Source organism: Taudactylus pleione, unplaced genomic scaffold (assembly GCF_031769625.1).
Source record: "Taudactylus pleione unplaced genomic scaffold, aTauple2 ptg000040l, whole genome shotgun sequence".
NCBI classification, from domain to species: Eukaryota; Metazoa; Chordata; class Amphibia; order Anura; family Myobatrachidae; genus Taudactylus; species Taudactylus pleione.
Window position 1 is genome coordinate 1711840 of NW_028284442.1, and position 130854 is coordinate 1842693.

At 44.5% G+C, this 130854-nt stretch overlaps 1 protein-coding gene across 3 annotated transcripts; it reads right to left on the minus strand.

Moving 5' to 3' along the window:
• Positions 1-18126: 18126 nt before the first annotated feature.
• APPL2 (adaptor protein, phosphotyrosine interacting with PH domain and leucine zipper 2) lies at positions 18127-114772 on the minus strand. Of its 3 annotated transcripts, none has more exons than XM_088453616.1 (21): positions 114753-114772; positions 88558-88656; positions 83740-83799; positions 82453-82524; positions 66354-66441; positions 62908-62949; positions 62732-62790; positions 59931-60077; positions 58865-58947; positions 58274-58432; positions 55734-55922; positions 54725-54767; positions 44644-44700; positions 44465-44553; positions 44166-44330; positions 43387-43442; positions 41579-41753; positions 39348-39384; positions 28619-28759; positions 24484-24531; positions 18127-19764 (listed from the first exon to the last, which is right to left on the minus strand). In XM_088453616.1, the coding sequence occupies exons 2-21, from the start codon at positions 88579-88581 to the stop codon at positions 19630-19632; spliced, it is 1869 nt and encodes a 622-aa protein (XP_088309742.1). In that variant the 5' UTR covers positions 88582-88656; positions 114753-114772; the 3' UTR covers positions 18127-19629. The 3 variants fall into 3 exon arrangements, with proteins under 3 accessions (XP_088309742.1, XP_088309723.1, XP_088309732.1); XM_088453597.1 differs by lacking the exon at positions 114753-114772 and adding an exon at positions 114050-114187; XM_088453606.1 differs by lacking the exon at positions 114753-114772 and adding an exon at positions 113769-113866.
• Between the last annotated feature and the right edge of the window lie 16082 nt (positions 114773-130854).

Sequence of the window (130854 nt, forward strand, 5' to 3'; positions counted from 1 at the left end):
GGTGCAATATAGCAGCCAAATCGTACCAATCTGTCGGATCGGCTGCTTAATCGCACCGTGTATGGCCCGCTTAAGGAGCATTTCATTTTATTATTCAAGCCCTGCACATTCCAAGATAAACTATATATCATCATGGAGGGAAATACCAAGAAGCAGAGGGGAAGAGCCACCAGTTTCCCATCCCAAGCACAGCCAAGGTCCACTTTAAAGCACGCCTCCAGCCCAGCACAGAAGACACACATGCTCATGATGTAAGGAAACATACAAAACAAAAAGCATAAAAAAAACAAAAATACATTTAAAAAACCCAACCATTCCCACCCACACAGATACGCCTAAACCCTAACGAGACAATAACAAACCCTATAAATTACATTTTCAATAAAAAAAAAAAAAAAAAAAAGTTCTACGGTACTACACCCACAACCCTTACGGTCACAGTGTCCCCAGCCTAGGATAACAATAAACCTCTGGAGGAATTACTAGAACTAGAACTAAATACCAGAACTAGAACTGTGAAAATATTAACAAAAACATAGAGAAAACTGGGTCTCAGCGGAGGCCTTGAAGGTATAGAGAAATCTGTAATCTACCATAGCAAGAAAGAAGTGAGTGCGGCCTCCAGCCACTATCCGCAGCCGTGCAACATGGAGGAGGGTACTTGGCAATCCTGCAGACGTCTCTTCACCTGAAGGAACTGGGAGCAGGACTTCTGGACCCAAGTTGAAAAGTTCTGGTAAACCGCAACTCTTTGATCATGTCGAAGCTGGATAATTGGCTGAGACAGAATCTGTTTAAAATTAAATCTGCACAACGCCATTTTGCGAATGGCAACAAGATGCCATTTTGCAACTGGCCGCCCAGCGCCATTTTAGCGAATCTCACCCTTTATAAGTACATACGGCGATGCTATCATTTAGCGTTGTGCGATTCCCACGCAATAGAAAGATGTTAAAAGTCCTCATTATATAAACACAGACAGTTACTAAAACATATAATATGATCAACCCTGCAAAACACATACCACGGTGTACTCCACAAACACATAGTCGCACAACAAAAAATATGGTGGTCCGAGAGTAGCGCTGTCCTCGATAATGATACATGTAACTCCCTTCCGTCAGAAGTAATATAACAGGGAAAGAGAAATGAACATACAATGGAGAGTATTATGTGCACCAGGATTATTGGATGATCACGAAGTGTAACCAACTCACCCCAAAGTAGTGAGATGCATTCACAAAAAGGTATCTTTCATAAAGCTTCTTTTTGCAGTCACATACCCCTCATCGCCCCCTGCTGGGTCTGAACTCACCTGTAAACAGATGTAGACATTCCCCAAAAGGTTTCTTTTTGCGTAGGGTGGTGTCCGGGCTATGGATAAAATATCCAACACCAATATCTTGGGGTAGCCAAAACACCAGAGAGGATGATTTTCCGAAGAATATTTATTCCAAACAAGATAAAAATACAATAAAACAGTATAGTGCTGGGAAACCCACCAAGTGACCTGGATATGTGGATATATCAAAAATGTCAACCTCACCCAGACTCTGATAGACTAGGTACAGCCACCAGATGTGAGTAGATGGAAAAAACAAAGGTAAGTCCACAGTGGTCAGGGTCCCCAAAAAAACATCAACGCGTTTCAGACTTGAGCAGTCCTTCCTCAGGATGTATACTAACACTCTTTTAGACTCGGTTTATATACCCCTCATCCCCTCAAGTGGGAGGGGTTCATCATGGAGGTATACAAAACATGGAAATATACAAACATAAAACAATCGTTATACAAATCCCTAAAGTACAACCATGCAGTTATCCCCCTTATAAAAAACACTGGTATACTTCCGTGCTGAACGTGTGTAATCACTCCACTTTATAAATCAATAGAACCAGAGTGTAAGACATGAGAGAATAAACAAAAGTCCATGGAAAAACCTCTTATTAATGTAATCCAGTCCACTTTTTCATTCAACCAAGAAATGATTCATCAGGTGTTTCCATGTTTCTCTGCACTCACGTCCCGGAAGTACTGTGCGCGTCTGCATCCGGCTCGTCGCTATTGTGGCTTTTAGTAGCTGTTTATTATGGATAGCGCAATGCCGGAAGTGATGATCATGGACTTCCGTCCTATGAGCCGCAAACCACGAAGCTGACATCACGTGGTCCTATGTGCTCTAGTGTTGCATGGGACGCCATTTTGCGGGGGTTTTCTTCGTAAGAACACAATGATTGTAGAAATGGCCAGAATTGTAATCCAATGATCCCACATAATTTAAAAAGAAAAACAACATGTTACTGATGCAGAACAGTCAGACATCCCAAAAAACACTAATAAGATAAAAAAATAATGACATTAGAATTTATAAAGACTTATAGGAACCATTTCATTTCAAAATCAGCGTTTAGGCCTCTAGGGACTAAACATTTCAATAGGTGTATCATTCTCATTTCTTCTCGTGCCAATCTCTGGTCCCTATCATTAATTCTACAGTTGGGCTTCACAATTTTTATACCACAAAATGATATTAGGTGTTTAATCTCACATGCATGTACTTGTTTAAAATGTGACGAGACATGGTGCGTATCCAAACCTTTTTTAATGTTTCGTACATGCTCTGCCAATCTTTCTTTCAAAAGGCGGGTGGTTTTCCCCACATATTGGCTCCCGCATGTGCATTCTAATAAGTAGACACAATATTTGCTATTGCATGTTATAAAATCATTTATTGAGAACAATTTCCCCGTTTGTGTAGATTTAAAATGCGTAATTTTGGTAATCTCAGATCTACAAATTTTACACATGCTGCAAGTACCGCACCGAAAAAAACCCTTAGATCTAATGTTACCCCCCCCTAATATGGGGGGGTTATTACACTTCTCACTAAATTATCTTTAATATTGTGAGCTCTTCTATACACAAAGGTGGGTTTGGTCTCTATATGTGTTTTTAATAAGGGATCATTCCTCAATATTCCCCAGTGTTTGGCTATGACACTTTCCAATTGTTTATACTGATTATTAAAACGTGTAATGAAAGGGACTAACGGTTTTCTGTCACTAATTCTTTTTTGTTTGGTGGTAGATATTGCTTCTATTCTGTCAAGATTTGCCCCCCTTACTCTAGCTTTCCTTACTATATCAGCTGCATAGCCCTTAGTAATGAATTGTTCCTCTAGAATTTCCGCATGCACATCATAGGTCGATATATCCGTACAATTGCGTCTAATGCGCTGAAATTGGCTACAGGGAATACTACTTAGCCAATTTTGGTGATGATTGCTATCATAATTTATAAATGAGTTGCAATCCGTTTGTTTTACAAAATTCCTTGTTTTAATTTGGTCACCCTCAACATATAAGGTTAAATCCAAAAAATCAACCGTATTGGGGTTAATATTAAAGGTTAATGTAATATTGGAAGTATTACTATTAAGGTATTGACAGAACAAATCCAAACTGGTACGATCTCCACTCCAAATAAATAAAATATCATCTACGTAACGCCGCCATGTCACCAGACTGGACCCGAAGTGGTGGCCACTCCAAATCGAGTGATCCTCCCACCACGCCATGAAAAGGTTGGCGTAGCTCGGGGCCAGTCTGGTGCCCATGGCGTTACCCGTGAGCTGGAGAAAAAAAGTATTTTCAAACCAGAAAAAATTATTTTGTAATATCATGTTTATACCCTCCAATACAAAATTTTTATAATCCTCTAATGTTTCTTTTTTATCCAAAAAATACTTAACCGCATCAATACCTAATTGGTGTCTAATGATGGTGTACAAGCATGTAACATCAGCTGTTATCATCCAATAACCCGTTTGCCACTTTATATTTGTATCCATAGCCCGGACACCACCCTACGCAAAAAGAAACCTTTTGGGGAATGTCTACATCTGTTTACAGGTGAGTTCAGACCCAGCAGGGGGCGATGAGGGGTATATGACTGCAAAAAGAAGCTTTATGAAAGATACCTTTTTGTGAATGCATCTCACTACTTTGGGGTGAGTTGGTTACACTTCGTGATCATCCATTTTGAGAACATTTCCCATAATCCTGGTGCACATAATACTCTCCATTGTATGTTCATTTCTCTTTCCCTGTTGAGGATATTACTTCTGACGGAAGGGAGTTACACGTATCATTATCGAGGACAGCGCTACTCTCGGACCACCATATTTTTTGTTTGTAACATTTGGGGATCTGGTGCTCCTGGGTGTGTACGGAGCTGCAGTCCTGAGGCGCAGGTGGTTTGTTGTATTGCTGTTCTTATACATAGTCGCACAACGCTAACTAGCGTCTTTTCTTAATACCCCAATACTTACACACTGCACACTTACATAAAAAGGTTCCAAAGCATTAAGGTTAATATTTAAGGTTTTATTCATTATCAGTAATGTTGTGAATTACATGTTATTTGATATCTATTGGAGCATACACACGGTCAGATTTGTCAGATGAAAGATTGAACGATTTGAACGATTTTACCAACGTTTTGAACAATTTTTGACTGCATTAAAATGAATGGAATCGTCCAAGTTTGACTGCAAACACATCAGATGTCAGATATCCTTATCTGACAAACGGGAATGCGCATCATTCATCGTCCATCGTTCAGGCATGTCAGATTTTCCTTCAGATATGAAGGACTGAACGATTTTTAAATCGTTATCGTTCAGATCTGAAGGAAAAATCTGACCATGTGTATGCACCTTAAGGTTTAGTATATAAGCAGACCGTGTCTGGTGTCATTCTAAACCACTGTGTCTTTGCAGATTTCCGGTTTCATTGGTGAGGAGATCGCAACGTGTCTGCAAATTATGGATCATAGAGAGTTAGGCATTAAAATGTATCCTGTAATGCAGCCAGTCTAGATGTATTATGCAGTGGGAAAATGGACACAAAGAGCTGTTGGAGGCTGGACTGTGACCATATGAATTGACCTATGAACTGTACTGTAACAGAAGAACCAGGAAGAAGAACCAATGGGATCATGCAAACCTGTTCTATTGTATTGCCTATCTCTGTAAGGGTATATATGCAGGCTCTCTGAAACTAGAGCCCAGTCTTCTTGCTTTGCGGTTGATGGAGGTTTCATCTTTGATGCCAGGATCTGGATCCAGAGCGCGTGCGTATGTAACGAGTGTACCTTGTGACTGTATAATTTGTTTGCGCTATTTGTAATTTAGATCACAGCGTGTAACTATCTGTTTTTATTGTGAATAATAACTTTTGTGCTTTGGAACCACAATCAAAGTATGACAGCAATTATTTCTTGTGCGACTCAATGCTAAATAGCGACAATTTTAGAGTGTATAGATAGGTAGGAATCGATGATCATTATATTCCAAGGGACATTTGGTTCTGGCCAACTAAAGAATAGCATCTCAGTTCTTGTAGTGATGAACTTTAGCAATAATTGTACTTGGTGGTGCCCCAGGTGGAAGAGAAGAGGTGGGAATATGATGGGCTTTCTCAATAATAAACTGTGGGGTAAAATAAGGCGGCATGCATTTGTTGAGCGAAGTAGGCGGGCAGGAGTGTGAAGTGAAATGAGATCTGAGATGTAAATGGGAGAGGATTGGATGAGGAATTGTGAGGGACAATTGTGAAGAAAAGAACCTTGAATTGGGGTCTTAAGAGGAAGGGAAGTTTGTGGAGGGCTTGTAGAAGATGGGAGGCAGATGTAGAACATTTGGAGAGGAAGATGAGCCGAGCAGCAGCACTGAGGACAGATTGGAGTGGAGAGAGGTGGGAATCAGGGAGGCCAGATAGAAGGTTACAATAGGCCAATCCGGATATGACCAGTGAGTGTAAAGAGGGTCTTGGGTTGGGAATGAAATCCCAGCTGTCGGGATGCCGCTGTTCAGAATACCAACAGGGGCATCCCAACAGCCAGACACCCATAGGAAGGCACGTAAGTATTTTCCCTACCCCTACCCCAACACTCACTCCCTGGTGCCTAAACCTAACCCCCTCTTCCTAGAGCCTAAACCTAACCTTCCGTCCCCACGCCCTAAACCTAAGACCCCCCTCCCCGGTGTCCCAGGTGCCTAACCCTAACCTAAGCCCGCTAGCTAACGCTAACCACCAACCAAAAACATGACGATACTTACATTCGGGATGCCGATGGTCAGGATACTGGTGTCACCCGACCTGTCAGTTTTTCGGTGGCAGTATTTGGACCGTCGGCATCACGCACACCGCAATGCCGACTACATCCCAGCGTCTTAGTTGCCTCCAGGGTGAGAAAGGGTTTGATCCAGGAAATATTTTTGACATGGAAACAGCAGGACTGCGAGATACTGAATGTGTGGTTTGAAGAAGAGGGATAACTGTAAGATAGGGCACTTGGGGTCTAGAGGAGATAGTTGTGACGTTAATAGATCGAAAAAATTCTGGAAAGTGAGGTTATGCGGAAGGGTAGGAAGATGAATATCTCAGTCTTAGATATAAGTTTAATACAGTGCTGGGAGGTCCAGGAAGAGACAGCAGAGAGACAGTTGGAGTAACGAGCGAGGAGAGAATGGGAGAGATCAGGGAAGGAAAGGTAGATGCACAGAGAAGATATTACAGGCCAAAAGAGCTGATGAGTTCACCTAAAGAAGATACATAGAGGGAGAATATGAGAGGTCCGAGAACAGAACCTTGGGGGACACCTACCCTTAGTGGAAATGGGGGGAAGAGGAGACATGAGAGAAGACAAAGAAGGAATGGTCAGATAAGTAGAACAGCCAGGAGAAGGCAATATTACGTAGTCTAAGGGAGTGCATGAGAACAGGTTGATCCACAGTTTTAAAAGCAGCATAGAGGTCAAGGAGAATGAGCAGAGAGTAGTGGCCCTTGGATTTGGTGGCAAGGAGCTTTTGTGAGGGCAGTTTCAGCGGAATGGAGGAAAGAAAGGTGATAAGGCATTTGTAGACAATACGCTCAAGGAGTTTGGAGGCAAAAGGAAGGAGAGAGATGGGTCGGTAGTTGGAAAGAGTTTTAGGATCAAGGGTAGGTTTTTTTTTTTTAAACAATTTTTTATTGAGGCATTATAGAATAATGTCAACAACAATTGCAATGAACAAAAATAAATAGTATAACATCACCTTATTACAATACAAATGCGTCAAATACAATGCTCAAAATTACCATATTAAGACACAAAAGTAATTTATTGTCAATAGCAAATTAGAAATACCTGTGTGATATGCACAGTTCAACATTTAAACTTTAAACAATAGTCAATATAAACTGTGGCTGTAATTACAATACACTATTATGGGAAGCCCAGATGGGAGCTTTACCAAACCCTCATCAATCAGATCAAAGAAATAGGCGGATCCTGTGCCACTAACCTGGTTAGATTACATGTGGTATTTTTGAGGGTGTGATGGACTTGTTTTCTTGTTGTGAGTGGAAGAGTATCTATATACCAGAGCCGGCCCGTAACTACACTTTTTGGTGCCCTGTGCCAAAAAGAGCATTGGGATTCAGGTATGTTGGGTTTTTTCTTTGTGTAAGGGGCACTGGCACTGCATATATGGGGCCGCTACAGGGATCACTGTATAGGGGAGCCGCTTCATGGGGGCACTGTATAGGGGGGCTGCTTCATGGGGGCACTGTATAGGGGGGATTGCTACTAGGGGCAATGCATAGGGGGGACTACTACTGGGGGGCACTGTATAGGGGGGACCACTACTGGGGGCATTATTTAAAGGACACTGCATAGCAGGGACCACTACTGCATAAGGGGCATTACTACAGGGGGCACTGCATTAGGGACACTGCATAGGGGGACCATTACTGGGGGCACTGCATATAGGGCACTACTACAGTGGGCATTGCAAGAGGGGCATTACTGCTGGGAGGCATTAAGGTGAATAGAAAGAAAAAAAAAATCCTAGGGTGACAAGAAATGGTGGTATATAGGGGCCCCCACGGACCTTGATCCAGCCCTGCTATATACGATTCCCATATCATAAAAAAATGTTCTGCATATTTTTCTTTATGCAGAAGTGTTTCCACCCAGTCCATCCTAAATAGAAAATTGAGTTTATTTAGGAATAGATGTATTTGGGGGAGGTGTAGTTTCTATCAAGCGCTGCAGAATTGTTTTTCTGCCCGCGGCACTGAGAGCTAGTAAATGTTTCCTACTGGCCAATGTAATTCGGAAGTTAGAATCGAATGCTCCCAATATTGCCCATTCCGGGGTAAAAGGCACGTAATATATAAGTTTGGCCTCTGCGTAACGATGAATAAGGTGCCAAAAGTATTGTGAAATAGGGCAAGCCCAGATGCAGTGATATGTATCTGCCTCCTCTTGATGACATTTTGGACAGACATGACTATCCGAGGTCCCGATTCGGAAACGTCGGAGTGGAGATAAATAAGTGTTATGATATATATTTAGAAAGAATGGGATTTTGATACCTACCGGTAAATCTTTTTCTCTGATTCCCTAGGGGACACTGGAGGTGCTTACGCTGGGGACATTCCAAAGTTTTCCCCACGGGCGGGAACGCTCTGCGGCACCTGCAGAACAAGACGGCCAACACGATGCTGAATCCGCAAACGTGTCAAATCTGTAAAAATTTACAAACGTGTGAACTGAAGACCAACTTGCCGCACGACACAATTGTGACGTGGAGGCTCTCCTACCGGCCGACCATGACACACCCACAGAACGTGTGGAATGAACTGAAATGGACGAAGGAGGCCGGCGGTCGGCACTAACATAAGCCTGATGAATAGTCTGCCGGATCCAACATGCCAAAGTCTGCTTAGACGCTGGCCAACCCCTCCGAACCGCATCAGAGAGGACAAAAAACGACTCAGACTTACGGAGGGAAGCAGTCCTGACAACATAGATGCGGAGAGCTCTAACCACATCCAAGGTAGAACATCCAGAGTCCTCCACCAAAGACGGTACCACAATAGGCTGATTAATATGAAAAGCCGATACTACCCTGGGAAGGAAGACGGCCACCGTCTGGAGTTCCGCCCTATCTGCATGAAACACCAGGTAAGGTGGCCTATAGGACAGAGCACTCAATTCCCAAACTACGAGCCGAAGCTAGAGCCAGGAGGAGGACCGTCTTTTCAAGACAAGTACTTAATATCCACCTCTTCCAAAGGTTCAAACATGGACGACTGAAGAAACAGAAGCACTAAGTTCAAGTCCCAGAGAACTACCGGAGGTACAAAAGGAGGCTGCAAGCACAAGACCCTTGAAGAAACGTATGCACCTCAGGAATGGGGGCCAAGTTCCGTTGCAAGAAAATGGAAAAGGCAGAAACCTGCACCTTTAAAGTTCCAAGACGAAGTCCAGAATCCAAACCCGTCTGAAGATAAAAACAGAAAACCGGGACAACCGAAAAATCCAAGATGGAAGATCCCGACTGGAACACCACGAGATATAAGAACGCCAGAAGCGATGATAATGCGCAGCCGAAACTGGTTTCCTGGTGCATAGCATGGTGGGAATAACTGTCTGGGATTCCTCTGCGTTCAGGATATCGGTTTCAAGAGCCACCCCATTAAGCGCAGTTGTGCTAAGCTGGGGTGTATGAAAGGACTGCTATAGAAGATCTGGGTGCAGAGGAAAGGCCCATGGATCGTCTGACAATAGGGACCGAAGTTTCAAGAACCAACTTCTCCCTGGCCAGTTCAGAGCCACAAGAATGACAGAGGCTGACTCGTGTTTTACCCTCTTTAAAAGTCGAGGAAGAAATGGAATCGGAGGAAAAAGGTAAACGAAGTCGTAGGTCCACGGAACTGTCAGAGCATCTACTGCCTCTGCCTGCGGATGTCGAGTTCTTGACACGTAAACTGGGAGCGGACGATTCAATCATGACACCATGAGGACCACCTGAGGACATCCCCATCGACGTATCAGCGCGTTGAACACACCTGGATGAAGCTTCCATTCCCCAGGATGGATATCCTTGCGGCTTAGGTAATCTGTACCCAATTGACTTCTCGCATGACCGTGCAACTCAGAGGCCTTCCTTGGCGGTTGATGTACGCGACGGCCGTCGCGATTGATTTCTTATTTCTTCTATCAGAGCATTGTAAATTGCTCTGAGTTCCCACACCTTTATGTGCCACCTTTGTTCTAGATGGGACCATTGACCCTGAAAGTGATGATCAAGGACTACTGCTCCTCATCTTTGAAGGCTGGCATCCGTTGTTACGATGATCCAGTTCAACACTCCGAATCTTCGGCCCGCTAAAAGATTGGTGGATTGTGTCCACCAGAGAAGGGCTACTCTGGTAGCTGGGCTCAGACGGATCTGTCGATGTAGAAGCAGATAAGATCCTGATCCCTGTGTTAGTAGGTCCAGCTGAAACAACCTTGAGTGGAACCGCCCGAACAGTAGTGCCTCGAAAGCAGCTACTATCTTCCCCAGGAGACGCCTACAAAGAAGTAGGGAAAACTTTTTTGGTCTGAGGACCAGCTGAACAAACAACCGGATATCCCGGGCTTTGTCTATTGGAAGAAAGATCCTCTGTGATGCCTTATCTAAGATCATACTCTGATATGTCAGTAAGGCTGATTTCGCCATGAGTAAAAAGTCGTCCAAATAAGGGATTATGTTCACTCCCTTTGACCGAAGGAGAGCAATCATGACTGACATGATTTGGGTGAAGATGCTGGGAGCCGAGGAAAACCCGAACGGCAATACCCGAACTGATAATGATCTTTCAATATGGCGAAACGCAGAAAGGCTTGGTGTGGTTCCCAGATGGGAACGTGGAGATAGGCATCCTTAATATCCAGGGATAATAGGAACTGTCCTGGTTCCAAGCTCGCAATAACAGACTGCAGAGACTCCATTTTGAACCGATACATCTTCAGATACAGGTTCAATGACTTGAGGTTCAAGATGGACCTGATCGAATCATCCGGCTTGGGTACTAGAAACAGGTCTGAGTAAAAAAAACCATACCTCGTTCTGGAACCGGAACTCCCACAGATACTACTAGAGACTGGATAGCCTCCTGTAGAATCGTGGCCTTGTCTGCAGGTATTAGCAGACCTGTTGAGAAAAAAAATAAAAAAATTTTTTTTTGCAGGCGGGCTCCCACTGTAGGTGGTCCCAGGAAGGACGTTAGACCGCATGCCACCTGTTTTTTAGCTGGTTTAGGCTCCTGTCTACATGCAACCGTGTGTGGGCGACCTCTACCTCCTCTTGCTTGTAAGGGAGCACCTCTGGCTCTATTATGAAAGGGATGGGCCGTACAAAAGGAATGAAACGAAGGTCCAGTGTAATGTCTTCTGGGAGCCGGTGCAGTAGACGGGAGGAAGGAAGACTTACCCCCCTGTGGCTTGAGATATCCTTTTGTCTAATTCCGGGCCAAACAGCCTGTCGCCATTGAATGGTAAACCCTCTACCGCACGCTTGGATTCCGCATCCGCTTGCCAGGCGCGCAACCAGAGGGCTCTGCGGCCCGAAATAGCAGAAGCAGATATGCAAACACTAATCTGACTGATATCTTTTGACGCTTCTCCCAGGTAAACTGCAGACTCACGGATATGTTCTGCTAGTAGGCGTACCTGTAATCAACTGGTCAGTCCAGCAAACCACCCCTTTGTTAACCCAAGTAGTAACAAGGGTGGGCCTAAGTTGAGCACCTGCTGCAGAATAAATAGATATTAGCGTGGTCTCCAATTTACGACCCGAAGAATCTTTTAGTACTGTAGCTCCCGGCTACTGGGAGTGCTTCTTAGAGAGACGGGAGACGGACGCATCTACTGGAGGGGGGAGTTTCCCACTTCTCCATCATGGATGATGGAAAAGGGTAGCTAGACGGAAACCGGCGCGGAACTTGGAACAGTTTATCCGGTTGTTTCCAGGCCACTGAGAACTGCTGTTGAAGCTGCAGTGAGAACGGAAAAACCGCCGAGCGCTTTCACACTCCTGGGATGCAGGAATTACATCCTCAGGTAAGTTAAGGATTTTTCTGGCCGCCAAAATTAGAGATTCCACCCCAGGATCCTCAGTATCCTCTGTAGCAAGGAATTCTTCGTCAGACTCTTCTAACTGAAGAATAGCCGATAAAGGACGCTTTTGTGTCGGTGGGTGCGGACACAGCTGTACCCCTTACTTGTACCAGGGTGTCAATAGACTGTTAGCCCAGCAACCCAGGGAGGCTGAGACTTGCGTGTCTCAGCTAACTCAGCCGTTAAATCCGTCATTACTCCTACCATGTCAGCAGCCCATGTAAGTGCAAGCGAGGCAGTACTAGCCATAGGTGGATCAATTGCTATACAAGTATCACATAATGTGGACCCAGCGGCATGCGGCTTAGATAGTTTGGTGTTACCCTTAGAACCGACAAACATCCTTTGTGACGCCTTTTCTGTTTGGCATGGATACACACAGTCACCACACACAGAGGGACAGAGTACAAACAGAAGTAATGAAAACAGAAGGCTGGCTTGGGACATAGAGGAGATACACCCCACTCCCTTCCCACTGATCAGATTCCCTGCACTTACAACCCCAGTGTATTATGTAGTCAGAAATGGGGAGCAAGAGAATCCAGCCTTCTGAATGCTGCACTCTTCCTGTATAAGGGAGAGATGCAGGCATTTAACAGTTAAAGATCGGCAGCCACGCTGTTTTCTACAGCCGCTTGCCGCGTATAGAGAGAGAGCATCTGCAGATTTAGGCTCCGCCCCTTCTTCATGCCCCAAAGGGCCACCATTATGGCTATTATGAGCCATTACCTCCCCCTCCGCGCTACACCGCATGTATCAGCGGGGAGAGGGGAGAAGCAGGGAGCCGCATTTAGCGCTGTTTCAACTGCGCTATAGTAATTAAACACAGCGCCGACCTGTGCCAGCGCTGGACAGCGGGGAGAGGGGAGAAGCTGCAGGGAGCCGCTTGTAGCGCTGATTCACTGCGCTATGTATAAATAAACACAGCGCTGACATGTGCTAGCGCTGGACAGTGGGAGAGGGGAGAGGCAGGGAGCCGCTTGTAGCGCTGATACCACCGCGCTATGCATAATTAAACACTGCGCTGACATGTGCTCGCGCTGGACAGCAGGGAGAGGGGAGAAGCAGGGAGCTGCGTGTAGTGATTACACACAGCCTCCCTAACACAGCAGGAGCCGGGGGATGTGCAGTCTCTTACTCACTACGTGTCCCCTGTAGTCTCTCTCAGGCAGGTTAGCACAGTCTTCTCTTCTTCTGTGTGAAGACTTGCTGTGGCGGTAAGGAGCTGTCAGGAGCTCTTTGGAAATGAGCCCTGTACACTTCTTCCTGATGTTTGTTAAAACATCAGGGCGCCAGGTACCCAGACCCCACCTTTTAGATAGGTGGTGAAGGGTACCTATAGGAATGTAAAAGATGCTTTAAAATAAAATTAAATAAATGTATTGCTGGAGCACAGCATGATGTGACCAGCTCCTAGAGGCACATTTTCTAAACTGAGGGCTGATGGGGCATAGAGGGGGAGGAGCTTCACACTTCTAAATTATTTAAAGTGCCAGCTCCAGCTAGCCACGTCTCTATACCCCAGCGTAAGCACCTCCAGTGTCCCCTAGTGGATGAAAGAGAAAGCTCAGTGTACATACTAGCTGGTAATGTATTCCTAGAGAACTAAAAGCCTTGTCTAGTTGAGACATTGAGTAGGGAACTGGATCAGCCATGCCCTGTGTAATCTTAATGTGTGGTCCAAAATATCTCTCAAAAATGTATAGAGGACTGATACAGCTTTATAGATAGGTACAGGTTGCGTCAGAAAGCAATCCAAGGTGTGACCCCAAGTCCCCATCTGAAAAAATGACCAATAACATGTGGCACATAAAAACATGTTTGTAGGAAAGGATATGGGCTGACCATGGCAAATTGCGATGTAATTTCTGTATAAGTGAGGAGACGTTTGTTTTCTGTAGATACCAAAGATCTAATATTATGTATCCCCGCCACTCTCCACAAAGTGAAGGGTTGAGCAGCCATGCCGTCCAGAAAATTTGGGTTATGAATTAAAAGGTAGGCATAGGGAGTGAAATGCATTCAAACCGGCCTTGTGTCTGTCTAAGGATATGCCACATTTTCCTGGTCGTCCATAAAAGAGGGTTTGATTTTTGAAAATCTGGTATCTCCTGGTAATGTTGGTGGAGAAAACAAATTAAATCAATACCATCTAGGAATTCTTGTTCCAATGAAGTGTTGGTATAAACAGAAGTTTTGTGGAGCCAGTTGCGCAAGTGTCGTAAGAGGGCTGCAGATGTTACAATGTCCAGAAAGTTTATACCTCCATTCGATTTTGATTGATTGAATTTTTCAAAGCAATTTGGGAACGGCCCCCCTTCCAGATAACATTTTAAAATAAGGTACAGTTTTAGTTGACTAAAACTGTACATCTGTTTTAGTCAAGATTATAGGGAGTGATTGCAAAAGATATAACAGGCGAGGAACTGCTACCATTTTAAATAAACTGTCTCTCCCTAGAAAGGATAATGGTAGGCGTTCACAGCCTTTAATATCATAATATAGAGTATGTATTGCCCGACCTATATTGATCTTTTATAAATCTGCAGGGTTACGAGGCAGAACTATTCCCAAGTATGGTATATGAGATTTGGCCCACTGAAAAGAGTATCCAGTAGCCCAAGGAGGACAAATGTATCCACCATAGAGTAACATAGCAGTAGATTTTTCCTTATTTATACAAAACCCGGAAATAGAGCCAAATACATCAATCATATTAAGTATTTGAGAGAGAGAGAGAGAGACCATTCAGGATCAACTATATAGAGAAGAATTTCGACAACGAATGCTGATATTTTAATTACCTTACAACCTATTTTTATACCCTGAAAGACTGACCAATTTTGAAGGGTCTAACGCCAGGTCAAATAAAAGAGGAGATAAAGGGCAACCCTGATGGGTGCCCCTCTCCAAAACAAAATGAGGTCCTATAATTACATTAATTGAAAAGTGAAGGGCCTATTATAGAATAGAGAATCAAATCTATGAAACCTGCCTCAAAACCCTGATCCTCTAATATTTTGAATGAGGCCAAAGCACCATATCAAATGCCTTGTGAGCAAGGGTAAGTTTTAAGAATGGGGGAGACAAGGGCATGCTTGAGGGCAGAAGGGACCGTGGGGATCATTCAGACCGTGGGGATCATTCAAGCACCGATGTGCTCACAACTGGGTCGATGGGTAGCCCTGCGCGTGCACAAGCCCTGGAGTGAGAGGGAAACTCTCTCGCTCCGGAGCTCACTACAGAAGGGGCGGCTGTCGATGTTAACCCCCTCCTCTGTGGATTCCAAGTGTCAAATTTGTTGCCCAAAGCTCTTTAACCCTTGCACAACTACAGCTACTTATTCAAATATAGAAAATTTGGTCCCTGTGCCCACTTTATCACTCTATTTCATGCCCAAAAGCTTTGTGGGCCAAGCAAAATACAATTGCAATTTGTGTAATAGATACCATATTTTGTTTATTCATGTAAGCTTATTGATTCTATTTGATCAAAATGTTTTAATATAACATGTTCTGAATAAGAAGCTGGAAAATGAATGGAGCTTGAATAAAAAGCTGGGCGAATAAGAAGCTAACTTCAGATTCATGGTGGGGTGGGTGTATTGGCAGATCCTATAGTTGATATAGATGGTAGTAGAATGAGTTAAAGGGTAACACAGGGTTAATGCAGCAGACACACAATACAGCAGTGAGCGTTAATGTAGGTAGTCTGCTAGAAGGAGAGGCACGCATCTGCACATCTATGTATACTGCTGGCAGTAGAATACGCGGTGTAACTAGTAGTGGTGACAGTGATATTTTGCAGGGTCACACAGTCTCTATCCCGAGATCCTCAGGGATACATCCTTCCTCTTATGCAGGACCGAGCTGGAAGACATTCGGACACATGCTCAGTAGCGCATTGAAGTCGGAGGTTGTGCACTACAGGATCCTAGCAGCAACGGCTGAGGAGACATTGCAGAGATTTCTCCAACAGGGTGCAATTCAGGCAGCCAAACAACAAACGTAACTGTGAGGGAAGCAAAGGAGGAGCAGAGGGGATCAGGAACGGAGTACCTAGCATAGAATGAGCAGAGGGGATCAGGAACGGAATACCTAGCATAGAATGAGCAGAGGGGATCAGGAACGGAATACCTAGCATAGAATGAGCAGAGGGGATCAGGAACGGACTACCTAGCAAAGGAGGAGCAGAGGGGATCAGGAACGGAGTACCTAGCAAAGGAGGAGCAGAGGGGATCAGGAACGGAATACCTAGCATAGAATGAGCAGAGGGAATCAGGAACGGAGTACCTAGCAAAGGAGGAGCAGAGGGGATCAGGAACGGAGTACCTAGCATAGAATGAGCAGAGGGGATCAGGAACGGAGTACCTAGCAAAGGAGGAGCAGAGGGGATCAGGAACGGAATACCTAGCATAGAATGAGCAGAGGGGATCAGGAACGGAGTACCTAGCATAGAATGAGCAGAGGGGATCAGGAACGGAATACCTAGCATAGAATGAGCAGAGGGGATCAGGAACAGAGTACCTAGCAAAGGAGGAGCAGAGGGGATCAGGAACGGAGTACCTAGCATAGAATGAGCAGAGGGAATCAGGAACGGAGTACCTAGCAAAGGAGGAGCAGAGGGGATCAGGAACGGAATACCTAGCATAGAATGAGCAGAGGGGATCAGGAACGGAATACCTAGCATAGAATGAGCAGAGGGGATCAGGAACGGAATACCTAGCATAGAATGAGCAGAGGGGATCAGGAACGGAATACCTAGCAGACGAGGAGCAGAGGGGATCAGGAACGGAGTACCTAGCATAGAATGAGCAGAGGGGATCAGGAACGGAGTACCTAGCAGAGGAGGAGAAGAGGGGATCAGGAACGGAGTACCTAGCATAGAATGAGCAGAGGGGATCAGGAACGGAGTACCTAGCATAGAATGAGCAGAGGGGATCAGGAACGGAGTACCTAGCAGAGGGGATTAGGAACGGAGTACCTAGCATAGAATGAGCAGAGGGGATCAGGAACGGAGAACCTAGCATAGAATGAGCAGAGGGGATCAGGAACGGAGTACCTAGCAGAGGAGGAGAAGAGGGGATCAGGAACGGAGTACCTAGCATAGAATGAGCAGAGGGGATCAGGAACGGAGTACCTAGCAGAGGAGGAGCAGAGGGGATTAGGAACGGAGTACCTAGCATAGAATGAGAAGATGTCATGGGGAGCTACAATATGTGGAAACAAAAAACGGCAACATGCTGACAGGTGTAGTAGGTATCACCGCCAGACACATGGCCGGCGGTTCAAATCCCAACAGCTGCAGCACAGCAAGGGTGAAAATCCCGATCGTCCCTAAGGTAAGTATCGCTAACCTAATTCTACCCCCTAACCCTAACCTCCCCTTAGGGGTGCCTAACCCTAACCTCCCCCCTCGGGGTTGCCTAACCCGCCTTCCCCTGGCCTAAACCTAATCTCCCGGGGGGGGGGGGGTGTGTGTGTCTAACCATAAGTCCCCCCCGGGAGCCCTAAACCTAATCCCTTGCCCCCCCGCGTCTGTCCGCGCTCTGCGCCTGGCGTCCCTTTGTTTGGTATGCCGGGCGTCGTCTTCTGGCGTCTGGTTAATGACAGGAGTTTTATGCCTGTCATTAGTACCACGCTGGGATTAGAAAGTCTGGAAGCCGGCGGTCGCCATTTAGACCGTCTGCTTCCAAGCTACATCCCCATGCTGACTATGCAGCATGTCTTTAGAATGGGGGCAATCCTGGTGTTGGGTACGGGATGCTGGCGCTCAGGATCCCGACAGATGAAGTTAAGTACATTACTCGTCCCCTACCCATCACTCCTCGCAACCCAAACCTAAACCCCCCCCTCTCCCCTAGTGCCTAACCCCAAATACTTACTGTCAGGATGCTGGCGTAAACGTTCTGAGCCCTGGCATCCCGACAGCCAGGATAATGGCTTCTTCCCCTGGATTGCACCCCAATCATTCCAAAGCTGTCACACCAAGGACCAGGCTATTGATAACACGAAGGGAAACAAAAAGATACACCGCCCCTGCCCCATACACACATTTTCTTTCCCTTGGCTGCCAGAGCCTGAAGCACCCATTCCACCCATAATAATAAACACAAATAGGCACAAAGATTAAATCCAAGTTACTTTATTAATGTATTGTAAAAGTATAGCTGGCTCAGGTTTGTAATAATTTAGGGACTGCCTTTTCTGTACTAGTTGCTGGAACATTTTAGAAAAGGTATGATAAATAAGGCCTGCATTTTGCACACCATTAATAGTCCAAAAGAAAAGCAGGTCCATGCCTGATCTGTACTGACCAGCAACAGGTGTGTAAGTGTTATTTATTCTATAGAAATAAAGTAACACGGCAGGCACTTTGAGATGTAGGTTATTTTCTACAATGATACAGTATATAAAAATAGATTATATGTCAGTATTTTTCATGGATAGTCATTTAAAAATAAAATATATGAATATTGTAGTGCCGACTCTCTCATATACTCTAGAAGGTCCCCTATAACCGTGCGCAACAAGAGGCATTACCAGTCTACTGGTAGTCATGAATGCCAGTTACTCAGCTCTAGTGTGTGCAAATAGTATTAATAATAGTAGCATTTAGAGTAACACAAACATTTGATTAAACACTAAGCTGTGTCTAAGGAACAATAGAACATACAAGTCACAACATATTTAGGAATGTCATAAAATGTATTTCCATACAGTAATGAAATTTAAGTTTTAAAAGAGAATGTACAATTTAAACATAGTGCAAGCAATGTTCATATGCACTTTGTGAATAGAATATAGCGTAACAACATTGTTCACCCTGGAACTGTAAACTGCAATCAAAATAATATATGTAATAAATGAAAATGTATACATTCTCCATGTTAGATCATGTTTTATAAAGCTATCATTTAAATGCTGTTTAACCAGGGCCTGGCTGTAAGCATGTACATACACTACCAGTCATATTAAAGATTATACAAAGACAACAAGCCATTCACATTTGTATTGAGGATATGGGGATCTATGTACTTGGACAGTCCAGATATTATCAACACTATACACTATTACATATGTTAATTAAATTCTGAGCATCATTACATCTGAACCTAAAGCAAGAATGAGGAGGATTTATTTGGGAACAAACATCCCTGTTATTTTGTTTTTACCAACATCCCAAAAACCACAAAATAGTTATATAAAGCAGTCCCTACACCTTCCAACCATTGTCTCTCTATGCTGCAGATGTTCTACATTACATATCACCCTGTAATCATGCATACACTTTCATATTTAAACGTGAATTTAGATACAATAATGTTTGGAAAATAGGTTAAACATAATGTTAACTCGTTAACTTATTTTTGGCCAACGCAATATACAAAAGGTGAATTAAATCAAGTTCAGTCTCATTAACATGAACATGTTTTGGTTAGCAGATACATTTTCTTTGATACAGAAATTGAGTAAACCAATTAGACTATTAGAAAAACCTGCAATTATCCTTCAGTAATTAATCATAAGTGCTACAATCTTTTCTATGATACCAAAATAACTAGAGATTTCACCAGTTGTCAAATGAGCCTTTAAACTTCAAAGTAGCTGAGAATATGTGAATATGTAGCTCTATGCTTCAGACTCCAGTGCTTCATTGCAAGATTCACTCCCATTACCATCTTCTGATTGGACATTCAAAAGGACAAACTTGCCTTCATTGGATAGCGGAACTGATGACATTAATTGTGCCAGTGTTTCTGGGTCCTGCAAAGATAACAGAGAACAACTGCAATAAGAAAATATAATTGTAATAAGAAAACATATGAAGCACGCAGACAACAACAGGGGCTGGACATGGCAATTTTATCCTATAGATTGTAAGCTGAGCAGGGCCCTCTCCCCTTTGCCTCGTCTACATAATTATGCTGAATAGTCACTTTAATTATGCATCTATGTGATCTGAATTTATATATGTTGACAGTTTTATCCCCTTTGAACAGTGCTCGGGAATCCTTATGGTGATATATATATATATATGCACCTTTATCTAATAAATACTATATTACAATGAAACAGAACTGTAAATTATAGGGCAATGATTCCCAACCTCAGTCCTCAAGGCGCACTAACGGTCCTGGTTTTAGGGATATCCATGCTTAAGCACAGATGGTTAAAGCAACATAACTAAGGTACTAATTAAGTCACCTGTGCTCAACTATGGCTATCCTTAAAACCTGGACTGTTAGCGTGCCTTGAGGACCGTGGCTGGGAACCCCTGTTGTAAGGATATTAGAAGTCACTAAGAAGCTCTGTGACAATATATATATTTTTTTCAACTAGGATGAGAATGCTCCTGTGCCGTGTGTAGTACCATTTGCCCGAAACTAGCGCCCCGAAATTCAGAGGTGGCAAATCGGTAAAGTTTGATAAGAGTGTGTGCTGCTCCGCCGAGGCACCATGCCGAGCCGCCTAGGAGGACCAAATTGACTGGGTCGTCACCAATTCCAAAACATGCATGTTCCCAAAGTAGAACAATGGAGGAGAAATACAGTGCAGTGTAGTGAACTGATGAATCTGTGGCAATATTCCGAACAATATTGGACAATGATATATATTGACTACAGAAGATACTATAGTAATAATATTAACAATTATTTCTTTAAACATCCTTAAAAAACCTGTACGAGTTCCATATAGGAGCACATAAAGAATATACACAGATTACCTATAAAAATATGATTTCCAATGTATACCGAAATATTTAAAATAGCCTAATTCAGTTCCCTGATAAAATCAGCTTCCAAGGGTATACCTTGGAAATATATGGAACTCTTCTTTTAGATACTGTAGTTCAACACAACAGATATTTCTTCTGCAAGTGTTTTGGCTCCACACCTGCATTGCGTTCTGATAACCTCCATTGCATATGGTATTGAATAATCCTCCATTTGTTTGGCACCCAGCATCTGCAACATTCTGATAAGCAACATGATGGCATCAGTTCACTACACTGCGTTGTATTTCTCTCCATTGTTCTACTTATCTTGATGGGTGACTGGAAGCATTCAAGTAACTCTGATTTCTGGCCCTAATACTCTTTACCTATATACTGTATATCTCTTCACATCTATTGCACTCAATACAGCGCCCAGGGTTCACCTCCCATTTTTCTTCATGTTCACCAAAGTGTCGGCTTGACGGATGACCACCTTAATCCAACAAGCTATTGTTGGCTTGGAACCAGGCGAACCCCGTTTGTTGATCTCATAGGAGCTGATTCAGCATTTCACACAAGTGCAATGCTGAACACAGATTCCAGATTATCAGGAATCTGCGAGCGCACAGGACGTATGTGCAGAAAGGGTCCTGCATGATCGCATGCATCTCCTGCTATGCCTCTGCCTGCTTGACAGGCAGAGGCATCTGCAGGGTGGCCGGCGTTCCAGGGAAGTGGAAAGGCCAGTATCTGTTTCAGTATCAGTATCCTGGCCTCACAAGCCGACCAGCCTGCGAAAGCTGAAGCTTACACAGTTGGCTGGGGCTGGTTATCCCAGGCTGCGACCTCAGTCACAGTGCTGTGATTGCAATTAGCAGGGGGTGTCAGACACCTCCAGCTGTATTTGCATATTAATAAGGATGTCATTGCAAAGCTGCTTGTGTGCTGCATCACCCCCATAGAGCACAGACAATGAGTCTGTGCGCCAGAAATCTTTGGTACTGTCAATGTAAATATGTAGAGCCCACACCATGTTCAAAAACATGCACGGCAACTGGGGATCCCACTGATCCTCGACAGGAACAGAAGGGGCCTTCATTTCCTAGTTAATATGAAACCGGGACACAACCTTTGGAAGAAAAGTCTGAGGTTAACAGGTCCACTTTGTCATAGTGAAACATTAGGAAATGTGACCTGTTAGACAAGGCACTTAATTCCAAAACCCTTTGAATAGAAGAGATAGCCAGGAGGATAAGCGGTTTGAGGTCCGCAAATTCTAAAGGCTCAAAAAGGAGGATGCTGAAGGGCCTGTAGTACCAGAACCAGTAACCAAGGGGCAACCAGGGGATAAAAGGGGGATAAACGTGGAACACTCCCTAGTGGAAGGTCTGCACGATCCTTTTTTGGAAATAGACGGAGAGGGCAGAAACCTTAAGGGAAGACAGCCAAATGCTCATATGTCCAACCCCACCTGCAGTAAGAACAGAATCCTGGAAAGGTAAATAACTGCAATATCCAATTTCCAGAGATCACAGAAGAAGAAGTGGTTTCCTGGCACAGAGCATCATATGCAAAAGGCATCAGAAAAATCCCAGGCCTTCAGGAGGGCTGTCTCAACAGCCACCCTGTCAAAGCCAGGCAAGGAAGATCCTGGTGTAAGAATGGACTCTGAAGAAGCCAAGAGGGAGCTACAGACACCCACCTGAGATCTGCGTACCAAGCTCTGCGCGACCAATCTGGAGCAACCATGTCTGTCCCTCCTTGCTTCAGCTTGCGGAGGACCCAAGGCAGCAGGTGTCCTCCGCGACTGCACAGATCGCACAACCCTTGTTATGGCCCTGCTCCAGAGGGTATTGCATGGTGTTGCAAAATACTGTGGGGGCCCCTTTGCTTAATGGTGCTAGTCACTCTATGCAGCAAAAGAGCCCCTGACCATCAGGCTTCCTCCTCTATGTTTGACAGTTTCACAGTTTTATTACTAAGCGGTGGCTTGTAAAATCGACCACTTTCCGTCATGTTTAGGCCCAAAATTTAAGAGAGAAATGCTTTTAATAGCAAAACATGGAGTATTTAGCGATTTAAAACTTGGGCTTAAATACTCCAGGAAGCTGTGGCTTTTACAAGTCACTTCTTAGTTAAAAAAAAAAAAAAACCCCACACACTGAGGAACAATCCTTTTGTCTACTCAACGGCGTTCAAAAGCCCTGTGCGATGAAACAAAGATTCTTCCAGTCTTCAGTAGTCCACTAGCAGTGTGCCAAGCCAAGTCTTTTTTCATTCATGCATGCATAACCTTAAATCATTGTTCCTTGAAAAAGGACTATTTTATAACTGAAATGCATATTATTTTTCATTATTTGCTAAATTAATTTATTGCTTACCTTTGTATTTTCAGGTCATTCACTGTACATGCATTGCTTATAGTTCAAGAAAAACTAGAAGGGAGCGTTCTAAAAGTTTTGACCAGCAGTATACATGGGTTGGGTACGGAATTCCGGCGCTTGGTATCCTGGGGGTCAGTATCCTAACCCTAACCTTAACCCTCCCCAGGGCCGAAACTAGGATTTTTGTCACCAGGGGCAAGACAGTAATTTGGCGCCCCCCATGTAATTCCCCCTGCAGTAGTGCCCATATTGTAATGCCCCCATAGTAATGCCCATATGTTAATACCCCCATAGTAATGCCCCTGTAGTGCCCACCATACAGTAATGCCCCTGTAGTGCCCATGCTCCCATATTAATGCCCCTGTAGTGCCCATGCTTTCATAGTAATGCCCCTGTAGTGCCCATGCTCTCATAGTAATGCCCCTGTATTGCCCATGCCCCATAGTAATATCCCTGTAGTGCCCTTACAGTAATGCCCCTGTAGTGCTCATGCCCCCACAGTAATGCCCCTGTGGTAATGCCCCTGTAGTGCCCATGCCCCAATAGTAATGCCCCTGTAGTGCTCATGCCCCATTAGTAATGCCCCTTATTGCCTATGCCCCCATAGTAATGCCCCTGTGGTAATGCCCCTGCCCCCATAATAATGCCCCTGTAGTGCAGCTTATTAAAAAAAAAATACTTACCTTGAACCCCGCTCCTGCATCCAGCGTCGCGTCCGGTCCGCGGGCTGCTCCTTGGGACTATGGGGGAGATGTCATGACGTCTCCCCCATAGTGCCCGTGGGGAGAGCCGGAAGCTGGAGTTCGGGAGAGAACTCCAGCCTCCGGCTCCGGCTACACCGCGTCGCTGCAGAGAAGGAGCCGAGCGCCCGCTGGTAATAAATATTACCAGCGGACGTCCGGCTTGGAGCCTCTCTGCAGCGCCGGGCTGGAGGTCACTGGCACCAGGTACAGCGGCTCACCCGGTGCACGTGCACCTCCAGCCCCCCCCTAGTTACGGCCCTGCCCTCCCTGCCCGCAACGTAAACCTAAACCCCCCACACAGCCTAACCCACCCCCTAATCTCAATACTTGCCGTCAGGATTCTGAGTGCCAGAATCCTGACAGCCAGGACTTAAACTTCATCCCATATACATGAGTGGAACAGGTACAGCAGATTTTCCACAAAAACCGGTATGCTTTTCAGAAATTAATCCTCTCCATACATTATTGGCCCCAGTATTCTGCCATGTGTACCTCAGTCCATGCTTTGCTGTAAATGCCTGTCTTTCCTGAATACCAGTCTCCTTCTGCTCTGGTATAGGTTGTATCAATGACAATACAGGAATGAATCCCTCATTATGCACTTTACAAACTGTTAAAATAAAATAAAAAAATCACTGACCTTTTCTGCAGCAGCAATTTCTTTCCCAAAGCCGATTGAAAAACAAATCTATGGAGACAATAAAGGACTGGCAATAAGATATTATGGTTTTCTTGTAGTTTTATCTCTTACAAATAAAAGAACTTGCATTCTGTTACATGGGACTTATTTTTAACAGCAATTACATATGGTGGCATATGATTGTAATGACTGATGTACTACAAACATTTTAAGAAACAAATATGTTATTGTTTGAGTCTCATAATAAAGCAGTAAATAGGCAATATCAGAACAAGATGGATTACAAGCAGTCAGCTAAGTAAAAACCATTTAAAGAGCTTTCCAGATCTATTTTTAGGCTTGTTAAACGAGTGTCAGCATCTATTTCTTATTATATTTTATATACAACGTGCTGACATATTACACAATACTATATACTGAGGGAGTCATCATACACACAGAATGTAGTCAAGAGATCAATGATGTTACCATTTATAATGGCAACAGTTTTTATTGCAGCATTGTTAAAATGTTGACAGGCAACGTATCAACATTCTCAGAATGTCGACAGGTGAAATGTCAACACTGTCAGAATGTCAACATTAGAGTTAGGCTGCGTGCAGGAGGGCTAGGGTTATCATGTAGACATAGCCTACTCAATCCATTACACACAATTACATGAAACAGAAGATAGAAAGTGCTCCCGTTCAAATGAGCTTACAATATAAGAGATATGGGGGTAGATTTGATACATAGGATGAGGAACAACAATGGCAGTGGTTGGTACGGATACGGGGACTGCGCTATTTCCTGACTCCAGGCAGCTGACAACTTACTTTACACTCAAGATGGCAATGTACCGATACCATTGCCATAAGTGCTCCTGTGTGGGGACCACCGGTTTTGCATGCACGGACTGAAAAATGTGTGAAAGCATATCTGTGCGTTTAATACATCCAGCAGGACTGTAATTCAATGTAATCCTGCATAATGAGAATAAAGTGTATGCACTTTCACACATCTTTAACTTTAGGATTCATTCACTGAACTGCAAAGCCAGGCTGCAACCTCTCTTCCTTACTTCACTGTATACAGAGACGTGTGCAGTGCACCTTCTTTATTTAACACAATTCATGCTCACTTTTACCACAGCTCTCATAGTGACAGTGTTTTACAGTATGATGGGTAATACTCTGTAAGCCTAAAAACAAGTCTTGCAATCATGGTCACCTCATATGATCTTAGTAGTTGAACATTAGTTTTAATCCTACAAAAGTTTATAATAGATATGCTTACTATCTTTACTGCAAAGAGTTGATTGATCTTTCATACCATGCATAGAAGTTGGTTGTCAACCCTCATATCAACTTCTCATTATTGCCATCACTAAGCCTTATATCAAACATCTGCATAAAAATAAGCCCTACACTGAAAAATAATTGACTTAATTTTCCCATTATTTAACAAATGGCAATTAGTTTCATAAACAGCAAATTATTTTTCTGACATGAAGATTTTTTTTTTTTTTTTATTTGTGTGGAAAAAAGAAGGGACGTGACAAAAAATTTTAACATTTGAAACATTTTGCGCACTAGTTGTTGATTTTTTTTTTTTACTTCTTTCAATAAAGAAATTTTCTTCTACATTAAAAAAAGAGAAGGTTAAATGTATCAATATATGCATTCTATCTGAATAATGCCTCCTGTTTTTCCATTACACCTTTTGTAATTTAAAGCATTATTTTAAAATATATTTTAAGTAAACATAATAACTTAGTTTGATATTAAGAGATAATTAAGAAAAAAAAAAAAAAAAAGAAAAAAACATTTAATTTTCTGATGTTTATCTGAAGCACTCAAAAATAATACATATTTTTTACTACATGGAAGTCTGAACAAGTTTTATATAACCAGGTAATATCTTAATAGCTCCTTTAATGCAGGGGCTTTTTACCATTTTCATTCACGCCTATACACTGTTCATGCACCTTTCAGTCACTAGCTTCTAAAAAGCATATTAATAAAAAAAAAATGACTGGATTCTTATTAAAATGTTAGAACATTGCATGCCCTATTTTTCATGCATTAATGCATACTGCCAGTACAATAGCTGGTTTTAGTAAAAGCATAGCGTATAAAAATTGAATCATTAAAATGTGTCTAAAGCATGTATTAGTTTTCATGTGCTTTTAGCAATTTTCTGAGTGCATGTGAGTGAAAAAGCCCTTAAGACTCAGATTTTGGGGATGCTTTTCCAAAGTTACTATTTGCAGAATGTAACAGAAAGGGCAAACAAATTTTGAACCAAAAAAATATTCTAATCACTAAATGGTAAAAGTTTGTTAGATTGTCATATATATGTACATTTATTTTGTATAAGAAATGGCTAAAAAGTTTAGCAAATATAACGAAACAAAAACTAGAATCATAACAGACACTTCTTTCTTGTTTTGTTGTCTTAATTTTATATTTAAAACAACAAGTAATGATAACGTTGTGTATAAAAATCTTATACACTTGTCTACTCTCACAAATATGGGGGGAGTACTCCCCGCCTCCCGGGTGAGCAGGGAACCTTACTGGAACCTGCACACTTTCACAGTGAAGTGGAAAGGTTGAAGGTTTGATAACAAAATTTGCGCCATCATCGCCCTGCCACTATGGCGTGATGCCGCAACATAGGAGCTTCAGGGATTCCACTTAGTCATCCCCTCTAGGATCTCCTGAAGGGGAAGTCATAAAAGTCAGCAAGTTTGTGTTACACAACAGAATCCCACCCCCACATAGCCAACGTCTTCGCTTCATCTCGGAATGGGTATGATATACCTTGCGGCCGGCGGTTCGATTCCCGTTAGCGGCAGCCCGACAGGAGCAGAGTGCGACGCAGCAGAAGCCCGACAGCGCTGGAAATCCCGTTCGTGGATAGGTAAGTATCCACTAACCTAACCCCCCTAACCCTCCTTAGGGGTGCCTAACCCTAACCACCCCCTTCCCCGCTGCCTAAACCTAAGTCCCCCGGGGGGGGGTGCCTAACCCTCCCGGGGGGTGCCTAACCCTAAGTCCCCCCGGGAGCCCTAAAACGAACCCTCCCCCCCCGCGGCTGTCCGCTTGCGGCGCCCGGCATCACTACGATCGGGGAACTGCGGGCGTCTACATCTAGACGCCCGGCATTTCACCCTTGCCGGGATAAGACAGTCGGGAAGCCGGCTGCCGGAATATAGGCAGTCGGCTTCTCCATTGCTTCCCCTTCATCTCCATGTTAATTACCCCTGTGAACGAAACATGTAGTGAAAATCTATAAAACATTGAGTAAAATAAAAATATCTGCTATTTGACAATACACTGCATTTTATTACCATCATAGAACACTGATGTTTCTACTTTTGTTCTGCCACTTTGGAGCATACCGTACTACTATTCTTTTATACCTGTGAACCAGCCATTGGAACAATGGTTTGATCTTGTATTAATAGTTTCCTTCTTTATAATAATTTTACTAATTAGGTGATATTTTCTACTAAACTACAGCTGTTCGTAAACTAGATATTTGTACAAAATAAGAAATACTGTAAGTAATTAGAATAGCAGAAGGCACAAAAAAGTTCTGCCCAAAGACAAACATGGCAGTCCACATACATGGCATTGGCACTAACAAGATATGAATACCCAGCACTGTAATCCATTAAAGTATATGTGCTATGGAACAAATGGGATGTATACATTCATAATGTCGACAGTTATGATATTGACATAATGACAAAGTCAACAAGCAACATTTCAACATTCTCAGAATGCCAACAGGTGAAATGTCGACATTGCCAGAATGTCGACATTATGGTTAGGGTGCTGAGGGAGGCTTAGGCTGTAAGGGGAGGGTTAGTTAGGCTACTGGGGGAGAGGCGGTTAGGGTTAGGTACTAGAGGGAGGGTTAGAGGTAAGTATTAGGGTTAGGGGAGAAATCACCGCTGGGCCACCAGAGACGATAAGTCTACATATTAACATGTCGACATTTCATCACAGTCTACATGAGGAATGTCAACATGGTCTATGTCAACATTATAATCATGTAAACATTAGGATTGTCAACATATCATACCACAGCAAGAACAAACATAAATGAAAAAAAAAAAAAAAAAGATACAGAAAAGTGGGGAGACCTTTTCACCCTCCGTGTTACTCTCCAGGACATAAGCACTCAGCGTCTCCCCTCCAGATGTTTCAGGTGTACACACCACAAATCCCACCAGCCGCTTGTTTTCTTGATGGGCAGCATACTGTGTGATGTTTTCAAGGTCAAACTGTAAAATAATTTATTTTTGTGAATACTAACATGTAGCCAACTTGACACATCAATCATTTATACCCAACATCAGGACCAGAGCTAGTTCTGGAGGAGCTTAATTAATGTCTTCCCCCAGGAACTCTACCCAACCCACTCTGCTTTTTATGTTTACAGGTAGGAGGAACAGCATCCTATGACATTGAGTAGCAGCAGGAAACAGCTTCGCATGTAAGTGGCCAGCGTTCTGTGCGAGTCTAAGCACTGTCGCGACTTCCGTAAAATTTGTTTAATGAAGTGGTGCTTTCATTTTCAACCAATAGTAAAAAAATAATGTAAATACTGTTTAGTAAGCAGATCACATCATAATACATCGACCAAAACATACAGAAGTTACAAATACAAAATGAGTACACACAGCATCTAACATGCCATATCTAATATTAGTTCAGAAGTGATCCAATTTTAAGTATAACAAATAGTGAGGGGAACATCCTCACGAGTAATGGTGTGGTGAACAGTTAAGAAAAAGACAGAGCGAAAACAGAAAGTGGGAAAAAAAGAAAGACCAGGTAAGTAACAATTATTTTTTACTTTATTAAAAATTAATATATTTAGACAAGAAAATGGAATTTTAAAATACCTGTAACATTAGGTTGAAAAATTGGCCATGATCAATTTAACATTTTATTTATTGCATATGCAGTATCTACAGAATAAGCATATTTAAGAATTACATACTCTCCTATATTGTTCATCATAAAATATTATTGTGAAACCAATCACAAAAAGACAGAAATAGCAGGAAATCAATCACCAAGAAAAATTAGGTGACAAATTAGGTCTTAAATAACCTAAAGACGTAGATAACATACTCAGCTATACAACATAACCTATAGCAACTTTAATAATACCAGGGTGAATATGAAATAAGAAGAAAACAAAAAAGGGGATGGGGTAGGAGCAATGAGTAAAATAAGGGTCATGAGGGAAGAAACTAAAAGAAAATAGGGAAAAAAGTGAGAAGAGAAAACAAAAAGAAAAATATGATTTTATATATATATATATGTATGTAGAATGTGGGAAGAGGGAGAGCAAGGTGGGGTGGGGGAGAGAGAAAGAAGAAGAAAGCGAGGGAGCCAAAGAAATGAGAGAATAAAGGGGAGAAAAGAAGATCAGAGGGAGGGGGGCTGGAGTGGTTGGGAATGGCCAGGAGGGGTAACACCTTGAGTTCTATACCATGGAGACAAGACTGCATTAAACTTGTCCACCATGTTGTTTTGGAGACTTGTTATATACTCCATTTTGGCCTCACACCAGATGCAGTTGAGAAGCTGTTGACGGGTCAGAGGGTGTGGTTGCGTCCAAGACCTAGCAATTTGGCATTTATCAGCACAAGAGTTATGTAGCTCCAATTTGTTCTCACATTTTGATAATTGGGAGGCCAGGGCATACAGAAGCAACAAGGCTGGAGCCTAATGAAGAAATAAGAGATTGGACCATTGACCAAAAAGGGGTGATATGTGGACATATCCACCAGACGTGAAAAAAGGAAGAGATTTGTCCACAGTGTTCCCAGCAGAGGTGTCAGGAAATATTTGATGTAAATGCTCTGGGACAAGATACCAGCAAGTGTATACCTTATAAGAGTTTTCCTTGATTGAAGCACTAATAGAACATTTTGACATGCTGAGGCAAATTGCCTCTCATGGGTCTTCACCTAGAGAGGTATCAAAGTCTGATTCCCAACATCGTTCATGAGTCTCCAGGAGTGGAGTGTCCTGGACTAACATAGATGATAGATTTGAGATATGGTCCAGTGGGGAATGGGATTGAAATACAGACAGTGGAAGGCCGATAGTAGGAGATCCCAATGCCCGGTGGTAAGTGTCCCAACCCTCCCTCCCTTAGGGGTGCCTAACCCTAACCTCCCCCCGGTGGTGCATGACCCTAACCCCGCCTTCCCTGGGGGGGTACCTAACCCTAAGTCCCCCTGGGGGTTCCTAAACCTAACCCCACCTCCCCAGGCTAAATGTTATAATTACCCGGCACACGACGATCAGTATGGCGGGGGTCGGTCTTCCGGCGTCGGTATTTCGACACCTATCTTAAGTCCCGCGTCGGGCAGGTAGTGTCGGGGTTTAGACCGGCGGGATTGCGTCCGCCGGTCTATTAACTACATCCCGTCCAGGGGCCTATAGATACAAAGGCGCTCCATTGGTGTGGGATTTCGTAGAGAATCTGGAAAAGAAATAGATGAAGTAATAAAGTGACGGATTTGGAGATATTGATAGAAACAGGACTGTGGTAGAAAATATTTTTCCTGTAGATCTGAAAAAGATTGTGGAGCGAATCCACCCAGAATATGATGAAAACGGGTGATGCCAGCCACTGCCCATGTAGAGACCATGTGCGGTGAATGACCAGGGAAAAAAGAGGGATGAAACCATAAAAGGTGTTTGAGGCGATGAGTGATTAGACAAGGCAAACTTAGCATCAAGAGAGTCCCGAACAGAAAGAGTAAGAGTAATTGAGGGGACCAACAAAATTGAGAGAGGTCGGTGTACCCGCCTATATTTTTCATACTTCATTGCCTCACTACAATTCTCATTTGAAAAGAATGTCCTACAAATACAATATAAGGGCAATAAAAAAAAAAACATGGGATGCCTCTATATCACAGGTTCTCAAACTTGGTCCTCAGGATCCCAAACAGTGCATGTTTTCCAGGTCTCTTCACAGAAACACAAGTGATATAATTAGCCCCACCTGTGGATCTTTTAAAATGTGTCAGTGAGTAATGAATACACCTGTGAATCTGCTGGGTGAACTGGAAAATGTGAACTGTTTGGGGTCCTGAGGACCGAGTTTGAGAACCACTGCTCTATATTATTGATAATACATCAGCTTGTAGCAATAATATTATACAGGTGGTAAAGTAAACTGGCATGAGGCTTTTTCCTGTTTAAAGAATATATTTTCCAAAAGTTTCATTTGAACATTTGAATGAAAAAAATGCCTCAACACAAAGTGTCACAAAATAAATAATTTGGTTTTATTTTATTTTATTTATTAAACTATGATTTTGCAGACGTGCAATTTTAAGTCAAGTCAATTCTAACTAGAGGAACATTTTACACACAAATCAACAAAAGCCTAAATGGCCACAAACAAACCTAAATTATATTTTCTATTTAATTAAATTGTAAGAGAGGGAAAAATATAGGTATGTTCTTTGTATGACTTCTTTTTTATGCAAATTGTTTTTATTGAAAAAGGATCAGACATTTTAGATGGAATACAGCAGAAAAAACATGTCAATACAAATGTTGACAGGTGAAGTTTCCATCTCAAATAGTACAGTCAAAATCATAATATAATATAGATAAATCACATATAAAAGATACAATAAAATAAAATAAACAATAAAAAATAATAAAAAATAAGTAATAACCAATATAGAGGGGAGTTCGGGGAAAGGAAAGTCAGAGGGGAAAGAGGAAATTGAGTGGTAGATTAACGGGTGATCAAGGGGGCGATTTATCATAGCCTCAAATAGGTTGTATAGGGATCAAAAAGACACAGTTACAGGAACAGAGTTTAAACCATTAAACATGGAATATTGTGTAGAGACCTTGAACACCAGCCAAGGGGACCACATAGCTGTAAAGTCGGTAGGTCTACCCTTAGAAAAAGATACTATGTCCTCCGTTGTCCATATAATAATCTATCCTCCCAAACCAGTCTTTAATGGAGGGGAGGGGGGATGTGGATTTCCACAAGACATGAATGACCGCTTTAGCAGCATTATTTAGGTGCCTCAGTAAGGAACTCCTATAGGAAGATGTAGAAGATGAGGTTATGTTTAAAAGCCAAAAACCAGGATCTCTAGGGACCTCTCCTCCAAGAATTATCTTAGAACATTCAAATACATTTAGCCAAAAAGGGGCCAGGGAAGGGCAGTCCCATCATATATGGAGAAGGCTACCTGGTGCAGAATTACATCTCCAGCAGATTTTTGGGACCTGAGGAAACATTTTATTTAAAAGTACTGGATATTTATACCAACGTGATATAACTTTATAAAGAGTTTCAAGAGTAGCTATACAAGAAGAACTAGCAAAGGTGCTATTAAAAACAATCTCCCAGTCTATGTCTTGGACCTTATCCCGGAGTTCTTTTTCCCACACTGTAGTAAATTCAGGGGGTAGTTTAAACAAGTTTCTAATAATTAGTGATTATAATGTGGATATAGTATGAGATGGAGTTTGAGAGGTGGAACATAAGGATTCAAACGGAGTGAGTGTCCTAGTGAGATCAGACAGCTTACATGAGGAGGTAATAAAATGCCGTATTTGGAGGTATTTCCAGAATTCGGATTGGGGAAATTGCCATAATTCCTGGAGTTCGGTAAACGGATGCACTCCTGACGAACATACTATCTGACCCAGTCTAAAAAGGCCTTCGCTCGACCAGTTTTTAAAGGACAGTGTGGAGAGCCCAGGGGGAAAATCCAGATTTCCAAGAAAGGAAGTGAGAGGGGAAACAATAGATGAAATATGGGAGAGACGTCGTAGTTTCTGCCAATAGCGTAATGTGGGTGTTATAGTGGGATGTCTAATAGTTGGTAGTTTAGGAAGCCATGGGACAATTTCTATAGGCTGAGCCAGACTGCTTTCCTCCAACATGATCCACTGCTTGGCACACCCCGCTCGGGTCCATTCAAGAACACAATTGAGCATTATGGCATGATAATAGCTAGTGATGTGAGGAAGCTGCAAACCTCCATCTTGTTTACGGCGTTATAGGATAGCATGTTTAAAACGTGGTGTAGAATTGTTCCAGACAAATCTACGAATAAGGCGTTCCATTTCCGTAAACCATGTTGGCGGGATATGAATTGGAAGGGTTTGCATTAGGTATAAAATTTTGGGTATTGAATTCATTTTTATCACATTAATCCTGCTGATCCAGGATAAACGAGTGATGCGCCATCTAGTCAGATCAGAACGGATAGCTTGCAATAATGGCATAAAATTGTTTGAGAACAATTGGGACAAATCTTTAGTCAAATAGACTCCTAGATATTTAAGTCTAGTGGGGTGCCAGACAAAGGAGAAGGATTGTTTCAAGGAATTTACCAAGGAGGGGGGGTGCAGTCAGGCTCATTGCCACAGATTTGGAATAATTGATTTTAAAATTTGAAAATATACCAAATTTTTAGAATTCTGATATAAGGTTCGGGAGAGAAATAGCTGGTTTAGTAAGCAGTGCAAGAAGGTCATCCGCAAAGAGTGCTAATTTATATTCCTGACCACCTATGTGGATACCAGAAATATTTACATGGCCCCGTATGGCCCTAGCTAGGGCTTCCATACAAAGAACGAATAAAAGTGGGGAGAGTGGGCACCCCTGTCTTGTACCATTTGAGATAGCAAATGAGTCGGAGAGAGACCAGTTTATCCTAATTCTTGCTGTGGGAGCATCATATAAGGCCAAAATTCTCTGCAGGCATGTAGGCCCTAATCCCAAATGCCGTAAAAGACCTGACAAACTCCCAGTCAACTCTGTCAAAAGCCTTCTCTGCGTCAGTCGGTAAATAAGACGAAATTGTCTCTCGATGAGTAATAATATCCGAGCCCTGACCTGGATTCTTTCGATTATAAAGTTTGGCATAATAAGATCGAAAGGACTCAGCGATTCGTTTGGTTTCATTATGGATATGACTGTGTTAGTCTTTTATTGCTTGGATAAATGTAATAGCATGTTGTTCCCGCAATGCCCTAGCTAACATCTTACCCGGTCAATTTCCCCATTGGTAGAAGAGACTACGGCACTTACGGTAAGATAGCTTTATTTTATCCATGGAGAGTTTATGGAGTGCAGCTCTAGCTTCTTCCAATTTAGAGTAAAAATGTGGGGACAAGGAAGCTTTATGGGAAGTTTCCAGGGATTTAATCTCAGCTAAAAGAGCATCCCTTTGCTGCGTTTTCTGTTTTTTTAAGTAGGAACCTAATTGTATGCAAGTGCCTCGAAGAACACATTTATGTGCCTCCCACATCGTTACCTTGGAAATATCATCTTGATCATTTTGTTCAATGTAAGAGTCTAAAGAGAACTCGATTTGGGATTTACAATAGGCATCTTGTAAAAAGAGGTCGTTGAAACGCCATGACCAAGGGTTGAGCATGTGTTGTGGCAGAGAAAGTGTAAGGAAAACTGGAGCGTGGTCAGACCACGTGATGGGTCCTATTGAGGTGTTTGATATGAGATGTAAATGTCTGTGACTCAAAAAAGATAATCAATTCTCGAGTAAGTGTGTTGGGGGCCAGAAAAGAAAGTGAAGTCAGATTCAGCTGGATGAGCGATCCGCCAGGTGTCAGCAAGTTGGTGGTCGTGAAGGGTGCATCTCATTCGCCTAAATTCCTTCCCCGGCCTATGAGATTTTTTATTAGAAGTATCACGAAGAGGATCAAGGGGCCAATTTAAATCTCCTCCTACAACTGTGATCCCCTCCAGTAAAGTCTCAGCTTTGTCTAACACATTTGCGATAAAGGAGGGTTGACCAGAATTAGCTGTGTACACATTCAAAAAGGAGAAACGCTGATGGTATAGAGTACATTTAACCAAAATATCCCTACCTTCTAAAAGGCTATGTATGGAAACGTCAGATATTGGTAAATGACGAGCAAACAAAACCGCAACACCCATGGTTTTACCAACTGGATTATCACTAGAAAATGTGTGTGGGTAATAATAATTTTTTAAAGGAAGGGCGTGCCCTTTCTTAAAATGCGTTTCCTGCACAAGAGCTATGTCCACTTTATCAGCACGAAAGGATCGAAGCATTTGGGATCTCTTTTCAGGGATATTCAATCCTTTTGCATTAATGGTGACAATCCGCAACACAGGTTTACGACTAGACATAGATTCCTAATGTGGATATAGCGTAACAATCCGCCCCTCGAGATAGAATGTAAGTTACCCAATTATATGTGTCACCTTTGAGAAATGGAAAAATTATGAAGAGGGAAAAGGGATGGAAAAAAGGGAAGGGAAAGAGAAAAAATAAAGAAAATAACAGTCGCAAATATGAAGCATACAATTGAAATATTAAATGTAGATAGAGATTGGAACATTGAAATGCTGCATCTGGACAACCAGGAGACAAAAATCAGCTCCATGTCCAGGATGTGAAAAAAAGAATGCAGCATTGGGGGGGTTCGGAGGGACAGTAACAACAACAACCCAAACTTACAATTGTGAAATTAAGTTAATTTCTACTAAGAGAATCTTACAGCTAACTTTACATTATGAAACTTAAGGTGCCCACACACATACCGAATTTTTCATCCAATTTGGCTGATTTCGACGAATCGTGACGACAGATCATGTAAAAAATGGCCAAATCGTGAGTTTCTACACTTGATCACGGTGCCGATGAGGGTCCCCGCTTGTCGTACATCGCATCTTCAGATCTGCCGTGCTGTAGGGCAGATTAGCCAATCTGGGATACAATGCACTGGCTGCACGATAGATCTTAAGTCAGATTGGACATTTTTAACTCGAAATCGTGACCACGACTGCCTGAGGAGAGTTCAGGCGAAATCGTTTACATTGGCTGATTGGGAGCAAGTCGGTATGTGTGTGGGCACCTTTACAGACATGTTATGATATAACATCACAGATATTACTGCAAAAATTAGTTAAGGTGCACTAAAAGTACATCAAAATGAGCGTTGGCATCAAAACATTTAAATATAAGGTTAAGACCGAGGTCTTATGTAGATAGGGAAAACTGGAACAGTCTCACCAATTTTGTATACGAAATGAAGTAATCAAGTCTCTTCCGTGGACACTGGGAGAGATAGAAGTCTTGTCTTCCACTTGGAGTTTGAAACTCATTGCCAACTATCTCCGTCAGAATGAAGGGAAGGAATCGTTAAAGGGCTGTGAAGGTTCTCCCAATCCGGAAGTGCCACTGATTCTATACCCAAAGCCGTGAAGAAGGAAGGAAGATCAACGGGTGTGTGGAGAACAGCATTTTTCCCATTATGAGTTACTTGTAGATTAAATGGAAAACCCCACCGATATCTCAGAGAATGTTTACGAAGTTGTTCTGTGAGTGGTCTCAGGGCTTTCCTTTGTTGCAAGGTATACCATGATAGGTCGGGAAAGAGTTGAATTTGTCACCATTAAAATCGACCTCTTCAAGTTGTCGAACCTTCTGCAGGATAGCTTCTTTTTGGGTGTGGTAATGAAGGCGACATATAACATCTCGGGGTTTGTCAGTAGGTAGACCTCTTGGATGGAGAGCACGATATGTCCTATCAAACAGGATTTCACTATTGGGATCTAGGCCAAGGATTTCACCAAATATCTTCGTGAGGGCATCTGTGAGATTGGGTTGCGTTACATCTTCAGGTAGGCCACGTATCCTGATATTGTTGCGTCTGCCGTGATTATCTAGGTCATCCATACGTGATTTAAGATGGCGGATCTCAGATTGTTGGTGAGAGAGTATATCTGTGAATTGGTGGAATGTGTCCGTAGATACCTCTTTGTAGTCTTCCAGACCGTCAATTCTGGTCGCCAATTCAACCATATCCGATTGAATAGTGGCCACTTCTTGGCGAATAATAGACTGAAGCTTGGCCTCCAGAGACTGAAAGTTTTGTTTCGTAGGTAGTGATCTAACATGGGAGAGAATTTCACTAATCTCGTCCCGGAAGGTAGATGCTGGAGGGCTGGAAGTATGAGTAGCTCCTGAAGACATTCTGTCTGGAGAAGAAGAGACAGCAGGTGAGGCGGCTGGTGCGGAGGTTTCATCTGCAGCAGTGGTACCAGCGGGCTTTAGGAACTGACGAAGATCTTGATGGGATCCGCTATCCGATCTACTACCAATTTCCAATCTGGACCTTTGTTTCTTATCCTTCCCCATTCTGAATTTAAATAGTGTAAGTATGTGACATGAAAAATAATCTGTATATATTTCTCATGTGTGAAGCCAGCTAGAGAAAAAGTTGGGTCATGGCCAGGTACCGTCCCTCCTAAGGACCTAGGCAGCCATCAGGATTACCGTCAAATCATGGTTGAGGACCGGACCGGGCGTGGTCACATAACTTCGGAGAAAAACAAAAACCTGTGCTGGGTATAATAAGTAAGAAAGACACTTGGAGTGAAGTATGGCAGTCTCCAGAGGATATTAAGAAATCTTTGTGAGAAGTTTCCAAAATTTCACCACAAGAGGGAGCTAAAGGAGCTGGTATTGTTAATAAGTATAGCATCAGTGTAGAATAATTATGGGAGACATTTATTTAGTAATATAGATAGATGTAGGGATTAATTCCTAGTAGGCCTCTTTGGAGAATGCATATGTTATAATTGTCTCCAACTTCTTAATTTTTATACAGTGAAGTATAGAGAATTTGAAAGTTCTGCATGGAATGGATAGGGTCACTGCAGGGTAACTGTTACTGCTTGCAGGTGGAGGGGGTAATTGCTGAACAGCTGGAGATGAAAGCTGTGTCCCCCTTCATAAAATGGAGTAAAAGCTGCAGCTGCTCTGTGTATTACAGTGATCAGCGCTCACCGCTGCACTGTGATGATCACTGGCTCCCCTACCTCACGGAAGAAAATCCAAAATGGCGGCAGGCGCCACTTGGCGGTTACATACAGCCTCCAGGCGCACCGAGAGACCAGGACTCGGAGCGGACCGGAGGGTAAGCTCCGCAGGGCATCCAGGGGCAGGCACACCACCGGCAGCTGTCTTCGGCGCCCACCTTGCTTCTTTTGCACACAGCATGTCTCCGGGCGGTGGGTCCCCTCCGCGCCGTCGGTCAGCACAGAATGTGTCCGCCTTCCGGGTCTGGGGAGAGCACAGCAGAGGTCCGCGAGTGGAGCGGGGAAGGACAGAGGGGGAATCAGCGTCGCAGCCGGTAAGTGATTGCTGCACTCGCCACCGACCGCTGCCCCTGTCGGATGTGGGCTTGTAAATTGAGGCCCCGGCTTCAGGGTGGGGATTAGGCCGTGACCAGCGGGGAGGCTAATACCATCGCCCAGCTCCGTAGTTTCGGCCACCGAGCATGTAGAAAAGGTGGTAGGGATCTATGTGTGCCGTCTTGTGCCCAGAATCCCCTCAATATTGTCTCCAATAACAAATATTGTAGACGCTACACGGGAGCTGTAGAGAGACCAGTCTTGTCTTGATGGCTGCCAGGCCACGCCCCCCCTTTGTATGACTTCTAATGCTATAAAAAATATATTGTGGATAGGCAGTAAAACAACACAATATTACTAATTGTCTGTTTCACTTTTACTACATTATGTACTAACAAACATTCATGTATAAAAGCACTGTTCTTTTAAAGTGGAGTTTTATTTATTTACTTTGGATATTGGTATGTTCCCTCTTTATGATGAACAGTGAATATAACGGCAATTACACCATGTGCAAAGGATAAGGAGGCAGATTAAAAAGTATTTACTTTTTTCAAAAAAGATTGATAGCCTAGAAAAGGTAAGTAAAAAGTTTATCTTATTTTTATTTATTTTTTTAAAAAGCATAGCAAACTTTAAAAAAAAAAATTACAAAAAAATGCACTCACATGTATTCTGGTAACTTGTGTCTGAGGATCTATTAATCTACAATAAAAAAAACAACAATTTACAAATGTAGTATTTTGTCTCATAAAGCAGCCACTACACAAAAGTGCAACAGAATCTTAACAATTTAATTTACAAATAGCAACATAGGAAAGTAGTTCCTAATATATTAAAAATGGAATTTCCAAGATATTGGTTTCATCATCGAATCAGAATTCCTACTTTAGGAAACCAGGAAGTGACAAATAGCAAACATCACAGCATTCCTAATAACTCAATAGTGACAAATCAGGAAATGCCCCAGATATACATATGTAAACCTATTTCCCTACCAGAACCTTTTTGACAGGTGAAAATTTGGACTTGCCTGTAAAAATCAGTATGAAATAGATGTACATCTCTAAAATGTGTGCTTCCGGTTTGTCAATTCCAAGCAAAAAAAAAAGCAGTGTTCCTACCTGCAGAAAGTAACTTTCCTCTCTGTGGGCCTGATTCAGAGACGTACCCTAATGCCTGCGCAGCTGTGATTCCGTACTCAGCTGCAATGCGAAAAGGAATGTATTGAGACTCCCACCTGCGGCTTAGCAAATCCAAAGCATCTGCAGACAGATGCAGCATCAGTCGTAGATCATTCAATTATCGCAGTTCTGAGTAACCCTATGGCATGTTTATTGCGTATGGGATCAAGGACACAGGCGGTGACATGCCCCAAAAACGGTCGCGACATGGCTGCATTATTTGAAGTCACTCCCCGTTACCTCCCACAAATATTCCCTGTCATTCACACTTGGAGTAAAAAGTTGCTGTGAACGACTAGGGTAATGAACCTCGATGCATGTGCAGTGCATCTCGGACACACGCACAGTTTACCGATAATGGCTCAACTGCCTAAATATCGGCATTGTGTACATCTCTGATTAAGGCCCTGTATTGGATCGGCAGTCAGAAATCAGGACCAGCTAATTCAGATTACTTTTTTATGCTTTAATTTTGAATATGTTCCCAGTAACAATGTGTCTATAGATTCTGTAAAAAGCCCTTTATTGTTCTGCTATTTGCTTCTGATGGTTACCCATAGTTGATATACATGCCTTCTGCCAACGAGTTGTGTAAGAGTGATGTGAATACATAGACATGGACAAATTTATTGGTACTCCTACACGAAGAAAGAACCATTCATATTTTTCTCTGAAATAACTTGAAAATTACAAAAGTAATTGGCAGCCATCATTGTTTATTCCATATTTAACAGAAAGCTGACACTGAATTAGATTTTTGATTCTACAGAATATTTTAAATAATACAACAAATGAAAATGGTTTGGACAAAAGTGATGGGACCCTAAACCTAATAATTTGTTGTACAACATTTAGATGCAATCACTGAAATCAAGAGATTTCTGTAGATCTCAATGAGACTTCTGCAGCTGACAACAGATAGTTTAGTCGACTCTTTCTGAGAAAACTGCTCCAGAAGTCTCTGGTTTGATGGGTGCCATCTCCAGGCTGCATGTTTCAGCTCTTTCCATAGATGTTCCATATTCAGTTCAGGGTTCATAGAAGGTAACTTCAGAATAGTCCAATTTTGTTGTTATCCATTCCTGGGGACTTTTAACTGTGTGGTTTGGGAATTTTCCTATTGGAGGACCCATGATATGCGACTGAGACAGAGCTTTCTGGCACTGGGCAGTAAGTGTTGCTCAATATTCTTGAGATTTCTTTGTGCCCTGTCACCCTGTGCCAGACGTAGCAAAGGAGCCCTAAAACATATTTGAGACTCCTCCATGTTTCACAGTAGGTATGGTGTTCTTTTCTTTGAAAGCTTAATTTTTGTCTGTGAACATAGAGCTGATGCGACTTGCTAAAAAGTAAACTTTTTGACTCATCTGTCCAAGGAGATTATCCCATTAGCAGTGTGGGTTCAAAAAGTCTAGTCCTCCTGGGTCTTCTTCCATGGAGCCTACTGTCACTCAACAACCACTGGATGATGCAACCAGTGACGTACCTTGACCTTGGAGTTCAGCATGTATCTCTTTGAAAGTTTTCCTTGGCTCATACCAAAGGCATGCAAGTATACATCAAACAATAGCATTTATCACCACATTTCAGGAGATTTGATGCATTGTCTCTATAAGCTACTAGGATACCAACAAATGTGTCCACGTCTGTATGTGTATACAGCTTGTTATATTATTAATTGAAGAAAAGTATAGCATAAACAGAAATAACTGTACCTAAGGCTTTTACTGGTTACCATCAAGTGGGATTCTGTCATCCGAAAAATATTATGGATAGCTCGTGCGGCCAGGACTTGTCTCATGGCTTCAAAGATGACCTGGTTTGTATGGTCTGATTTTACCGCCATTGATCCTAAGAATCGAACTACAAACACCTGCTGCAATAGCAAACCTGGAATGTAGGGATAAGGGGAGAAACAGATTTTTCTTTATTGGAGTGTACTTAATATGCATTGCTTGTAGATGTAACAGCAGTAGTTTTGTACTAATATTAGTTTTACCCTGTTTGGGCTTATTAACCCTTTAGTTTATGGAGAACTCCAGGAGTTTCTCCCCTATAAAAAAAAAAAGGCTCCTCCCCATGTAGCAAATGGGTGGGGGCCTCCTTTGCTGCATTACATTTTCCACTGGGGCTGCTGCAGTCTTGCCATTTTTTGAGGCCTGGCTGGTGACACTACAAAGATGTGTCCTCACTACAAACAGCCTTTATATGCCATGCGGCGAGAGATGCACAACGCCAGTGAGCCGAGCAGAAAAACAGTCTCGGTCACTGCATCGTAGCACTTTGTATACAGATTGAGACTCATTTGCACACAGATGTACTAGTGCTGCATATCAAATTAATCAATGCACTTTTGTTAGGCGGTTTTGTCACATTGCATTGTAACTAACATACACATTCTAGCGACAGAGATGCTCGGCACAAGCGAGTTGCACAGGACCTGGCGTGCTGAGAAGGGCTGTTTGGCGTGACTGCGGCAATAGTGTATAAGGACACATCTGAAGAAAGGAGACACAAATCATAGGTTCCCCCTAGGCTGGTCTGCCCAAGACTGGAATCCCCATGGCGGTTTTGTGGCATCAGTTTTGCAGTAGGACATGAGTTTCGAAACTAAAGGGGGATTGATGGCATATTCTGTTTAGAAGGTCAGCCCGATCTTTAGTAAATGCTGTATTTTTAGTTTAGAATCCGCGGATAATCCGCAGCAGATAGCATCAGTTTCTAAATCCCTGTAAAACAAACGCTTAGTAAATTTAGCCTTTTACAGTTGCTAAATGTTCAATAACCACCGTACCAATACTAACAAGTTCTGCTTTGTCTGAACACCCCTCATTTTTTCCTTGTGTGAAAAAAGAAAATGGTGAGCTTTTTGGCTGTTCCTGCAGCTAATGTAAAGCTGCATATACACGTAAAGATTTTCTGTCCAACCATCCAACTAGTTGATTGGTTGGAATGAAAATCTGGTAAGGTATGGGAGTAACTGATGATCAGCAATTTGCTCCTAAATGCCAGAAAACAGATGAAAATGGTCGTAAGACAAGTTTGTTAAATGTTTGATCTAAACAATTTGTTCAAACAGTTTTTGTCCATTTTCCGGCGTTTGGGAGCTAATTGCTGATCATCAGTTACTCCCATACGTTACCAGATTTTCATTCCAACCAGTCAAGTAGTTGGATGGTTGGACAGAAAATCTTTAGGTGTGTACCCATCTTAAAAAAAGGAGTTGGGGCTTCTGGGAATGTTCTGCTATCTAAAAATGGGAATACTGTTAAAGGAAAACTCCAGTTAAACCTGGAGTTCTTACTTAAAATGTGAGAACAAAAGAACATAATGCATTCTGAAATCTTCCAACACGGCATAACATTTCAGAAGGCAAAAAATGTTAACTGCTTAGAACTGATTTTATTTTCAATGTACTTTTCACTTTTACATGTGCTTAGAAACAAATTATTAATAGTTGTGCAATATACTGTATACTCTGCTTATTTCTTATAATGCACTGATATTATGGTGTTATTATTACCTTCCTCGGTAGACTTTTCAAATTTATCTTCAGATTCCCCAAATGGATTTGTACGCCTGAAAAGAACAATGACAAACAACAAGGGCTTGTAGCATTTATTGCATATTGTTAGTTATATACATTATATTGGCACTGCAGAAACTTTTTAGTGTCCAATAAATAAAAGTAAACTAAAAATAATAAATTACAATGTTTAACCACTTCTGGCAACAATGAAGCAGACTAATTGTAATGCTGGGCATACACGGCAAGATAAAATGTCTGTCAGACCGACAGACATTTTATCTGGCCGGCTGCCAGCCGCAGATGTCCGTGGCATACACTGTGAGAGAAATCTCACAGTGTATAGCCCGACATCTGCGCTCTGCCCCCGGGGGAGGAGACATTTCCCTGTTCCTTCCGTAGGAAGGAACACAGGAAATGTCTGTCTGTCGGCCGCACTGGGCATACACTGCCCGATGCGGCCGACAGTTACCGGGTAAATATCGCATCGGACGGGCATGCTGGACAATCCAGCATGCCCGACCGAGCAATATTTAACCCTCGGTCGCTCCCCCCCATGCTACAATTATCGCGGCGATCCGCCGATATTGGGCGGATCGTCCCGATAATTGCAGCGTGTATGGCCAGCATAAGCCATAAAGTTATGAATTTTAATGTAACACCTTTTCCTTTTTATAAATGTCTCTCAGTTCATAATATTCCATTGCATTACCTTAACTAATGTGTACATATGTGCTACACTTCACATTGATTATTACAACAACAAACTGACATACCTATTGCCTCTGTTTTGGTCTTGGAACTCAGTGGCCGGTAGAACAATGTCAAACTGAATAGGGGTTCCGGGGACTATTAGCTGCTCCGATTCTGGTTCACAAATGGCGTCCTCTGTCACATGGCTATTTGATTCCTCTTGTGGTACAGTCTCCCTTAAGCTTTCACTGTACAGACAATTTACACACAGGAAATTAGCTGAATTGCTTTAGAATTATACAGCATTGTTTATTTTAGAGCTACAGTACAGTTCTCATCAATATTATCTCTGATAAGATGGAATCATTTTCTTTCCAAATACCTTTGATGCACATTTTCATGTCTTCTGTCAAAGCTAGTGATAGGAGTCACTGCCTGCTGGGCCGTCTGATTTAATTTGATGGCTACGGCCTGTGAGAAGGCAAAGAAGACAGACAATGTAAACTCATGCAGTAAAAATAAAATCCTATACAATTAAGTAACCATTTATAAATAAATTACCTCTGGATTATCTGATAAGTAGATTTGTCTCGAAATGTTATTGATGGCAGAAATCCACTGAAATTGAGAAGAAAAAACTTTATCAAACAATTTTCAAGCAGACGATAAGTACGTCAATGTAACATGCTGAGCCAAGTTTATATCCAGGAGCACTGCAGAAAGACTTTAGGAAGTGTATGAACAATTAGTTAGAAACTTGTGCTTGTATCAGCAATAAAGTAGTTCTTTGTTCTCAACACATAATCTGCGTGATTAATTCAACACATCCTGACCACCATCCCATATACTATATACACAAACACACACGAGCGGTAAGCCCTAGTTCCACTACTTTTTGCATTAAGAGCTGGACTCCTGACTTCAGCAGCTTCCCTCCCACAGGATTGTTAAATACAAGCGCCATTAGTGGACTCCCCCTATCTGTCACTTAAACCACATGCAATTCTAAGGAATGGATTGTAAAATCCACAACAGGACAAATAGTCTTAACCAGGTATTGTGGAATCAATTTGGTGACTACATATTTCTTCTTCTTCTTGTAAAACACATCCATAGAAACGATTAAAATTTCTATACATTTGGGTATGCACTCAAATCAATAAACTCAAGATGTATGAATTTGCTCATTTTATGTTTCTTGACTGTATCCTTGACAGTCAAGTTTGTTGCAGAAATAGGTAAAAAGGGATTTACTAGGGCTGACAAGGGTGTGGATTGAAAGGTCTACAATATTTAGATAGACAGTCAATAGGTCGACACCAAATGGTCGACAAGCAATCGGTCAACAGTGTCAAATGGCCAGCTGTTAAGTGGTCGACATGAGCTAATGTGAGCAGGTTCAAATGGCTGCCTTGGTCAAAAGGTCGACACACAAATTGTCAACATATATATATTATTATTTTTTTTACACTATTCCTAACGCTTCACCAAGGGCCTAACTCTAAAAATCATTTGTGTCAAACAGTTCTGTGTTGACTTTTTCATCATGTCGACCTATGAGAATACTGAACTTTTAACCATTTGCATGTCAACCATCTGGTGTCGCCTTATTGACTGTCTATCTAGACACAGTAGATCTTCCATTCCTGTACCCACTGGATCGGAGGCTACTGTACATGACCTTCTGTTCCTTTTGGCCTTTGCACATTTGTTTAAATAAAAGTAACATCCTAGTTCAAGCTATTTCTACTTCAGGGTCCATAGGGTATCCACAGGATACCTTGGGGTATAGGTGTGACGTCAGTCGCAGGGCACCAAAGAGTTAAGCTTTCAGCCTCCCAGGATGCACTAGGTCCCCCTCCTATACCCCGCCCCCAGGCCAAGGCACCTCAGTTTAGTTTGGTGCCCGGCCGGAGTCGGGTGCACCTGTTGGAGTGGGGGCTAGAAGAGCCCCTGAAGCTTATTCTTCATGCAGCTGTGGCTGCACAACTGGATGAACAGCATGGACAGTCAGTCCTGACGTCCATGCTGTCTTCCCTACACCCCGCCGGTACCAGAACGCCGGTACTGATCCGGGGATGCTGGTGGGCGTCTGGGGTCACAGCTAGCGGTGACCCCAGATGCTCCGGACCATGGCCGGATTCAAGGGGGACAGAGGTAAGCAGCGGGGTCCCGCGGTGGGTCCCCGCTGATCACATGGTCCTAAGTCCCCAGGCAGGGGGCTCCCTGGGGACTGGCTGCAGCGTGGAGCCAGGCGACCAACCTGCGCTTCCACTACCCCCTGGGACAGCGGACCGCAGCAGAGCGGTAGCGCTGCGGCGTCCCAGGGGTTAAATGCATGCCAGGGGAGCGCGCCTTCCCTGTCTCACAGCCGGCGCCTCCCCCGCTGCACACAGCCCTCTCTGCACTGTGCTGACTGGTCCTGTGTCAGCGCTCCTCCCCCAGGCCAGCTTCTCTCTGCTCCTCGGCGGCCATCTTCTCTGCAACGCATGGTGAACGCTGCTGGAAGTCTGGAAGGAAGCATCGTGGTCTGGGTCCCCCCGCATACCTCTCCTCCGCTGTGGCTCAGGTCTGTGTAGGCAGCGCTGTGTCCTACCAGGCCCTGTGTCTGTGTAGTTGAGTGATCAGCGCTGTTAGTGCAGGAATTGTTATTTCTCTGCATTGTATGTGACTGTGCTAGCGCTGCCTGTAACTATTCTTCACTAAACTGTCAGCTTTATTACTGTCCCTGTTCTTTCTGCTAAAGCCCTTGCGGTGCGGTGCTGCAGGGTGGTCTCTCGCCTATTTAATACTTAATTGGTGAGAGAGGTCACATACGTGGTGCCATCATGTCTGAAAGTGATTTTCCCCTCCGGCTACAGTGTACCACGTGCAAAGTACCGTTAGCGGAGGGGGAGGGTAGCGCGGAGGGCCTTTGCCGGCAGTGTTGTCCATGGCGCGGCCTATTACGGTTACAGCACCGGTACAGGAGCCGCCCTGGGCTTGTTTCGCTCAGGCGTTAACAGCTTTAGTGGGCCAGTTAGCTCCGCAGCCCGCGTTTACTCCGATGGGTTTGTCCCAGCAGTCTGTGGTGTCGTCACCCATGCAGGGGTTCCCACGACAATTGGTGGTACCCCACAGTCTCCCTATTTCCCCGCTCCCGGTTTCTCAGGAGCCAGCGTGGGTTAACTCCCTGACGAGTTCTTTACAGCACTTGTCGGATGTATTGCAAGGGGAGTCTGTGATGCGGCCTCATAAAAGGCCGGTGGCGTCTCTGTCCGCTCCTTATGAGGATGACGAAGGGACGTCTGATGATGGGGAGATTCTGGATCCTTACGATCAGGAACCTTTCCATACTAAGGACGCTGATGCTAAGTCCAAAGTATATATTCCTGGACTTATTCGGGCGGTCCGCACAGCCTTGGTGATTGAGGACGAAGTTCCCCCAGCGGCTAAATCTAAGTATGCCTTTTTCAAAGATGTGAAGGGCGATGCCACAGTCTTTCCTCTTTCGGGTCAGTTGGTGGACCATTTAGAGGAGGCGTGGAAACAACCTGGCAAAAGATACCAGCCGCAGAGACGCCTGGCGGTGGCTTATCTGTTCGCGGATAATTATTTTGCTAAGTGTGAATCCCCTCCACAGGTGGATTCTCACGTGACCCGTCTTGTCCGTAGTGCCACATTGCCGATGCCATCCATGTCCTCCCTTAAGGATGCTACGGACCGCAAGGTAGAAATCTGCCTGAAGTCCGCTTATTCCCTTGCAGGGGGGGCAGCACGGCCGGCTATGGCCATTTGCTGGGTTGCCAGAGCGATGGAGCGCTGGGCGGATTCATTAGAGGCTTCTTTTGAATCCGACTGTCCGGCCGAACAAGCGGAGTTGATTGGCAATCTCCGTGATTCGGCCACCTACATCAACGAGGCGGCTCTAGACATTAGTACTCTGGTGTCTAGAATTTCTTCAGCAGCGGTAGCTGCTCGTCGCACCTTGTGGCTGCGATCCTGGAAGGCGGACGCAGATCCAAGAAAGGTCTGGAAGCGTTGCCGTTTACCGGAGAAGTTCTCTTCGGTCCGGATCTGGATAAGATTGTGGCCACGCTGGCGGCAGCCAAATCTGCTTGTCTCCCGTCGGCCGCTGCTCCTTCTGGTTCTGGACCATCGTCCTTTCGGTCATCTAGGGCCCAGGGCAGGCCCAAACCACAGTCGTTTCCTCGACAGGCTGGCCCTAAGAAATCGGGCAAGCCCCGGAAACAGGCATGGAGTACCAGACGTCCGGCCCCCAAGCCAGATGACAAGACTGCGGCCTGACGGTCCGGGTCTCCCCTTGGGGGATCCCAGGGTGGGAGGCCGCCTGCTGCAGTTCTCCCGGTGTTGGTCGTTCACTACGACAGACACTTGGGTTCTGGAGGTGGTCTCTCACGGGTACGCCCTCTCCTTCCGGCACAGACCCCCGGCTCGATTCTTCACCACGGGTCTACCATCAGACCGGAACAAGGCTACGGAGCTGTGGAAGGTATTGCATACTATGCTCCAGGCTGGAGTTATAGTGCCTGTTCCATTCTCCCAGAGGGGCCAGGGTTTCTATTCAAATCTATTTTTGGTACAGAAACCCAATGGGTCATATCGTCCGATTCTCAACCTCAAAGCACTCAACAAGTCTTTGCGGGTCCCGAAGTTTCGGATGGAGACCCTACGGTCCATCATTCTGGCGCTGGAACCTGGGGACTACATGGTGTCATTGGACATACAGGACGCTATGGCGGTCATGGCGGCTTCTCTGCGGCTGCAAGGAGTCCGCATGTTGCCGTACTTGGACGACCTGTTATTGGTGGCAGGATCTCCAGAGCTCCTGTTACACCACTTGGACCTGACCATTGCACTGCTGCAACGGCACGGCTGGCTAATTAACTGGCAGAAGTCCACTCTAATCCCGTCTCGGAGGATTCTGCATCTTGGAGCCTTATTGGACTCGGGACAGCAAAGGATCTTCGTGACGGAGGACAAGATCTCTGCTTTACAGTCAAGGGTGCGCAGTTGTCTGCACAGCCGCCGGGTGTCCTTACACTCGGCGATGAGGTTACTGGGCTCCATGGTGTCGGTGTTCGACATGGTGGAATACGCCCAGTTTCACTCTAGACCTCTGCAGCACCTGATCCTGTCCAAGTGGAACGGGCTGCCTCAGTCTCTGAAGTTCCAGACGATTGTGCTCACCCCGGAGGTTCGCCTGTCCCTTGCGTGGTGGTTAAAGATGACCCACCTCAACAAGGGACGTCCGTTCTGGGTTCCAAATTGGGTCCTGTTGACAACGGACGCCAGTCTTCGAGGCTGGGGAGCAGTTTCGGGTCCACACTTGTTCCAGGGCAGGTGGACACCGACAGAAGCGGAGCTTCCAATAAATATCTTGGAACTCCGTGCGGTCTTCAATGCTCTCCTGCAGGCACAGCGGTTTCTCCAGGGTCACCCGGTGCAGGTCCAGTCGGACAATGCTACCACCGTGGCCTACATAAACAGGCAAGGAGGAACTCGCAGTCGGGCGGCTCTCGTAGAGGTCTCTCGGATCCTGGTTTGGGCGGAGCGCAATCTTCCGGCCATATCAGCGGTCTTCATCCCGGGAGTGCTAAATTGGGAGGCGGACTTTCTAAGTCGCCAGGACGTTCATCCAGGGGAATGGTCCCTGCACCCGGACGTTTTTCAACTACTGGTGGACAGGTGGGGTCTTCCAGAAATCGACCTCATGGCGTCCCGGCACAACAACAAGTTGCCGGTGTACGGGTCTCGCACAAGAGATGAAGGGGCGTCTCTGGTGGATGCTCTGTCCGTCCGGTGGACGTTCAGGTTCGCATACCTGTTCCCTCCGGTCTCCCTTCTTCCACGGGTAATCCGGAAATTCAAACAGGAAGGAGGGACGCTCCTGTTGATAGCTCCCGCGTGGCCCAGACGGCACTGGTTCTCAGACCTTCAGGGTCTGTCCGTGGACAGTCCTCTGCGGTTGCCGCTACGACCGGACCTTCTGTCTCAGGGTCCTTGTCTTCACCCGGACCTGACTCGGCTGTCTTTGGCGGCGTGGCTGTTGAGACGGCCATGCTGAGGTCCTGGGGGTTTGCCAGCTCTATGCTGTGTACCATGTTACGAGCTCGGAAACCGTCTTCCGCGAGGATATACCATCGCGTGTGGCATACGTTCTTCCAGTGGTGTCGACCGAGAGGTTATGCACCGCGGGAGTTTCGTCTGTCTCGGATTCTCGCCTTCCTGCAAGCGGGACTAGATCATGGGCTTCGCCTTGCTTCTTTGAAGGTACAGGTTTCGGCCCTATCTGTCTGGTTTCACCGTAGGATTGCTACAATCCCGGATGTGCGCACCTTTATGCAAGGTGTTCTCCGTATTCAGCCGCCCTTTGTTCCACCTGTGGCGCCTTGGGATTTGGCTGTGGTCCTGAGGACTCTCCAAGGACCGCCGTTTGAACCACTGGGCTCAGTGGATATTAAATGGCTAACAGCTAAGACTGTTTTCCTTCTGGCCGTTGCTTCAGCCAGACGTGTTTCTGAGTTAGGGGCTCTTTCTTGTAGACCCCCTTTCTTGGTTTTTTTTCATGGGAACAGGGCAGTGCTCCGCACTCGGCCCGAGTTTCTCCCCAAAGTTGTTTCCCAGTTTCAGGTTAACGAGGAAATAGTTGTTCCGGCCTTTAACTCACCGGGTCTTTCCGTGGGTGAGGCCTCTTTGGATGTTGTGCGGGCCTTAAGGACTTATGTGGACCGCACTTCTTTGTTTAGGAAGTCGGACGCTTTGTTGTCCTCTATGGCTTCTGTAAAAAGGGTTGGCCTGCTTCAAAGCAAACTTTGGCAGCCTGGATCCGTATGGCTATTTCTGAAGCTTATCTTCATGAAGGCCTACCGGTCCCTCCTTCTCTGAAGGCTCATTCCACTAGGTCTGTGGGTCCTTCGTGGGCAGCTTGACGTGGTGCCTCGGCAGTTCAGATCTGCAAGGCTGCTACGTGGTCTTCTGTCCATACCTTCGTGAGGTATTACAGGTTTGACACCTTCGCCTCTCAGGATGCTTCCTTCGGGCGGCGGATTCTCCTTTCTGCACAGGAGCGTCCCCACCCTTAAAGGATACTGCTTTGGGACATCCCCAAGGTATCCTGTGGATACCCTATGGACCCTGAAGTAGAAAATATGAGATATGGTAAGAACTTACCCTTGTTATCTCTATTTCTACGAAGTCCATAGGGTTCCACAGGACTCCCGCCCTGTCGCACCTGTGCTGCAGATGGGCTTTGCTCTGGTCACCGGTTTTCCGTCTCCCTCTGGTGAGAATGTGATTCTTGTATGTGTCCAGATCTTTGTTCTCTCTCTTCCTTCTCCTCCTCCGGCCTATGGCTTGGTAACTAACTGAGGTGCCTTGGCCTGGGGGCGGGGTATAGGAGGGGGACCTAGTGCATCCTGGGAGGCTGAAAGCTTAACTCTTTGGTGCCCTGCGACTGACGTCACACCTATACCCCAAGGTATCCTGTGGAACCCTATGGACTTCGTAGAAATAGAGATAACAAGGGTAAGTTCTTACCATATCTCATATTTTTACAACATTTCTTGCAGACACACTTGCAGACATACTCTGTCCTAGACAATAGATAGAGCAAGTTACATTATGCCAAAGACAATGAAATATAACAAATGTTAAAAACTAAAATTGTTTAGCTCAGTCCTTAGCGTAATTATTTTGTTAGGCACCAAGGGGAGGGTTAAGGTGAAGATTAAGGCTAAAAAAATATAGTAAAAAAAATAAAGTGTCAACCATTTTTATCTTGGCCTTTTGATCATATCGACCATTTATACCTGTTGACCTTCTTACATGTTAACCTTTAGTGTGCTGACCTTCGGTCCCTGATGACCTTTTGTCCCAGTCGACCAACTGACTGTCTAACATCTGGTGTCTATCTAGATATTGTCAACCTATAGTCCGGCACCCGTCACATTCCGTTCTGATCATCTAATAAACTCAGATATTCATGTGTTAGTATATACTTTTACAGGTTATCATGAAAATAATACAAATTTAACATTTAATGAATGTGTGTAATACAAGCTATTTAAACCAAACAGGCAGGTGAATAATAACCTGTGAGAGTATAGACTAACACATGAATATCTGAGTTTATTAGATGATCAGAACGTAACGGGACAGCCTGTGCATTTAACAAATAATACACGACGGTGCAGTTATATATGAACTTAAATCTCTCTGAGCGCAACCACTAGATAATAAATTGCTGTAATCTGTGGGTTCCTGAATAAAAAGGGACGTACACTAGGCGACATATAATTATCCACTAGTCACTAGTCACGGACCTACATATGTAAAATGAGAGATTGATCAGCATATGTAAAGTGAGATAGTATCTATTTTATTTAAAGGTTGGAGCAGACACAGATGGTCTGTTTATATGGCATATGTGTTAAATGTTGTATAATAATTCCCGGTATTAAGGATATAACTGGGAATTAAATGTATATATTCCCCTTGGATGGAGGAAGGGATTAGGGAATAATAAATTAAAATAGATATAGTTATTACAAATAATGCTGTCTCTTCAATATACCTAATATCTTAATTGGTTTTTGATCTATGATGAAGGATAACGGAACTAAGTGAAAAACGAATATAAACTCAAATAGGTGTCCACAGAAAGCTTTTAACAGAGTAAATAATAAGCATACTCAGGACACTGAGGTATAATTGAAAATAATGGGCTATTGTATCAATAAAATGAGATATCTAGAATTCGTATTATCAGTATAATGGGGAAAATCTGTTTTGGACCTCAGCATATACTTATTGTCCATATGCCAGTGGACTAGTTAGAGGATAATGACAGACTAATTCCCAGTGGATAGTTATACATGTTCTACGGTCTATGGCCCTCATTCAGAGCCGTACGCTCTGAGCAGAGCGCACGCTCTGAATGAGGGCCGGGCTCCATTTTCATGGAGTGTCCTCCTGGACGCTCGTATAGCTGTGGGTCACCACCCACAGGCTATACGAGCGTGCTTTGTGATGGCCGCGATGGTCGAGACCATCGCGACCATCGAAATTGCGAGCCGGAGCCTGCGGTTGAGGTTTTCAACCGCAAGCTCCGGAGTGATTTTGGCTCTATCAGAGCCAAAATCACTCCCACTGACATCACTAGTGATGTCAGTGGGCCGGCTTCTGACGGGAGGCGTTCCCGTGGGAACGCCCCCGTCAGGGAGGCACGCCCCCGGCACGCCCACCAAAGGGGGCGTGCTGTCAATCAACATTGACAGCACGCCCCCTTTGATCGGACACAACGAGCGAAGGACTTTCCTTCGCTCGTCGCGTCTGGCGCATGCGCACGACGGAGCTCCCTCCGTCGTGCGCATGCTCAGTGCATAACATCGACCCACTTGCGAGCGGACAGCCGCTCGCGAGTGGGTCTGAATCAGGCCCAATATTCATTACACCTATATGTTGAGATACCTGGGATTTTACCATCAGGGAAATTCTGTTTCGGACCTAGATATACTGTAAATTACTGTCCATTACATTGTCCATATGCCAGTGGACTATTTAGAGGGCATCAATCCGAGACAGACTAATCCCCAGTGGATAGCTATACAGGTTGTAAGACCTATTGTCCATATTCATAACACCAATATGATGAGATACCTATGAATTGAACTATCATTATAACAGGGGAATTCTATCTTGGACCGTGATGTATATTCAATGTCCATCTGCTATTGGACTAATTAGAAAGTAATAAACCAAGATAACCAACCCCCAAGTGGACAGCTATTTATATAGTAAGATCCATTTTTCACATCCAACGGACTATTTGTGCATTATAGTAGGATTGCTGGGAATTAATATTCTGGAGTTTAGATGGGGAATGTATGAGATTTAAATTCCTAATATGAGAAGATCTATGTATTAGGTCACTTCAGTTCCATACAAGAACATCTGATCTGCCCTATATTTATGAATTGAGTGTGTCTAGTGGACATAAAGCATGATCTTATTACTCATTATATACTTGAATAATGATGTTAAAAACACACCTTTACAATTGTGAATGCACCTGAGAACAGATCAAAGGCAAACGTAATAATAACAGCCAAATAATACACAGTGGGACTGCATTTTAAGCACAGTCTTTATTTGTATTGTCTTCACAAGCGTATGTTTATTTATGTGATTTTTTTATTATTTCGCTGTACCTACATTTTTATTGAGGAAGAAATAAAAGTTATATTTTAATTAAAATGAGTGCGCCACCACAGGACAACTTCTGTCTGTCCTTTGAGTTAAAACCCATATTTTAAACCTGCAAGAAACCCATTAGACAACATTCTTTGTAGCATGTGAAGCATTTATTTAGTTTTAACCTTTTGTTAAAACAAGATATGTTCTCGTTGTGGTGTACTTGTCACTTGATGTATAATCTTGGCAGATTCAAGTTTGCAGCACTGTGGTATACTTTTAAAATGACCCTTGAACAATCAATACCCAGGAACAGCTAGAACCTTAAAATCAGCCCTTCTGAACACATAACTTTATACAATATCATTAAATAACACTACACAGTGTACATACATACTAATGAAATAAACAATAATACTAGTATTAAAAAAACACTGGAGAAAATTACCTCCTCGTATTCCTTCTTTCCTTCTGCTTGGAGGATGAGGCTCCTAGAAACATCAGCATAGTATAAATATTATTCTATACCCCATACAATGTCAACTATAATATTTGGACGGACCAGCCTCTCAATTAATTTTCACCTAAATTGATATTTTATGTTTAAATCATTCATGACAGCAAGGGCCCATCAGGGATATTTGTAGTGTTACATTTTTAATTTAATTAGTATATATGTGCATAATATTGGGCTCCCAAAATGAATGAAGAAGAAATTTGCACCCTTCATCCCTGGGAATTCTTCGAACATCTCACACCACAGAGGTCCATTGCCGTGGCTATCCTGCAATGCCTATACAAGTCCTTCATCAGCCCATGCCTGGACAACGCCTTACATCTTAAGGCACACCTATTTTTCATCTTGTATTTGAGGAGAAGCAGGTGGGCGGCGATGGGGTTAGGGACGGGGCCTGACATTTCATGTCATTAAGCCCTTCACTGGAAATTGCAGCAATTACCGCATATTTAAATAAGGGGTGTAGCTTGAAGAATCGCGTCATTAAGCCCCACTTCTACTCAGAGAACCCTGATTGCTGTGGAAAATCTCCCCATTCTGCCTAATTCACTAGGAAGTGGGCAGTAATGCGGAAGAAGTGACTACTCTACCGGGGTTGAGGGTGGTTACCCGAAAAATCGTGAGCCTCCCGCAACTTCCGGGAGAGCAGGCATATATGCCTTGTGGTATGTGGGGAAATCTGAAGGGTGTTTTTGGATTACATGTGTGATGTATACAAAGAGCATGTAATGGATTTCTCTGAAGGTTAGAGGGCTGAATATGCAGACTTTCTTATCACAAATATACACCATACAAGTCAAATAATTTATATGCCATTGGTAGTTCAGTGCTTGTGTAAATCAGTCAGACATGTGATACACATTGTCCAATAAGAAGGGCCACTAAGTATTTCACATAAATATTTGTCTAAAAAGAACAAAGAAACATTTGTAATTCTTACGATTTGCCAGAGGGAGATGTGATTTGGAAGCAGTAGCGTCTGTCCTCACAGTCCACTGCCATGACTGAGCAATTGTCCAAATCCTGAATAAGACCACCAGCCACTTCACCTCGGTGCTGACACATTAGGTTTCCCCCTTGTGTAAAGAAATACAATCGTTCCCAACTTGTGGTAACCAAGCCAGTTTTACTGAAAGGTACAAAAAAAAAAAAAAAAAAGACTATTCGTTAAATGTAAAAGTACTAAGCATAATGAATTAGAGGTCTAAACAATTGCTATATTACTTGCTACAGGAAATTATATCATGAACCTTTTCAGTCTAAATACTTATTAGATATATAATAAAACAATAAAATATGTACATCTCTTTGTTTGATGTTTTCAATGCTTATAACATGCTGTTGTAAGACCATATAAGGCCACATACACACTAGCAAAGATTTCAAGCTCCCTGAAGTTTCTCAGTGTATTAACATGTGGTGAATGCAAAATACACAACATGCTGCTGCAACATTTTGTAATGAAAAATGCATTGAAAAGAAAACAAAAACCACAAGAAAACACATGATATAAGCCCTTAGGAAGGTAATTCAACTTGGGGGAAGGGAGGAGGGTTGTTGTAGTATGAAAAGCATTCTTATATAAAGCACATAAAGTGGTCAGTCAATAAAAACAAGAAAACGCCATATAAAACTTTCTGTGCATGACTATAGTCAGAGCTTTAATAAGCACATTCATTTTTCCTTTAATCTTCGCAGTACTGGTCTGGGAGGTATTTCTACTGCCCTTGAGGTCCAATCAACTAACTGGGTTTTCATGTATTCAGATAGAATGAGCAGAACGTAGACGAGGGCTGCAAAACGACCTTGTAAGCGCAATCATTAATAATAACAAGTGTCTCGGCCACCTATGATAAGAAATTTCCCAAGGAGCAGTCACTGTGAAAATACCAATGTACAATTCTGTAATGGCCAATGACATGTACTGCTAGTGAACGGAGCATTACCCAGTTACATCACAGACACTGGAGTATGTTGTGTATGTCAGTCTGTATAGTGAGAGGGAAAACAGCAACTTCTGTCACTAAGACCATCAGGACCTTGCAATGTTTAGTTGTAAAACTTTTGTACATACTCTAGGCCTATAACATTCTGATGGTCTAGTATAGCACAGTCACAGAATAAACTACAATACCATTTCAAGGTCTAAAGCTGGAGGTAGCATATAGGAACAACCATTAATGGCTTCCTACTATGTAGTTATACCTGCACAGGGGCAGTTTAAGATAGAAGAGGCCCGTGTGCAGCCCCCATGCGGGCCCCCTGCTCTCCGGCACTGCAGTACACTCTGGCTTTGTGATAAAGTCTACTGTCAGGTCTCCGGGTACATGGTGCCCATGCTATGTTCCAGGAGACATCTCTACTGCACATATGCAAATCACCGGGAAAATGGGGGCCACACCATTTTCTCAGTGATTTTAGTCTTCAGTACTGCCTGATGTGGGTCTCCAGATAGGTAAGAATAATAGTTATATGGGTGCAGTGGGGGCCGTGTGTACCACTGTACCCATTATAGATGCGCCAATGTACCTGCAGTTAGCCTTATACAGGGTATTCCATTATTGGCCCCAACTTTTAAAGTAATTGACGTAATTTAGTGAAATGTGACACAGACATCTCTTGGTCTATGAGAAACAGGAGGAAGTCATAGCAAGTGATGAAGGTGTTCGCCATTAGCATCCAGGCCACCTGTTTACACATGTGCTCTGTTAAGGGCAGCTGTTCCCCACCCTAGTCAGCAGCGCTGTCCAAAATTCAAATAGGAGAGTCACACCAACTGCCAGTGAGGATGGCAGTTGGTGAGGTTCACCTATTTGAATTTTGCACTGCGCTGAAGCCCCACCTCTGGAGCTGCCAATGCTAGCCAGTAGGTATTCCTGCCTCTGACAGTGGTGTTGTGTACTAAGGCGTCCACATTCATTGTGTCTGTGTAATATGTGCCGATATCAACCTTTATCGACTCAGTTTTCCAGTACGTATGGGCAATAAATAGGAGTTGATCCGCTGTGTACCGGTTCATATCAGCACGTAGCACACAGACACGAGGTGGGGCTGTGTCAAATTTCACCATAATTACTTTTAAAAAGTTATAAAAAAAAACTGGGGGGCCAATAGCGAGTGAAACATCCTGTATATGAGCTACTTTTCACCATTTTCTAAAAATAAGGGCACAAATTAACTGTGTAGCTGAAGTGTCCTTCAGTGGGATTTCTGACAAAGTTTTGTGTATAAAAATATTCTCCATCCCCCAACTCCCCAAAAATGTATCAGGAACTTCTCAGAACTGAAGATCTTTCTAAGACCCTTACATTGTGAGCTGGAATACACTACTACTGCTGATGTTATTAGTACCTATTTAATAAGCCAAACTTTATTTAGGATTTTGCACTTCCTGTTCCAAAAACACATAGACAATACCCTTTCCCTATGGTTTTGTGCACAGTACACATCTTACAGTATTTCAATTGAACGACTATTTACCTTCTCATGTTTAGGTAGCCAGCCTTCTGGATGAGGTTTCGGTTGATAACAGGGGAGGAAACGTCAGAATCCGGTGTATACATGGCATCGCTACCAGATAGCAGATCCTGTTGAGAAATTCTCATGGCCTCTGCTTCTCTGTCCAACTCTCCTTGCATCCTACAAGAACAGATAATCATAATTTGCTTCCAGCTTCATTAAATCGCATTTCAGTGGTTTCCTAGTACCTGTGGCCACCATGTGTATGCATGAAGAACATTCAGAAACATCTCTGCATGTGTTACAGAAAATAACCCTATACAACACAGCATTATCTGGTTGTATGCTACATACATACATTACTATGATTCACTTATAAAGATTAACAACAGCATGGGGATTTGATCTGATCAAATCATTTAAGCTTGCTGCCTGTCGTCAAGGGACCCCAAATCTCTGCAACAATGGGCTGCAAACTTAAATGTTTTGATCAAATATGAACAAAATCCCCATGCTTTTATTCGCTAGATGCACACAGATTTACAAAACGTTATTGTTAGTGCCGATAACAAATGTTTTTCTGTTTTGGATAGAAGATTTAGCTCTGCTTACCGCTCAATCATGCCTGACAGCGAAGACAGAAAGCCATCCATTTTTTTGGAAAACATTTCACAACCTTTTTTTAAAAAAGTAATCTGCAAAACAATCAAGAGAGAATACCATAAACACTCGTGCAGAAGTGTAACGTACTGAAAAAGATAAAAAAGGACAGTAAGGAAGACCAAACACACATATGTACATTCAATCATCATTTTCTAAGACTTATGAAAGGCACCACAACCACTTCGCTTTTAATATTTTTTTTCCCAATTGCACAAGCCACCACCTGCTATACGTAAAAGCAAATAATCCATGTTATTATGTTTGTTATGTCATCCTGTTATCTACATGGAAATCATCAGGGATTTATGGCCCGATTCAGAGACGGACACAATTTTTAGGTCATACGCAGTAGAGTGATTTTTTTGCTACTGCGCATACGCCAAAGTCGCACTCCGCCCGCGCAATGATTGGTTAGCGGTGATAGTTGTGGTGAGGATTTATTCGCAAAGGGAGTGACAGGTAGTCAGCGTTGGGGGGGGGGGTAATGGAGCATGGCAAGAAAAACGCAGGTGTGTCGGGACCGTTTTCTGTGCGCCTTAGTGAGCCTCTGCAAATTCGTACGCAGTTACAGAGGTTCCGGCTTTTTAGGTGAGACAGACATTATGAGACAGCATAGACATGCTCAGAGGTTCGATGTGCGACCGATGTTTCCAATGATTTCACTTTTGTACGTAACGGCAAATGTGAGACGCAGACAGTGGCCGTCTCTCTGTACACAAGACGGTGCCTAAGTCATTAGCATATTTTTTTCCAAGACCACAGTGTACGGGATTGCAGCAGTGACAGGCATTGCGAACATCTATAATTCAGGCCCCTAATGATATTGTTTTAAATTACTAAATATTTTTGCACCAATCATTCAAATCATAACCTGCTGAGAGCAAATACCGTTCTGCTGTAGCATACGATTCACATTTATAAGGTTTGAGAAATGACAGCAGTATTACAATAACGTTTTTAGATATTAACAGAATTCACTGAATTTGTTTTATTTGTCAGAAAATGTAATCACTACCTGTCCTTTTGTGTAACCAAGTATAGGATCTAGCATCGCTGTCCTCTTCCTGTACTGGAGAGCATTCAAGGCACAGTAGTACTGCAGTGATGAGAGGTGCTGCTTCCTTCTAGTTCCGGCAACTTCCTTTGCAATCTCAGCCTTTATCTTTACAAATACAAAAAAAAATCTGTTAAAATATTATATCAATCCATAAGTAATGTAAGACATGCTGTCACCGATTAACCCTACCAATTAACTATTATAGCCATCCCCATCCCTGCATCCAAATACCTTCACACCCACTGCACTAACCTGCACTTACAGAATGTGAATGGAATGTTTCTGAACACAAGAAAGTTATGTTCTGTTTACATCACACTTGCCAACATTGTGGCTAGGGGCAGCCAGGTTGGAGATGCAGGGAGTGTGGTGTAGTCAAGTGGGCGTGGGGGAGGGGGCAATGGCGCATTTATAAACAATTCCACGATTCTCAGCATTCTCAACCAATGCACACAGGAAGTGGGCAGCCTGTAGGCAGCCTCCAGGAGATTTACCCACTCTTCCGGGCGAGCCACCCAAGATTTGGGAGTCACCCAGATGTTTCGGGAGAGTATGCATGTAAGGTCTACATCTCCCAACATGCCCGTTCATGCCTTGGGGGTCAGGTACAAAATAAAATAATTGGCAGTGAATTGCATCATTAAACCCCCACCAATTCACTAGGGGAGTGGACGGATTTCGGTAAGGTGCCTTGTTCTCCCAGGAGTTAGTGAGAACTCCCCGAACTTCTGAAGTCTCTCTTGACATTCCGGTTGAGTAGACAAGATTGTTCACTTCTAACTCTAAATATTTGCCAATACACTGTACCTAATTTAAAGTTCTGTAGGGATATAGATAGATAGATAGATAGATAGATAGATAGATAGATAGATAGATAGATAGATAGATATCTATCTCTATCTATGAATGCCACTAGTATCGTTTCCATAGATGGAACCTTGCATTTTGGGTTCAGTAATCTTTTGATAAATACATCATGTTGCACTGAGGAAGAGGCCATTGTTTTACCCTGAAACATTTGCCTTTTTTATGAGGTGTACCTGTACAACTTGTTGTATGAATAAAAACCTCATATAAGCAATTTTTTTAATAACTGAAATTTTTGGCATGTAGCCTTGTCGTTCACTAATTTTGGATAAAGTTATAATGCCAACTTAGTTGAAAGGCTTTAAATAACTTTAAAACCGTGCCAGCATTATCCCATCGACATAATGCTATCAACGGCATTCATGTGGACTTAGTAACTGCTTCACCTAAATTTACTAGCCGGACTCAAAGCTACGCTACTTCATGCTAAGAGAAGTAAAATGAAACACCACACTGACTCCAGTACTTAGCCTGGAAAGCCGCACTGTAATTGGTAGAAAACCTGCTGCCACTAATTTGCAATAAGGTCTTATAGCCTGGCACAATGTTAATTGTAAGAGCATTGTCTAGGCGAGATAGAACTGAATTAACCTAGACTTGTTAAAAAGGGGCAGGGTGCTGGATTCCATACCCAATGCAAGATTAACAAGAACTACTTCTAAGTAAGCAATCAGGAATAACCAGTTCTAGTCTTCATAAACAGGTGCTAAAAAGGTACACATCACCTAGAAGCAGGCAGTCACACAGTTGCAGCAACCTATCTCCACTTACACAATGCATTTTGTTGTGAGCCTGGATTCAGGGCCAGTGCAAGGTTTATTGGCACCCTAGGCATAGCTTCAGCCTTGTGCCTCCACCCTTCTCAGATAGCTACACAAGCCCTTATACAGTGCCCCCAGTAATGGTCCCCTCTATGCAGTGCCCCCAGTAGTGGTCCCCCCTATGCAGTGCCCCCAGTAGTAATCCCCCCTATGCAGTGCCCCCCCAATGCAGTGCCCCCAGTAGTAGTCCCCGCCCATGCAGTGCACCAGTAGTAATCCCCACCTATGCCGTACCCCCAGTATTTCCCCTAGTAGTGGTCCCCCTATGCAGTGCCCCAGTAGTAGTCCCCCCTATGCAGTGTCACCAGTAGTAATCTCCCACTATGCAGTGACCCCAGTAGTAATCCACCCTTATATAGTGCCCCCCAGTAGTAATCCCCCCCTATGCAGTGCCCCCAGTAGTGATTCCACCAATGCAGTGCCCCGAGTAGTAGTGCCCCTTATATAGTGCCCCCAGTAATCCCCTCCTATGCAGTGGCCCCAGTAGTGGTCTCTCCGATGCAGTGCTCCCAGTAGTAGTGCCCCCAGTAATCCCCCCCGATGCAGTGCCGCCAGTAGTGGTCCCTCCGATGCAGTACACCCAGTAGTCATGACGTTTCTCCCATCACCCACTGCAGGAGTCGGAAGATGGAGCTCCTGAGTGAGCTACAGCCCGGCTACGGCAGTGGGCACAGCAGCCAATGAGAGTCTGTCTGACTCTCATCAGCTGCTAAAAGAAACATACAGATGCCGGCGCCGGCGGCTGTGTGTTTGTTACTGTGTAGTGCGGACCGCACTACACTTAGAAACCAGCGGCGCCCTCCAGTGGCCGGCGCTCTAGGCAGCTGCCTAAAGCTGCCTAGTGGTAGGGCCCTGCCTGGATTATGGCCAAAACACAGAAGATAAAACATGTCAACCTCTCACACTGTGTGATAATGATAGCATGCTCCTATGTGTACAAACCATACATATGGAAGTGGACTTTATACTCTGGATGAACGTAGGGCTAAGGAGGTCACATTTTGTTATATACAGACCTCAAATAAAAATATTTCTATCTTTTCCATCTTTGTCCATTATTTTCTCTCTTACCTTTTCATTCTCTCGCTTTTTAGGCAGTCTACTATACTTTGCCATAGACAAATCATGCTCTAAAAAAAGAAGGAAATTCAACATTCAAATATATTTTTAGTAAAATCAGCACAAGTGGACATAAGACACATATGACAATGGTTTAATAGAATAAAAATGTTGTATTCAAAACATACCATTGCTAGCAAGAAGAAAAATATCTTTTAATGTGCTTACTTCTGCAAAACAAAATAAAACAAAAAGGATAAATTCAATAAAAATATAGACAGGATGAAAAATAAAATCATTCTAGATAGTAGAACACACGCAAATTAAAAATAAGTTATTATTTTTACTTTACAATCACCAAGATTATCAATATACCAATAATCACTGTGATTTATTCTATGGTTGGGGGATATTTCCCATTCACACCCTGTACTTCAGTGAGCAACATGATTGCAAAGGATTTCTCTTTAGACCCCATACAGTATCTAGGTTATAAATTACAGAACAAATTCATACATGCACCGTCTGCTTAAACAATTCCAGGATTTTAATTTTATTATATTCTTTTAAATTTTACAGATCAGATCAGAATCATCATCCACATAATGTTATGAACCAAGAGAACATTGTAGAAGTAGATGGTAGCGCCAATATGCCTAACCCGAACTCAAGAGACACAAATCAGCTCTATATAAGAGTACTGTTGGCATTACACAGGACTGATGGTAGCGCTCACCTTTCTTTCTCCAGACAAGGGTTTTTCCAGATGCCCCAAACAATCTGAAAGGGGGGTCATCAGAGAAAATAACTTTACCCCACTCCTCAGTAGTCCAATCCCTGTACCTTTTGCAGAATATCAGTCTATCCCTGATGTTTTTCCTGGAGAGAAGTGGCTCTTGACACCAGGCCATCCTCCAAAAGTCTTTGCCTCACTGTGCGTGAAGATCCACTCACACCTGCCTGCTGCCATTCCTGAGCATGCTCTGCACTGGTGGTGCACCGATACCGCAGCAGCTGAATCAACTTTAGGAAATGGCCCTGGCACTTGCTGGATGTTCTTGGGCGCCCTGAAGCCTTCTTTACAACTACTGAATCTCTTTCCTTGAAGTTCTTGATGATCCGATAAATGGTTGATTTAGGTGCAATCTTACTAGCAGCAACATCCTTGCCTGTGAAGCCCTTTTTGTGCAAAGCAATGATGACTGCACGTGTTTCCTTGCAGGTAACCATGGTTAACAGAGAAAGAACAATGATTTCAAGCTCCACCCTCCTTTTAAAGCTTCCACTCTGTTATTCTAACTCAATCAGCATGACCGTGATCTCCAGCCTTGTCCTCGTCAACACTCTGACCTGTGTTAACGAGAGAATCACTGACATGTCGTCAGCTGGTCCTTTTGTGGCAGGTCTGAAATGCAGTGGAAATTTTGTTTTTGGGATTAAGGGGGTCATTCAGATCCGCTCGTGAGCGGCAGTACGCTCGTAAGTGGGTCGATGTCCCCCACTGCGCATGCGCACGACGGAGGGAGCTCCGTCGTGCGCATGCGCGAGACCCGGAGAGCGACGGGCTCTCCATCGCTCCGTGTCTTGCACCAAAGGGGGCGTGCCTGCCAGACGGAGGCGTTCCCATGGGAACGCCTACCGTCTCAAGCCGGCCCCACTGACATCACTAGTGATGATAGTGGGAGTGATTTTGGCTCTGATAGAGCCAAAATCACTCCAGGGCTTGGGGAAGAAAAACCCTACCGCAGGGTCTCAGTCGCAAGCCCGATGGTCGCGATGGTCTTGACCATCATCATGGACGCACGCATAAGCTGTTGGTGGTAACCCACAGCTATACGAGCGTCCATGAGGACGCTCCTAAAACAGGTAGGAGGGCCCTGATTCAGAGCGAGCGCTCTGGTCAGAGCGTTCAGCTCTGAATCAGGCCCTAAGTTCATTGTCATGGCAAAGAGGGACTTTGCAATTAATTGCAATTCATCGGATCACCACTCTTCATGACATTCTGGAGTATATGCAAATTGCCATCATAAAAACTGAAGCAGCAGACTTTGTGCAAACCAATAGTTGTGTCAATCTTGAAACTTTTGGCCATGGCTGTATATGGACAATCTAACATTACAGAAGGGTATGCATTTTTGTTAGAAGCAAGACCCTAGATAGGGTACATACATTTTCAAAGGCAATATATGGGAAACAACACTAACAGCTTAAAAAGTGCAATACACGTTACTCTCATTCGCTATCCAGAACAGGGTTGGGCTAGGTTGGCTGGCAGGGTGGAATCTGCCCCCAGGCAGGTACAATTTTGAGGTTTTAGGGCTGCCAGCTGGCTGCAGTTGCACACTGCAGGCAGAAGAAACTCCAGAGCCACTCTGTGTTATAAACACAATCAGAGTGGCCAGCATCATCTTCTGTCCATCTCTCACATGAAGGCTGAGTCTGGGTCTGTCGCTGATTGGTGGATGGCTGGAGCTATCCACCAAGTACAGTTCAGAAGGCTGCAGAGAGAGAGCGAGAGGCTGATGGCATCAGGGTGAGTCATTTGATTGTGTCGTCTCATTCAGCTCTGAGGTCTCATTTATTAAATGGGAAGGAGGTTTTAAAATCTGGGGCATGATTTTCAAAGAGGAATGGAAGTTCTGGGGTATATTTTCAGATCTGGGGTATGATATATTTTTTTTTAGATGGGGTGTGTGGGGGGAGGCAAATCTTGGGTATGATTTTTAATGAAGAAGGTATCCAGATTTGCGCTATGTCTAATGACAGACAAGGGGGATCATATTTGAGGTATAATTTTTAAGTACGTGGGCAGTTTAGATGTAGGTTATTATTATTATTATTATTGTGAATGGGGGAGGGGGTCAGGGCTGGGGTATGATTTTTGTTAATTAGGGAGGGGGTCAGATCTAGGTTGTAATTTTTAATAAGGAACGGGTTTCAGATCTGGGGTAGGATTTTTAAAGAGGGAGGTTAGATCTGTGGTATGAATATGAAATAAGGAAGGTATGGGTCAGTGAAATCTGGGGTCTGACTTTAAACAAAGTGGGTGAGGGCAGTTATGGCATCTCATTTTAATGAATGAGGAGGGGCGGGCAGTTTTAATTCTTATTATTGTATAGAGGTCACTATTATACTCTCTGGGGCTAGTAGGCATTGCATTCCTTTATAGCTCTTTGACATAACAATTTGTGATATATTTCAATGCCTAAATCCCATCTGCAAGGGTTTTGTCACACTAATTATTCTGTTACAGTTTGCCGATAGGCACTTGCTTGTGTTTGCCCCCCCAGGCTCAAAGTTACCAGTCAGTCCCTGATTCAGAATCTGTTTTCATTCTATTTGATGGTATCCCTTGTTGATGAGAAGTGCTATAAACACACTGGAATTGAGGGATTACGCTGAGTGGTCAGATTAGGCAGTTGAAAAATGCATCATCCTTAAGCAAATAATAAATTGTAATATGTTAGTCCACTGTGAGGTATGACAGTCAGTGTCCTGAGGGCTCCATTCTCCTCTCATGTTTTCACCAGAAAGCTAAACAAAATTAAATTTCAAATCCTTTTGTCTAAGTGTTACAATTCCCTTCCCACGTGAGGTATTTCCAAAACTATGACGAGGAACACAAGTTACTTACCTGTGAGGTCTTTTTCACGAAAATGTATCAAGGGCAGCACCATGGTGTCAGCTAGCTGCTTTGCCAGTTCCGTATGAAGCAAATTAAGCTAAAATAAGAATCATGAAACAAATATTAAAAGGGTTATGTTGATCTACACAGTTGTACAAGAGGATGAAATAAAAAAAGACAACACTGCCTATGCAGTAGCGAAGACTTTGTAAGATTTACACACCCCAGGGGCATTCATCAAAAAATATCTAAACATTACAGAAAGTGAAGTATAGGGCATATTTATCAAGAATGGTTTTACTTCATCTTAATGGGGAGCACCACGCCCACATTATACTAAATCACATTCAAACAATATCCTTGCTATTCCTCAGACTGTCCAACCTATTCACATTGCAGAGCAGTGCTCCTCAGTCCATGCAGCAGAAGCTACTTAATAATAATTTCTTGTGTTATAGTCTCCTCAAACATGCTGGAAAGTGCTTTCTGGACGAGAGACCCCATACAGTATCTAATAACATAAGTTGTGACGACTGTAAGTGCGCACGGTGTTGTGATAAAAAACAAATATATAATACTTCCCATATAATAGTAGATCTTGCAAATAGATGTCAATAGATGGTATCTCCGTGGACATGAAAAACATCAAAAATATGTATACATAGTGTGATATAGTACAAACAAATTTATTTCAAACTCACACTGAAGAAATAAAAATAAAATAAAAATAAAATGAAATAACGTAAAATGAAATAAAATGAATAGTGTGTCTTACAAGACAAACTTGATGAATCCTTCAATAAGTTGTACACCAAGTGTATGAAAAAAATGGTATGCATATATAATATCCTTTTGTGATATTCAATATAGAATTACCAGAAGTCCCACTTTCTGAGGGCTCGTAGATTTAAAGGTGGAGGTTTTCCGGATAACCTCACGTCAATTCCTCATCATGGGGTTTCCTGTGGTGTGAGTCTCACAAATCAGATGATCCTGCCACCAGATGCCAACGCGTTTCGGGAGCTGCACTCTCTTCCTCAAGGCTGTGTGACAAGGATCCACATAGTCTGCCTTATATCCCAATCTATCAGATCCCTTGCTGCAGTGTCAAGTCTAGGAGGGTTACTCAGGACGTCACAGTATTCTGATTTCACAGTAGTTCACGCTGTTAGCGCACGCACACATTCACCGTGGAGGTAACTGAGCTGGCAATCTCTGTCTGGGCGGAGGCTGAATCTGAATACCAAGCGATGGACTTGGCGAGGACTGATACATCAGCAGGTGGACAACAGGTAAGGCAGTTTCCTGTTGCCAGCAGAGATGGTAATTCCACAGATATGATCACACATACTCAGTCGAGTATCTCCCAGTCTGCTGTGATCGTGTTACCAGCCTGCGACCTAGTCACATTATCAGCCTGTGGTCCAGCCATGTTACCAGCCTGCAGCTTAGCCGCATGATCTATCATCCACATCAGTCTACAGTTCAGCTGCACCATCTGTAGCCAGCCTCTGTTCCTTCCTGTGGCCCAGTTTTGTACAAATCAGCGGTTCCCATTCATACCTGTGACTCTTACCATCTAGTGCAGTCCTACCACAGCATATCTCCATCACTACCTGTGGTCCACTCACACTCCGGTGTGTGATCATATCTGTGGAATTACCATCTCTGCTGGCAACAGGAAACTGCCTTACCTGTTGTCCACCTGCTGATGTATCAGTCCTCGCCAAGTCCATCGCTTGGTATTCAGATTCAGCCTCCGCCCAGACAGAGATTGCCAGCTCAGTTACCTCCAAGGTGAAAGTGTGCGTGCGCTAACAGCGTGAACTACTGTGAAGTCAGAATACTGTGACGTCCTGAGTAACCCTCCTAGACTTGACACTGCAGCAAGGGATCTGATAGATTGGGATATAAGGCAGACTATGTGGATCCTTGTCACACAGCCTTGAGGAAGAGAGTGCAGCTCCCGAACCGCGTTGGAATCTGGTGGCAGGATCATCTGATTTGTGAGACTCACACCACAGGAAACCCCCTGATGAGGAATTGACGTGAGGTTATCCGGAAAACCTCCACCTTTAAATCTACGAGCCCTCAGAAAGTGGGACTTCTGGTAATTCTATATTGAATATCACAAAAGGATATTATATATGCATACCATTTTTTCATACACTTGGTATACAACTTATTGAAGGATTCATCAAGTTTGTCTTGTAAGACACACTATTCATTTTATTTTATTTATTTCATTTTACTTTATTTCATTTTATTTTTATTTGATTTTTATTTCTTCAGTGTGAATTTGAAATAAATTTGTTTGTACTATATCACACTATGTGTACATATTTTTGATGTTTTTCATGTCCACGGAGATACCATCTATTTGCAAGATCTACTATTATATGGGAAGTATTATATATTTGTTTTTTATCACAACACTGTGCGCACTTAGTCGTCACAACTTATGTTATTGGCTATTATTCAGTATCTAAGGGTGGTACTGCGGTGACTTCCTATCTGCAGCATACAAGTGTTAGGCGCCTGTACTCACTACTCCATTTTTTATATATACCCATACAGTATCTAGGTTATAAATTACAGAACAAATTCATACATGCACCGTCTGCTTAAACAATTCCAGGATTTTAATTTTATTTTATTCTTTTAAATTTTACAGATCAGATCAGAATCATCATCCACATAATGTTATGAACCAAGAGAACATTGTAGAAGTAGATGGTAGCGCCTAACCCGAACTCAAGTGACACAAATCAGCTCTATATTAGAGTACATTTATTACAATATAAATAACAAATGTTAAAATTCTAATCTTAATAGATAATTATTCACCATTGCGATACAAAAATCTTATTCATAATCTGCATGCAGAAAAAAATTGAATAGATAAAAATAGATGAAAATAATGAGGAATGATAAGCTCTCATGTGGATTGAGACTATTATTCAATTCTGTGCTATCAGTCCATCCTTAAAACCAAGAGAACATAAACAATTCGTTAGAGAACGATTTTCAACACGACCATCTAAAACTGAAGCCAGTTACAAACTCTGGTCACGACTCAGCGCTTCACCTTCAATGGGGCAGCCGCACACAAGATGGCGGCCCCCATCGCAATGAGGCCACCGCCGCCCTTACTGCCGTTACCGCAGCACTGAGGACACAGCCAGCACCCCCCGCTCTGCCAACACCCCCAGCAGAGTACTATTGGTGTATCCAACCCACACTGTATTCAATCCACACTGCATCTAACACAAACACACCGTAAAATGCACTGTATTTGACCCGCACTGTATAAAACACACTGTATCCTGCACTGTATCTGACCTAGAGATATGGAACGCTGTTTTTATGGTTAGGGAGATTTTGGGGAACTTCTTAACAAACAGGCTGATTGATTGGGGCTTTACATGGCCCACCGTCCCCAACATTGGGCACTGAAAATAGGCATGTGCTGGGGGGTATGAGCACTTGTGTAGGGGGCATTTGCTGTTGCTATTTTACACATGGTTTAGGGTTTTTTTCTTTGCGGTTTGTTAACTACGACTACTTTTATTTTGAGCAAGGATAAGTCCACGTATGATTTTTAGTAAATTTCTGTATTGTATTGTTTTCTATTGAAAGTACTTGTGAGTTAGTTTGATTGGTTATTATTGCTAATACATCACTAATATGTAACAAATTTTTAAAGAGAAATAACTGACGTGTGTTTGTGCCGCTGCTCTGTCACTTACTTTAGCCAGCCAGCTCACTGCAGCCTTTGGCCTTATAGCTGGATAATTGGCTGAGACAAGAGCAGTTTAAAATTGAAGCGTGCGCGACGCCATCTTGCGAATGGCAGCTAGACTCCATTTTAGAAACAAGAATCTGCAAGACGCCATTTTGCGACCAGCGTCACTTTAAGTTACAACTCACGAGCTAAGAACAGATGGCAATGTTTTTGATAATCTACCAAGGGCAACTAGAAGAACAGACTCTTGAGAAAAAATAAATAGAATAGACCATGCACCAGAAACTGTGAGTGCTTTATATACAAATTGGGAATCCCAGTATGCAGATAAGTATAGCTGTGGCAATTGTAATATAACCCAGGCATTGATCTACACAATTGAATGTGTCTGAATCCTAAACAGGTTTTAGCCCCACACCCAGACAGAATGGCCCCAGCTTCACAGCTGGAGGTAACACATTTGCATTGCAGTCTGAAACTGTGAGTGAGGAATGATATGTGTGTGTATGTATGTACATACATATATATATATATATATATATATATATATATATGATAAATCCATCATAGATGGAATCTCATGCATAAACACCCCACATTACACACAATTGAGCTGCTAACATGACGCCCATTAGCGAATGCATAAGAAAAACACTGTTTAGTAGCTAAATGCGCACGCATCTGTCCCCAGTTAACTAGCGTCTTCATATCAAACCCCGTACACTCACACATTACATATTCACTTACAAGGTTCCATTAGCATTAAGGTATAAGATTTAAGTTGGTTCAGTTAGTATAAATGCTGTAAAATAAAGATATTTGATAACTAAGGTTTTATACATGCTAAGAAAGCTGTGTTTGGTTTTGTACTGATGCGTACTCTTTTCACAGTATTCCGGTGATATCGGTGGGGAGATCGCATCATGCATTCTCGAGTTATGGACCGCAGAGACTTCAAGCAACAAAATGTATTAACTGTTATGATGTTGCAGGGGGCGGGTGGGCAGAGATCACCAGCTGTTAGAGGCTGGGTGAGTCTATTTGAACCAGCCTGTTAAATGCTCTGTAACAGATGCTTCTCCCCTGGGAACCAATGATATCAGCAACAAACTTCTCTATTGTCCTGTCTATTCTGGGGGGGTATAAACATGTGTGCTCTAACACTGGGTCTTAGTCTTCATGCTGAATGCTGACAGACAAGGGGTTTCTTGCTGATACCTAACATCTAGACCAGAGGCGCTGCGTATGTATACTGTACTTGGGTCTGTATAATTCCTTTGCGCTAAATTGTACACAGATCATAGCGTGTAACTGACTGTACTTTTACTTGAATAATACTTTGTGCTTTGGAACCACAGATTCCAGGTCTAAGTCTTTATTCACTGTAAGACTGCGTACGTAAATTAGCGTCATCCTTAGAAGATATAGGCAGGATATTAGAAGGTATAGGCAGGATATTAGAAGGTATAGGAAGGTGTGTATAGAGGTTCTGATCCAATATCGTCAGCCTATATTGGTGAAAAAAGTAGTGAAGCAATATTGTGAGCTGTGAGGTGGTCAAAATTGACTGGCAATTAATGTTACTAAGGTTAATAATAATGTAGGAACAAAAGCAGGCACAAATTATGTGATTTTAGCTGTTTTTATTATTTAAAAAAAACAAAAACACAGATCCAAAACCAAAACATGTGAGGGTGGTTTTGCAAAACCAGGACCAAAACATGAAAGGTAATCCAGATCCAAAACTAAAATATGGAGGTCGGTGCACATCTCTAATTTTAGGCTGAGGTGTAATGCAGTTTGGGTTTGGCTGTTACAATTGGTGGATTTTACCTAGTGGCTGTAGCTCCCCCAGTAAATTTCAGCACCTGCAGGGACGGTAAGGTATAACTCCCCTTCAGAGTTTGTACCTGGAAGTGACATAAGTGAGGGCAAAAGTAAAGTTTTCTGGCGATACTGTCCACCAATAGAAGAAAGCTGACCCCTCGCGGGCTCGCTTCGCTCAACATGCTCGGTGGTTCGCTTCGCTCGCCACAAAGTTATATTCCCCCTCTATGCCCACGTAGATGGTAGGGAATGACGTTGGACAGTAACCGATGACGTCAGGGTACATCTACGGAAGGGGATCCAGCTGTAACCCTGCAGGGACTGCCTAGCAGTGACTTTCCATTGGAAGCGCTCACTGCTAATCACAGCAGTACAGACAGTCCAAAAGTGAGGGGTTTTCTCCACCTGGGACTGCCAGTCCAGACTTCTAATGGGAAGCCACTACACTGCTATAACATCAGCCCAATCTGACTTCTAGAGGCTGCAGCCAATGCAGTACCAAGAAGCCTGCTTGTTGATATGTGCTCATGCACAGGATCACAATCCTGCAAATATGCACATTTCAGACCAGTCCAGCAGCAGTGTGCAGACCCCCAGGGAGATAGAGGAAGGAGCCGCCGCTGGTTGTTACACATGACAATGCGTGCATAATCCATAAATCAAACTAATTTCGAGTTTAGCAGTGTCTGCCAGTCACATTATGTGTAAATGTGCATTAGTCAGTCTTGTCTTGTGCATTCTGTGCCTTGCTTTTCTATATATACTTTTTACTATACTATATGTAAGCTTGTATTGTGTATTTTTATTATTAATTACAGATTTATATTTATGGATAGAATGCAACCTACTCATGAGATTTAAAAAAGTTTAAAAGTAATGGGTCATCAAAATGAGAGTATGAAAGCTGACCCAGTGTGAAGAATACAGTAGGTGCTTCATCACAAAACACACGTTTAGAAGGTTGTATGGTAACAACGTGATGATTTGTACTTTTTTTTTTTCTGGATCCACCACCGATTACAATTATTTGCCATATAACTAACCTTATAAGAAGCAATGATGATATTGTGAGAAGTGTGTACCAGCAACATAACTGTAACACTGTTACATAGAACCTTCAACTTTCTGTGTGTGGCCTGACCATGTGCATCATTATCACACCTACTTTCTGCTGACAAGGTTGGGGCAGACAAAACATAATTCCCTAGTTTAAAAGCAATTTTCACCTTAAATCCAATGCTCAGTGTGGTCAGTGTGAAAGCATTGATAAACGATACTGTGCTATGTTGGTGTAATTGCAAAATGGTCTGAACACAAAACAAACACCTTATTAATGCAGAATATTGACCAAGTAGGACGGCTCGAAAACTCCATGGAAGATTTACATTATTTCATATATTTTAGAATTAGAACCTAGGAACAGATTATGAACATAAGAAACCAAATATAGGCTCTCCTGGGACCCGGTCACGAGTTGGGTATGGGATGCTGGTGCTCAGGATCCCTGCAGTCAGAATCCCGACGCCAGCAGCTCAACAGGGTTAGGATACCAACACCTGCCGGTAAGTACCCTAACCCTACCCATAAACCTAACCCTCCCTCCCTGCAGCCTAAGGCTAACCCTTCCTTTCCGCAACCTCAACCTAACCCTCCTGCTACAGCATAACCCTAAATCTCCCCCTCCCGCTGCCTAACCCTCCCCTAGTGAGTGCTCAACTCCTATCCCACCCCCTATCCCCAATACTTACTGTTGGGATGCCGGCGGTCAGGATACTGGTGCCGGGATCCTGACTGATGTCACGATTCCAGGCCCTGGTCAAAAGTGATCACGTCGACATTCAAACTGTCGACATGGTTCAACATGTCAAAAGGCACCATGTCAACACCCTCGGAATGTCGACATTCACAATGTTGACATCTGAAATGTCACCATGTAAAATGTCAAAATTTTCAGAATGCTGACTGTTAGGGGTAGGTTTCGCTGGGTTTAGGCTGCGGGGGTGCTTAGGGTTAGGCACTAGGGGGAGGGATAGGGGAGTAATAGTTACCAGAACCGCTGCGTGTCAGACACCTGCAGCAGAACTGCTGCACACATCTCTACTGGAAACACACTGCAGCCGCTGGGATGAACTTAGTGACCGCTGGGCCACCAGGGACATTAGGTCAACATTGTAACATGTCCATATATCATCTGTGTAGACATGATGAATGTTGACATGGTTACAGTCAACATGTAAGCATGTCGACATTCTCATGTCGACCTGATGCAAGTTGACATAAATGTCGACCTAACATACCACACCCAACTCCATACAAGTAAAAGTCTGTTATTGCATTAAAATGTAATTACTGTTACAGAGGAGTCCTTACTAAGCTGTGCTGAAATTGTGTAAATGACCCCTGTCTTGTGCCACAGTACTGGATACAGCGGTGCAGCATGTTATAGGCTGTTCATAATGTGCAAGTTCTCTCAAAACATCCCAGGCCGTCTATACGAAATATGCAAGAAAATAGCATTCAATTGCACAAAATTCACACAAATATAAAAGTAGCATAATAATATTAGGTACAAAATAGCATATAATAGTGATTAAGTAGCAATGAGCATGAAGACTAATCAACATTGCAGTCTATACAGAAGACTTTCAATTCGGATAAAAATGCAAAAATCATGGTGTCTGAGAAGGCACTGCTCCCCTTTGCATCGCCGTAAAGTATTTATTGTTCAAAGGGGTCATGGCCACACGCTCCCTGATTTGGTCATGCCCCCCCCCCCATTAAGCCCCATTAACCATGATCCGCTCAGCTCTCTGCAGCCCTGTACCTAGTGTTCTTTATTGTATGCAAGTTTAAGTTACTATTACAGCAACATAGGGGGTAATTCAGACCCACTCGCGAGCGGCAGTCCGCTCGCAAGTGGGTCGATGGTCTCCACTGCGCATGCGCACGACGGAGGGAGCTCCATCGTGCGCATGCGTGAGACCCGACGAGCGAAGGACTTTCCTTCGCTCGGAGTGTCTCATCAAAGGGGGCGTGCTGTCGATGGTGACTGACAGCACGCCCCCTTTGGTGGGCGTGCCTGCCAGACGGAGGCGTTCCCAAGGGAACGCCTACCGTCTGAAGCCGGCCCCACTGACATCACTAGTGATGTCAGTGGGAGTGATTTTGGCTCTGATAGAGCCAAAATCACTCCTGGCCTTGCGGATGAGAAACCCAACCACAGGCTTTTACTCGCAGTTCCGATGTCGCGACCATCATTTTGCATGCTCGTATATGCTGTGGGTGGTGACCCACAGCTATACGAGCGTCCAGGAGGACGCTCCATATTAATGGAGGTGGGCCCTGATTCAGAGCGAGCGCTCTGGTCAGAGCGTCCGGCTCTGAATCAGGGCCATAGTGCCCAGAGGAGTCACCGGGTTTGGTAACACCTGGTGCGCACTCTGACTATACCTGCCTGTACCCGAATTAGGGAGTGGCCTAAAGTAAAAAGGGGTGGCCTCACAGGGGATCCCAATGACTTCACTCCGGGGGCTGCCCAGCATCACTGAGATGCTGGGCTGCTCCTGGAAACTAGGCTGTCAGCACTGTCGGCTCTTCTACTATAACAGGAGCCGGGTGCTGCAGGAGAATGTCACACTGCAGCACCTGGCTCCTGTCCCTGCAGTGGAGCCAGCATTTTGGCGTCACCCCCCCTGATGGTGACACACGGGTGCGGCCCGCACCTCCCTTATGACACCATGGATAGTGCCTATACAATAGTGCCAAGCTGTTAAGGGGATGTGCACCTAAATCTAAATTACGTTACTTTATGTGACCCCTCCTCATTGCTCTGCCACCTTTTCCCATCTTCTGGTTCTCTCCTTCACTCTCCTCTGCCCTGCTACCTTGCCCCCTTTAATCTCTCTATCCAGGGACCCCTACTCTCTGTACTGCCACCTTGTTCTCTCTCTCACTCACTCACTCTTGCTCCTGGGACCTCTCCACTCTGCCTTGATACCTTGTACCCTCTCCTGTCTATTTCTCTCAGGATCCCTCCTGGGCCGTAGTAAGGGTTGTGCGAGCAGTGCTGTCAGCCAGGGCACAGGGTCCTGGGGGTGGCACATCACTGCCCCACAGCCCATGCATCTAACTACGCCCTGTGGCCAGTAGTTGCGCTGAGCCAAAAAATATGTGGTTCCCAGGGACCCCTCACTTTAAAAAAAAAAAAAAAAAAAAAGGAATGTCCTTCTACACTGTTTCTGTGTCCAATCACAATTTATGTATGCTTTTGAGCTCCCCTATGCCTCCCCACATAGCATCAGACCACTCAACATGCCCCTTAAATTCATGTTTAATGCCTGCATAATCCTACTGGTTTTTGTGTGTATGTGGGCAGGCACAGCGCGCCCACTGCTCTGCCGCAGAACAGGCACAGCGCGCCCACTGCTCTGCCGCAGAACAGGCACAACGCGCCCACTGCTCTGCCGCAGAACAGGCACGGCGCACACATTCCTCTGCCACAGAACAGGCACAGCGCACACTCGAACAACAGACAATAAGGCATTTCAAGGCGCTGTCAGATCAATGAATTTAATGAATAAAGCACATATATACACCAGAAAATAGCAACACAGTCATCAGTTTGTAACCAGCAAAGAGAAATTGTATCCACTGTATAATTTATGATTTTTTTAAGGTGCGTACACACGGTATGATAAAAATACACGATATGAACGATAACTATATCGACCATATTGTTATCGTTAATTTTTTGGTGCTCAATGACCAGCGATGCGCTGGCATGTACAGTCGATAAAGATATTGACCATCAGCTGTGCATGCAAGCCAACCTGGTCGGGAAGGTATGATTTACTGCCGGACGCATGGAATCCCGACAGCGGCTGCCCGACATGGGTGAAAATCCTGATCGTCCCTAAGGTAAGTATTGACTAACCTAATTCCCTCCCCTAACCCTCCCCTTAGGGGTGCCTAACCCTAAACTGCCCTCCCAGTGCCTAACCCTAATCCCCCCTCAAGTGCTTAAACCTAACCCCCCCTTCTCCGCCACCTAAACCTAAGTCTCCCAGGGAGGTGCCTAACCCTAAGTCCCCGCCGGGGGTGCTCAACCCTAACCTCCCCTTCCCCTAGCCTAAACCTAACCTCCCCTTCGATCGGGATGCCGGGCGCCGGTCTCCTGGCGTCGGTAAAATGACAAGCGTCTAGATTTAGACTTCTGTCATTTAGCCCTTGCCGGGATCAAACAGTCGGGAAGCCGGCAGTCGGGATTAGGTCCGCCGGCTTCCCGACAGCATACCCCTGTTCAATATCGATCGATCGTTGATCGAGTGTCGCTGGCCTGTCGTTGGTGGGTTGGTGGTGTGCTGAATGAACGGAAACGATCATCCAGCGAACCAGGAAGGTGCAGGACAATCAGTCAACGATATCGTTTTCGCTGACTATTTGTACCGTGTGTACGCACCATTACTTTAGAGGTGAGCCATTGTCACATAGTTGGTGTGTATTTCACATAATGGGCCTGCTTCAGACCTGCTCGCGAGCGCTCGCAAGCGGGTCGATGTTGGCCCAGTATGCATGCGCACGAGGGAGCCGGCTCCATCGTGCGCATGCGCGAGACCCGGATAGCGACGGTCGGGGTCTCGCTACAAAGGGGGCGTGCGTGATGTCAGTGGGAGTGCTCTCGGCTCTGATAGAGCCGAAAGCACTCCAGGGCTTGCGGCAGACGAGACCCTACCACAAGGGTCTCGTCGCAAGCCTGATGGTCGCGATGGTCTTGACATCGCGACCATCTTTTTGGCCGCTCGCTATAGCTGTGGGTGGTCACCCACAGCTATGCAAGCGGCCGGGAGGCCGCTAAAAAAAAACGAAGGGACGGCCCTGATTCAGAGCGAGCGCTCTGTCAGAGCGTCCGGCTCTGAATCAGGGCCAATATTCAAAGAAAAAACATCTAATGATAAAAAACACACTCAGTTCATCTGCACATAGTGCAAAAGGATTCAGTCTCCAATTGATTAGGAATAGAAATTATACAGGTGCAAAGTAATATAAACCTCTTTGCTTGTTTGTATGGCTCACAAAGTCTCAGACTGGACTCAATGTTGGTTCTTCGCAGAAAATTCATACGGAGAAAGTTTGTTTCATTATATAGACAGCAAACTGGGCAATTTGCCTGCGTCCCTCATGTGAGGCTGAAGCATTTCAATGGCGCAGGACTTACGGCTCCAGTTTGAGGAGACCAGAGTGGGGTGACGTCAGCCGTGACCGGTCAGTGCTTTTAAGGAATAGACTTCTCTACGCGTTCTCTGCCTGCAATGCTGCCGGCAGCTTCCTCAGGAGACTCCTCTGCCACAGGCAGGGGCTGGCTAGCAACTTTTAGCCTGGGGGGCAAATGCATGCAGGCGGCCCTGGCAGAGGAGTAGCGTGTAGCCAGGGTGCCTGAAAGAACGTGCGTGCTACGGCGCCCCCCTCCCCCCCCCCTGGGAAGAGGACACCCTTATGCAGGCCTCGAGTAGTGCCCCCAGTAGTGGTCCCCCCTATGCAGTGCCCCTTGTGCCCCCAGTAGTAAGCCCCTTATATAGTGCCCCCAGTAGTGGTAACCCTTATGCAGTGCCCCTTAAATAGTGGCCCCAGTTGTAGTCTTCCCCCTATGCAGTACCCCCACTATTGCCCTTTATATAGAGCCCCCAGCAGTGGTCCCTCGAAGCAGTGCCCCCAGTGGTAGTCCCCTCCCCCCTATGTAGTGCACCTAGTAGTAGTCCCCTCCCCCTATGCAATGCCCCTAGTAGTAGTCCCCTTGTAGTGCCCCTAGTAGTAGTCCCCCCCTTGTAGTGCCCCCAGTAGTAGTAGTCCCCCCCCTTGTAGTGCCCCCAGTAGTAGTAGTCCCCCCCCCTTGTAGTGCCCCCACTAGTAGTAGTCACCCCCCTTGTAGTGCCCCCAGTAGTAGTAGTCACCCCCCTTGTAGTGCCCCCAGTAGTAGTCCCCCCCCCTTGTAGCGCCCCCAGTAGTAGTAGTCTCCCCCTTTGTAGTGCCCCCAGCAGTGGTCTCCTCCTTATAGTGCCAGACCCCCCGCAGTAGACACACATAATATAAAAAAAAAAAAACACTTACCTGACACCCACTCCTGCTCCTGGTCTCGCCGCCGAGATCAGCTCCTCCTTCCGCCGCTTTGCATTATGGGAGTGACGCGTCACTCCCATTACCCACTGCGGGAGCCGGAAGATGTCCGGCTGTGGCAGTGGGAGCAGCATTCGATGAGAGTCTGTCTGACTCTCATCAGCTGCTAAAGCAAACACACAGCTGCCAGCTCCGGCGGCTGTGTGTTTGTGCTGCGTAGCGTTGACCGAACTCCGTCCGGTCAGCGCTACACACACGGTGCAGTCTGTGTCACAGTGACACAGACGTCCCGCGGCCCGCATGAGGCTACGGCCCGGGGGGCGCCCTGCCCCCCGGCCCAGCCCGCCACTGGCCACAGGGCAGGCACAGCACACACTCCTCTTCCACAGGGCAGGCACAACGCACACTACTCTGCCACAGGGTAGGCACAACGCACACTCCTCTGCCACAGGGCAGGCACAATCTGTAAATGGAAAACACACTCATCTCTATCCATACAGGCACAACACACACTCTCCTCCCATAGCACAGTCAGTCACCAAAACAATCTACTGAAATCTCACAGTACAGGCACAGACAAAACCAGCAATCAATCAGCATTAGTTCCGGCACAGAATCACCCCACCCTGTCCCCTCAGAAAAGTACTGATGTGACAAATTTATTTCTCTCCATTTAGGCACAGACAAACCATCACAGTCTGAGTTATGGAAGACACAAAACACACATCCATCTCCTTCATTTCAGGCAGAGACAGAAACAATCATCTCCCTCACTTAAGGTACACCCACAGCCCACAATCATCTCCCTCAATCAGGCACACATACAGCCAAACCCACACTCAGTTTACTAGGTGGTCGTTGTGTATGCACTGAGAAAGATAAGTCTCTCACATAAAATTAGATAAACTCCTTCAGTAAAGACACTACCAACACATGCCCATCTTTCTGTAACCGTCCCAGCGACATACTGCTTGGGCCGGGGTCGGTATGACTTACCGCCGGCCATGCCCCGACAGCGGAGGCCCAGCAGAGGTGAAGACCCCGACTGCGCTAAAGGGAAGTATAAACTAACCCAACCCTCCCTTAGGTTTAGGCAGCGGGGAAGGGGAGGTTAGGCACCCCTAAGTCTTCCGGGGGGGGGGGGGGGGTGCCTAACCCTAACCTCACCCTGGAGGTGCCTAACCCTAACCCCCCCCCCCTTCCCCTAGCCTGACCCTAACCCTCCCGGGTGGCTGCCTAACCCCAAGTCCCCCACGGGAGCATCTAACCCTGTCCCCCCGCAGCTGTCCACGCCCGGTGCACGGCTTAACTTCGATCGGGATGCCGGGCTCGGGATTTCGACAACTGTCATTAGACCCTTGCCGTGTTTAGACAGTCGGGATGCAGACAGTCGGCACCCTGACTGCATACCTGTGGGCCATTGTGCCTGCTACCTAAAGCTGGGCATACAGATTACAGACAGATGTCATCATTTACAAAACAACCTCTAATTCAGATAGCAGCAAAACCAATGCACTGCAAATGAATGGCACAAAGCGAGCCTGTACAAAGACATGAGACTCATACAATTAAGCCACACATATATATAACCCACACATCATTAATGTAGCAGCCAAGTCACATTATACAGCACAGGACAAAGCCAGAGCTGTTCCCTTTCCCCACCCAGGACACTCAGAGCAGCTCTCATTACAGATGAAGCAGAAGCATCACAAGTGAGCACTCCCAAGTGTAACTACTGTACATCTCTTCCAGACACACTTCCCCAGGTATTTGGACAGAAGATCGACAATGAATAGGTTGACCGTCAATATGTCGACATGCAATTGGTTGACAGAGAAACTGTAGACAGGTACAAAAGGTCAACTGAAAAAAGGTTGACAGGGTTAAAATGTCGACAGATTCGAATTGTCGACACATAAATGGTGGACAAACAAATAGTAAGCATTTTTTTTATGGTTTTTCAACATTTTTAAGGTTATAGTGAGGGTTAGGGAGCCATTGCAGTGTTATCCATTTAAGTGTCACTGTGCCACTAGAGGACACTCCAGGCAGTGCTGCTCTTCCCGGTTCCTTTTTACCCTAACAGTACAGCATAAACTCTCAATGGCTCTGGTTATTCCCATCATATCAGACAGCATCAGGTCTGCTATGGGAGCCAGAAGTCTCTTCTTTCATAACTTTTCTGAGAGCCATGTCAGGCAATTCAAATACAACATACAGGAAGCTGAAGCCCCTGCAAGAAAACCCAGTTCTATAAATTGCAACTTGGCTTTTTTTTTTTTTTAGTAAATGGCAGTGTTCTCACAACACCATCATTACCGAGCACACAACCAAATCAGAACTGCTAGCACGAATAGACAAGAGACCTTCTGGTTCTATGACAAAACCTATAAGTGTTGTGGCATGAACACTGGGGATCTGGAGACTGGAGGGGCTAATCTCCTCCACAGAAAAATCTGTGCACTCAGCAAGCGAGCACGTCTAATGCTGAGGTAAAGGAGGCCTCAGACATAATAGCCACCCAGGTGCCCAGGTATCAACAGCTAGCAAAGGTAGCTCTACCATGACCTCAGTTTAGATTAAGTAGTGTATTAGAATGGTATAGGCAATCACATCAGTGATAAATGCCCCCCAAAGTCTTATAAGTAAATGGAATCTGAATACATTGCTATACTATGTCCTATAGTTCACATGGATTACTCTGTTAGGATCTTGTTAAATCTTTTTTTTTTCTAAATAGCCTCGATTACTATCCACTCATTACTATTCTGTGTGGTCAGGCGTAGAGTGTAGTACAGGCTGAGTCTCGTATATCCAAATATTCCGAAATACAGAATTTTTTTCGCATGACTGAGATAGTGAAACCTTTGCTTTTTGATGGTTTAATGTACACAAAATTTGTTTAAAGGCACAAAATTATTACAAATATTGTATAAAATGACCTTCAGACTGTGTGTATAAGGTGTATATGAAACATAAATGAAGTTCCTGTATGTACACAAACTTTGTTTGCGCCACAAAATTATTAAAAATATTGTATAACATTACTTGCAGGTTGTGTGTATATAAAACAAATGCATTCTGTGTTTAGATTTGGGTCCCATCCCCAAGATATCTCATTATGGTATACAAATATTAAAAAAAAAACGGAATATTCCGATATCCAAAATATCCCTGATCCCAAGCATTTTGTATATGGGAGACTCAACCTGTATAGCCAAAAGCATAGTATGTTGACCAATTTCAGATCTACAGCATGCAGCAAAATGCTTAAAAAAAGAACACACATTTTAACGTTAACAGCTTTTCTGGCAAGGTCAAAATAGTACAACTCCCCTCTCCATATATCATGTAATGGTTTTCAATTCTGAAACTAAAAATAGATTAAATTAAAAAAAATTAAAAAAAAAAAATTGTACCAACCTCATCTACTACTTTCGCAAAGTATTGTAAAGTTGATATGACTTCTTCATCTCCTTTACACAGGGCAAAGTTCTAAAATTGAAAGTGAAGATAATTAAATTTATAATGAACACTTGAAATAAGGAATGGGTACTTTTATTGGTTTCATAGTACAAGTCTCAGATAATAATAATAACGGGACTTTGATACGCGTTATACTGTATGTGTACCACATAAAAAGATATGTGGAGTTGCATATATACATGCAAGTTAGTATAGTGTGTTAAATGTTTGTGCATGAAGACACTCTTACTGGCATATTCAACTGGACAGGGGTTGTGTTGCACGATCACTTCTCCCGGATAAAGCACCAGGATCTTTTCAACCCTCCGGAGGTGCAAGCAAAAATAAGTGTTAACAGCAACACAACCAACAGCTAACTGAATCTGCCACTTAAAATGTTAAGTGTAACTGGATGATATTACTTATTAGAGATGCCAGGCATTCTCAACTTGATGATGACTGGAATTTTAAAGGTATATTTCAAAAAAATATTAGAAAATAAGCTAGTGAATAAGCATGCCTCCACCACCAAAATAAAAAAAAAAAAAGAAGAAAATGAAATAATTCATAGTCTAATTAAAAAAACTCTGCAAAGGACCTTTGTCCCAGACATCACATCTCTGCAGAAATGGTCACCACTAATATAACCACAGATACATGAACATTACTATATGCAGCCTATGCTTGCTTCCCTACCCTCCCTCCCATGTTCTGCAGTGCTAAGCGGATGGCGTTGTAAGTTTCAAACATATGCATACGCGTTATGATGTATATGTCAAGTACAGTAAAGCATAAAAAATTATTTGGTTGATAGTTTAAATAGAAATGGTCACATAAGTTCATTGATAGTGTCTTTTGCACTATGTAGTCTTCATTCTAGCACCCTGCACCGGTCAGAACCTGTGCAGTTCCTCTTTCATGCCTGGGGTGTCGCTCTCTGCTCTAGTGCTTCTAGCATACAAACTGCTGTAGCTCAGCATTTTAATGCATCAGCTGAGTGTGATAGAAGCACCAAAGCAGAGAGCGACATCACGAGCAGGAATAGGGGAACTGCAAGGGTTTTAACAGGTGCAGGGTGCTAGAATGAACACTACTATGTGTACTTGATATCTGCATATTTATTTTCCTCCTAGGTTCAACATTACTTTTATACAAGAGAGAAACACACAGATTAGGATTGGCATATTTAATCCAATCAATAATAATAATAATAATAATAATCAGCAGCACTTGTATGTAAGGTACCTGTTTTTCATACGCAAGGAGATGGCTGGACAGTTGCTGGGTCGCCAAGCACATTTCATTCTTTACACAAAATATTAAAAAAATATTTATGTTAATAAATGTATCAACATTTATATGAGTGCATAACATTTGGAGTAAACATGTGCATTATATAATGTAGTGAAGCAGCTTAAAAGTCTTGTATAAAGGATAATTAAAATTAATAGCTCAGTGTATCGGGAAAGCTGTGTAAACACTTTCTGACTGAAGGGCTAAAACTAGTTACATAATACAAGACTGCCTGCAGCCTTCAACAGTTTGAATTTTTCGTAAAATACAATGGAGTTCAATGGGAAGGCTCATTATGTACATCACACTGTACCTATTGAGGGGTCCCATTAAACACTAATGTATGTAATGGCACACTATTCTGCAGAGAAGCTTTGAGAAAATGCTTTTAATGCTACTATAAAGGTGAGAATAAAGTGCAGGGTTCTGTTTATTCCTTTAACGAACATTTTTTTTCCAATGCCAGTGTGCACCTTGCCATACAGTCAAATCACATAGATGTAACTATGGCAAAAACAAAACAAAAAAAACACCTTACTGTTTCAGCCAAGGTTATTCACAGTTTGCAAATCTGCAAAATGAAGTAAAAAATAAAAACTATAATTTATGACGGTAGTTTGCTGCAACTTGTAGATCACAAAGGGGCCCATTTATTAAGGATCGCATTTTGCAATGCGATCAGGGCATGCAGTACCGCCCATGATCGCATTGCAAAATGCGATCATACCGGCCGAATGTATCACCCGGCACATGCACGGAGACGGGCTCCGAAAAGAGCCCGTTCCTGCGATGTGGCCGGAGCGCATTCTGGGCTGCTGCGCATGCGCAGTCCCGCGGACTGCACATGAGCAGCGCCCATTGCCGGCGGAGGGATCTGGGAGATCCTTCCGCCGGCTGAAAATGCGCTAAGTGCCCATAGGACACAGCGGCTAACGCTATCTGCAGATGGCGTTAGCTACTGGGGTCAATATCAGGAGTGCGAAGCATTCCCGATATTGATACATTTGGCAGCATCGCATCCCCACCATATGGTGGCGGCTGCCGGCGACAATGGAGGGATCGCAGCAGGTATCGGAGATACCTGCTGCGGTCCCTCCTTCATACATTCGGGGGATACTAAGTATTTGAGGTAAACCCCCGAAAACAGGTGTTTTTGGGGAATTTACCTGAAATGATCTTTGATAAATGGGCCCCTTAGCCACTTGTAAACCTTTCACCCTTGTACCAGTGCTACTTTGCTGCTCGACTCACTTCTCTCTCTTCTGCCCTGACCAAGCTGTTTCCTTATACACTGTCACCCTTACTTCTGCTCTAGATTCTGTTGCTCCAGAGGTCGCTACTCAGCTTCGAAGATCCACACCTCAACCATGGAATTCCAAATATCCGAAAATTTGGTTAGGAACAGTCGAGCAACAGTTGTGGAAATCGTGCTCCAATGCAGAATTCCTCCATTTCAAATTTATGCTCTCGACCTACAGTGCTGCCCAGGGCCGGACTAGGGCTGTAGATCACAGGGGATGTGCGCACGTAGGTGCGCGCTCGCGAAATGGGCATGGTTACGTTTCACAGGGCGTGACGCAAGTCACGGGGGCCTGACCTCGCGGCTCACCCCCATCTCTTAGTATAGTATCCCGGCCAAGCATAGTGCCAGGAGGAAGTGCTGCTCGGCAAGGATTACCAGCCCATCATGTGAACTGGGTGCTACACTGCCGCCACATCTTCCCTCTCCCTAAGCACATACCATGAACTCCGCTGGGGGGTGGAGACACCTCCGAAGTCTAAAAGGTGACTTCCGCCTTGTGCAGTGGCAGCCACACTTCTTGAGCTGGCCCTGAGGTCATCAGCCCAGTCAGGTCATCAGCCCAGTCAGGCCCTGGTGCTGCCCTTTCCCTCTCTAAACAGTCTTATTTCAAGACCCTTATCTCCTCCCAGTCCTCCAACCCCCATTGTGTCTTTATCACTTTCAACTCCCTCCTCTGCCACCCCTTCTCACTCTCTGCCCATGACTACGCCACCCACTTCACATCTAAAATTTAATACATATGTTAGGACATCACATCCCACCAGGTCCTCATTATCCCCCTAACCCTTGTTCCCCAGCCTTCTTCTCCCCATCCAGTTTACCAACTCCTACTTCATTCTGGAGATGAAGTCATGGTCTTAATCCGGTCCCCTCCACTTCCACCTACCCCCTTGACCCTATCCCCTCTGTCTCCTCCACTCTCTCTCTCCCATTGCCTGTTCCCATATTGCCCATCTCTTCAATCTCTCCTTCTCATTAGGCAAGGTCTAATCAGCATTCAAGCATGCCCTTGTCTCCCCCATTCTTAAACCCACTCTTGACCCTGCCACTCTCTCCGATTACCGCCCTCTCTCCTTCACGTCCAAACACCTTGAGCATATTGTCTACAACCACCTTACCGCCTTCCTTTCCTCCCACTCCCTGCTTGACACATTGAAGTCTGGATTTCATCCTCTCAATTCCACAGAAACTGTCCTCACTAAAGTCAGCAATGACATTCTTGCTGCCAAATCCAAGGACCATTAGTCTCTCCTTGACCTCTCTGCTGCTTTTGACACTGTGGACCACCCTCTCCTCCTGCAAATCCTTCACTCCAACAGTCTGTGTGATACTGCCCTCTCCTGGCTGTCCTCCTACCTCTCTGACAATTTTTTCTCTGTCTCCTCGTATGACTCCACTTCCCCTACCAGTAGGTGTCCCCCAACGTTATGTTCTTGGACCTCTCCTATGCTTCTGTTATATATCCACTTTAGGTGAGCTTATCAGCTCTATTGGCCTCCAATATCACCTCTATGCTGATGACACTCAGAAATAACGCTCTTTCCCCTCTCTCCTGAATCGTTTCTCCAACTGTCTTTCTACTGTTTCCTCCTGGATGTCCCAGCACTTTCTTAAATTTAACATGTTCAAGACTGAGCTAATAATCTTCCCACCATCCTGATTAACCTGACCTACCACAATTTCAATATCTATTGACCACACCATTATCTCCTCTAGTCTGCAAGTGCCCTGTCTTGGGTCTTGGAGTTATTCTTGGCTCTTTCCTCTGCTTCAATCAGCACATTCAGTACCTTTCGCAGTCCTGCCATTTCAATCTCACAAATATCTCCAGGATCAGACCCTCTCTCAACCTGGAGGCAACTAAGACCCTCATTCACTCACTGGTCATCTCCAGACTGGACTACTTTAACCTACTCTTATCTGGCCTCCCTGTATCCCACCTCTCTCCACTCCAATATGTCCTCAATGCTGCTGCCTGGCTTATTTTCCTCTACAAATGTACATCTGCCTCCCCTCTCCCTTCAGAACCCAATTCAAACATCTCACACTCACTTACAAAGCCCTGAGCCAATCCTCTTCTATTTACATCTCTGACCTTATCTCCCTTCACACTCCTGCCCATCGACTTTGCTCCACAAATGAATGCTGCCTCTCCTCCGAACTGAATACTTCTTCCCTCTCAAGTCTCCAAGGTTTTATCCATGCTGCTCCCCATCAGACTCTCCACCTCTCAATAACCACTTCTTAGTGGGGAGGTTTGAGAGTCAGCCTGGGTGGGATGGAAGTCTGGCATGGGGGAACTGGCCTGTGGGTATATATGTTACTGCAGCTGCTTATGCTCAGCATCTCTGCTCTCACCATGGGAAAAAAATCTGCTGCAGTACAAAGCCTCAGCCCTACTACTAGGGAACACCTCAGCCTGATAAAAAATTGACAGTTTAGGTGAGCGGAGGAGCTTCAGATGGTGCACAATTCAGGTGGGGGCTGTGTAATGATGAACTGAGGGCTTTCTCCCCCAGCAGAAGGGGGGGGGGGTGTCTGGGAGTCAAGCAGCCAGTGAGAGCTATGAGGGGAGGGTGGGGCTAGAGCCGCCCTACTGGTCTTGCTTTGCCTTGGGCGAACATTAAGGGGGCCTATCCATTACCCGACTTTGTGAACAATCCGACCAAAACCAGGAGGTTTTGGTCGCATTGTTCACAAAGTCGGTAATGGATAGCCGGCAAGGACCAGCGATGCGAGTGCACACTGGATCCTTGCCGTCTCCAACTATCAACTGACCATGCCCGTCAACTTGACGATGCTAGTCAGGGTCGGCATGTTCAGAAATAGAAGGTCGGGCTTCTTCACTGAATGAACACCGTTCAGTGTGGGCACCGCACCTCGGCGACCTGAATGTCTGAACGCTAGACGTTCAGACTTTCAGGTCACTTAATGGATAGGCACCTTAAGCCTGTTATATAATAGATATTCTCCAACAAAGACCTAAATATACAAAATCAAAATACAAGACACAATTGCCCAATCGTAAGACATTCCAAAAAGTTTTGGTCACAAATGACTGAAGAAGGAAGAGGATGAGCATAGGGGAAAGAAAAGTAAAAGAAAGTATGTGAAAAGTAAAGGAATAAATAAAAAGCAATGGAAGAAGGGCATCATTGTGGTTTCCCTTAGTTTGACATGAGATTTCAGCACCAAAATTAAAAGCCTTGTGTTTTTTGTTTCAGAGCACCTATTACATGGAGATGGTAATTCTTTTTGTATATCGTTGTTCAACCCATGCTAGTAAGTCATACAGCCACATGTACCCCATGTACTATTCTGAGACAACTCATGACAGCTTTGTGATGGTGTATTTTACAGCATACAATAAAACTAGCATAACAGATAACATGCCACAGATCCACATAAGCTTTTCACTCATAAATAAAACATAACCACTCATCTGCAGCACAGGCTTGAAAGCTTACCTGTGCCCCATAGACCCGCTGCATTGACTGGAGCAACTGATTGGTAAACTCAGTCAGAGTAGCAGCATCTTCCTCAAATACACTCAGCAGGGAACGAGTCTACAAAAAGAAAATGGAAAAATATAAAAATGTAAATATAATATCTTATATTATCTTACAAAGAAGGATTTCTAAACATAGCGTGATCATAAATGGGTACCAATCATCACTGTAAAGTGTGTAATAGGCTTCATATACATAGCCATGTCTGATCCCTCCACTAAATTGTTCGGATGAAGCGATAATAATGCATCAGGAACAATTCCTTTATATCCATGCTGTCATGTAATTGCAGCATGCTCCAATGTTTTTGGACTACCTGTATAGCATACAGATTTAGCACATTTACTTACCTGTGCAGCGGAGGAACACCACTGCAACATACAATGCGGGCCCTGTTCTCTTTGGTGAATAAAGGGCTATATTCCTCTGTTTTTGTCGGCAATATGGCTTGTTTTCACCTCATGAATAAGAGGGAAGAGTATAACACTATGAGCCTGATGCAGAGGTGCGCGCTATTGTACCTTTTTGCTAATGCCGCAGCCGATGGGATTCGTACTGATACCCCTACCAGCTCTAGCGCTAATCCACCACTGTGTGCAAGAAGATCCACCAGACCTATTGTAGGTGCAATTTCTCCATCTGTATATGGCTGCAGGGGTCAGTGCAACTGTACCCTAACATGCAGTAGCTGACTGCATCCGGCTAGCCACCCAGAAACACCCACCGAAATTGCCTCTGTGTCCAAGTTAGTTCTGTGGGTTTCGGTGATAACCATTAGGACACATGGGCAGTGTGACTCAGATACATGCGGATACTAAAAACATTGTCTGCTTGAATGCGGTATCTATACTGCCTGCACCTCTGAATCAGGCCCCATGCCTCTGCAATATCCAGTATTGACCATTAGCCATTTCAGATGTGCGTTTACTAGCCATTTGGAGCACCCTGTAGGCTTCCTAATACATTTACTGCATATAAACGACATGAAAAGTATAAACAGTTACCCGGAAAACACCAATAGGTATACTGGCAGAACCGTTTACATCCGCTAAAGCCGGATGTAAAATCATATTTAAAATGTCAATGAGTATGAGAAATTACTGTGGCAGATTCCACACTTTTCTAAACGTTAATGCTTATGGCATGATGAAGTCCCTGAGATCATTCATTGTGTCATTATATAACAGCATAACACAGTACAGACAGGCATGTTCGGGAAGCTACCGCAGTAACCTGCATTGTTAGCAGTCAGCTGGAATGGAAATTATATGCCTAGTGATAACTATTTAAAGTAAATACTCACTAAAGGTGGCGAGGAAGGGAAAACATTCACTCAGGCAGAGAAAACTTAAAAAAGGTGCAAAGTCACATCGGCAGCCACAAGCAATGTTTACTGAATAAATTGTCTGCGTAATGGGTGTAGCTTTTCTATTGGGGTTTCTCTTAGTTTGCAATAAAACAATTTTTAGATTACATAGACAAAGGAAAACAGATCATAAAAGTGATTAAGAAGTCCTGCCAGAACTATATTACTCTGAATGATTAATGTCTCATCACATGTTTCAAAATCACTGGAAGATTAGTCATCAAAACAAGAAAAACACTTTCTAAATTTAACATTAACCTCAAGGATTAGGTGCCCTATAAACAGAATGTGATAAATACATACAACTCAAAATGCTCTAAACCCTTTATGAACAAACGTGCATGTCTTCTCTCTCCTTAAATAGTCATCTACACACAATTGCACCTCAAACAGATATCTCAACTTGGCAACATAATGAAACATACGGTTATTTAGAAGGCAGGTGATGTCAGTGGGGAGATTTATCAAAGCTTGGAAGAGAGAAAAAGGAGAGAGATAAAAGTACCAACCAATAAGCTCCTAACTGTCATTTTTCAAACACAAGGGCATATGCATTAAAGCTTGGAGAGAGATAAAGTACCAGCCAATCAGCTTCTTTTCTGCCATTTTACAGGCTGTTTTGAAAAATGTCAGGAGCTGATTGGTTGGAACTTTATCTTTCTCCAAGCTTTGATACATATCCCCCACAGCCTTTAATATGACAGAAGCTAATTGGTTAATACTTTATCTCTGTCCAAGCTTTGATAGATATCCCCCAGTATTTCCTAAGTAGTTAAGCATTCTGATTGGGATCAGCCTGCTTCCAATTGGGGAGCTACTGGTGGTGTCACATCGTACCATCACTGGGATTTCTTTGGAACGCTACACTCTTCATTAGAAATATAACTCTAAAATGACGTAGCCCCCATTGCCATTTGTGTTTATGTCAGAAAATATGAGTTTAATGCAGGTGCACTAATAGAAGTTGATTTGAAGGGAGGTTGAAAAGCTCTCTCATGTGCCCGATAGGTAAGGCAGTCTCCGTTATCCCCGTTATCTGGTGAGGGGAAGAGCGAGGACGGTTTATGGTGCTTAAGTGAAAGGAGTGGATCCAGTCAGAAGTCGCTAATGTGTGAAAGATAGAACCTGAGGTAAATGAGAGGACACTACAGGACTGCAATGAGCAGTGAGGGGGACGACTGTGACAGCCATCCAGGAATGCTGCATATTAGGAGAAAACCTGTTGTCATACATTAATGGATGAGGAGGTGAAGTGACTGGAACCCAGCAAGAGGGTTAATTACTTAAGGACAGCTGCTGGATAGTAGGAACTTCAGAAAAATCACACGCTACATAGAACAAGTGTTACTAGTAGGGTTGCCACCTCATCCCTTTAATTTGGGACGCATATGAATTAAGGGGCCCATACACCTAATGATGGATTGCTCGATCCAGAGATCGGATACGCTGTTCCGCCAGTCGGAAATGCGGATCACGATCATATTTTGACAGTGATTGGATTTCACCAATCCTGCATCTCTGGATCGCAGGAACACTGCAATCTGACGCTGCTGTATGGGGACCATTACACAGATCCTGTGGCTGGCTGACTTCAAGTCTCCACTTCACCTGGTTTTAATCAGCCACAGAACCTGTGTAATTCAGGTGTCTCTTAAAGGGATGATCTGGCAACCATAGTTACTAGGGACTGAGAAAATAAACTTACCACCCACTGGTGTCAGATAAACCACAGTGCAAGGGACATACAGTCAGGTGCATAAATATTGGGTCATTGAGAGAATTTACATATTTTGGCCTCTATTGACCACCACAATGGCTTTGAAACTAAACAAACAAGATGTGCTTTAACTGCAGACTTTCAGGTTTAATTTGAGGGTAAGTACATCCAAATCAGGTGAACGGTGTAGGAATTACAACGGTTTCTATATGTGCCTCCCACTTTTTAAGGGGCCAAAAGTAATGGGACAAACTAAACAATCCTAAATCTAACTTTCACTTTTTAATACTTTGTTGCAAATCCTTTGCAGGCAATTACAGCCTGAAGTCTGGAACGCATAGACATCACCAGACGCTGGGCTTCATCCCTGGTGATGCTCCGCCAGGCCTCTACTGCAAATGTCTTCAGTTCCTGCTTGTTCTTGGGGCATTTTCCCTTCAGTTTTGTCTTCATCAAGTGAAATGCATGCTCAATCGGATTCAGGTCAGGGGATTGACTTGGCCATTGCATAACATTCCACTTTTTAGCCTTAAAAAACTCTTTGGTTGCTTTTGCAGTATGCTTCGGGTCATTGTCCACCTGCACTGTGAAGCGCCGTCCAATGAGTTCTGAAGCATTTGACTGAATATGAGCATATAATATTGCCCAAAACACTTCAGAATTCATTTCAACCAATTGGCTTCTGATATTTTATAGACTGTGCTAGATAAATGATAGCTAGAAGCTTAATGGTTGCTATAGGCAACTTCTCCACTTTATCTCTCTTCCCCTACTAGAAGAAAATCACAAGGAACATTACCTTTATTTAAGACAGCTTTGATTTTGCAATCCATATTTTAACTAAAGAAAAAAAAAGCATTGATTTATTAGAGTTAGAAGGTATTTAGGTAGTAGTATTCATATGGTTTATTATTGGAAACTTCTATTAATTTCTTCCTAAATAAAATCACCCTCGCCCATGTGGGTGATTTATCTTTCTAACTTGTGCCTTATCTTATATGGGCAAGAGGAGGGAACCAGTTTAATCACCCATATACCACAGACCGCAGGAGAATCTCCAAGCCAACCCCCGATGAACCTCATTCCTCAAGAAGACTGAAGACAGCTTGGGTGGAGGTACCACCACAGGGCAAAATCATTGCCATTGGTCAGCCTGACCCTATTAACCATGACAAATAATCAAGAAGCAGGTGTTACAATTATTTAAGCTGGCCATACACGCTACAATTATCGGGGCAATCTGCACGGTATCTGCGGATCGCCCCGATAATTGTAGCGTGTGGGGGGGCGACCGAGGATTAAATATTGCGCGGTCAGGCATGCCGGATTGTCCAGCATGCCCATCCGATGCGATATTTACCGGTAAACTGTCGGCCACATTGGGCAGTGTATGCCCAGCCGTGGCCGACACAGACATTTCCTGTGTATCCCACCCATGGAAGGAACAGGGAAATGTCTCCTCCCCCGGGGGCGGAACGCAGATGTCGGGCTAATACACGGTGAGAAATCTCACAGTGTATGCCGCGGACATCTGCGGCTGGCAGGCTGCCAGGTAAAATGTCTGTCAGTCTGACAGACATTTTATCTGCCCGTGTATGCCCAGCTTAACTGTTAGGATCTGAGTTTGTTGTGGACCCGGGGTAGTAACAGGACACCTGAACAGACAAACTTTAAAGTGGGTTTTTTAATGGGTGAACTTGAAGACATGTACACTGTTAATATAAAGTCCTGAATATAGATGGGGAGGTGATGACTTGAAACTGAAGCGAAGCAAGACTGGGTAATGTCCAGGTAGTGACAGAAATAATAAAAAGTCTTTGTAATATAAATGGTTACTGTGAGACTGCAGACAGGATATCAGGTTACAAATGGATACTGGTGTGATGAAGCCCAAAGAGGTTATGGAGTAGTTTAATTGTAGGAGCAGTTGGCTAACTGATAAGTAGTACTGAGATAGCTCAGTGTGGAAACTGGATAGCTGCAGAGAGCTAAGCAACTGGAGGCAATGTAGGGACAGGGTTAACTGCACACTCAGGTCTTTAGGCAGGGAGAGGGTTAATAGAAGGTGAAGGGTGGTTCCAGCAGGAGACTGGGAGCAGGCAGAGCAATCAGGCTGCTTGGAAGCTGGGATCCAGCAGGAGCACAGGCGAGCAGGGAACAGACAGGTCTCAGAAGCACAGGAACTCTCTCACAGCATGCGCTGTGAAACACATTGCACTGGCAACTATGGGGAGCTCTGAACTCCCTTAAGTACTCAGTGCAGGATCGTGAATGGTCAGAGAGAGCATGTGAGACGCCAAGATTGGAGGAACTAAGTCACATGACCAGAAGCAAGATGGCGAACGTAATGGAACCACCACCAGGCTTACCCCAGCCAGAACGATGCCTGCGGACAGGGCCGGATTAAGGCTTGTGGGGGACCTGGGGCAACTAAGTTGAGGGGCCCCTCACCAAGCCACATGGAGCCTACCCCACCTCCCCCTACACACGAATCCTACCCCTAACCCTCCTGACTACTTACCTTCTGGCTCTGTGTTGTGAATGCAGCAACACAGTCAGCGCTGCTGCATAGAGCGCAGAGTGGCTACTGAGGCCAGACATCAGTGATCAGCGTCATGGACATGATATGTCATGTGATGCTGATGAGGGGCCTCGGGACCCGCTCTGCGCTCTATGCAGCAGCGCTGACTGTGCTGTTGCATTCAGAACATAGATCAGCAGCAACTCAGCCCCCATCCGGGAACAGGGTCCACATACACATACTGTGTATACACACGTATGTATGTATGTATGTATGTATGTATGTATATATATACACATATATATATATATACACACACACAAAAACACACAAACAATAAAGCAGTACATGTACATTTTATGCAGCTGCTGTTCCCTTCATTAGGCTCCGCCCCCTCATGCCGTAATCCCACGATTCGCGGGTCATATGGGGCGGGGCTTGCCGTATTGGCTCCGCCCCACTTCGGCCAGGATCGCTGCAGGGGAAGTTGCTCCGTCAGCGTACGCTAGTTGTGGGCGCCCCTATTGCCCCCCCCTTAATCCGGCCCTGCCTGCGGAACACCTCGCACAGCCAACGTCTGCCGCCAGACACCAGCCTCTCCGCCAGAAGAACCACACCACAGCGCCCTCACAGGTAATACCCGTCGTCCCCTATGCTGGGAAACCCTGATCGTGACATTTAGCAGGTAAACTGTTAACAGTGGGAGCTCTGAATAGGGTGAACAAGTCAGATAGTCAGCATTTATTCACAAAGACACAGAGCAGGCACTACGATAGTGAACAATTAGGACCACAATGATAGTGAAAAATTAGGCTAAATCTATTGGTCAACATGGAGGTTTTTTTTTTTTTTTAATTATTGATTAGCTTTGTTAAGTGGTTAAAGAGACAGTTTTATCAAAATGTTGGCCACTTCAGAAAAATTCAAATACAAATGTGTTTGTAGATCACTGGAAGCTTCCCAAATGTGCTTACTCACAGTAAAATATGCATTCCAAAAACTTTAATGCAAAGTGAACACAACGTTGGTAAAAAAAAATCAGTGGGTAGGAGGATACAAGACTTAACAGAACATGCCAATGAGCTAATTTGGTTTAGTAATTACTACAGGATAGTAATACCTCATCTAATTAATTATTATTCTTTTAACAAGTGAAGAATGCTTTAACATGTGATTAATTTTATAACCAATTGTGCATTAAAACAAATCGTTTTAAATCTAGTGGCTATATCACAGCATCGTGCAAGCTATTAGATTTGGGCTTGTATATACTTTAATTGGACAAGTACAAATTCATACCTCCAACCTTTCCCACAACAAGCAAGTCCATGTAGGGCAACTATGCATACACATAACGGAGAGCTCAAATAACTGAGAGCATGTACAAGTCCCACACATCAGAAATACAACTACTGGTGTACCCAGTGCTCACCCTTACATCAAGCAGAACATTTATTACACCCTAAACCCATCTACCTTCATTATTTTATATGGACAGGGATTTGAGATTTTAGGCTGATGATCGCCAAGACCTCTCTTCATTAAATGTCCCCTTTATTAATATATGATACATAAAATATACAATAAGGGAAGACATTGAGAAATAAGTTATTTATGGATTTAATACTTAATTCAAATATGTGGGTTGCTTAAAAACGGTTATTTATGGAAGATTGTTAGAAATATAGGTCACAATAAAATGACTTTGTATACAACATTTTCCCAAGCACATAGTAGGCTTAAGATGGCCACACATCTAAAGATTATCTGTCCAACCAGCCAACTAGTTGAAAGTAGGGGTGTGCACCAGCCACTTTTCGTGTTTTGTGTTTTGGTTTTGGATCTTTCTTCGTGTTTTGGATCTGGATTGGTTTTGCCAAAACCACCCTTCCGTGTTTTGGGTTCTGGATCTGTATTTTTTTTTTTAAAAGCATAAAAACAGCTAAAATCACAGATTTGTGGGTTTTTCTGCTCCTATGCTATTATTAACCTCAATAACCTTAATTTCCACTCATTTCCAGTCTATTCTGAACACCTCACAATAGTGTTTTTATGTCCAAAAGGTTGCACCGAGGTAGCTGGATGACTATGCTAAGCGACACGAGTGGGCGGCACAAACACGTGGCCCATCTAGGAGTGACACTGCAGTGGCAGACAGCATGGTAGTTTGAAAAACTAGGCCCCAAACAGTACATAATGCAAAGAAAAAAAAGAGGTGCAAGATGGAATTGTCCTTGGGCCCTCCCACCCACTCTTATGTTGTATAAACAGGACATGCACACTTTAGCAAACCAATCATTTCAGCGCCAGGGTCTGCCACACGACTGTGGCTGAAATGATTGGTTCGTTTGGGCCCCCACAAAACAAGCTGGCAATTAATCTGGACCTGCACAAACTGGCTCTACGGAGGCAAGATGTCGTCCTCACCCTCTTCAGTGTTGTGTACATCCTCATACTCACAGAGTATTAATTCGTCCCCGCTGGAATCCACCACCACAGGTCCCTCTGTACGTTCTGGAGGCTGGTCTCCCTGGAAGAGTTGATAATTCATTTTTATGAACATCATCTTCTCCACATTTTGTGAAAGCAACCTCCTACGCCTTTTGCTGACAAGGTTCCCGGCTGCACTAAACACTCTTTCGGAGTGCACACTGGAGGGGGGGCAACTCAGGTAAAATAGAGCCAGTTTATACAGGGGCCTCCAAATTGCCTCTTTTTCCTGCCAGTACATGTACGGACTGTCTGACATGCCTACTTGGATGCTGTCACCGATGTAATCCTTTAACAGACAGACGCACGCTTGTCGCTGCTGCTTTGAGGATGCAGGTGCGGCTACAGCCCACACAATTCACAAAGACAGGAAAAAATATATTTTTTTTTATTGTTTGTGGAGCGCACTTTGAGGGTTACACCACCCTTTAACAGACAGATGCACGCTTGTCGCTGCTGCTTTGTGGATGCAGGTGGAATCTAGACGGGATTTGGAACCGGGGACACACTACCTCCATCAATTGTCTAAATCCCACTGCACTAATGGTGGATACCGGACGCACGTCTAACACCAACATAGCAGTCAAGGCCTCAGTTATACGTTTTGCTTCAGGATGACTGCTGTCGTACTTCATCCTCCTTGCTAGGGACTCTGTTGGAGGGTCAATTGTTTAGTAAAAGTAGTGGTGTTCCTACTTCCTCTCTGGGATGATGAACAACTCCCAGCAGCAGCAACAGCACTAGGAGGAAGTGGTTCTTGATTTTTCCCTATTTTATTTTTATCGGAGAAAGTTTGGTCCTCCATTTATGTTATATTGATATATACGTGCGGCTAAGGCGCACACAAACACAGAAAATATTTTTTTTATTTTTGCTGGAGAGTAGTGCACTTTGTGGGTTACACCACCCTTTAAGAAATGAGCCAGCCGGCTCTTTACTTAAGGGACACAGGCGCACGCTTGGCGCTGCTCCTTTGTTGAAGCACGTGCAGCCACAGTGCACACAATTCACAAACACAGAAAAAATATTTTTTTTTTTTGCACTTGGGGGGAGCACCCCTGATGGACAGAGCACCCCCTGGACAACACTACAGCACCCCTTTAGGACTGGGACACTGCACAGGACTTTGGAGTGGACACAGCCCCTATGGACAACAGCAGCACAGCGCAGCACAGCACAACACTACACTGCACTACACTACACAGCCCAGCCAGCCCTAACTCCCACCCTCCCTCTTCACTGTCCACAGCCGAGTGAGAAAATGGCACCGACGTGGGTACCTTATATAGGATCCAAAACCCACAAGACCCGGAAGGCGGGATGATGACGTTTTGCCTAGATTTCAGATCAGAGTCAGGCGGGAAAAGTCGAGCCTGACTCGGATCGGCCTCGGATCGGGGGGGTTCGGATTTCAGAAATCCGAACCCGCTCACCCCTAGTTGAAAGGAAAATCTGGTAAGGTATGAAAGCAAATGACAATCGGCAATTTGCTCCCAAACTCCGGGAAATGGACAAATACTGTTGTTTAAATGTTTGATCTAAACAATTTGTTCAAACAACTGTATTTGTCCATTTTCCGGCGTTTGGGAGCAAATTGCCGATTGTCGTCTGCTTTCATACTTTACCAGATTTTCATTCTAACCAATCAACTAGTTGGTTGGTTGGTTGGACAGATAATCTCTAGATGTGTGGCCAGCTTTAGTATGTCAGTATCTGAGCTCTGCACTATACTACCAACCTTACAGGAGCTGATAAGTTATAAATAAAAAGTACACAGTGCTGCGCTTGTAAAGTGTCAGCTGCTCATTAGGTTATAATGCAATGAATTGGGTGTTTATGAGCGCTCTACAGAAATAAAATAAAATAAATTAAAATAAATAATTATATTAGTGGCACCTGTGGAAAAATATTTGTTAAAACGTAGTGTTTATAGCTCCTTTATGAGGATATTGTTTTAAGGTGAGGTCCGGTTTAACACGTAAGTTGGATCGCACTGTATTAGTCCAAAATCTGTCCCTACCTTGCCCTCATAGAGATGGTGCAGCGGGACAGGTCCGGATTATGATGTTACGTTGGTGGAGAGCGGCCTGGCCTCGGCTCTCTCTCCACGTGCTGCCGGCGTCTGGCCGTGCGCGGCTGCTATAGATGACGTCAGCGGGACAGTGCGGGTAGTGTAAGCGGCTTCCACGAAGGTCAGCTTGCTGCCGGATAGCAATCACCTGAATGCCTCCAATGCGTTTCGTACCATTCGGTACTTTGTCAAAGTACTGAATGGTACGAAACACGTTGGAGGCATTCAGGTGATTGGTATCCGGCAGCAAGCTGACCTTCGTGGAAGCCGCTTACACTACCCGCACTGTCCCGCTGACGTCATCTATAGCAGCCGCGCACGGCCAGACGCCGGCAGCACGTGGAGAGAGAGCCGAGGCCAGGCCGCTCTCCACCAACGTAACATCATAATCCGGACCTGTCCCGCTGCACCATCTCTATGAGGGCAAGGTAGGGACAGATTTTGGACTAATACAGTGCGATCCAACTTACGTGTTAAACTGGACCTCACCTTAAAACAATATCCTCATAAAGGAGCTATAAACACTACGTTTTAACAAATATTTTTCCACAGGTGCCACTAATATAATTATTTATTTTAATTTATTTTATTTTATTTCTGTAGAGCGCTCATAAACACCCAATTCAGGAGCTGATAAGTGTTCCAGGTGATTGATTCACTAGAACTATTTACAGGTAGTGGGCAAAAATACATAATGGAAACACCTGTGTAAATGAGATACACAAATCATATTGAAGGCAAGGGCATCCACACAGCCTTGGATGGTGTTAATCAAGCAAATAACATCACAGCACAGGCAGTCATGCTTACAAATCAGGTCTGCCTGGTTGCATATAATTATGGCTTTGCTGGAACAGGAAACCTCAGTGACTTTGAAAGAGATCGAAATGGGAAGCATTTGTCAGGAGTTTTAGTTACCAGGACACAACTTAATAATGTTTCACGAACAATGATGTCCCAGGTAATGTCAGCCTGGAACTCTGATAGAAAATCATCACCAGCTGGTGGCTACAGAGATGGAATGCACACTCCAAGTTTGTGATATCTGGGCATTGATTTGACATGAGAGGCAAAATCAGTGATGCAAAGAGGGCAGACAATGTAATATCAAGCAGCAAGGAAGGTAATCTGTCACAATGAGAAGGTAATCTGTCACAATGAAAATCCTTCACTATGACCTTGACAGATAGATGAATACATATGTGGCACGCACCAGAATGCTTGTTGCCAACAGTGAACAGTTCTGGCAATTTCATAAAATATTCTGTTGTGCATTTTTTTCACATGGTATGGGTGCAGGCATTCCCTTAATAACTGTAGTAGCGGACAGCATTGACCTTCCTTCCGGGCAATCAGCTTCACCCCATGTGGAATTATTTCTTCTGGCTCAAGGGCTGTCTTCCGGAATTACAGGAACATCCAATGAGCACCTGTGTCACCCAATGGCTTGATGATTATGACATGGATGGTTTCCATATATCATGGCCTTCTCATTCACCAGACCTAAACCCAATTGAGCATTTATGGGATGTTTAAAGGGGCCCATACATCAACAATCTATCGGCACAATGCTGAATTTTGCCAATAGATTGTGGACAAAAACAACTTGTTGGAAATCCCTCGATTTGCTAATTCAAACCCATAAATTATCAGAATCGTGAGTCAGGAATTTCTAACATCTAACTTGTTGGATTTTACCAAACATCTGAGAAATGTGATTGAGGAATCAGGCAATTGATGTATGGACCCCTTTAGTTAACGCTTCTCACTACCAGCAGCTGAGTGACTTTCTTGTGGAAGAACCCTGCTGAATTTCTCCTGCACAATTCCAGATATTGGTATACTGACTGCAGATGATGACCCAACATCCCCTAAGAGTCTGTATATTGGGGTTTACATTTCTTGTCCACTACTTGTACCTCATAAGGGCAAACATTCAGAATAGTCATTGTTGTGTCATTCTAGAGCTGGAAAGGGAAAACTCATAAGAGGTGATAGAAATGTAGTTGGAACAAATAATTATATTTTTTACAAAATCTCAGGATACAGGACGGCACAGGAAGACGGAATCTGCAAAACCATATATTTCCCTTTGCAATTATATAGGAAATCTGACATTCCTCTTCCACAAAATACACAATTGTTTCTCTTATAGGACAGTTGTACAGCTTCCACATAAACAGTACACAGTGTTACATAGGCAGCTCTTCAACTACTTAGCATGTTTTACTTAATTAAAAATAAATAGATTTGTAGCCATGTGGGTCTGGAGGGGTGAGCACTGATTACATGGCACATTGTATATACTGTAAACCTTTATACTTTCTTTTGCCTGGGCTCAATTCTACAACATCATTTTATGCTGTAATAATTTGAAAATATAGAACTCATTTTATTGCCCCTCGATTCAAATAAAACATTCAAACACTAGGAAGAAAGGAAACAAAATGAAAGATAAAATTAAGAATGCATATTGAATTGATTTCTGCACTAACCTCAAGCACTATAACAGAAGGCATTAGTGTCCATCAAGTGAGCTTATGGTCGCACAGACCAGTCAATTAGTCTAGAACACAGGTTCTCAAACTCGGTCCTCAGGACCCCCAAACAGTGCATGTTTTCCAGATGTCCTTACAGAATCAACAGGTGATAATAAGCTCCACCTGTGAATCTTCTAAAATATATCGGTGAGTAATGAATACACCTGTGCACCTGCTGGGTGAACTGAAAAATGTGTCAGTGAGTAATGAATACATCTGTGTACCTGCTGGGTTACCTGGGAAATGTGAACTGTGTGGGGTCCTGAGGACCGAGTTTGAGAACCACTGGTCTAGAAGCACGGCTATGCCTTCACTTTTAGGGGTATATTTACTAAAATGAAAACTTTTAGAGGTGGAGATGTTGCCCATAACAACCAATCAGATTTTAGCTATTATCTTTTAAAACAGTATTTTCTAACCTCAGTCCTCAAGGCACACTAACAGTCCTGGTTTTAGTGATATCCATGATTGAGTACAGATGGTTAAAGCAAAATAACTGAGGTACTAATTAAGACACCTGTGCTCAAGTATGGCTATCCTTAAAACCTGGACTGTTAAGGCCCCCGTACATCAGCAAAGGATCGCCGCATCGATGTCGGGTCGGTGAAATACAACATGTTGGATTTCACAGATTTGCTGATCACGATCAAAAAATTATCATGATTGGCAGATCGTTGAAATTTAACATGTAGAATTTCACTGCTCCTGCGATGGATCGCGGGACATCGATGTCCGCCGGTCAGCATTTCCAACCAGCAGATCTGCATTTCAGATTTAATCGCAGCGATCCATCTCTGATGTAATACCTTGAGGACCGTGGTTGGGAACCCCTGTTGTAGAAGGTGCTAGTTAAATAGAATCTGATTGGTTGCTATGGGCAACATCTCCATTTCTAAAAAAAACTCTCACTTTAGTAAACATACCCCTTAGAGGCAGAATTTATAATTTTGCAATTTCTTATATTAAGGTTAAAATTCTGCACAAAATATTTAAAGGACCGTTTCAAATTATACATTAAAGCTTCACATAGCGGAGAAGCTCCTGGAAATGCATGTTGAATTTTTCTTTTTTACCAGGGCCCCAAACTGGCTGCACGTGCAGTTTATAAGGGTTTGACCATACAGACCGATACCACTTTTCCACCAAGAACCCGGATCTAACCTGAGTTTTCGGACATGGCTCCAACCCAGGTCAGACCCTGTTTACACTGCACCTTCGATCTGGGTTATTCCCAGGTCAGCCCTGTTCACACTGAGCCCGGGTCTGCCCTGCTAAACTTGTGAGGTCATAAAAAGTGGGAGGAAACTGCTCCACAACCACCAGTCAGCTCATTTTATGCATGACCCAGGTCGTATAACCTGGGTCGCGCCGTTTATACCCCTTTTCCCCTTTTACACCGACCTAAAAATCTGGGGTTGATGCGCATTTTTGTTGGGGTTTCGTACAGACGGACAGTAATAATACTAGGGGAAGGGTCACACGGCCGGCCAGTGAGTAAGTAACACCAGGGACAGGTGTCCTCACCTTTCAGGTTGCTCCTCTAGACCAGCATCGTGTTCACCTGTTTCTGCAGCACCAACAGATCTGTAGTGTTCTGCTCCTCGGCTGATACCTCTCCCGCCCACAGCCACCCCTCCCCCTTCCTTGGGTCCGAGATCCCCACTGAGGCACAGTGAAAGTAGTGTGGCTGCGGCAGCAAAGTGTGTGGGAGAGGGACCGGAGTGTGGCTGAGTGAGCCGGGAGCACAGGGAGGAAAAGTGACAGAGTATGTCTAACTGAGACTATGAGAGGAGCGGGCGGCACGGCACGCTGCAGAACGCGGACACAGAGGGAGGGGGAGCTGCAAGCAATGGGGATTGTGGGAGCTGTAGTGAGGAGAATGTGCCGACGGCGATTGGTTGAGAAGCCGCAGGCGGTGATTGGATGCTGCAGCGCTACACAGGACAAACTGAGCAGGTCCCAAAGTTCCTGTAGTGCATAAAAACGTGCTATATTGTGTATTTTGCGATCCCTGTATTCAGCTGGTTAATACGTTTAGCTCATTAAGGGGATTATTCATAAAGATTTGCAATAAGGCCCTATTTTATCTGGGCAATATTTTATTATTTTTAAGGTGAAAAATAGTATCTGTAGTGCCATACAGAGAATACACAATGTAAAGAGTGGCTGCTGCCAAGGGAATGGGTATGAAATATCGGCGGCTTCAAATCCCGATACCAGAAGCCCGATGAGTGAACATCCCGACAGGGGCAGGAAGGTACCCTATTCCTCCCCTCTAACCCTCCCTTAGTGGTGGCTAACCCTAACCTTCCCCGGTGGTGCCTAACCATAAACCCTCCTTCCCGCACCCTAAATCTAACCTGCCTAACCCTAACCCCCCCCTCCCTGCAGCCTAACCTTAACCCTCCCGGGGAGGTTCCTAACCCTAATTTCCCCCTGAGGGTCCCTAAACCTAACCCCTCCGTCCCTGTGCTAACGCTGATACTTACCCGGATCCTTCATTCGGGATGCCGACATGGTATCCTGATCCCCTTTGTGATAGCGGCATCACAATTTTGCCGGATGGCAGGATTCTGGTGTTGGTATATCGGCGGCAAGCATACTAACTACATCCTGCTGCCAAGTGCTGTTGATTGGAAAGCTTTATACTATAACCTTGTTTAAAAGGGGTAATAATTATGTTTCCACATTTTAAGGGCTTATTTTATAAATAGGCTCATTAAACATTATAATTTGGGTTTTTTTGTTTTTTTTTATATAGGATCACTAATTTGTGCAGTACAGATAACATGGGGCTGATTTGGAGTTGGGATCAAAGTAAAAAAAAAAAAATGAGATATGGTAAGAACTTACCCTTGTTATCTCTATTTCTACGAAGTCCATAGGGTTCCACAGGATACCTTGGGGTATAGGTGATGATGTCAGTCTTCAGGCACCACAGAGTTAAAGTTTTCAGCCTCCCAGGATGCATCTGGGTCCCTCTCCTATACCCCGCCCCCGGGCCAAGGCATCTCAGTTACGTCACAAGCCATAGGCCGGAGGAGGAGAAGAAAGAGAGAGAAGAAAAAATCTGGACACTCACAAGAATCACATTCTCACCATAGGGAGACGGAAAAACCGGTGACCAGAATAAAGCCCATCTGCAGTACAGGTGCGACAGGGCGGGAGTCCTGTGGAACCCTATGGACTTCGTAGAAATAGAGATAACAAGGGTAAGTTCTTACCATATCTCATTTTCTACTTCAGGGTCCATAGGTTATCCACAGGATACCTTGGTGATGTCCCAAAGCAGTATCCTTTAAGGGTGGGGACGCTCCTGTGCTGAGAGGAGAATCCGCCGCCCGAAGGAAGCATCCTGAGAGGCAAAGGTGTCAAAAGCGTAATACCTCACAAAGGTATAGACAGAAGACTACGTAGCAGCCTTGCAGATCTGAACTGCAGAGGCACCACGTCTAGCTGCAAACGAAGGACCCACAGACCTAGTGGAATGAGCCCTCACCAAGGAGGGAACTGGAAAACCTTCATGAAGATAAGCTTCTGAAATTGCCATACGAATCCAGCCTGCCAAAGTCTACTTTGAAGCAGGCCAACCCTTTTTACGGAAGCCATAGAGGACAAACAAGGTGTCCGACTTCCTAAAAGAAGAAGTGCGGTCAACATAAATTCTCAATGCCCGCACAACATCCCAAGTGGCGTCACCCACTGAAAGTCCAGGTGAATTGAAAGCCGGCACAACAATTTCTTCATTGATGTGAAAACTGGATACCACTTCGGGAAGGAATCCCGGACGAGTGCGAAGCACCGCCCTATTCCTATGAAAAATCAGAAAAGGGGGTCTACAAGAGAGAACCCCTAAATCCGAAACCCTTCTGGCCGAGGCAATGGCCAGAAGGAATATGGTTTTAGCTGTAAGCCATTTAAAGTCCACTGAGTCCAGTGGTTCAAACGGCGGTCCCTGGAGAACTCTCAGGACCACAGTCCAATTCCAAGGCACCACCGGTGGAACAAAAGGTGGCTGAATGCGAAGAACACCTCGCATAAAGGTGTGCACATCAGAGAGCGCAGCAATCCTACGATGAAACCAGACTGACAGGGCAGACACCTGCACTTTCAGAGAAGCCAGGCGAAGCCCATGATCCAGTCCAGCCTGTAGGAAAGCCAACACCCCAGACAGGCGGAACTCCCTAAGGGAATACCCTCTAGGTCTACACCACCGGAAGAAAGTATGCCACACACGATGGTAGATTCTTGCCGAGGAAGGTTTACGAGCTCTTAGTATGGTTTGCACCACGGAGCCAGAAAAACCCTCTGGACCTTAGCATGACCGTTTCAACAGCCACACCGAGTCAGGTCCGGGTGAAGACAAGGACCCTGTGACAGCAGATTCGGTCGTAATGGTAAACTCAGAGGAACTTCTACTGACAGACTCTGGAGGTCGGAGAACCAGTGCCGTCTGGGCCACTCGGGAGCTATCAACAGTAGCGTACCTCCTTCTTGATTTGAATTTCCGTAATACCCGCGGAAGAAGGGAAAACGGAGGGAAAAGGTAGCCAAACTGGAACGTCTACTAGACGGACAGGGCATACACCAGAGACGCCTTTTCGTCTCATGTTCGAGACCCGTACACCGGCAACTTGTTGTTGTGCCGGGACGCCATGAGGTCTATCTCTGGAAGACCCCACTTGTCCACCAGACTCCGAAAGACGTCCTGGTGTAAAGACCACTCTCCCGGTTCCTCCTTGCTGGTTTAAATAGGCCACCGTGGTGGCGTTGTCCGACGGGACCTGCACAGGGTGACCCTGGAGAACCGGCTGTGCCCGCTGGAGAGCTCTTGACACCGCATGGAGCTCCAAAATTTTTATTGGAAGCTCCGCTACCGCCCGAGTCCACCTGCCCTGAAACAAGTGTGGACCCGTGACAGCTCCCCAGCACCGGAGACTGGCGTCCGTTGTTAACAGGACCCAGTTTGCCACCCAGAACGGGCGACCCTTGTTGGAGGTGGGTCGTCTGCAAACACCAGGTTAGAGACAGGCGAACGGAGTGAGCCCCATCGTCTGGGACTTGAGACACTGAGGCAATCCATTCCATCTGGACCGGATCAATAGCAGCAGAGGTTTGGAGTGAAATTGGGCGTACTCCACCATGTCGAATACCGACACCATTGAGCCCAATAACCTCTTTGCCAAGTGTATCGACACTCGACGACACTGCAGACAACTGCGCACCCTCAACTACAAAGCAAGGATCTTTTCCTCCATCACAAAGATCCACTGCTGCCTGGAGTCCAATAAGGCCACGAGGTGCAGGATCCTCTGAGACGGGGTGAGAGTGGACCTCTGCCAGTTTGTCAACCAGCCGTGACGTTGCAGTACCGCAATCGTCAGATCCAGATGGTGTAAAAGAAGCTCTGGAGACCCCGCTATCGACAGGAGGTCATCCAGATAAGGCAACAGTCGGACTCCCTGCGTCCGCAGGAGAGCCGCCATGACCTTGGTGAATACCCGTGGAGCAGTCACCAGGCCAAAAGGCAGTGCCCGGAACTGGAAATGTTCGTTGCAGATTGCCAATCTGGGGAACTGCTGATGGCGCAAAAGAATAGGGACATGCAGGTAAGCGTCCTGGATGTCCAATGACACCATGTAGTCCCCAGGTTCCAGTGCCAGAATAATGGACCGCAGGGTCTCCATCCGAAACAGAGGCACCCTCAAGGACTTGTTGAGGGCCTTTAGGTTTAGTATTGAACGGTAAGACCCATTGGGTTTCTGCACCAAAAATAGAATGGAATAGAAACCCAGGCCCCTCTGGGAAATTGGAACATGCACTGAAACTCCGGCCTGGAGCATAATGTGCAAAACCTTCCGCAGTTCCGAGGCTTTGCTCTGGTCTAGCGGAAGGCCTGTCCCGAAAGGAGAGGGAATACCCGTGAGAGACCACCTCCTGAACCCAAGTGTCTGTCGTAGTCCTCGACCAGCACTGGGCGAACTGAAGCAGGCGCCCCCCACTTTGGGGTCCCCCAAAAGGAGGCCTGGACAGTCAGGCCGCAGGTTTGTTATCGGACCTAGGAGCCGGACGTCTGGTACGCCAGACCTGTTTCTTGGGCTTGGACAATTTCTTGGTCCCAGCCTGCCGTGGAAAGGACTGTACTTTAGGCCTACCTTGGGCCCTGTGAGGCCGAAAGGACGACCCACCAGCACTAGAAGGAATCGTAGCAGACGGAAGACATGCAGATTTTGCTGCTGCCAACGTAACTACAATTTTGTCCAGATCTGGACCAAATAGTACCTGTCCAGACCTTCTAATCCCTTTTTGGAATCCGCGCCCGCTTTCCAAGAACGCAACCATAAGGTGCGACGAGCAGATACGGCTGCAGAGGAGATCCTAGAGGTGAGCATACAAATATCTAAGGCCGCTTCATTAATGTAAGTGGCCGAGTCTCGGAGATTGCCCACCAACTCGGTCTGTTCAGCCGAACAGTCAGAGTCCAAAGACGCCTCCAAATTATCCGCCCAGCGCTCCATAGCTCTGGCTACCCAACACACGGCCAGAGCCGGTCTGGATGCTTCCCTGCAAGGGAATAAATGGATTTGAGGCAGATCTCCACCTTGCGGTCAGTGACATCCTTCAAGGATGACATTGAAGGCATAGGCAACGTGGCACTTTTGACTAGGCGTGTGACATGTGAATCCACTTGCGTAGGGGATTCCCGCTTAGAAAAATAATTGACCGCAAACGGATAAGCCACGGCTAAGCGCCTCTGGGGCTGAAACCGTTTACCTGGATTTTTCCACGCCTCCTCTAAATGATCCACTAATTGATCAGAAAGAGGGAACACCGTAGCCTCACCCTTAATATCCTTAAAAAGGCATATATGAATGTGGCCACCAAAGGATCAATATCCTCAATAACTAAAGCCGAGCGGACCGCTGGAATAAGACCAGGGATATACACCTTGGACTTAGCGTCCGGCTCTTTGGTACGGAGAGGTTCTTGGTCAGATAGATCCAGAATCTCCCCATCATCTGACGTCTCATCGTCATCCCCATAAGGAGCAGATAAAGACGCCACCGGCCGTTATGAGGCCGCAACACAGACTCCCCCTGTAAAACATCGGACAAATGCTGAACCGATGTAGTTAGAGTATTAACGCACGCAGGCTCCGGAGAAACCTGGGAAGGGACAGGGAGACTGTGGGGTACCATCAATTGTCTCGGGAACTCCCGCATCGGTGACGACACCACTGACTGCTGGGACAAACCCGTCTGGGTAAACGCAGGTGGCGGAGCTAGCTGGCCCACAAGGGTTGTAAGCGCCTTAGCGAAACAAGCCCAGGGAGGTTCCTGTACCGGGACCGTGACCATAATCGACCGTGACAGTGCCAGGCACTGGGGACATAACCCCTCCGCATTACCCTCCCCCTCCGCTATTGGTACCTTACATTTAGTACACATGAGCTGGAGAGGAAAGTCAGTCTCAGACATGGTGGTAAGTATGTGACACTCACATCTATACGTATTGGTATAGTGTGAATAACACCCTGCACACCGCGCACCGCAAGGGCTTTGAGCAGAGCAAGATCAGGGACAGTAATAAAGCTGACAGTAGAAAGTGAAAGTACAGACAGCAGGCTAGCAGTTCAGTCACATACAATGCAGAAGAAACAAATCCCTGCACTATTAGCGCTGGTTCTCAACTACTCAGACCCTCAGGCTAGTAGGACTCAGCGCTGCATACACTGACCTGTAACAAACAGAGGAGAGGTATGCTGGGGGACCCAGACCGCAATGCCACCGCTCACAGGCTTCCAGCAGCGTTCACCATGCTTTAAAGATGGCCACCGAGGAGCAGAGGATGAAGGAGGCTGGCCTGGGGAGGACAGCTGACACACTGTGGCCAATCAGGCAGAGCAGAGAGGCTGTGTGCAGCAGGGGAGGCGCCGGCTGTGAGACAGGGAAAGCGCGCTCCCCTGGCATGCATTTAACCCCTGGGACGCCGCAGCACATGCCGCTCAGCAGCGGCCCGCTGTCCCAGGGGGTAGTGGCAGTGCAGGTTGGTCGCCTGGCTCCACGCTGCAGCCAGTCCCCAGGGAGCCCTCTGCCTGGGGACTCAGGACAATGTGACCAGCGGGGACCCACCGCGGGACCCCGCTGCTTACCTGCTATCCCCTTGGAACCGGCCATGGTCCAAAACATCTGGGGACACCGCTAGCCATGACCCCAGATGTCTACCAGCATCCCCGGATCAGTACCGGCGTTCTGGTACCGGCAAGGTGTAGGGGAGACAGCATGGACGTCAGTACTGACTGTCCATGCTGTACTCCCAGATGTGCAGCCAGCGCTGTCTTTAAAAGAAACTTCAGGGGCTCTTCACAGCCCCCCTCTGCACAGTGCCTCCGACTCCGGCCAGGCACCGACGAAACTGGGATGCCTTGGCCCGGGGGCAGGGTATAGGAGAGGGACCCAGATGCATCCTGGGAGGCTGAAAACTTTAACTCTGTGGTGCCTGAAGACTGACGTCATCACCTATACCCCAAGGTATCCTGTGGATACCCTATGGACCCTGAAGTAGAAATAGTAACTTTGCATCTGGACAAACCATGTTGCAATGCAAGGGGAGGCTTTTTTTTTTTACACTGCAATTTGGATGCGATCTAGTACATGACCCTCCCATATTTAAATCGCTCTCTACATTTTAAAACTGCCCCACCTGCAGTGCAGCATGGTTTTGTCAAGTGCAAAGTAATGGGCCCCTTACACAGAGGTGTAGCTAGGTGCCATGGTGCCCGAAGCAAGGGTATGTTTGGCGCCCGCCCCCTCCCCTTTACTGAATTGGGGGCGTGGCCAATATGTGGGGGCATGTTACATTTGAAAAAAATATATATTTAAAACTCCTAAATTGGTGACATAGGGCTTGATTCAGTAAGTATCACAAATGCAAAGCTGCACGCAGGCTATAGATATGATGTATGCACACAGGCAGCTTTGCAATTGCGATCCTTGCAATAATGCAAATGCAGCAGGTGGTGTATGACACCCCCTGCTGCATTTGCGATCCCAGGACTGCAACCGAGGTCGAAGGCTGGGATCACCATCATGACCATCGGTGGTCGTGATGGTGGACGGCATTGGACGCCCAGCCAGCTGAGTAAGCCTCAGCTTACTCAGCCTGGCCTGCATACGAGCCCATAAAACTGCGTACGTCCCCGCAGTCCCTTGGCTGGCCACTTGTGGAAAACCTGACGGACACACCGTTTCCTGGGAACGGCAGCCGCCCCCGCACCGCCCCTTAAATGTCTCTGCCTGTCAATCAAGCAAAGACATACAAGGGTCTGCGTGTGATTAAGCAGGACACATTCTGCACAATCGCAGAATGGGGCCTGCGCAGATTCCCAAACATCAGGAATCTGCGTGCACTACTGAATCAGGCCCTCTGAGTGCTGCCTTTACTCCTACTTTACATACACACACCACGAGAAAAGGCTTAGTTCAAAACGTTTATAGTTCACATAGTTTATATAGTACATGCATTTTTTATGACTCAGTGGTAGTGCCTCGCCCCCCTCACCGATTGTAGCAGGTCCCCATCCCTTATATTTATTATTAAACCCATCAGTCAGTGACCTGTTAATTATATATCAGTAGGACACTGATATATAATTAACAGGAGACTGGCTGATGGGTGCAATAATAAATATAAGGGATAGGGACCTGCTACAATCAGTGAGAAGGGGCACTGCCACTGACTTTCCTCCCCCTCGCTGTTTGTAGCAGGTCCCCATCCCTTATATTCAATATTGCACCCAACAGTGACCGCCCCTATAAATTATAATGTACATACTGTAGGTAGCCAGCGTATAAACAGTCCAGCCAGAGCACACTTGTGCTCCCCTGTCAGTCCAGCCAGAGCACTCCCCGTCAATGCGGCTCCTCTCCACAGACTCTCGGTCCCGTCTAATCTCCGCCCCCGTCTGACGTCATATTCAGGTGCGTTTGACGTCACACTCACGATTCTGAAGCTCAGTGTGGAAGCCTACGCGGCTAAGGCTGTCACTGACAGCTGCGAGCCACGGGCGGCAGGTGCCGCACCAGAGTCAGGCTGCGGCGCACCCTCTAAGCTTTTAGGCGCCTGGAGCTTGCGCTTCACTGGAGCCACCCTCCCTACGCCCCAGCCCTTACATCGGCAAGAACAAAAAAAACTATTAAACGATTCTGCAATCTTTTTTTTATTTAACAATCCTCCAATCTGTGCCCATACATTAGTTTTCAGTGATTTTCAGAGCATTTCCAGCAAATAACAGATATGCCAATCATGAAAGGCTCATCATTTTACTAGTAATGGTCTGCAAAACTGCTGATTGTTACCATACACTAGCAATCAACAGCCCCAATTAGACTGTGACATACAACATGTTGCAGAACCTGTTTAACCAATTCCAATCACTTTTTGGTCGGAATCGTCAATCGGTGAACCCCACACATTGCAGATTTGTGTACACAATCATCTGCAAATGGGGAACACCTTCAGAGGTCAATGTAGTCAATGGGCCGTATTCAATTAGAAGCGAAAAGTCCTGTACTTTTCGCAATCCGGACTTTTCGCCGACATCGCTGGTTTTGCATGCGAAAAAGTATCGCGCGTGTCCCCGCTTATCCCTGTATTCAATTCCAAAGGACGCGAAAACGCGTCCCGGCGAAACTTAAACTGGCGAAAAGTGCTGGAAGATATGGGGTAATCAGCCTGACACCCCCCAAAAGATGCACTGACATTTGGGATCACTATGGATGCCCCCGAATAGCCCTGCTGGAGGTATTTGGGGTGCTTAAATGCTCTCAATTGGTGCTATTTTGCGTCTTTGCACAAGTGGTGAAGAATAACATTTTGCAAGTTTTTCTTGGCAAAAATAACTGGTCCCAGCAAATTTGGGGTACATGAAAATGGGTGCAAGAATGGTTTAAAATTGCTAGTGAGGTCTTAAAAAGCATTAAAAACATCAAGCAACTGCAATCAAAAAAACACCTCCCCCATACTTGCAGACCCCCCAAAGTCTATTTCGCTAGTTTGTAACCCAACTTATTTTTTTTTTGCCCCCTTTTTCAAATTAATTTTTTGGGGTGTTCTTTAATTCTTTTTGGGATATTTTTGACGCAGTTAACCTTTGGGGACCTGTCCTAAGAGTGCAGGGTGGTTTCCCCACCTTTGCACCCCAAAACCGCAGTTCTGAACTGTTTTCCGCCGGACCTCAGCCAGGAAGATCAAACCCCGACGCTGGAAGGCTGGCAGATGAAGAATCCCAACTAAGGTCAGTAACTACCTTAACCCTCTCTTAGGGGTGCCTAAGCCTAACCTCCCCCCAGGGATGCCTAAACCTAACCCCCCCCCCCTCACCACACCCTAAACCTCTCAGGGAGCTGCCTGACCCTAACCTCCCCTTCCCCTAGCTTAATCTTCCGATCAGCTTCTGACCCCTGCATACGACCAAACGATGCGTGGCCACGTATGGTCGTTATCGACAATGATCGGTAGTTTGTGCAAGCAGGCATACCTGGTAGATATCGACCAGGTTAGCCTGTTTGCTATAGGGAGCCGCAATTGTTAATCGCGGGTCGTTATATTTGTATGGGGCTTGCAGTATGTGTTGGATGTTCGATGACAATCATCCAACACATGCAGGACGATCAGATAACGATAGTTATCGTTATCTGATCGTCCCCCCGTCGTATCGTGTGTACGCACCAATAGGCTACAAAGGAAAAGCATCCCAGAGCTTGGCGAATGTCAGATATAGCAATCTCCATTAAAACCTATGGGGCTGTCTGTGCAATCAGAAACAGGGGACTGCAGCATGCCACCCCACCCCATATCATCCCAGATACATCCTGGAGTATTGAAAATTTGCAGATTTCTCCTGTTTTCAGAGAATACCCGCAACTTTTGTCCAATAAATAGGTCCTTATGTGATATCAGAATATTGTGATTAATGTTCTTTATCTGCAATCACATATGGTACATGTTAAATTTAAGGGCACCCAGGGCTTTATTTTCCTCTCTTTATTCTATTATCATTTGGCTTTCCTATTATACACCTCATTAAAACAATGTTCAGACATTTCTCCCAGTCACAAATACACATTTATCCTGTGACCAGCACGAAATGATACAACAATAAACCCAGCAGCAACAGTCTCTCCTCCTCACAGGCCTCACAGCAGCAGGCGGATAGAGTAACGCTGTGCTCTGGCAGCGGACTCAGGACTGACGTTATGGAGTTATGCAGGATCATTGCATTATTACGTTTACACACCCTGCGATCAAAGGGGTCGCAACACTTCTGCTGTATGTGGAACGCAGCACACACACACAGGAACACAACAGTGTTCCTATGTGTGTAAGGTATTCCTATACACAGTACACATACACAGGAATACAGATTCTCCAGCAGCATCCGGGTGTGCGTCATCCTCTCTTACCTAAGGACAATTAAAGGATTCCCCAGTAACCTGCAGGGTACGTCTGGGGAGGTCTGCACGCCCCCGGCCCCTGTGTAGTGTTAGGAATCGGATAGGATGCAATCGTACTTATCTCTCTATTTCTGGGTTACATTTTAACCAACAGCCCCCTGGTGAGCAGCTCAGAGGGAAGGAAGGAATCAATCCGCCAGAGATTATTGCCTCCTCCCCGCCGTGCAATCCCAGCAGCCAGCTACCCCTCACCCGACTGCACCGCCCGCCTTCCGCGAGGCTGACCTTACCTGGGGGCTGTCTAACAAAGCCTCCTCCAGAAGCAGCTTGTCTACAGCCGGCATGTTGTTCTCTACAGGGCTGGTGCTGAATAATTTAGCTGGATTCAATTAACACCCCCTCCTCCTCCTTCAGGACCTCAACGACACGTAGTAAGCGGGCGTTTATGCCGTGGACGCTAGAGAGCAGCAGAGACTAATAACTAATGAGGGCCCTGTAATCCGTACATTACAGATTCATTTTATGGATTATACAGTAATGTATAACATGACACTGACTGCTCTCTCAGGGCTCTATTTATCAACATTATTTTTACTAAAATAATGTGAAAAAGGGTGTTTTCACACCCTTTTCACATTATTTTAGTATCACCTATAGTTATTACAGGGCAATTGGAATAGAATTCGTAAAATTCTACTCCAACCCCTAAGTATCACTTATTTTTAGTAAAGCAGATCGCATTTCCCATAATTGTAATGGGAAATGTGATCTGACCATAGTTACTAAAAATAAATGTTAAAAAAATATCCGTGGAAGCCCCGTGATAATAACGCCACCTGGAGGTGGCGTTATCCAGGGTCTCCCCCCGGTTACCGGACTCCTGCTGTGCTCTATCGGGGAGAGCAGAGCCGGGAGTCGGTCCCTGTAATCAGCTGTGTGGTATTAACAGACTGCAAGCTGATTACTGTAAAAAAAAAAAAAAAAAGTACTTACCTGACTCCAGGGACCGGAGATTGTGTCTCCGGTGATGACTCCCTTCCGGTCAGCTGGTCTCCCACAGTGCACTGCTGCCCGGTCATCAGGTGATCGGGCCCCAGTGCAGTATGGGAGATCACCTGACCGGAGGAATGGAGAACATCACCGGAGCATGCAGGTAAGTGTAAGTAAGAGAGAGGGGGGTCCGCGATCGCGGGGGGTGGGGCTTAGCGCCGGGGGGTAGCAGCGGCGACCGGTCGGCGTATACGCGGGTACTTAATCATGGTATTTTTTGCGAAAATACCGTGATAAGGCTCCGAAGGGGATTAGCAGGGACAGAGCTTTATCGCAAGCTCTGTCCCTGTAAGGGATTTGTAGTAAATCCCTGTGATATTGCCTGAATTCGCAATGCGAATTCACTCGGTAATATCACACTACAATCTGCATTACCAATGCGGATTGTAGTAAATAGATCCCATAGTGAGTACACTGTCTAGCTTCCCTTTTGAAGTTGTTTTTGCTACTCACACGTCGAACAGGCCATGCCCGGTAAGGTCCAGACTGCAATTAGCAAAAAAGCATATCCAATGGGAACCACTCCCCTGCCCAGAGCTGGATTAAGGCATGGGGGTCCGGGCATTTAAGACTGGGGGACCCTGAAGAGCAACATTTGGGATGCGGGGATTGGATGTGCGCAAATCTTCAGCATGTACATGAAAAGGGGGCATCGTCTCAGATCATTCACCCATTTCATGTCATAGGGATATCGCACCCCCCAACTGCTGGGCTGTCCTGTGCTGCCTAAATTGGTATGGGGGGGTATGCATACATAGTAATACATACATACAGTAATGTACACACATACTTATAGTCACACACATATACACATACATACTGTCACACACATAGGCCGTATTCAGTTAGCCACAGAAAAGTATCGCCGATCTCGCCTTTTCACGTGTCAGAAACTTATCTCCGTATTCAATTCCAAATGGTTTTCGCGTACACGGAAACTCAATGCAATGTTTTAGGCGAAATAGCAGAAGAAAAGAAGTGCAACATTTTTATTTTGGGGTGCAAAGGTGGGGAAAGCACTCAGAACCCTTGGGACAGCTCCTCAAAGGATAACTGTGTCAAAAGATCCCTAAAAAATTAAGGTAAGAGCACCCCAAAAAAAGTACTTTCATTTTTTGGGGGAGGGGGAGGGGGCAAAAAAGTACAAAGTGGGGGGCAAGCATAAAAACTAGCGAAATAGACTTTTGGGGGTCTGCAAGGATGGGTCAGGTGTTCTTTTTATTGCAGGTGTTTGTAATAGGTGTGTTTTTCACGTTTGTAAAAACATCACTTAAGAGACTTTAAAATATGCTAGCACCCATTTTCAAGTACCCCAAATTTGACAGGACTACTTATTTTCACCCAAAAATACTGCTTAATGCCATTCTTCACCACTTGTGCAAAGACGCTAATAAGAAGCTATTTAAACAACTTAAGTACCCCAAATAGCTTTATTAGGGCTATTCGGGCACATCTACATTGATCCCCAATGTTAGTGCATCATTTTGGGGGGTTCAGGCTGATTTCCCCATTTCTGACAGCACTTTCCGCCTGTTCCGACTCCTCGGCTTGACGTTTTCGCGTGGTTTGGAATTGATTAGGGTGAATAGCGCACAATAAGTGTCCACGTCCAAAACACGTGATGTAGGCGGAAAGTCGGGCAGGCGAAACTTTATCGCGGACACAAAACTAATTGAATACGGGCCATAGTTGTGTGAGATTATATATATATATATACAGTCAGGTCCATAAATATTGGGACATTGACAGAATTTTCATATTTTGGCCTCTATTCACCACCACAATGGCTTTGAAATGAAATAAACAAGATGTGCTTTAACTGCAGACTTTCAGATTTAATTCGAGGGTAACTACATCCAAATCAGGTGAACGGTGTAGGAATTACAACGGTTTCTATATGTGCCTCCCACTTTTTAGGGGGCCAAAAGTAATGGGACAAACTAAACAATCCTAAATCTAACTTTCACTTTTTAATACTTTGTTGCAAATCCTTTGCAGGCAATTACACCTGAAGTCTGGAACGCATAGACATCACCAGACGCTGGGTTTCATCCCTGGTGATGCTCTGCCAGGCCTCTACTGCAAATGTCTTCAGTTCCTGCTTGTTCTTGAGGCATTTTCCCTTCAGTTTTGTCTTCATCAAGTGAAATGCATACTCAATCGGATTCAGGTCAGGAGATTGACTTGGCCATTGCATAACATTCCACTTTTTAGCCTTAAAAAACTCTTTGGTTGCTTTTGCAGTATGCTTCGGGTCATTGTCCATCTGCACTGTGAAGCGCCGTCCAATGAGTTCTGAAGCATTTGACTGAGTATGAGCATATAATATTGCCCGAAACACTTCAGAATTCATTCTGCTGCTTTTGTCAGCAGTCACATCACCAATAAATACAAGGGAACCAGTTCCATTGGCAGCCATACATGCCCACGCCATGACACTACCACCACCATGCTTCACTGATGAGGTGGTATGTTTTGGATCATGAGCAGTTCCTTTCCTTCTCCATACTCTTCTCTTCCCATCACTCTGGTACAAGTTGATCTTTGTCTCATCTGTCCATAGGATGTTGTTCCAGAACTGTAATGGCCTTTTTAGATGTTGTTTGGCAAACTGTAATCTGGTCTTCCTGTTTTTGAGGCTCACCAATGGTTTACATCTTGTGGTGAACCCTCTATATTCACTCTTGTGAAGTTTTCTCTTGATTGTTGACTTTGACACATATACACCTACCTCCTGGAGAGTGTTCTTGATTTGGCCAACTGTTGTGAAGGGGTTTTTCTTCACCAGGCAAATAATTCTTCTGTCATTCACCACAGTTGTTTTCCGTGGTCTTCCAGGTCTTTTGGTGTTGCTGAGCTCTCTTTGCGTTCTGATGCATTCTTTCTTTTTAAGAATGTTCCAAACAGTTGATTTGGCCACACCTAATGTTTTTGCTATCTCTCTGATGGGTTTGATTTGATTTTTCAGCCTAGTGATGGCTTGCTTCACTGATAGTGACAGCTCTTTGGATCTCATATTGAGAGTCGACAGCAACTGATTCCAAATGCAAATGTCACACCTAGAATCAACTCCAGACCTTTTACCAGCTTAATTGATAATGAAATAACGAGGGAATAGCCCACACCTGTCCATGAAATAGCTTTTGAGTTGATAGTCCAATTACTTTTGGCCCCTTAAAAAGTGGGAGGCACATATAGAAACAGTTGTAATTCCTACACAGTTCACCTGATTTGGATGTAATTACCCTCAAATTAAATCTGAACGTCTGCAGTTAAAGCACATCTTGTTTGTTTAATTTCAAAGCCATTGTGGTGGTGAATAGAGGCCAAAATATGAAAATTCTGTCAATGTCCCAATATTTATGCACCTGACAGTATATATGTGTGTATTTACAGTCATACACATGCAGAAAGGTATACCCCTTTTGCCGTCTCTAGATTAGGACAGCCTGGCGGCCCTGAATGCCAATTGGTCTCCAGAGGAAATACAGCTGGCAATTAAGCAGCTACTTAAAAGCATTTGGATACATACTCACCCCAATTTTGTTGCAATTCTATAGTGAAGCCTGGTTGAAGGTCAGATTATAACTATAGTATAACCAGATAAGGACCAAACTATAGGCCCATAGCACTTCTCAACACTGACGTGAAAATGGTTGCTAAATAGTTAGCCAATCGCCCTTAATCCCTTGCTTCCTCGATACACCCCGACCAGATGGAATTTGTTCTTGAATGCCAAGCCCCCGACAATATCTAGAGTTTAGATGTGGTGGAATGGGGGTCGAGCACACAGATGGAACTCCTGCTTCTCTTCCTCAATGTCGAAAAGATGTTCGAAAGGCTACACTGAGGATATATGATTCAGCTACTTTCCAAATTTGTTTTTCAGGGGGACATCCTCAGTTCCATCTCTGCCCTTTACGAAGGTCCCATGGCCAGAATCTTCAGTAACTGTTTTCTCTCTTCCCATTTCCCTATTTCTAATGGCACTAGACAGGGGTGCCCACTTTATCCTCTAATTTTTGCACTGGCAAATGAGCCTTTAGCTAAAAAAAAAATGTTCTATCCTCTGAATTCCCTGGGCTTTCAAGGCACCTCTTGTAAACTTTGCCTCTTTGCAGATGATGTCCTCCTGTTTGTGACTGACCCTGGCTCCTCACTGTCCACTCTACAGTACAGTGGTCAATATAGTGCAGCCTCATACTATAAACTCAATACCAAAAATAAAAAGATACAAGATATCCCACACTAGAATGAAATGGTGTTTGATATATATCCCTTAATCCAGTGGTTCCCAAACTGTGCGCCGTGGCACCCAGGGGTGCCTTGGGACACTTGCAGGGGCGCCTCAGGTAGGTGGTCCAGCACCAAATTAAAATATTTATGGTCAATGGGAAAGATTCCTGGACTGCACAACCTGAATATATATATAATGGGAGGTGCTACCTGATGAGACTAATTGCAGGCACAGAAACAGACTAATCTCAGGTCAATGTAATGTAAATATGTGGGCAAAGAGAAGTGCAAACCTGTCCCCCACCACATAACTGAAACTAAGGATGACATTTAAGTACAATTTACTTCACTTTACTTCGTTTTTTTTTCTGAATTTCTCAATAACAAACTTAGGGCCTGATTCAGAGCTGCTCGCTAAATACGATTGCTCGCACGATGTGTATGCAAATTGTGTAGGCAGAGCTATTGCACAGCAATACATTAGCACGCCCAGTATTTCTTAGAGAGCGATCACATAGTGTATGCAGACACCCACTAGCCTGTTTTAAGATGCCCACTTGTACACATCATGTCCAGGAAGTGTATATCGGATGCTATCGCAGCGCTTGAGGTTGACCACACCCTGCCGCAAGCACTGCGAGCACTTCAGTGTAAAAACAAGCCAGGTGACGTGTACTAAGATGCTGTCTTATAATTATGCACACCTCTAAAACGCCGTTGCTCAGGCACGCCTGCGTTTGCACCTCCACTCCCGTTTTTAATGGCCAGCCTCTGTTACCACCTACAAACGGCTTCCCCTGTCACTCACTCTGCTGGGCTGTCTATGTGCAGCGATCGAATGCATTGTGAACTTTCACTAAGGTATGCACATGCGCACTGCGATGCATACGCACAATGCATACACACTGCATACCATCGACAGCAGCGAGAGTATGCATCGTAGCGAGCAGGTCTGAATCAGGTCCTTAAACTTAGGGGTGCCATGAAAACAATGCTGATACTCTAGGGCGCCGTGATTCAAAAAAGTTTGTGGACCACTGCCTTAATCAATAGTAAGTTCAATGCCTTGAAAAAGCACAAGTTAAACGCACGTCGGCGTTCGCTATACTGTGGGAATCATGTTGTGAGAATTGAAAATGTTTATATAGGCCTATCATAGGTCTAAATAAGTATCTTAGGGCCTGATTCAGCTTGGATCGCAATTGCTAATACACACGCAATTGGCTGCTTGTTGCGTTATGCGTATGCATCGCAGTGCGCATGCACCAACCGGCTACTGCGATCGCAGAGGCTACACAGAACCATCACAGAATGATTGACAGGAAGTGACGTTTGTGGATGGTAACAGGGGGGGGGAGTGGTCGGGTGAACGCAAGCGTGCCAGTGTGTTTCAACGGCATTGCAGGGGTGTGCATAAATTATCCACTGCGATGCCCTACGCAGCCTGAGGCGATAGCATGCGCTGAAGTTAGCAATTTCTGAGTAAGGTCAGAGCTTGTGTAAGTGTGCCTGAGGCTGCGATGGTGCTCGATTGTACCGATAGTTTCGCAGTCCTGCTAAACATTACAGATGTGTGGTAAGTAAAGTGGGCGTCCTTATGTTATGCTGCGAGGGCATAGTGTTCGCAATGGATTAGCATACTATCGCAGTTGAACTGCGTGCATAATCGCAGCTGTGATCGCAGTTGGAATCCGTAGTGAATCAGGCCCTTAAACACCAATACTAGATGTAATATATACGGCATACCTGAGCCATGATAGAACACGGCATTCAGGACAATTAGGCTTTGATTATATGCTAACACTACGGATCTGGGGTGGGAAGGGCACAGTGTAATGAACTACTAATAGAATTAATTGAATTGTGTAAAACAGTGGAAATTGAACAACAATTTAGAGGAAAGTTTTCTGTCTCTATTTATGTAGCGTTCCCGCTAGGCTGTATCAGCCAGGCGCTGCTCCCTGCTATTTTTCTAAAGGGCAGAAAGCACCCTGCCCTCCGGCGCGGCGCCCTGCTGAAACAGCCTGCGGGTTCTGTCCCTTCCCGCGGGCCGCAGTGTCGGCGGTGCAGAGGTCACCACTGGTGAATGGATGCCGGGCGTATGCGCACAGCATCCATTCGCAGGTGGGGAAAACATCGGTGCAGAGGTCACCACTGGTGAATGGATGCCGGGCGTATGCGCACGGCATCCATTCACGGGTGGGGAAAATGGCGGTGCAGAGGTCACCGGGCGCATCCATTCTCAGTGGCCACAGCGCTTGGGGGCTGCCTGGCATGTCCGTAAGTGTTCCCTTTCTCTAGGTTCGGCGCCCTGCCCGTCACCAGACCTAATTTATGAGTGAACTGCAACATAAATGTATGGTTAATTATTAAAACAACAATAACGTTGCTGCTCTCTAATTATAAATGAGAGGATGAGTGTCAATACAAAGTATTAACAAACCTATACCTCTGTACAGTATCAGAAGATCCACCAGAGTCGCAATTATCACTACCTGAAATGAGATATAGAGAGATTACGCTCACCTGTCCCTAACTAGTTTTGAGACTTTATTTTGTCTCTAGTTACTTTTCGGACTAAATATTGACTAATAAAAGAATAATGGGCTTAATTCAGAGGCGGCCGTACGGTCTACGACTGCACGGCCGCCTCGATGTGTGTCCAGTGCGCATGCGCACGAGGGGGCCGGCTCCTTCGTGCGCATGCGTGAGACCCGCTACGACCGACAGCGCCGGTCGTAGCGGGTCTCTTTCCAAAGGGGGCGAGCTGTCGATGTTGATTGACAGCTCGCCCCGTTTGGAAGGCGGGCCAGGGGGGTGGCAGCCGAAAAGGAGGCGTTCCCATGGGAACGCCTGCCATTTGGGGGAGGCCCCACTGACATCATTAGTGATGTCAGTGGAGAGCTTCCGGCTCTGACAGAGCCAGAAGCTCTCCGGGGCTTACGACAAGTGAGACCCTACCCTAGGGTCTCGTCGTAAGCCCCGATGGTCGCGATGGTCTATGACCATCGCGACCATCACCCTAGCAGTCGTTAGAGCTGTGGGTGTAAACCCACAGCCTAACGACCGAAACAGAGGCGGCCGGTCAGGATGCAAGCGGCCGCCCAGTTTCTGAGCGACCGCTTGCATCCTCCGTCCGCCTCTGAATGAGGGCCAATATGCTTACACCAGTGGTTCCCAAACTTTTTTGAATAATGGCACCATAGAGTATCAGCATTGTTTCCATGGCACCCCTCAACTAAAAGGTTATTATTGAGAAATTCAGAAAAAAAATTTAGTAAAGTGAAGTAAATGGTGCTTACCTGTCATCCTTAGGGTCAGTTATGTGGTGGTGGTGGACAGGTTTGCGCTTCTGTTTGACCACATATTTACATTACAATGACCATAAATAATTTGATTTGGTGCCAACCTGAGGCACCCCTGCAAGTGTCCCAAGGCACCCCAGGATGAAACGGCACACAGGACCTGATTTAGAGATGGACGCTAATGCAATCGCAACTGCGTTTTCATACACAATGCAGCTGCGAAAATATGCAAATGTCAGCAAAGTTCACATGAGCATAAAGACACTGCTGCTTTCTCACTTGCGAGTGATGACACATACCTACATAAACATCGTAACATCGGAAGCCATCTTACCCTTGCGGCAGGTCTGACCACTGGCTTAAACTATAATATCTCAGGTGAACCGAAGATGTAAAATTTTGTATTCCTCTGACTATAGTAAAATATAAAAAACACAACATTGAACATATACACAAAGGATATACACAGACTACGGCTGATAAAACTTTAATACATAAGTGTATACACATACAATGCTGTATATCAAACAAGATCCTTTATTATTTAGATCTGTCTAGTAGTAAGATACAAATTTGCCGATATATATACTGACAGCCATACTGTACACTACATTCAAACCACCCCGGAGTTCTTAGTAATCATGAGACTGTGTATTACCTATTGGGAATTTATAGGCACCATTGTATAGGTACTAGCTGTACAGATCATTGGTGGGAACAGAATAATTACTACTGAGGGATGTATCTCACTAAATCAAATTCACAGTAACTTGTTATATGAATTTGAATAAAGCTACATTTCGCTGAACACATTGTAACAAGTAACCCTTTGGTAATTGTACATATGAATGTAAATAGCCCTGTTTATTCCTGAACATTTGTTGAATTAAACATCCACAGTATAGCCCATTTTTTAAACAATAATTTCTATATTTTTCACTTACCTTTTAATATTTTTCTTTTTTATAATACCTCTCAATAGGGGATTTTTTTGAGAAACAATTAAAAGTTGTGTTTTAACAACCAATATATATCAAGTATTTACTAAACCCTGCACCACAACAAACAACTCTCCATTTTTATTTTTTTTGTATATTATAAACTCAATACCACTAAAACGGAAGCTCTTCCTATTAATATTTCTCCATCAATTGAAGAGGCGTTCCCCTTTTATTTGGAAGAACTTCTTAACAAACCTGGGTATAAATATTCCTTCTTCTATTAAAAACATCTTTGAATGATACTCCCTTAATTGCTCAGCTTACTACCCTGGCTGCTGCCTAGATGAGCCACGAGGTCTCTTGGTTGGGCTGCCTAGCGGCTTTTAAAATTATGTTATTACCAAAGTTGATGTATTTATATCATGCCATTCCTTATACCCCTTAAACTTCTAAATTCCATGAAAAATCCGATGCTTTCATATGTTTGGATGCTTCGGACTCCTCATCTTGCATTTGGACGTATCGTTTGATCCAAAAGGCAGCGGGGGCTTAACTCTCCCTGACCTGGCTTGGTATCACAAGCGTGCCCTAAAAATCCACCCAGTATAATAATATATGATGTCTGCCTGTACGAAACACACACTTGAACAAATACAATTTAAATTCAATGATTATAAGAGACAAAGGGCCTGATTCAGAGATTAATGCAGATAGTTTGTTTGCCATTGCACATACATTGCACTGTGCATGCGCAGCGATTGTTTTGCCATGAAAAAGATCTGCAGGAGCAGAACGAAATGCGTTTATACAACGGGACTTTCTTTTGGACACATGGACTTTATGGCGATTTGCATTGGAAACTATTCTCCCTGTGGTGGTGGATTTTCGGACTTGGGGCCGTATTCAATTAGGTGCGAAAAGTCGTGATCGGCGAAAAAGTATAGCCGATTGCGGCTTTTCGCCAGGCGAAAACTATTCACTGTATTCAATTGCAAAGACCTTTCGTGTACGTGGAAAGTCAATGCAATGTAATAGGCGAAAAACTTTTGCCTATGATTACATGGAAGAAAAAAAGAATGACAGTTTTGGGGTGCAAAGGTGCGGAAAACACTCTGCACTCTTTGGAAAGCCCCCCAAAGGATAACTGTGTCAAAAAAATGCAAAAAAAAGAGGAACACCCCAAAAAAGCACTTTGAAAATGGGGATGAAAAAGTACAAACTGGGGGTACAAATGCAAAAACTAGCGAAATAGACTTTTGGGGGGTCTGCAAGTATGGGGGAGGTATTTTTTTTATTGCAGTTTGCTGAAGGTGCGTTTTTTGCGGCACTTGAAACTTTGCTTTAGCGATTTTTAACTATGCTTGCACCCACTTTCAAGTACCCCAAATATGACAGGGCTACTTATTTTCACCAAAAAAAAACTGCTTAATGCTATTCTTCACCACTTGTGCAAAGCTGCTATTTTGGAGCAATTGACAGCACATAAGTACCCAAATAGCTTCAGTAGGGCTAGTCACTTTTCGCCTGTTAGAGTTTTGCCTGGATGCATTTTTGCGTTCTTTGGAATTGAGCGCAGCGCACGTGATACTTTTTCACATGCAAAACTGGCGATACCGGCGAAAAGTCCGGCTTGCGATAAAGTATTGCGGGTGCGAAAAGAATTGAATATGGCCCTTTGTCTACACTAGACAGGTTGTGAGAATTTTTTCCTTTGGCTTCTTTTTTAATGGTGGCTATTGCCCACGCTTATGATATATTTTTTGGTGTGTAAATAAATTTTGTTTATACTTTTTAGACGCGTCCATTTCCCTTACATTTGTATGAATACTATATTTGGGGAGAACTTATGGATAAAAGCTTTCCATTATGAAAAGTTTGAAAATTCAAAGAAATGATGAGCAGTAAAACATTCCTTCACATGTGAGTAATGGTACGCATTCATTTTCAGCACCAGATAAATTGCTACATCATAGAGGGACCAGTAGGTCCGATGTTGGCAGGGGAAGATAAAGATACTGTGATAAGTGTATCCCCACTTGCTAATTTGTAAGTTTGGGTACGTCACTGCTCCAGATAGTGAGACGCTACTGTAGATTGCATGGCAGCTTTATTTGGATCCCATATAGCCACTAAGATTGTTTGTGTATTTCTTTTGTATTTTCTCTATATATATATTATATGGAGAACATCAGCATGACTTGAAGGTGTACACAAAAACACCCGACCATCACTCCTTGAGATTATCAACTTATAAAAGGATTGAGTATTATACATATTTTATTGTTATTTTATGTTTTCTTTTCTATATTATGTTGCATATATGATATCCAGTGCAATGTCACACTCAGGAATCTTTATTGTGGTATATGTCATTGAAAGTGTGGTGACACTGTTCAGTTGCGCACCTTACTTACCCATACCCTTAATTTATGTTTTGCAATTCTGCTCGCAGAATGGATTTATTTGCAAAGTGAGCGGCAGGTAGTCAGCATTTGGGAGATGTAACGGGGGTGGTTAGGCAAACGCAGGCGTGTCTTACTGTTTGTACGCCGTTTCATTGGCTTGCATAAGTTAGCCATTGTGATTTCCTTCACAGCATGAGAGCTCACTGCATGTCATGAGAGCTGCAGTGATGCGGCAGGTCAGGCTTTACCTACAAGCTGCGTGGCTGGGTGATCTGTGTCGATGTTACAGATGTTTACCCTGATGAATGTCATCAAACGGATATGAGAAGGCAGCAGTGGGCGTTCCTATGCTCGGTTAAGCTTTGGAAATATTAGCATATTTTCACAGCTGCGTTCCGTGCAAAATTTGCAGTTGCAATTGCATTAGCGTACATGTCTTACTTAGGCCTGAGATCTTTTTTTTTTGAAAACAGCAAAAAAAAAAATAATTTTTCTTTGTGACACTACTTATTTATTTTTGGTGTGCAGTAGGCAAGCACATGTCCATCCATCCATACTAAGTACAATAATATACACTGCCTGTACTAAATAGACATTTGAACAAATACAATTTAAATGGAAGGATTATAAAAGTATTGTTTTATGACACAGGAGGTGGGGCTATATGACGAGTTTTTGTGACACTTAGTACCCCCCCATACATAGCCACAATTATGCCGCAATTCCTGGCAAGTATCTCCCCATCTTGCCCTCTTCACTAGGAAGTGGGCAAAATGCAGGAGGTTCAGATACTCTTCCGGGGATGCTGGGGGCTATCCGAACATTTCCTGGAGAGTAGGTAATTATGGTTTACAGTTTGCACTACAGTGCACTGGATTGCAGCTGCAGCTAGTGTGTCTGACAAACACACTAACAAAGATGCCTGCAGGCACCCTTACCCTTTCCATGCACTTACTCCACCTACCTACTCAGTGGCGTAACTGTAGAGGCTGCAAGGGGTGCGCTAGTAATAGGACCTGCCAGCCCAGCAAGCAACCCCCTTGCACCACACTTGTGCCATGGCTAATACTGAATAAACTGACATGACCACGCCACCGACCGCCCAACCCTATTTGTCAAGGCCCCTCCTGTAACATCCATCACCTGATCCGTACTGTGCACTGCGCATATATGAATGACGGCATAATGCTGCTTCGCCCTTTCTCTGTGTCCATCCACCTGAGAAGAGCAGGGGGGAACAGGTGCAAATGGAAGGAACCGACCGCCGTCGGGTAGAGTCCACAACAAGTTCCACTACCACAAGTTCAAGCTGCAGCACCTCCACTGTCCCAGGCTGTGTGTAAGCGACAGTGTGTGTTTACTTAATTTAATTTTTCAAATTTGAGATTTTTTTCAAATTTATTTAAAAAAAAAAAAAAAAAACTTCTAAGAAATCACATGTACATAAGTATTCACAGCCTTTGCTCAATACTTTGTTGATGATGCACCTTTGGCAGCAATTACAGCCTCAAGTCTTTTTTAATATGATGCCACAAGCTTGGCACACCTATCTTTGGGCAGTTTCGCCCATTCCTCTTTGCAGCACCTCTCAAGCTCCATCAGGTTGGATGGGAAGAGTTGGTGCACAGCCATTTTCAGATCTCTCCAGAGATGTTCAATTGGATTCAAGTCTGTGCTCTGGCTGGACCACTCAAGGACATTCACAGAGTTGTCCTGAAACCACTCCTTTGATATATTGGCTTGGTGTTTAGGGTCGTTATCCTGCTGAAAGATGAACCGTCGCCCCAGTCTGAGGTCAAGAGCGCTCTGGAGCAGGTTTTCATCCAGGATGCCTCTGTACATTGCTGCATTCATCTTTCCTTCTTTCCTGACTAGTCTCCCAGTTCCTGTCGCTGGAAAACATCCCCAGGCATGATGCTGCCACCACCATGCTTCACTGTAGGGATGGTATTGGCCTGGTGATGAGCGGTTCCTGGTTTCCTCCAAACATAACGCCTGGCATTGATGCCAAAGAGTTCAATCATTGTCTCATCAGACCAGAGAATTTTGTTTCTCATGGTCTGAGAGTCCTTCAGGTGCATTTTGGCAAACTCCAGGTGGGCTGCCATGTGCTTTTTACTAAGGAGTGGCTTCCATTTGGCCACTCTACCATACAGGCCTGATTGGTGGATTGCTGCAGAGATGGTTGTCCTTCTGGAAAGTTCTCTCTCCACAGAGGAATGCTGTAGCTCTGACAGAGTGACCATTGGGTTTTTGGTCACCTCCCTGACTACGGCCCTTCTCCCCGATCGCTCAGTTTAGTCGGCCGGCCAACTCTAGGAAGAGTCCTGGTGGTTCCGAACGTCTTCCATTTACGGATGATGGAGGCCATTGTGCTCATTGGGACCTTCAAAGCAGCAGATATTTTTCTGCACCCTTCCCCAGATTTGTGCCTCGAGACAATCCTGTCTCGGAGGTCTACAGACAATTCCTTGGACTTAATGCTTGGTTTGTGCTCTGACATGCACTGTCAAGTGTGGGACCTTATATAGACAGGTGTATGCATTTCAAAATCATATCCAAACAACTGAATTTACCACAGGTAGACTCCAATTAAGCTGTAGGAACATGTCAAGGATGATCAGTGGAAACAGGATGCACCTGAGTTCAATTTGGAAACTTCATGGCAAAGGCTAATACTTATGTACATGTGATTTTTTTATTTTTTTTTTATTTTTTTTATTACATTTGCAAAAATCTAAAAAAAAACTTTTTACACGTTGTCATTATGGGGTATTGTGTGTAGAATTTTGAGGACAAAAATGAATTTATTCAATTTTGGAATAAGGCTGTAACATAACAAAATGTGGAAAAAGTGAAGAGCTGTGAATACTTTCCGGATGCACTGTATGCAATCCGAAAACTCATTCTGAGATCCGAGCTTGGCGGGAATACCCAAGCCAGGCCTCATATGCCCCAAATTCTGGTATTTTCTATTTTATAGAAAACCAACCGCACATCTCTAGTTGATGACTGAGAAAAAAGTTTTACACTTGCACATAACATGTCCTGACTCAGTAGTCTAGCAGTGGAGGCCCTTTGTGCAAGATTTACTTCAGTAAAGTGTTATTTTCTACCAAGCTTGATGGCACTGAGAAACATCTCAGCCTCTTATTGATGCATGTGCTGGCTAAGTGGTCTAATATTGAGGAGTTCTGCTGGCAGTCTGGGTAGAGGTCCTGCTTCAAATTCACTGGCCAGTATGCTTGTCATTGATAGTAAAACATCAGTTGACTCAGTGGTCAAGCAGTATGTAACTCAGGGGCTGATGGAGCCCTGGACGCAGTCCCAATAGAAAGATGTTTTCAGAACATGCGCCGGAGCCATAGTGCGCATGTCTCATGATGGTGCTGTGGCTCCGTTCAAAGGCCCTGATTCAGAGCCGGACGCTCTGACCAGAGCGCTCGCTCTGAATCAGGGCCCACCTCCATTAATATGGAGCGTCCTCCTGGACGCTCGTATAGCTGTGGGTCACCACCCACAGCATATACGAGCGTGCAGGATGATGGTCTTGACCATCGCGACCATCGAAACTGCGAGCAAAAGCCTGCGGTTGAGTTTTTCAACCGCAAGGCCAGGAGTGATTTTGGCTCCATCAGAGCCAAAATCACTCCCACTGACATCACTAGTGATGTCAGTGGGGCCGGCTTCAGACGGTAGGCGTTCCCTTGGGAACGCCTCCGTCTGGCAGGCACACCCCTGGCACGCCCACCAAAGGGGGCGTGCTGTCAGTCAACATCGACAGCACGCCCCCTTTGATGAGACACTCCGAGCGAAGGAAAGTCCTTCACTCGTCGCGTCTCGCGCATGCGCACGACGGAGCTCCCTCCGTCGTGCGCATGCACAGTGCAGACCATCGACCCACTTGCGAGCGGACAGTCGCTCGCGAGTGGGTCTGAATGAGGGCCAAAGTGCCCTGTTAGCCAAAGCCTGGTTGACAGGCTGCAGGCTATTCAAGGCGGCGACGGGGAGCATTCCAGAAAACGGGATGTGTTGGCCCCATTTTCTTGGCAAGCCAAAGCCAGTGGCTGTGTCCTCAGACACAGTTTTACCGTCCCCGACAGCGTAGTTTTGCCAGACATCCCGAGAAACCTGACATCTATTGCAACGGATGATGTATTACCCCACTGTCCACACTTGCACCTATAAAGATTACGATCATACACTAACTACAGAGCTGTGGATAACGTTGACTGATTACCATATCTGCTGGGACACCAGCAATGGCTAGTGCACTCCTGCATTAGAAGTTGCAGTGTTCTTTCTATTGTCTGGGAGGATTGAGAGTAGGTCAAGTGAGAGAACATAAACTATACAAAATTGAGGACTTTATCCCCTACTATTAATCTCGTTTTACACCTGCTTTGAATAGCTGCTTAACTTAAACATTTGCAACATTGTGAAAAATTAGACTATTCTAAAGTTTTTAGTTAAATTGTTACTTATGTGTATAGCAAGTGTACCAATTACTGTCTACCGCTACCCAATGTGATTTTATGTGAATATTTATATTATAAATTATGCATCAGTAATGTTTCCCTTTTAGGGAGCAAACCTTCATACTGTTTTTATCCAATTTACCCAGCGCAATGATTTTTTGTTTCTTGGGTATCTCTATTGCTGCTGGTGGATTATATACAAATAGTCCGGACAGCCGTAACTCTCCCCTATATTACAGATGCCGCGGTGCACACGCAGTAAGAGATCATATAGAAGTACAGCAGCACTCATTGGGCTTTTCATAGCGCAAAATAAAGACACTCAGGGCCTGATTCACTACGGGTCGCAATATAGCATATGCACGCAGTTCAATTGCAATGCCGCCGCAGCACTATATAAGGATGCCCATTTTACCTTACACGCACATCCATAATGGTTAGCAAGACAGCAAAAACATCGGTACAATTGAGTACCATCGGACCCATATGCACAGATAAGGCAGGTCAGACCTTACTCAGGAATTGCTTACTTCAGCGCACGCTATGAGGCCTCAGGCTGCATGTGGTATCGCAGTGGATGCACGTCCATGCAACAGCGTTGAAACGCACTGGCACGCCTGTAATAAAACTAATTGAAAATATATTACCAATATACATTACAGCAGTGGTTCCCAAACTGT

Coding starts and splice junctions, on each gene's coding strand:
- APPL2 (XM_088453597.1), bottom strand. CDS start 114,103: ATGCCGGCTGTAGACAAGCTGCTTCTGGAGGAGGCTTTGTTAGACAGC. Junction 60,078..62,731: donor AAAAGCGAGAGAATGAAAAG/GTAAGAGAGAAA, acceptor GTATTTGTAAAG/ATAAAGGCTGAGATTGCAAA. Junction 28,760..39,347: donor CACAAGTTACCAGAATACAT/GTGAGTGCATTT, acceptor ATTATTTTACAG/TTTGACCTTGAAAACATCAC.